The 144,179-nt window shown below is 40.5% G+C and overlaps 8 protein-coding genes, 2 long non-coding RNA genes and 1 other non-coding gene across 23 annotated transcripts; 5 read left to right on the top strand and 6 right to left on the bottom strand.

The window, feature by feature from the left end:
• Positions 1-4,149: 4,149 nt before the first annotated feature.
• On the bottom strand, positions 4,150-9,843 carry LOC144703012 (uncharacterized). Its single transcript, XR_013581465.1, has 3 exons — positions 9,707-9,843; positions 5,429-6,716; positions 4,150-4,591 (listed from the first exon to the last, which is right to left on the bottom strand). It is a non-coding gene; the product is annotated as an uncharacterized LOC144703012 (long non-coding RNA).
• On the bottom strand, positions 9,331-9,461 carry LOC144714139 (small nucleolar RNA snoR80). Its single transcript, XR_013584262.1, has one exon. It is a non-coding gene; the product is annotated as a small nucleolar RNA snoR80 (small nucleolar RNA).
• Positions 9,844-29,340: 19,497 nt separating the features above from the next.
• LOC144703008 (large ribosomal subunit protein eL33w) lies at positions 29,341-30,901 on the bottom strand. Its single transcript, XM_078575074.1, has 5 exons — positions 30,782-30,901; positions 30,632-30,667; positions 30,308-30,536; positions 30,189-30,241; positions 29,341-29,496 (listed from the first exon to the last, which is right to left on the bottom strand). Exons 1-4 carry the CDS (start codon positions 30,811-30,813, stop codon positions 30,200-30,202), a joined length of 339 nt encoding a protein of 112 aa, XP_078431200.1. The 5' UTR covers positions 30,814-30,901; the 3' UTR covers positions 29,341-29,496; positions 30,189-30,199.
• Positions 30,902-38,593: 7,692 nt separating this feature from the next.
• Positions 38,594-42,134, bottom strand: LOC144702995 (putative carboxylesterase Os04g0669500). Of its 2 annotated transcripts, none has more exons than XM_078575061.1 (7): positions 41,932-42,134; positions 41,643-41,808; positions 40,889-40,941; positions 40,501-40,624; positions 39,853-39,974; positions 38,971-39,078; positions 38,594-38,864 (listed from the first exon to the last, which is right to left on the bottom strand). In XM_078575061.1, the coding sequence occupies exons 2-7, from the start codon at positions 41,791-41,793 to the stop codon at positions 38,775-38,777; spliced, it is 648 nt and encodes a 215-aa protein (XP_078431187.1). In that variant the 5' UTR covers positions 41,794-41,808; positions 41,932-42,134; the 3' UTR covers positions 38,594-38,774. The 2 variants fall into 2 exon arrangements, with proteins under 2 accessions (XP_078431187.1, XP_078431181.1); XM_078575055.1 differs by having other exon boundaries at positions 41,920-42,133.
• A 1,259-nt stretch (positions 42,135-43,393) lies between these two features.
• On the top strand, positions 43,394-46,593 carry LOC144702987 (putative carboxylesterase Os04g0669500). 2 transcript variants are annotated; one of them, XM_078575038.1, is made up of 6 exons: positions 43,394-43,538; positions 43,653-43,792; positions 44,482-44,605; positions 45,025-45,146; positions 46,076-46,183; positions 46,285-46,593. In XM_078575038.1, the coding sequence occupies exons 1-6, from the start codon at positions 43,448-43,450 to the stop codon at positions 46,402-46,404; spliced, it is 705 nt and encodes a 234-aa protein (XP_078431164.1). In that variant the 5' UTR covers positions 43,394-43,447; the 3' UTR covers positions 46,405-46,593. The 2 variants fall into 2 exon arrangements, with proteins under 2 accessions (XP_078431164.1, XP_078431171.1); XM_078575045.1 differs by lacking the exon at positions 43,394-43,538 and adding an exon at positions 44,179-44,231 and having other exon boundaries at positions 43,545-43,792.
• A 2,699-nt stretch (positions 46,594-49,292) lies between these two features.
• REV1 (DNA-directed DNA polymerase) lies at positions 49,293-72,189 on the top strand. 6 transcript variants are annotated; one of them, XR_013581439.1, is made up of 26 exons: positions 49,293-49,596; positions 49,675-49,846; positions 49,937-50,052; positions 50,183-50,259; positions 51,623-52,011; positions 52,372-52,512; positions 52,652-52,784; positions 52,868-52,956; positions 53,026-53,076; positions 53,152-53,352; positions 53,810-53,929; positions 54,786-54,878; positions 59,912-59,971; positions 60,073-60,159; positions 60,319-60,402; positions 60,479-60,551; positions 64,880-64,939; positions 65,739-65,831; positions 65,917-66,204; positions 66,305-66,360; positions 68,371-68,457; positions 68,530-69,053; positions 69,385-69,445; positions 71,182-71,311; positions 71,468-71,566; positions 71,944-72,095. XR_013581439.1 is itself a non-coding variant. In XM_078575007.1 (24 exons), exons 1-24 carry the CDS (start codon positions 49,397-49,399, stop codon positions 71,233-71,235), a joined length of 3,309 nt encoding a protein of 1,102 aa, XP_078431133.1. In that variant the 5' UTR covers positions 49,293-49,396; the 3' UTR covers positions 71,236-72,095. The 6 variants fall into 6 exon arrangements, 1 of the variants encoding a protein (XP_078431133.1); XR_013581436.1 differs by lacking the exon at positions 71,468-71,566 and having other exon boundaries at positions 71,944-72,189; XR_013581437.1 differs by having other exon boundaries at positions 71,468-72,095.
• Positions 72,190-73,543: 1,354 nt separating this feature from the next.
• On the top strand, positions 73,544-81,932 carry LOC144702981 (uncharacterized). Its single transcript, XR_013581443.1, has 3 exons — positions 73,544-74,251; positions 81,261-81,412; positions 81,687-81,932. It is a non-coding gene; the product is annotated as an uncharacterized LOC144702981 (long non-coding RNA).
• An 8,982-nt stretch (positions 81,933-90,914) lies between these two features.
• Positions 90,915-93,337, bottom strand: LOC144702953 (chromatin remodeling protein EBS-like). Of its 5 annotated transcripts, none has more exons than XR_013581431.1 (7): positions 93,179-93,337; positions 93,021-93,100; positions 92,602-92,944; positions 92,433-92,501; positions 91,240-91,378; positions 91,116-91,159; positions 90,915-91,026 (listed from the first exon to the last, which is right to left on the bottom strand). XR_013581431.1 is itself a non-coding variant. In XM_078574987.1 (6 exons), exons 2-5 carry the CDS (start codon positions 93,091-93,093, stop codon positions 91,282-91,284), a joined length of 582 nt encoding a protein of 193 aa, XP_078431113.1. In that variant the 5' UTR covers positions 93,094-93,100; positions 93,179-93,337; the 3' UTR covers positions 90,915-91,159; positions 91,240-91,281. The 5 variants fall into 5 exon arrangements, 2 of the variants coding, with proteins under 2 accessions (XP_078431113.1, XP_078431116.1); XR_013581432.1 differs by having other exon boundaries at positions 91,116-91,152; XR_013581435.1 differs by having other exon boundaries at positions 90,915-91,159; positions 91,240-92,308.
• A 23,633-nt stretch (positions 93,338-116,970) lies between these two features.
• Positions 116,971-123,221, bottom strand: LOC144702947 (UNC-50 family protein). Its single transcript, XM_078574978.1, has 10 exons — positions 123,020-123,221; positions 122,409-122,476; positions 119,519-119,544; positions 119,006-119,096; positions 118,793-118,888; positions 118,519-118,587; positions 117,899-117,957; positions 117,542-117,664; positions 117,353-117,424; positions 116,971-117,138 (listed from the first exon to the last, which is right to left on the bottom strand). The coding sequence occupies exons 1-10, from the start codon at positions 123,104-123,106 to the stop codon at positions 117,083-117,085; spliced, it is 747 nt and encodes a 248-aa protein (XP_078431104.1). The 5' UTR covers positions 123,107-123,221; the 3' UTR covers positions 116,971-117,082.
• Positions 123,222-123,667: 446 nt separating this feature from the next.
• PTAC2 (plastid transcriptionally active 2) lies at positions 123,668-127,668 on the top strand. 2 transcript variants are annotated; one of them, XM_078574957.1, is made up of 4 exons: positions 123,668-125,763; positions 125,839-126,153; positions 126,233-126,340; positions 127,040-127,668. In XM_078574957.1, exons 1-4 carry the CDS (start codon positions 123,872-123,874, stop codon positions 127,386-127,388), a joined length of 2,664 nt encoding a protein of 887 aa, XP_078431083.1. In that variant the 5' UTR covers positions 123,668-123,871; the 3' UTR covers positions 127,389-127,668. The 2 variants fall into 2 exon arrangements, with proteins under 2 accessions (XP_078431083.1, XP_078431088.1); XM_078574962.1 differs by having other exon boundaries at positions 123,670-125,763; positions 127,043-127,668.
• Positions 127,669-128,062: 394 nt separating this feature from the next.
• LOC144702941 (F-box protein GID2-like) lies at positions 128,063-128,789 on the top strand. Its single transcript, XM_078574970.1, has one exon. The coding sequence runs from the start codon at positions 128,105-128,107 to the stop codon at positions 128,561-128,563; it is 459 nt and encodes a 152-aa protein (XP_078431096.1). The 5' UTR covers positions 128,063-128,104; the 3' UTR covers positions 128,564-128,789.
• The last annotated feature ends 15,390 nt before the right edge of the window (positions 128,790-144,179 follow it).

The raw sequence follows: 144,179 nt of genomic DNA, 5'->3' as shown, positions 1-144,179 counted from the left end.
GGGACGTCAACAACCATTTGATGGGGGACCATTTGATGGAGTTATGATTACCGTTTTCTAGCATAGATCATGGGAAGAGTCATGCTGAAACACCGCCTTTCCTCCACAATGTCGTCATTCTGTGGAGGCCAACCGTCGTCACTGCCTATTCCCATGTTTGGTCTTCATCGCACCAAGCCCTTTTCTTAATCCAGTTCAAGAATGCCCACGCCTCCTTCGCCGGCCTGCAAGAACCCTCTCTGGAGCAACTCCTGCACGCCCATGTTCCCGTTACCTCTAACAACCCTTGGATCTAATTGCCTATCTTTTCAAGAAACCTATTCTTGAAAGGTCGCCCCAAGGAACCCTTTTCTTGGATCGCTGCCACCTTCGCCGTCGTCGTCGTCATCACCGTCGCCGCCATCGCCAACGCCGTTCCCGCTACCGCCTCTCCGCCACGCCCACCAGCGTGCCCCCGTGCACTCGCACCCATCCGCACACCCACGCGTGTCCCCCTTGCCCCCCAGCGCGCCCACACGCACATCCACGCCACCCGCGCTCCAGAGCGTGCACTCGCCCGTCAGTGCATTCCTGTGTGTGTCTGTTCGCCACCCGACCATGATCACTGTGCGGCCCATCCGTGCACACCCATGCACCACACCCTCACCGCGCGCCCGATGACTCCGTGTGTGCCCGCGCGACCCGCGCGCACCGTGCCTCTGCGCGCGCCCATACCCTGTGAGCGTCCAGACCTCCTTGAGCGCCTCTGCACCCCGCATGCTCATCCGTGCTTCTTCCCCTGTGCACGTTTGCCTTCATGCAACCTCATCTTGCAGGCGCCCAAGGACGACATCGCCACAACTTTGGCCCATCCAGGTGCATCATTTCCCCTTGCTTGCAGTCAAATTATTTCTTTCACTGCTGTTGTCATATATGTTCTGCTGCCTAGGAACAAGTTATTGCAATAGGAATAGCCACTTATCGTCAAGAGATATGATTTCTTGTGATACGGCTAGTCCTAACGATATGGGTGTGAACGTTCTAGGGTACTCGGTACCCCTCACAATCTAGTTGTCTAGTTGATCTAACTGGGATGTTGGGAGTCTGATTTTGACTAGTAAAACTCCGGGACTTTAATAGATATTCAGACTCGTCAGCTCGGTTGAAATATTTCTCATTGATTTTCTCTCACTAGCATAACATCATTTCATATCGTTTATGTCGCTTCGTTTTCCACAGTGTTGTAATACGAGACAATAGATCCCGACGATTATCGTATTACATCACATTCCATGATCCTACCTCATTAAGTTATCACATCTCTTGATGTCCTTTTTTCTCATTATCATATCACCCGCTCTCTCTATCTATCTTTAATTCTTAATAGTATTACCTCATCGCCTCACATTTTCTACATCTCTCTATCCCATATTTTACATACATCTCCGCTCATCTTATTAACCACTAGAAATATCTATATTTGAATTTTTCAAGTTTCCACCCTGTTAGGTACTGTAAAGATTAAAAGGAGAATATTCATTCTCATGGAACCTTACTATCATCAGAAATTGTGTATTTATAAGGTATAATCAACTTTAAACTCCTAGCTTCTCATATGAGTTTGTACTGATGCATTCGAAAATCCTCAAAGAAATCTTCTCTGATATTTCAGTACGTTGGTCCAAAGACTTAATTGCATCCTCTTGCATCAGCCCTCTCTTATATCGAGGGCAGACGATGTCATCTTGACCACTCAATCATCTTCATGAACTTCTTGCTGCAACTAAGCTATAATTCTTTGATATATATATATATAACTTGTAGGTCATAGTCAAAGCACAATAGTACAACCAAAATACATATCTTGTGTATCAGGTTTAAGGATCACTTACACAATCATGACAGAAATCACCTTATTGACAGCTTTTATAACTTTTTTTAGGAATATATTCATATTAGTTCAGTGAGCTCTTTCCCCTAAAGAGAAATTATTTTTTCTAAGTATCTCCATACTAAGAAGTGATATTCAATTTAAATATTTCAATGTGCTTCTCAAGTATATTTTGAATAAGAATATTTAGAATAGATGTTAAAGACTAATGATCTATATATTAGGATCAAATCATAATTCCTTTATAGGATGCCTCCATGGACTTCAGTGTAAGCACCATGCATGCATTATAATGATTGTATTTAATGAATGATATTTGAAAGAGATATGGAATGTGTGATTGGTTCTTTAGCCACATATATTTCCATCAGTTGATGCATACCTTAAAGTTTTCACCATTCCATTGTAGTCTATAAATAGTCTATAAATAGACACATTCATGCACATCCAAGTGATTATATACTCTAACTAATTTTGTCTTCCTCTTCCTCCCCCACCCCACACACTTTCCTAATTATTATTTACTCAATTGTTTTGCTGAAGATGGCGGATGCACCATTTGTTAGGGCAGCCGATAGCCAAGAAATGATGAAAGATCTCCGGGGACTTCTCCATAATCATAGCTGGGAGCTAGTTTATATACCTATGGATCATCATGTTTGGATTTCACTAGGTTAATATATTAAGATAAAATGCTGATTGATTACTGATTGAAATAAGGTAAATTTTGGCTAAAATTGGAGGAGTATATTAAGATAAAGTCCCCTATTATGAAGGTGAATATTATCTGAATAGGATTTATATTATTTCTCATCACGGTTAATCCTTTGTAGAAATTTCATGTGACAAGCACATTTATTCACAATGACATCCACAATAATGTGTATATCTCTGCACTAAAGATACAGAGCCCACTACCGCTTATCTTCTGTTCTACCAAATTCTGTTTATGTTATAGCAGTCTCCATGAGTTTTGTTTTGGTCACCTCAAAATTTTTTTTAAGAAATTCATTGGTTAGTCTCAGTGTAAAGGAGGCCACACTCATGTTATTGTAATTCATTATCAGGAGTGACTTGTTCTCCTCTATATGAATGACATTATCACTAAGTGGAGTTTCTCCCATGTTGCATCTTAGTTGGCCAAATATCTAAAAAAGACTTTGCTATCAAACACCATGGGCGCTCTGTTATTTTAATTGGTATTGAAGTGATGTGTTGTAATAGCAGCAGCTTATATCCATGAGAAATTATTTTTCTTAGTGTTTTGTTGAGCTTTGGAGCCGACACACAGCTGATATCAGTTTTATTCATCAAGCACTTCAATGCAGGATAATTCAGCTGATCTACATTTCTACTAAAGACTCATTGGCAAGCTTGTGACTCACCCAAATACTTCTAATATGGTGGGTTTTCTCAGATAGTTCATGCATTTCCCGTAACTGATAGAGGGAACTTGGGTGTCTATTTTATATCGTAATCAATTTAATTTTCTTTGATTAAATAAGTTTCATAAATGTTTAGACTTAGTCAAGTACTTGGAGACTGAGGTTGTGTCCACATCAACTGGTGCTTATAGATTGATCTAATTTATCCGTTAGAAAGAGGAAGAGAGATATTAAGATGATATTCTGACCAATAACACGTGTATTGTTCTAAAAAAATATGTATTGATACTAATCATAAAAATAATAAGGATATAAGAAAATTTATGATAGGGATAATTGGGTTATATATTTATTTGCTACAGGAGAATGGTTTAATAGGAGACAAATGATAATATTTGGATTAATATCTTTGGGTGTGGAAATATAATGCGTATATATTATTTAATTAATGAAAAATAAGGAGAAGAATAGGGAAATGCGTATATTAATTTAAATAGAGAGAATGAGAGAGGAAGAATAGTGAGATAAAAGAAATTAGAACTGAATGGATAACAAGAAGATATTAATAAACGAATTTGATGGTGGATGAAGCAAAGTTTAGATATTAAAGATGTTTATGATCTACAAAAATAGGGAAAAAAGATACTAAAATTTTAAGAGGACATAAGAAATTAAATAGATCGAGAAATGGATGATAATAGAGAACGATGAGCCGGCTAAGATGTAATTTAAATGTATTATTATAAGGAGGAGGAGGGAAGATCATTAATAATCTATGGTGTAGATCGATTTATATAATTAAGAAGTAATTTATTGCATTTTAGAATATAAAATCAATGATAAAATAAAAGCCTCTTGTCACCTATAAAATGGCCTACTATCACTCAGGCTAGGTTTCCGCAAAGCCCTGTCATTGTATGTATTTCATTGTTTACTTTGTGGCCTGTTGGGCCGCAATCTATCTCTTATCTTCTTCGGCAAAGCCCTGTTGGCCTATTGGGCTACAAGAATTAAACATGTTAATTCCATATGATAAAATCAACTTGAAATAAATAACATCATTCTCTCACATGCTTTCATGAACTCCACATTCTCTTATTACTGGGCCTACTATGGGCCTTGGTTGGTTCGCCTTGGTTTTCTTCGTCAGAGCCACTGCTGGGCCTACTTGTGCTTCTGCCTTTAGCGCTATGCATGCTTGTGCGCCAGCAATTTCTAGCCTCTGGCTGGCTTGCGAGCTGCGTCTTAAGCACCGATGGGATAGCTTGCTTCACAACTGGGTGCTGCTACACATCACCTTCATCGCTTCTTATTTATATTTTTTTTTAATTCATCCCTACAATATTCAAGAATGCACTCAAGAAAATAATCAAGCCCAAAATATATTTCACCTTCTAAAATCAGAATGTTAAAGTATTAAGCTTTTAAATCTTGTAAAATTGATAATAAAAAGAATAAAATTAAATAGTTTAAATGATTCGCTTAATCCAGTTATAGTGCTCCAATGTAATTCATGTCTGTTTTATGCCAAGATTGCCAGAATGATGAAACATTAGCACGCAAAATTACTGTTTAACAAGGGAGCATGTATTAACTTTTGGGATTAAATGCTATGGCAAACATCAGCATTCATTTCAAACATAAATCAGATTTTGAGAAAAAGTTTCCAGCAAAGAGTTTTTTTGTTTATCAGACTGGTTATAAGCCTATCTGCCCAAACCTGTCTAAGAAACTGTCATGTTATTTTATATATAGAAAGTTTTGTGTGATTCTTCATCTTATTTCTACCAGAATAATGCATTGTTTACCTGATGCAGGATGACTAGTGGAGACGGGACGGGATGATGACGGGTGTTGGATATTGGGACGACTAGGGAATGGGTAGGATAAAACCACACCACAAATCACACGATCAATTCCAAAGAATTAAATCCGATGAAATAGTTGTGGTGCAGCCCCTTTCCTCGTCGAGGGCGGGAGTACTGTCTTCAACCACCGCGGTGATGCCAAGCACCAAAATCAATAGATTCGAGCGATTGTCCGCTTGAATATTCAAAAACCTATTCTGCTAGTCATTTGAAAATTCAAAATCCAAAGCAAATTCGACGGTGGTGGATGAACTCTCGAGGAACACTGGACGAAGAATACGGGACACCAAAGAGTGTAGAAATACCTCAGCACTAGTTCAGTGTGTGACTATGATGCGGGGAATTCTCAAGGTGTTGATGAAGAGCACGAAGTTTGGCGGTGATACGAGCGTGGGGTGCGGACGAGCAGTGAGGGTGTGGAAGTGGGCGGAGATCTGTGCGCAGGTGGGCGGCGATCCACGCCGACGGGTTACCAGCGAGGGTGATGCCCTGCGAGGATGGATGCTCTAGTGCATGGCCGACGGTCGGCGGTCGGCGCGCGGGCAGCAGCCTGCGCACAGGCGGGCTGCTGGCATGGGCGGCAGGCAGCCTGCGCGCGGGCGGGCTGCCGGCATGGGCAGCAGGCGGCCTGCGGGCGGCTGGCATGGGGCGGCGGCCTACACGCCGAGAGGCCTGCGCAGCGGCGGCTTGCACGCTGGCGGGCCTGCGCGGGCGGCGGCCTACGCACGGACAGGCGGCTGGCATGGGGCGACGGCTTGCACGCGGGCGGGCCTGCACGGGCGGCTGGTTGTGTGGGCGGTGGCCTGCACGCGTGCGGGCTGCCTGCGTGGGCGGCGGTTTGTGCGCGGGCAGGCGTGCGTGGGCGGTGGCCTGCGTGGCGGCGACGAGCTGCGTCGCGGGCGGCGGCTGGCGTGGGACAGCGGCCTGCCCGCAGGCGGCGGTCGTCGCGCGGGCGGCTGCCGGCATGGGCGGCGATCGACACGCAGTGGGCGGCAGTCGACGCGCGGGCAGCTGCCGGCATGGGTGGCGGTCGACGCGCGGGCGGCTGCCGGCATGGGAGGTGGTTGACGCGCGGGCGACCGGCGGGGGAGATGGCTCGCGCAGGCAGTTGGCGGGGCGGCCTGCTCGGGCGACCGGTGCGGTTGAGTGATCACTAGAGGCAACAAACAAGGGGCTTCTCGGGCGGTGGCAGCAGCGACAACGGCGACAGCGGCGGTCCGAGAGGGGCGAGGGCTAGGGCAAATCTTCCAAGAAGAAAACTTCAATTCTTGAAATAAATTCACCAAATGTATCGTGCAACATTGGCCTACATATAGGCCTTGGAGGAAAGAGAAAATACGAGAAATAAGAAAAAATAAATGTCGTGCTATCGTGTCACGTCAAAGGGTAGTTCTGGATCTGGCATTGATGATGTGTCATGATGCGTGACGTGTTGTGTCTGAGTGGAGAGGCGTTTGATGCCGGTGCGTTGACTTGATCATTATCAGGGCGGTTCTGCAGTTGATGTTGGCGACGAGCCAAGATGCGGGACGTCTCAGATGACAGTGGCGACGCGTCCAAAGATGGTGCGTTGACGTCGTCGCCACCATTACCCTTTATCAAAAATTAACAACCATGTCATTGGACTCAGCAATGTTTACTTGTGGCAACAAATACATCTCATCGGACAAAATATAGTTGCAGCTGATTTGATAAAAAGAACTAAAGGCAGACAAGTATTCTTGAACTTTCCACTTCCCAATTATATCAAGAAGCTCCTGAGCTATTCAGGTTAAAGAGCCTTTCTCTTGTCAATCACTAGTAGGGTTCGCCATTTCTACCAAAATTCGATAAAACCAAATCGAACCAATACCGATGGTTCGGGAATATCAGGTTTACCAAAAGTTCAGTACCAGGTTTGGTTTCACGAGAAAATAGAACCGAGAACCAGACGGAATATTTTAGGGGAAAAAATAATATATATTTTGTTGACACTCAGATTTGAACCCGGGTCTGTCACACGCTCAGACATCTAGTCCCAACTGCGTTATTTAGCTGTAAACTCTACAAATCTAACAAGAATATCATAAATCCATAGAATATTAAACATTTGTAGGCAAATAATACATTTACAAAACATACATAAGTATGAAAATAAGATAGATGCATAAATAACGTATACGAGAAATACAGATAACATACTCGGAAGATGCATAACTACGAAGATAACATAAATATGCAAATAGCATATACAAAAAATACATAAATACACAAATCAGATAAAACATACATAAATTTACAAATAAACAAATAATACAAATAAAAAATACACAAATAACATATGTTTATATGCAAATACATAACTACACTAAAATGTTAACTCCTAGATATGTAGTTGAGCAAATGCCTAAATATTTAGATATATAAATACATTAATCTATGACAATGTGAATATGTAAATCTATGACAATGTAAATACATAAGTGTAAATGTAAATGCATAAAAATGTGCCACAAATAGAGTTTTGCATTTGATTCTATAGAGAATCCATGGCAAAAATAGAATCTTTATGTACTACAGTTGTTTATTTAACTCTTTCAATTAGTATTTTTACCTAAATTTTGACTTTGAAATTAAACTTTAAACATGATATTTTTCAGAGGTATGTCAGGTTTTACCGAACAGAAACCTAACTCTGATCTAACCGCGACTGTACCAAAGTTTAGGTATAGATATAGGTATTGGCCAAAACCCAACACCAAGACTGAGACCATGATTCCCTAATCACTAGGGTGTGTCTTGGATTTGTCCTTTTTGCCTAAATTCTATATAACCAGTTGCAACTATACAAGTTTTCCAAAAATTTGTTACCTGTTTCAGTCGCAAGAGGAAACCAGGCCAACAAAGAAACTGTTGGGACTTTAAGGACGACCAACATGAAAAACATGTCTTTCTTTAAATTACACCACATTGCCATGAATGACATTAATTGTCCAACTTAGACCTATTTAATAGTAAATGTTATTCATAGATGCAAATACAGTAACATAAATATGCAAGTATGGATATCTAGACGACAATATGTAAATACACAATCACAGATATGCAAATATATAAATATGTAGTTGAGCAAATAACTAAAAATGTTATGAAGTTATGTAAATATGCAAAAAAATATATAAATGTAAATGTAAATTTAAATATAAAATGTAAGTAAAAGTATGCAAAATTGATTGTTTTATGCAGTGACTCCACCATAAATGTGGTTTCTATGCCAGCTTAAATTGATGGTCCCACTATTTTAAATTTTTATGGGACCTAAATTTGACTTTTATTTTTAACTTTGAAGTTTACTTTTTCAGACACTTTATACAAACTTATTGGTTTTAACGATAAAAACTGATCTTCTGCCGAACAAATGTACCAAAGTTGAGATATAAACCTGCACTACTAGTGATATCATCAATACATATATCTTGGACATGCAAATAAGCCTATTAACGTAAATGGTTAACCGTACAAATAAGATTATTCTTAAACTATTGAAAGTAGTAAATTCTCAGGCTTGTCACAAAAGGTCTCGATATTTTAAGATCATGTCTCTAGGATTCTCAATCTGCATCATAGACTCAATGACAGTAATCCTGATGACCAATGAGACGTATGAACAGTGGATTAGTTGCCACAGGTTGTTCCCAGGATCAGTTGTTCTTGAACAAACATGTTCATATATCACTCATGGTTAATGTCCAATGATGAACATTTTTCATAAACAGTTGTCGGTTCTGTCAATCTTTCTTTAATTGACCAGCAAATTAAAAATGTAACCGCGAGTATTATCATTCGATCTCGGAACACACTTGTCACCAAATATTGTCTGGCAATCTAATTTTCCTGTTAATCGTAATTTACATATTTCGATTCCTATTGTATACCACTGATTCAGGAAACGACGTTTGGGACAATTCATCTTCCAAATGATCAAACCTTCAACTTACGTAATTCCTTCTAGTGAGGATAAACTGGTGGATTAGTTTGCGTAAAATTGGTGTGCAGAACAGTAGATTTTTGTGCGAAATGAGTAATCAAGTTTTTGGTAAAGGTTGAAAATTATATCCCAGTTTCACATAATTTGCCAATCTCGTCGAACAGGAGAATCATAGATCCGCAATGCAACGCTAATAAGAAACCAAATGCCAAGCCGAAGTGGGAGCGCAGGCAAAGTCAGGTATTTATGAGGTGTTTCCACGGTTCGAAGGCATGGATTGAAAAGCCATGAGCCAGGATAGCCTCACTGCTAGTAAATTTCGCATCCAAGCCATTATACCGAGAGAAACAAAGAAAATCTCCAGAATTGGTAAAGGATGCAATGTCAGAAACTACATAAGATCGCAAAACGTATTCATATACGATGAAGTAAAATCGGGCGAAATAACAACACAGTTGATGATTTGAAGCTCAGACAGCCAAGGGTTTGTCTTCAACCAGATAGAATCAGAAACTCTAGTCCACAAAGGCGTCATCATAGCGGAGCACGCGCGACACACAATGAAGAGAATTCAAAACATAGTACACGTAATTTAAACTTGGAGAAATCATACTACCATGAGAATCTGCCAAGAACACTTCTCACATGGCTTCGCCCACGACCTCTCCGCGAAGAGCGTTTAACGCTTCGCTAGGGTTTTAACCCGCTTTAAATAGACCCAAAAATGTTTCCAGTTGCCTCTCGATAATTAATTTATTAGCAAAATGCCATTACCTTGCCCAACTCGTTGAAATTCTTAAAAAGTATGGGGAGAGTGGTCAAGCTAAATAGATTTTAACTAATATTAATAAATACGTTCCACCAGCGGTTCTAAAGCTTGTTATGTTGATATTTGACATAACTAACCATCAACATAATTTTTTTACTTGAGTTGTTAACAAGAACAGACAGGAACCTGACCTAACTGTTGGTAATGTTTAGATCATATCTAAAAACCCTGACCAGACCAACTCCCACAGCATTATACTGACTGCCCCGACTTCGGGGAGACCGCCAGTACTATTCTTGACGGCCCGAAGAGCGAATATTGAGACTACTACCTCTCCGATGGCTACCTCTTCCATATGAAGAGATTATGCATACCTTGCACTTTGCTGCGAGATTTCCTTATCTCAGAGACGCATGCGGGTGGTCTGAGTGGACATTTCGGTGTCAACAAGACCATCCAATCTTTAGAGTACCAGTTCTACTGGCCGTCGTTGAAGAGAGAGGTCGGGAAGATTGTCTTCCCATGCTTGACCTGCTCTAGGCCCAAGACGATGAAGCAGAATGCGGGACTCTATATGCCCTACCTATATCGACCGGTCCATGGGACGATGTCAACATCAATTTTGTTCTTGGTCTACCTATGACCGCCCCACGGCACGACTCCATCATGGTAGTAGTCGACAGTTTTTTCCAAAATGGCTCATTTTATACCCTGTTCGAAGACGGCGGATGCCTCGTGAGTATTGCACCTATTTTTCAACAAGATCGTCCACTTGCACAGAGTACCAAAGTCGATCGTGTCGGATCGTGACGTATGTTTCACTATTTACTCATGGAAGACCTTATGGGTCTTGTTCGGAACAAAGCTCAAGTTCTCCAGGGCCTATCACCCGCAGATGGATCTACAGATGGAGGTAGTCAACCGTAGTTTAAGAAATTTACTCCGTTCCACCATGGGGGATAACCTCACCACTTGGGACAATGTCATCCCCCCCGCCAAGTTTGCATTTAACTCCTCCGTGAATATTACCACCGGTCGCACCCCATTTGAGATCGTATATGGCCAGGTACCTCGTAGTCCCTTAGACCTCATTTCAGGAGAACCGCATGCTAGAGCTTCTAAGGATGGCATTGCATTCACGCAGCATATTAGGGACATGCAACATGACATTCATAATCGTATCGTCATGCAAAATGAGAAGTACAAGGTCTTCGCTGATGTGGATCGTAGGTCAGTCAGCTACACTGAGGGAGATTTAGTCATGGTCAGCTTAAGGTTCGAGAGAAACTCTCCTAGGGTCGCTATGAAGCTTCATGCTCATAATACCGGGCCTTTCCCGATAGCCCGTGTGGTCAGCGAGAACGCCTATGTTGTGGGTATCCCGCCAGATTGGGGGATATGTCCCACCTTCAACGTTGGCGATCTAGTCTGATGCCATCCTATGCCACCCATTATTAAGCCTCACAACCCCTCAAGCCTTAGTAGTGATGCGAGCAATAGACCACTTCTATCCCCTCCCGTCATGTCCCTAGTGAGGCGTGAGCATGTCGAGTCGGCACTGGAGGGGGTAAGTAACGCTGCAAGGGAGCGGATGGACCGCAAGTTTCTTGTGCATCGGAAGGGCTGAGCGACATCTGACGACACGTGGATTTCAGAGCTAGTTCGCCTTCCACTACGGCAAGAGCTCGTCCAGCCACTCAAAGATATCATTGGTTCTAACTCGTATGAGCCAAGTTCTTCCCACTCCGGGAGGGTGATAGAGGACCATCCAATCAAACACGTCAACACCCATTATCAGCCATGTCGCAGAACCCGAGCCGACGTGAAGAAACCTATTTTTCGCTAGCAGTTTTGAGAAACCGCATTTGCGTCGTTTATTTTTGTGACAGTGTCTTCTTTTGGGTTTTTGGAGGCCCTTCCCATGTACGAACCCCCCTCATTTTGACCGTAGGGAGGCCGCCTCCTACTTGTGTAAGGGCCTCCCCCTTCCCCTGTTGTATTTTTCTTTGGAGTCATGTAGGGTTTTGTTTAGGCCATTAGGGGAGAATCCCTTGTTGGATATCTCCCCTAATAAAGCTCATTAGGGCAAACCCCCCACACACACACTAGTCATGGTCGTTCCGTTTTGTTTGTTTAAAAGGAACAAAAGATTTGCACAAAACAACCGCACAGGGATCTGTTTGTTGTTCTGTTCGGTTTGTGTGTGAAAATTAAAACAGATATTCAAACAATTCGCACAAACCGAACAAAATTTACACAATTTGCACAAATTTGCACAAATCGAACAATTCGCACAAGTAGAACAATTCGCATAAACCGAACAAAGTTTGCACATTGAGACAAAAATTGCACAAAAGTTGCACCAAAGTATATTATGCTAAAAATATTTTGATTTATAATATATTTAAGGGTTATTTATTTTTTGGGACATGAATCCAAAGTCCAAACACATCACTTCTAGTTAGATTTAAAATACTCTTCATGTGCTTGAATTTGTGTTTGTGATTGAATTTATAATTGAATTTGTGATTAACCTAATGAAAAATTATAAATCATATCTCATATATAAGGATGTAGTTTTAGCATAAACTCAAGAAAAGTTACTAAAAAAATTAGACAATTTTACTGAATTCATTTGGTATTAAAAGAAGGGAATTATTGGATTTTATAGATTTTTAAGAATTAATTTCTTAAAAATGACTTAAAATGTAAATTGTGTACTTTGATAATTTTCTAGAATTTAATTAGAGGGTGGAATGATTAGATTTCAATAATAATATTTTTAGGTATTTTTTCTTAATTTTTGCATTTTTTTATCCATAAAACATACGATTTAACCTTTCTAATGATTGGTGGCAATGGTGGCGGCATCACATTGTGTCAGCTGATGTGAGAGTGGCTGGAGATGGACCCCTGGGTTGGCTTTCCCATTCCAGGTTGGTTTAGAAACGGTTAAGACCGGTCCAAATCCAGTTTAGAATACTTAATCCAGATTTGGTTAAGTCTAAAAGGGGGGTGCCCTAGAGACTAGTGGGCATACTGCTGGAACCTCCATAGAATCATGGACAAATAAATGTTGAATTGATGCATTCCATGGAACGAATGATTGTATCCTCTTATCTGGACAATGATTGATGACATTTGGATGTAGTTGTAGACATCGTGTATTAAATAGTGGTATCTTTGCCATCCAAGTTGCCATTGACATTGAAACCTACAAACAGATCAACTGTGTCCACAATTTTTTGTTTCTAAGGTATACGCCCTTGATTCACTTATACAGTATAGATATGCAGCTCTCAAATCTTTATCACGCTTAGATAACTGTTTTGTGGTTGTGGCAGCTCAACATTGAGCCACAGGAGGAACATGTTTTTTGGCGATCTCCGACCCAGTTGGTGTCATGATTCTTGCTTGATATCATCAGACTCTGATTTCTTTGCCCATCTAGAATCTGAACCAGAGAAACAAATAGATGATTGAGACTTGAGAGAGAGCGAAAGAGAGAGAGAGAGAGAGTGAGAAAGAGACAAGGAGAGAGAGAGGGACAGGGAGAGAATGGGAGAAAGAGAGGGACAGAGAGAGCAAGAGAGAAAGGGAGAGAATGGGAGAGAGAGTGAGAGAGAGTGAGGTAGAGAGAGAATAGGAGGGGGGTAGAGAGAATGGGAGGAGGTAGTTTTCCAATGTTATCTAGCTTTCTCAAAAAAATGAGAAAGCTAGATAATATTAAGGAGATGGTAAGTTAAGAAGATGAGTGGGTGAAAATTTGAGAGAGAGAGAGAGAGAAGGAATTCACGGGAGAGAGAGCTATGGGGGAGAAAGAGAGATGCAAAGAGATGGGGAGAAAGTCATGATAGTAAATAAAATTCCAGATAGGAATAAGCGGGAATCAAGAGATGGAGAGAGAAAGTTGAGAGGAAGTATGCTGATAGAAAGACAACTAGGAATAAAAATTTTGATGACAGTTTCATTGTCATCACCCCAGTCACAAACAAGTGACGATGAGGATTTTTTCTTCATCATCGTCATCCTGGCACAAATGAATAACTAGGACAATGATGGCGCATTGTTCTCTCATATTTGTCATTAGCGACAGCAAACATTACGTGTAAAACCTCGTAGTGTCTTTTACGCACAAATGTCACACGCAATGTTAAAATCACCACATTTTACACATAATAAAATGGAAAGACATTTGTGGGCTCTCATTATAATCAGTTTCCTAATCATTGTGAAAATAACAGTAGATGTTTGAAGTGTCAATATTCGTCATTGTGAAAATAAAGTAGATATTTGAAGTGTCATTATTTAGATTTCTTCAAGCAAGCTTTGAAATTACATAATTATACATAACTTTTAATGCTTCTTTTCAGGAAAAGTGATGCTATTGAGTATGAGAAATGATTGTGAATGGGTTATCACTACAAAAGATTAGCATACCAATGGATGGGCCTGGGAGTGGTGTCTCTAAAGCAGGTTGACCCTGTGATTTAACCAGAGTCAGACATCGGGCAAATAAAAACAATGATGCACCAGCCAAATGAAGGTTGTAATTATGATCACCTTTTCATGGTTATCTTGAGGTTGTACCCCCAAAGGTCCAGCCCTTGTCCGGATTTCCTGATTTTGCAAAAACCAACCTAATTTAAAAAAGATTTTTTTCTGAAATACAAAATAAACTTAATTTCTACCACATGAAAATAAATAAATCGATAAAATCTCTCCTGCTCTGCGCCATCCATAATATCAAATCTGCTTTTAAATGGCTTTCTCTACGAGCCAACGGGAGGCAAGGGCTTTGGGATCTGACCTCATGCGAAAGGAGCAGCATGAGTCCAATGCCCCGGCTTGACCGTTTCTGAAGATGAAGGGGCAGGAAAGGTATTCATCTCAAAGTAATCTACATCCAATCATTGTCCTCTATGGTAAGGATAACTCAATTTATGGCCAGCCTGAGGAAGTGGCATTCCCCTTCTTCTTGATCCCTGGATGAGAGTCGGGTGAGATGGATGTAGCCTCCAAGGCTGAAAATAGGCCGGTTCACTACCTCCAGGCCCAATCATGGGCTTTTTATCCATCGGCCCATGGTCAAACGGCATGGTATTGCACTTATGAATATAATGAAATTTTATGACCACAAAATTTCAGACAATTGTCCGTGACAATGGATCAATCCAAGATACTTCAACATACAATTTATGCTACCCTTACCGGATTGCCACATTGTGTGAGATTGGTGCTCTCAACGTGATCGACACCGTGCTACTGAAAAAAGCATTTCTAAAAATGGTAAATAGATACTAGGGTCACGACTTAGTTAAATTCCAAAAAGATAGATCCAGATATGCGAGGAAGTTGAGTGAAAAATCATCCAAGGCAAAGTAATTATAGAGTGCTCTCGACATTGGATGGAGGATTAGTTTTCAACAGGAATTCTAGAGGAGTCTCGCTTCTAGCTGGCGGTCTTCTTCCATCTTAGTCGTTGGTATCATGTGTTGGACAACTAATTTGAGTGATGAAAAAATGAAATAATTTGCCACCACATCATCATGATTTTTGTTCACCAAGGCAAGGAGCAATAATAGAGTTCTTGATTTGTAAATAAACTAAAAGTTCAATACAACAGTCAAGGAACAACAACAAAGTCTAACCGGTGGGTGCATTCACACGAATGTCAAAATGGCTCATCATCTTCATCACCATCTTCGTCCTCTTCTGCTCTAAAATCATCATTATTGTACCATGACTTCAACATCATTAGAACTTCGACGCTCTCTGTTGTGAGCCTCGATCACATGTAGTTGATTACACGGTGACCTTGTGAGAATAGACGCTCACACGCGGCACTCGTCGTTTGAATTTCTAGGAATTCCTTCGCCACCAATGCTAACGCGGGGTAAGAAAACTGACCTGTTATGGGGGTAAAAGTAATCAGACATTCAATAAGGAAAACATGATATTTTGAATATAAAAAATGCAAATTATATGATACCCGTCATCTTCCACCAATGCAAAACCTCCGTAGCGAATGCTGGCAGTTTCGTCGCATATAGATCAAGCTCTTCGATCAAATCAACTCTTTATGGTAGCTCAGACGGATCAAATCACTTGCCGTTGATAAAGCAGATAGTTTGGTGGGCCGACTCCCAATGTTTCTGGATATTGAATGTGACTCCATGATATTGCAGACAGTAGATAGAACCTCATTCTTAGCATGTGGATCAATCAAGCGAAGCTTCATAGATGGGTCAAGTAGAGAGGCGATAGTGAAAGCCTCATTTCGTGTCAGTACTGACACATATTTATCTAGCTTCGCGCGCATAGCGGAACATACATTAGATAAGGCGTTCATTTGCCTAGCGGACATAGCCTGTCCAATTGGAAGCGTGGAAGAGTTCGTTACTCTCCCTCTCATTCGCTCAAGATGCCTCATCAATCCCTTAATAATGACTATACCCTCATTTGACGTCGGTGCCTTGCTCTGAATAGCAACAAACATATCGTGCTGGTGTGGTTTGAGTAAGCCGATAATTTTTTTGACTAGGTCCCATTTTGCGTCAAGTAAAGCACATTTTCAAAGAGCGGATGACATCGTCATGTCAATAACAATTTTCTTCTCAATGCATCCACGTAGCATTTTGAAAGTGGAGCTCCACCTTGTAGGGCAATCTATCGAGATCCTCCTCGTGTTTGCCATATTTAACTGTCTGTAATAGGAAAAGTACTTCGCCTCTTTCCTTGACGAACCTCGTATAGCGATGACCACCTCTCTTAGGCGTCGAACAACATCCCCTGAGGAAATTGCAGGAGGATCCAACCCCTCTGCATCCAACACATTATCAAGGTTTGTGATGTCTACTTCATCAATGAAACTTGACTCGGGCCCATCGTCGATGACATCGAGCGCTTTCAATCCGGCCTGCATAACTAAGTTGATCACATGCGCAATACACAAGACATGTCTCTTCGCAGTAAAACGAGGTTCACTTGTTGTAATTCCCGTTCTAATGTCGCCATCATTGTTGCATTATTCGAAGCATTGTTTGTCATAATTGCGCATACCTTCACGCTCAACTTAAATTCTGCAAGAACCTCCAACACAATCTCGATCAAACACTCTGTAGTGTGCGAGTCCTCCAACTGGCGTATAGCTAGGACACATTCACACATTTTCCATTCTATATCTACCCAATGAACTGCTGAGACCTATAAATGAGATTCAATTCGCAGAAGTTCAACAATCTAGAGTGATGGCCACTCTATCTACACTCTCCCATCAATCAGAAATACCGGTCTTTAACTCAATGTAAATTTTGAAAGCTTTTTTCCTTCATAGCCCTTGTCAATGGAATGGATATCTCCTCCTTTGCGATGTATCGAAGTAGTTGTATGAAGTATTTTTTACATACAATGTTCCACGGTGAGGCTGATTGACATATGAAACGTACAAGCTCTTCTTTTGTCATCTCCGACGTGCGACCAGTCAAGTACAATTTGGCAATACCTTGTCGGTCAAAGATGTTTGCCACCGATGTTTAGTTGGAAGAGCTCCCTTCTTGGCCCTTCAATTTTTTATACTCTTTACAATGCACATTTAGCAAATATTTTCATAGGACCGTACTGCAACTATACCTATTTTTTTCTATTGTCACAGAACGACCCCGAGTATGAGTCGCACATAGATTGCATGTGAAAACCTTTGGCGCCACCTCTGTGAAGTGTATCCATGCAGTGCATTCGTTCTTTCTCTTTCTCTTCTTTTGGATGTGACCAACGCTCCCCTCGGACGATGCAGACCTCTCAGAGGAACCAGAAGCATGCGAGAGAGGTGTTCTAGGCATCCTAAATTACAATTAAAAATGTAAATTTCTCAAATAATTCATCCAATACCAAACTAATGTCCGACAAAGATTGACATGCACTTATAAAGTAGAAATGTTTGAGCTGAGTCCTAAATTGAATATATGAAATATATGACAACTATAATGTTGAAATGTAGATTTGTCCTCATATGGGTAGATAAAGAAACAAAATAAATGTATTATATGACAATTAACTGACAAAAAAAGATTAAACGATCCGTGCCTCATTTTTCACATACCTACGCATCTTATAAAATACCTGCAAGGCAAAGTCAGGAATTGCTCTTATCGTTATGGAGAAGGCAAAGAACATCGCATATAGCTCTATATCGAAAGGCAGCAAAGATTATAGATTCCCATATATGACTTCCTCCTGATCGCTAATTAGACAGAGGGGGAGAGGGAAGTCAACAGCGAGAAAGAGAGATAGATCAATAGAGAGACAAAGAAAGAGGAATCAACAGAAATGTACGATCAAGATAGATCAAAAGGTAGACATAGAAGGAGAAGAGATCAAAAGAGAAAATGAGGGATTGATTAGAAAGAGAGATTTATACAGAAAACTAAGTTCCCTGTTGGGCATCATGTAATCTGAACATAATGAATCAAATATCCAATCATAACAGACATTCTGATGTTCTTCATAAAAAAACTGATTCACATACTCCACCTAAGCCAAATTCTCCTCCATCGCACTTTTGGCTTTTCTATACAAATTTCTATCTATGCATTGATATTTTTAAAAAATTTGCAATGTGACCTTTCTTGTGACAATAATTATAACTATTTTTCTGTTTTTTATCTTGACTTCTTTCTTCCTCCATCATGGCTGTTTCAACTCCGAAGCAAATTCTGACCACAAAAGACTCAAAATTTGGCTGCTCTACTTTCCCACGTTTTAGTTCCTTACCTAAAATGTCCTTGGATAGTAGGGTCATTTATCACGTCATGTATAGTAATTAAATGGGGTAGAAAGGGATTTTTCATCATAAAGAAAAGCCTCATAGAAATGTTTGTACAAAGGGGTCAATTAACAAAATAATGGATGAGCTCAATCCAGCTCAACTATTTTGACATCAACATTCATTATGCAGGTGACAATGTAGGTAAATCTACATGATAGTTTTTTTGCATCAAACAATGTTTTCCAGTAAGGCTTATAGTCCTAGACGGTGACTTAGACAAATACCATAAATCTAGTGAAGCTTTCTTTTTATCCCATTCGACACCCCATTAGATAGACACAACAAAATAACAGAATGCCTCATTTCATGCAATTATTAATTTTCTTCCAATCTTAATGCTTTAGACATATTACCAAATCCCTGAGAGTGCTTATGAAGTCCTTGATGGGTGAAAATAGCTTTTATATTAGTCTATCAAAGGGTAAATTATCTTCTTATCAAAATTAGTTTTCATCATTGGCTAAAATAAGGCCCTCAAAACTAAACTCCAAAAATTTCCATCCTGACTTGGAGTCTAAAACATGAATCCTACAAAGCTCAAGAAACCTCCAAAAGTACAGGGAGAGTAAACCAAACCCAGAAACACATGGATAAAACAATAAGAATAACCTCAGCTGGAACCATGTCGTTAGTAAGCTTATTATTTGATATTGTAGAGTCTCCTAGATATGACCTCTCAGATGTTCTACAGATCCAAAAGGTATTCTAGACCATTATAGAAGCTTATGAATGCTTCTAACTTCTTAGAAGGGTGTATACCTTTTCTAGAGAGGGGACTCTCTAGAAGTTTCCATGGGTGCTACAAATGGAGCTCAAATCACACTTGAGGTGCCCTATCAAGCTCAAGTCAATTGCTTTAGAGAAGTTGAAACCAATTAAAGGCAGCGTAATAAACTGGCAATGAACCTTTTTGAAGACCTCTATGGATCCTTGTGAAGTTATTCACATTGATCTCTCCCTTTTTCTGACCTTGCTCACGAGGAAATGAAATTCCCGCTCAATGCGGCAAGATAAAGTTTGGAAAATCAATATCCCTAATGTAGAGGTCGAGGATCCAAAATTGGGCGTAGTGAACACCGATCCATTGGAGAAAATTGCATTCCTTAGGAGCTCCTTAATGACTAAATACGCTCTCTTGAGGGAGTCTAAACATAAGAAGAAATCTGCAAATGGCTTCAGTAAAATTCTCGTACCAGGATAGAGGTGATGACAAACTTCACATAATCTTTTGTGGCAGATTATCCTTCTCAAAATAAAATTTGGATCAGTAAGATCGATGTTTCCGGGCAATGATCAATGCAACTAAAAATTAACACAGACAGAGAGAGAGAGAGGGAAATCGACGTAGAGAAAGGGAGATAGATCAAAGCAAGCAAAATTAACACGAACTGAAATTAAAATAAAAAAAACTTACCAAAAACATAGCAATTCAAAAAACTTTGCTTCCTATGCTCCTCAGCCGAATTCTGTGTCAGAGCAGCAAGACTGCCGAGTGCCAACGCAAACCGTACAAACTGTAGGTTGAGGCTTCTCAGCCCCAAACTTAGACCGAGATTCCTTTGCTTCTGAAATAGAGTTGACAAACGCTAATGGTAACACTTTGCTCTGAAAAACGTAGCAGTACTATCCGTAAACAAATCAAACAATTACCATAGAAGTAAAGGTCGTGAATACCAGTAGTTTGAGGACATGTACTTTTATCATTTTTAATCCAGAAAACTTCATGGTTTTTATAAAATGATACGATGCATACAGAAAACTATTGAAAAAAAAGAAAAAAAGAAGAGGGATATTGGTTCACAATTCTACTCTCTCGCATGCATTATTTTCCCCCAAGAAACTCTAATTCCCAAATTAAGTAAACAACTTCTCAGCTCCAAACTTAGATCGAGATACAAAGAATGACATATTCTCTACCAATACAACTACTCTGTTCACAAAATGATACAATCTAGTGAACAAAAAATTGACCAATGAGAAACGAACTTGTCGCATTGGTTCACAAATTATACTCTTCGGCATGAACTATTACACTGAATCAAATGCTCTATGCAAGATAGTAACAAATGCAAGAGATTATGACCAATCAAGCAGATTTTGAGAGGTAGTAAAAATGCAGAAAGAGAAAATCTAACGCGGACTGAAATTAACACGAACTGAAATTGAAACAAAAAAAAACTTACCAAAAACGCAGCAATCCGAAAAACTCTGCTTCGTATGCTCCTCAGTCGAATTCAGCGTCAGAGCAACGAGTCTGCAGAGTGCCGACGGAAACCGTACAGACTGTAGGTTAAGACTTGAGAGTGGAGAATAGAGAGTACAGAGACGAAGAGATACAGGATTAGGGTAGTCAACTACAGGCGATCGAGGACGGGCCAAAGAGAGAGTGAGAGACCAAGAGACTGGGAGCTTGACACAGAGAGGGAAGAATCGTTTTTAAAAAAAAAATCACACAACTCACACAAAACAAACCGCTATAGTGCAGGGACGCGGACGAACAAATTTTTCGTCCCCTAGGACGAAATTCGTCCCGTCCCTAAGCGCCGGACGATTTTACGGATGGAAAATCATCCGGCGGTCCTACGAACGGGACGAATTTCGTCCCATGGGACGGAAAATTTGTTCTTCCGAAAGGTGTGGACATGTGACGGACGAATTGGGACGAAAAATGAAAAAGAAATTGTTGAATCCCGTACGAAATTTAAGGCTTAAGATTAGAATTGCATTCAGTTCCATTGTCCAAAATCAAATTAATTTGTGATTTTTAGTAAATTAACATTAATTAGAGATCTGCAGAAATATATGTGCATTGGTTAAATTTTGAATGTTTGTTGTACATACGTTAAAATTAATTGTAGGATTGTAGGTAAATCTAAGAAATTGCACTATTACATATTATTCTCGACCTATTAAAAAATTATGTTAATGGGATCAATTTTTATTACTTTAGTCAAACAGTATAGATAAGCAATACCTATAGCGGCAGTTCCCTAATTTTTTTTAATTATCCTCCTTCAGTTTAAGCCCTCGTGCTGAGTACGTAAATAATTATAAAAATGGCAAACCTTTACTTTCTCCAAAACAGAAAAGTGGTAGACAGTAACTGAAGTGTTCAAAAGCTATTTCTAGTATTTTCAGTACGAAGGAAGTCGATAAATAATACGACGCCGAAGACTGGTAAGCACCGAAGCTGCATTGTAGCCGCGCTGAGGTCGCACCGTACCCACACCATAGTCGCTTCCCCTGACCAAACGGCAAGCCACTTCCTGAAAGTACATGGACTGATAATTGTGAGCTATAAATGAATGTTCAGTGAGAGATGAAGTATATGTCACAATAATTTTGATGCACATTATATCTAAACGGTTTGGAGTTTGTTCATCAGAGTGACACACATTGGTGGGTGCGACGGTGAGCATCGTAGCATTGAAAAGTGTGAAATTCCTGTGGCGATAAATTAATGCTAGAATATCTCTACAAAAATGCATGTGTCATGGAGTCACACCGAAGAATGTCAACTTTGAGCAGTAAGACGAATCAACAAGTCTCAGTAATTTGTCAAGGAAAAATTTAACACCACGTTCCACAGTTGTACACCGCAGGTGTTCAGGAATAAGCAGAACACGCGTAAGTCAAAATTCGCAGAGTAGATCTTAGGAGAATTTAACTCAGTAATTGTTTTTAATCAACATTGAAATTGTAATCGGTACAGAATGAGGGCCCGTTACTCTGTAACATGAAACGTAGAGAGTTAATAAAAGAGAAACATGTTTACGAAAACAAGGAAAGCGATAGAGCATAACCCACCATCGGTCGAGCTGTCATCATCGTCGGAGTCATCATCGGAGTCGTCGGAGTCCCGCTCTTCACGACGGAACCATGCGCGAAGCATCATCAACATTTCAATGCTCTCCGCATCAAGCCGTGATCTTCGGTACGTTGTGATGCCTCAGCCGACTGAAAAAAGTCGCTCGACCGATGCGCTGGTGGGACTGACGGCAAGGAATCGGCGTGCAATTACCGTCAGATTTGGCAAGTACCGCATCCCAACATCCTTCCACCAACCTAGGGGGTTGTCTTCCTCCTCACTGCATGGGATGTTAATATACGTATCCAGCTCTTGCCTCGGCGTTGACCGTGGGCGTTGATGACTACACGTACGCGTATATTGCCGCTTGGATAAATATTGCCTTGGACGCCGACTTTGCGTCAACATCACCCGTTCTGTGTCGCTTTCATCTCCTCTTTTAGTCGTAGAGTCCAATAGACTGCCAAGATAGGAAAGCACACTCCGTCTACTCGAAGGATGAACCACATCTAATTTTGAGAACGGATCTAGTGTTGCCGCTGTTGCGACAATATTATTGGCCCAAAGCACCGTTGCATACTGCATCAATTTTCTATGCATGGCACCACACGCTGACTGTAGTGCATCCCGGCGATCAGCATCCAATGTTGCTCCTGCACTGTCCGTGGCATGGTCAAAATGTGTCGTGAGCTCCGCCACTAATGACGTTACTTCAGTTATTGGCAATTTCTTCGTCGTGCAGACAAAGTCAGTTCCCTGGCATAGTGGCCCAAGGACGCCTAGATATTCATCTATCATCTCCCAGTCTTCCTGACACAATCCGTAGCCTCTGGTGGGCGTTGAAAGGAACCGCATAGCCATGTGGTCCAGGATTTCTTTCTTACCAAAAGCACGCTCTAACATCGTGAAGGTTGAGTTCCAGCGCGTTGTGCAGTCAATCTTTATCTTGTTTAAATCCGGCAAATCAAACATCTTGCACATGTCAACGTATTTTTCCATACGCTGCGTGGATCCTTGAATGGCATTCACAATGGCTCTCACGCGTGAAACGACTTCCCCCAAAGGTGCTACTACTGCTGTAATATCTTCCTCAACATTTGAATCACTCGGGTCTTCCGTGTCCAACGGCGTTACTGGGCAAACATCTCGGACACGTAGTAAATTAGCTGTAGGTGGTTCTAGATTGCGAATGGCTTTGAGGCTGGCCTGGACAACGAGGTTCAGCACATGGGCAAAGCATGGTACATTTCGGTCCATGGTGAATTGGGGGTTCACTGTCTCCAACTGATCCACAATGGAAGCAATCATTGTTCGGTTCTTGGAAGCATTGTCCGTGGTGATTGCACATATCTTTGACTCAATGCCGTAATGATATGCCACTTCCACGACGATCGTCGCTAAGTTCGAGCCGATATGTGATCCCTTGATCTGTCGCAATGCTAGAAGAAGCTCACGTAGCTTCCAGGTGTTGTCGATCCATTGAGCACTGATCCCCAAAAGGGCGATGTTGTTTTGGGATGTCCAAGCATCCACGGTAAGTGATACACTAGAGACATCCGCAAACATCTCCACCAGCTTCCCTTGGACATCGGCGTACATCCTTTGGACCGTCGCCTTGACCGCATCTGGGCTGGGAATGTCGCCCATCACCTGTGTCCCATAGAACCACAACCTTCGGAATGACTTTTTCTTCACAAGGCGCCAAGGAAGGTCGTTGTCGCAGATAAACCTAACGAACTCTTCTTTCGTCTGCTCCATGGTGATGCCGCGTAAGTATAACTTACGTGAGAGTAATTCGTAGTGTAGTATGGTTTTAGTTTGCGTCCACTAATTTCGTCATGAACTCTGCGGTGCACCTTCTCTAGATGTCGCCAAAATACATTTATGCTCTTGTCTTTATTCCTCCTGATGACGATCTTACGGATGGGGTTCTCTACTTAACAAAGTGTGCAGTGATACTCGTCCGGACCAATTTCAAAAAAATAATCTAAAACTTTTGACCGATTCCGTCTGCCGCTACGAGTCGATAGGGTATCATCAACCTCGATTGCGATGCAATCTGTGGACATCGTCAGCATTGCCTTAGCCGTCGATTTTGGGGTAGTAGCAGAAGTCGATTCCATTACTCTACCTAGGCAATTAATAAGACACTATCATTTATAAATAAAGTGTGACTTATAGGAACTAGTAAATTCAGTAAAAAATTGCAATCACAAAATGAGATGGGCAAAAACATAGGAAAATGTCACATAACGAGAGAAGAGAGAACGCTACATAACGAGAGGAGAACGCCACACATAGGAAAAAAGTTTCACTTCAACAACAACTGTGTTCCTCCCCGTTATAGGAGATATCCAAAGAAACAGCAGACTTAAAAGTTTTAAACAACTAAGCTTGGTTTTGAACATGTCATGATTGTTACTCGACTAGCCACCCATTGTCGCCGCTATCCGCCAAGGGGACTTGAGTTGTATGTGCACCGGGGCTGACGTGGTCGTCACGGAAAGGGTGGGCTACTATAAGTTGTACAACGACAACCATCTCCGGCGAAAAGTTATGGGCTTCCCAAAAAGCTGTATCCATCAAACAATTTTTTGGTACCTTTTGGGGGGGATCCGGAACCCCAAAAAGGAAGGGATGCACACGGGATAGAAGGCGGTGTGAACTTTCAATGATAAGGGCGTGCTGCGGGGGCGTGCCATGTGGAAGCAGGACTGTTGGGGACGGAAGGCAAAGTTCAGACGGTAGTGGAACTGAGGAAGTCTTCGGGGTGTCGCTGTCCGAATCCGAGGAAATGTCAATGACATCTTCATTAGGGTGATGATAGGCCAGGCGTTGGAGGAGCAGACGAACACTATGGGGCGGAACGCGACGACTACGATGCATGGTACCCTCGCATGGCTCCACCTGGTGCTGAGTTGTCAATGATGATCGAGGCATCGGTCTAGCCCGCGACTCCCGTGTACCTGGAAAATACTCGTCCCACAAGGAAGGAGCAAGTGTTAGATCATCCGCCGTAAACCATGTGACGAGACTGGATGCCTTCTTCTAACTATTTCGTGAAATGAATCGTTGGACTCAAACTGACCACTTTTGGTGATTCTGATGAGCATGAGAGCCTTCCATTGGATGACTTGTTGGACTAAAACTGACTACTTCTGGTGATTCTGGTGAGCAATAGAGCCTTCCGTTTGCAGGAAGTGTTCGGCGACTAAGAACTTCCAGGGGGCTTCATACAGACGAAGCGGAGGCCAGAATGGGTCAAACTAGAGAGAAGAGTGGGAGATGTAGAAATAGGTGAGAGAAGCTACAATGATGAAGAAAGGGATGGGTGCAATGGAGGAGGGGACACAAGAAAGACTGTGAAGACAGAGAAAACCATCACAAATAGTACAGAGCATTCATTTCAAGATTTTATCGGGATCAAAAAAAAATCTCCATATGATATACCAGACTTGGGAATAACTGAGAGTAGGGTAATTTCGTCTGGCACGGATTAAATACTCCTCTACCCCTGCGTTCGATCTATGCATAAGACATATCTCCTAAGGATACCAATATTGCAAAGGGAATTTTAAGCAGCATACGTAGATCTTATCCAGAGGAAGAGTAAGGACAAGAAGATCTCTAGACTGGGTTGTAAAAATAAGATTTAGGATATTTAAATGAAGTTTGGAATCCTCTCAAGGGAATCTGTTCTGCTGGGATCAGATTTGGACAGGAGGAAAAAAGAGTGGTCATGGACAAGATAGCACACAGTTATATCCGCAGCGAAGATAGTGGGACGGAGCTGATGACCGTAGAAGAGAAGCTGCTTTTTTATCAACTAAGTAACGATGCTTATTATAACCGATCTCATAGTTGGACGTTACAGATTCTATAAATTGGTGTCTACAGAAACGTCAAGCATAAACAACGGTTAAAATTCGTAATGACGCATGCGTATGACTCCTTAACGGAGCATATATGAAGGGAAATAAAACTCGAATTCCATGGGCGCAAAATAGAAATAGGGGTCTACAAAATAGAAAGTGAGTGCGTTACCCAACCGTTCTTAGCTCCCCGGACCAAATTTTTCTTGCCACCACAGGAGAAAATTGGATTTCCCAACAGTGAGCACGGCTCCTAAAAAACCAAGGTATTACACAACAGAAAAGCGTTACGTATAGGAGATGATCACGAGTTCACAACATAAATGCGCTTAACGGCGCAAAGAACTGACATCGATCAACCTATGAAAAATGGGATGCAACACAATGACATTAAACCAAAATCATTGACGGAGAAAGAGATGAGAACATACCTTGACGTCAAACAAGCGGCGGAAGAGCGCCCTGCGCCTGCTGGGAGACTTCACATTTCCGAATGCGACAGCAGGTAATCATTCCCCAGTCCAGCCTCCCGAGTGCTTCCTCTTTTGTTCAGAGTTACCCACTACCAGCAGATGCCCTAGATCTGCCGTGCACGGGAGAGTGGAGACTAGAGAGTAGAGACTGTAGAGGGAAGCCGGGAGAGTGGAGAGTGGAGAGTGGAGAGTGGAGAGTGGAGAGTGGAGAGTGGAGAGGGGAGAGGGAAGCCGCGAGAGTGGAGAGTGAAGAGGGGAGAGGGAAGCCGGTAGAGTGGAGAGTGGAGAGTGGAGAGGGAAGGCGGGAGAGTGGCGATTTAGGACTCCAAGCGCGGGATGGAAATATTTTTTCATCCAGGACGAAGGACGGGACGATTTTTCGCCAGGACGGGACAAAAAACCGTCCCGGCATTTCTAGACGGGAGGGTTTTACTGCCGCGGGACAAAAAATCATCCCGTCCTTCGTCCTAACACTATCATAGGACGTCAGACAGGACAAAATTCGTCCCGAACCGCCCTTGTCCCGTCCCGTCCTCGTCCCGGAACTATACAAACCGCACAGGGGTCTGTGAGAAGTTCTGTGCGAATTGAATTTTGTTCTTTTCGGATAACCAAACAGAACTCACAATTCGCACAGATTCACATAGAGCGAACCGTGAGACCATGTCTACCACACACTATATAAGGGCAAAGATTTCGTTATTTGTTATTGAGGAAAAAAAAGAAAAGAGAATGTCATGTTTTTCCCTTAGGGTTTCCGCCGTGTTCCTCCCTCTTGGGATGTTTTGCCAGGAGGAGTTGCTCGGAGGTGGACAATCTTTCCAGTCGCCTCCATCCTGCGGTTATCGGGAATCGCTACTGGACCCGACCCTGCACTCTCGTTAGAGATTCCTGAGCACACGGTCCTCCAAGGCCCATGTGATCATCTCGCGCCCATGATCCTCCTCCCGATTGTCACCCATGTGATCATGGACTCTGCCACCCCACTCCGGTACTCCTGCGACGGTGCGTCCCTCCCTCGCCGCATCTGATCAGGCAAAACCGAACTGTGCGGCCCTTGCCCACCCCTTACTTTAGTATCATTACCTTCGTCAATACTGGTTGCCGACTGCCCCTCTACCTCGAGAGATTTTATAAATAATATAGGACTACCATAGTATTGAGTTAGGAATTTCTTACTTTGTGTTGGACCCGCTCTCTGATGTCACGGACGGTGATCGTCTCCCACTCCGTTGACCCTGGATTCAGATGTAGTCCATGCTCTGACCACCCTCATGGCGTTGTCTGAGTTACGCCTCGAATCAACTGCTTTCTGACGCACTTCTCGTTGATTTTCAAATGTATGCATCATTTGATATCGTTTGCATCTCGCCCCCTGGTCCATCCCCAGCGGTGTGACACGAGCCGTTTGATCGCGGCCGTCGTGGTACATCAAGGACTGTCAAACCCTAATCATAATTACTGAGATTAGCAACTAGAAGTATTAGGTTTTCCATCTACAATGATACTAAGGTATGTCCTACTATCCTCGTCAGCTGACATATATAATTATTTGGTTCAACTAATTAATGTTTTTAGATTATTATAATAATTCTAAAATTGCTTTATAATTATGAGGATCAACTAATTAATAGACTAAAATTGCTTTATCAATGATAGCAGAACACACAAATAGGGGTTTCCAGATTGACCATATCACATGTGGAAGACTTCAAAACATTGGATAACTGCTCCATCCTTTGGTGATGTAATACTTATTTTACCCATCCAAGTATCAGCCCAAACTTTTGGTGTGTTTTCACGCTGAGAATTCTCGGCAGATGAAGAGATGTGAAATGGACTTATTACTTAAATGGAAAAATTATCCTACAATACATCTATCTTAGTTTCTCAAGGCAGAGCCGGCGACTTTTGGAGCAGATATAGCACATAGAATTATTAATTCAATCCCGCTTTAGAACCAATAGTTCATTATTTAATAGATGTTTCTGTTCTAATACTTTAACCGAGAGTTTCCAGAATTCATTTATCGCTACCCTATCTAACATTAGACTTTTGGATCAAACGACGAAGATATTGTTAAGGAACGTTTCCCAGCTGGAACATTCATTCACTTAGAGGAAGATTACTTTTAATTCTTTAGCTGTAAAGATATGGCCATGGACAAAAAATTGGGTGAGCGTGTCGGGGTTATGATTTCATTTTCTGACATTTGATGAAATTTTCAATGTAATTAGATTTTTTCATCAGAAAAGTCATCGCCTAAGAAATCCATCTAGGTTAATTGCTACAGTTTTTCAACATTATGACCACGTGTAGAGTATGAAAAGTAGCCCTTCCTGCAATGAGAACCGAGCCTATGCTTCATATACTAAATTAATATAAGAATTAATTCTAGGGTTTTCATTAGAATGACCTATTCTGAATTATTTATTAACAGTAGCCCCACCCACTTTGCGAACAGTGTCTAGAATTCATATTTCAAGATTCAGCGCAGAATCTTCAGAAAAATAAGCAAAGATCGAATATAGCAGGTGACATGTTTCTTAAGTTGTCTGAGCTAAAATGAGAAAACAAAAAAAACAGTAGAATAAAGACTTGGATCTTCACTTCAGCATTCCTCATGATCAAAACCTCAGTGCCACCAAATTTAGTCTCTGCACCAAAATAACAGAGCGAAATCATCAGAATAGGTCAAGAACAAAGCCAACTAAATTTAAAAAGTCATCAGCATCGCTTAAAAAACCCAACAAATCCGAGGGGTAATAATTTAGCTGACGAATAATGTTAAATGGTAAAAATCCAATGCTTTACATGCATAATCATGTTCCTGCCGAGTGAACCATTGATGAATCAAATGAGTGCAGATCTAAACTATTAGTGGCCTTCATTACGTCTAGATGATTGTTTATTTGCAACACAGATACTCGATAGAGGAAGAAAGTTTTAAAAAATATCCATAACTGACAGAAAGTCAGGGGTCTACTCAAATAACTTTCTATTTTAATGCACACTTCATGATTGCAAACATCAACCATTTAAGGGTTAGATCACGCAGTATTGATCCTAAGTAAAAAATCTAACATACCAAGATTGATAGAACAACAAAATTACATTCTACTTTGAGTTTGATTTCGCGTGCATCCAGGCAACTAAAGGATCTTCACTCAACAGGTTGAAGGCGAAAATGTTTACAGAAACTGCACTGAAAATATTTACATACTAAGATATAGTAAACAGTAGTCGATTACGAGCAATAATTGCACAGAAACATTCATCGTGGGCAATATCTTCAACAAACAGTAATTATAAATAAAGTTAAGAGTAAATCCTGACTGAAATGACCTACCGAGGAATTCCTTAAATATTGCTTGGGTACATGAAGACACGGACTTTAGCTCCCTGCGATAGACGACAGAGATCAGATTATGATAACATTCAAAATAAAGGTCTAATATGTGTTATTACCATGGCTCTCGGAGGAAGGTTCGACTTGAATTTGGCGCGGACAACTCCACTATTACCGTGGGGACGCGACACCTTGCCCCAGATGCACCGATAGTGGGATCCGTTCTTCTTGACCTTGGCCTTGTAAATGTACGCCAAGCGCTTGCCAGCATACCACGCGACCTCCTCCTTGGTGTTCACGCCCTCAATCTGGACCAGAGACGTGTTCTCATACTGGTTGGACTTCGACCTGTTCTCCATAAACTTACCAGAATCAGATTCAAAATCATCGACATTAAACGGAATCAACGATTCAACAAAAAGATTGAGGCTCCGAGTCATTACCTCTTGAATCCGAGGACTGTGCCACGGACGTAGAGCCTGCAGACGATCAAAAGACGAATCAAAAGGGAAACGATTAGAAAACGAAAGATCGGAGACAAGTCTACGGTGAAGATGAACGAGGATTCGGATCAAACTGCTTGAGAAACTTGCCTGACGCGCTCGCCTTGCCGTCCCTTAACCATTGTACCGGATGAACACCCTCCTACCTGAGAACGACGGCGCTGGAGCAACGAAGAACTACAAAAACCCTAACGCGACGAAAATAAATAGGTGGTCGTCTTAGAAAATTTCACGCAATTTTGCACATTAACCCCTAAAGAATATCGGAACTATCTATAGATCCTGAAACTTCTCTCCGGTATAGGGCAGGGACGCGGACGGGACGGTTTTTCGTCCCGTCGACGACGTTGGACGAAAAAACCGTCCTGTCTGTGTCCCTACCCTGACTCCGGACGTCAGACAGGACGATCTTCATCTCGTCCCTGCCATCGTCCACTTCCCGGACGATCCGGAACTATACTAGTGCAGGGATGCGGACGGGACAGTTTTTTCATCTCAGGTCGAAAAAATTGTCCCGTCCGCAAGGTTGGACGAAAAATCAGGACAGAAATTCATCACGAGACCTCCGCGATGGGATGGAATTCGTCCTGGACGATCCGGAACTATACTCTCCGGTTGTTGGGTGTTTTTTGCCAGCAGAATTTAGCCCCAATTAATATAACGATTAATCATAAAATCCCCACTGGACAGCAAATTTAAGTCTTAAAAAAAATGATAGGATATACAATTCAGAAGGGCATGGGTATTTTTAAATCTTCTCAACCATAGAAATCTGTAAGAAGTGCTTTAACTCGTTAGGGTAATTCAAGTTCTCCAGCATAAAACTTGAATGTCAGGGTTACAATACCTGCTGACTTCCTACGTAAATTGTTCTACATGATGCCCTTGAATTGCACGCTATTTTCTTGAATAAGATTGACATGAGGCCCTTGGACTGCTTTGTGAGTCCCACAAAAATATGTTAATTTTAATGTGGGTAGTATTTCTCTATTCTATACAATCTCTTTGATCTTGAGGGGCTCAATTTTACGTTTTCCTTTTATAAAATCTTTGTGATGTGTATGTCGCACTCTGCGAGAAAGAAGTCATTACAAAGTGAAGAAAAATGTCAGTGATGGGATATTTGCCCAAAAGAAGCTGAACCTCAGACTACGTTGAAGAGCAAGGCTTAGTATATTTTAGTAAAATACATGAGTATGTGTTTTGATGAATTTTCAAAATGGACTACAAAAAATGAACCTTCAGTCAATTGGTTTATGCTAGTTTATGTTTAGTGATCTCCAAATTTATGAATATGACAACAACCCAATTTGTATGTTTCAAATCATGCAACTCGCACATACATTAGATGACTTACTTCATGTACGTAAAGACATGTAAGTTTTGGCATATGGTCAATGAGACAAATCAGCAATTTAGACCTCAATATTTTTAAGCTATTTTGATAACAAAGTCCTATGTCATTGTTGAAATATTTATGCTGATCGGACATAATTTTGCCAATCAAATGTTGTCATCAACATGGACTTAATTACCTTCTTAGATATTTATACCCAAATTAATGAATTAAAATATTTGAATTTAAATATAGACAAATATAGAAAAATATACACAAATATTTTTAATACTTAAAAGAATATGATTTCAAGCATCTAAAATATTTTTAAGGATTTTTTGTGCAAAATTTTTTGCAAGAATGCAATTATTGGCTAGAAATGTTTATTGCAGGTAAACTTCCAAGAAGGTTATGAGGAGAACTAGACTGTGCCCTACAATTGCACACCATCAACAACCATGGGCTGAAGAACATCATTTGGAGACATCATTTGCTAATCATTTTTTATTGAAAATACCATTTTATGAAACATGCGGATGAATCCATGGGTCTTTAAAGTGTACCATTCTATTCATGACTGAACAAATTACAAAGAGGATAATATGATGACAAAAGATTCACATCATCATTGACCTTGGTCTAAAGATCATCATTTGGAGATTTCTGGTAATCTTCTTTGTAGTTTTATTGAAAATATATTTTTTTTCTAACATTCATAAAATATGTGTCATTATGTTATTTGTGATATATTGATATTTTAGAACATGCTTGAAGACCGTAAATTTATTAGTATTTTATGTGTTAATATTCAGTCCATCCTCTGAAATGAGCCACTTCTCTCATTGGTATTCTTTCTCCAAAGGTGTGACTTCACCACAAAACCAAGCACCATAGCATAGTAATGTTCCATATAGACCAATCCAAATTTAAAAAAATACTATGGGTCTTAAACTCAATGATAACAAAACTCTAACAAAATACGAGTCTTAAAGCACGTTCAAAAAATGAAACATATCATAAAATGTACTTTGTCAACTCAATATTAATGAAAATTTCCCTCTACTTCTCAATAAAATTTTGGTATGATTCATTACCTAAATCTTAACTGAGCTTGAGCTTGACATTTACTCTGAATCTCATATTCTACCTATTCAGTCCATATCAATTTCTGAGGTGTTTCACCTCATCGTTTGGATAGTTGACCTCTGCTTTTGATCAGTCGTATATTGAGTTATGTCACAAAAACCTGCCACTCACACTAACTAAACTTGCACAAATGACGAGGTTCAAGTTTCTATAATCTACCATTATTGTCTCTACAATCTACCATTATTGTTGAAGAATCCCTGACATGGGTGGTAATGTGTTATAGATAACATCTTAAGTTTATCTCACAGTTTTCCATCTCCAAATAACTGTGTCATCTGTATGATTATGATCGTCCGAATGAAATAATTAACCTATGGCATCCTAATTATAAAGATATCCCCAAAGTTTTTAAGAAATCTGACTTTCAAATAAATATCAAAGTCTGACAATACCTCTTTTAGGAAAAAATATGTACAATGCTTCACCAAGAATCACAACGTCAAATCCACAAACATATTTTATATTCAAACCTAAAAATCCAAGTATCAAAATATTATTATATTACATTTAAAAACTCCGTTTATAATATAGTCCTCAAAATTCAATGTTCATTTATTCAAAGTGCATCACTTACTACTTATTGTCTTATTCAATTTTACTACATTTATAATATAATATGGGTCAAATAATGCAAAATTATCAGGAAACACAGCTGTCAAAGTACAATAATTGGGATTTCTAACTCACATCATAATATGCTGAATAAAAAAATCTAAACTTGATACGAAATATATGTAGGAAGATTATTATTGCAAACTATTTCATTAATCTTACCTGCACGTTACAATTGAAGAAGGGCTGCAGCATGAAATGGCTACCAACCGACAAACATCCTGATTACTATTTTTTGAAAACTTAAAAAATAGAATATGTTGTCTCAAATAATATATACTTTAAAAATAGTAAAAATAAAAATGAAAAATTCCATGTTTCAAATGTGTGTTTTTATACACATAATTAATGCAATAAATAATTTAAAGGCACATGTAATAGCTGATTGAAAGATAAATGTATTGCTCTACATGGCGGTGCATGAAAAGTACAGTCAAATTTGAAGTAATACAATACTAAAATATAAAATGTGGCACAGTAATTTATTGATGTCAGTATATGTTCAATTTGGAGTGCAAGTGGATAGATTCCTTTGATGCATGAAGATCAAAAGTATAAAATATATTGATTATTAAGGCACGTTCTGGACTCAAATAGTATCCACATGCAAAGGCTTTAATACGCCCAACGGCCTATATGTTATGGGCCTTTATCATTTAGGCATACTGACTTAAGTGTAACAAAGCCAAGCCATATACCCCCAAACACGACACTAAGGGTTGTGTTAAACACAATGTTTAGATTACACAATACATATAAAACGTATTACTTTTTTATCAATAATGGACCCCCTTTTGATTATTTCTTTATGAATTAACGAGAAATAATTTAATTTTCCCATCAATCTCTTATAATTTTTTTACTCACCAATTATACCTTGTTGTACCCTGAAATAGAGTGTGCATTAAATGCCTGCCTGCACAGATTCATGAAAATGTGACGTGTTTATATTTTTTCTAATGAATAAGGATATGTAGTGTTCAGACATGCATCATACACTATATAAATTCCTAAGTGGTTTTACATGGTCTTCAAATAATATCATATTGTATTTCAATCCTCATAACACATTAATTTTATTCAAATTTTATCTAGTTCTAATTAACATATGCACACACTATTTCAGTAAATGTTTATTAATAAAATGTTTTTCACATTAGATTTACGTAACTTAAATTCACGGCTTAAGTGAATTTATTGGTTCTATAACATGTGTTCTGCCTTAATGCTTTCCTCGTACAATAAAAACCTGTCATTGTGTATTTTTCAGGTATTAGTCTTATTTAGAACCCCTTCGTTCTTTCTCGTGAGTTTTTTATCATTGTATTAATGAGTTTCAACTTTTTGTTTCTACTAAAATTCAAAACTACTCATCGAGGGAACCATTTCACGTTTTTAAAAGATTCCATATCATTCATAGATTGTAGTGTAATAATAAATACTTCGTCCATTCTTTCTTTTAGGCATGACACCTTTTTAATTGCTTTTAATTTCTTACTGTATTTTTATTGGAATTACGTCTAACTTACCTCACATACATGGTCAGACTTGTTGAATTATGATGAGATTGTAACACAAAGATCGCTAGTCTTTAAGCATGTATACTAAATATTCTTATCCAAACAATACTCAAAAAGGAAATCAAAGCATCTCGATACAATAATACTATCTACCCTCACTTATATAATGCGTATGGCCGGTCAAATTGTTGGGTTCGGTGCCTTGGTTCGTCCATGGAAAACATGTTTATATGGATGCAGAAGCGTGTAGATCGATTCATAGTCGATCTTTAAAACAAAACATTGAAAGTACCTTTTGGGGAACTCGTTCCACCCATTGATTTTGTCGCTCTGAGATCGTTCTGAAGTCGTTCACGCGTCCGGCCTCTAGAAGTATCCACATGATCACCCAGGGCTTGAAAATCCTGAAAATCTCCTCACCATGAAGGCTCTCTTCCTTCGACGAGTGGAGAAGAGAGTGGAGAAAGGGAGGGGCTCTCAAATCAGGCTTGCATGGGTGCTTAAAAGTGAGACCCCTTTTCCTCTTTATATTTCACTTAAGGTTTTTTTCAAAAACCCTACAAAGTAAAATATATCCACCAAGCTACACCTCTTATACCCAATCGATAGGTTAAGTTTCCAGCTTGTGGGGTGCCAAGCTACACCTCGTGCTCTAAAAGATACCGAGTAGTGTTGAACTCTCTCATGAAACCTTTAGCGTAATCAGTTACCGTATATGTATAATCCATCATCCGCGTGAGACTCTCGAACGACTTAGGGTACGATTTATCGTCAAACCCTGATCCGTTATTTGATTAGTACTGATGCGTAACGAGGATCATTAGAGAACGCCTTCTCTAATAATATCCTCACTACCCTGGCCAGGGATTTTTTCTGCATCGTCTCCCTCGAGTCGATCTCCTCTTATACCGAGGGCAGATGATCCCATCTTGACCACTCAACCATCTCCGTAAGCTTCTTACTACATCCAATCTATAACTTATTTGAATCCTTTGATTAGAGGCTCGTAAGTCATAGCCAAAACGTAGTCGTCCACTCACGAAATGTCTTTGGTGTCTCAGATCAGTGGATCACTTATATAACCGTGACTTAAATCAACTTGATTCACGTTTAGGTATGATACCATTCAGGGATTCAAACAGATCAATTCAGTGAACTCTTTCTCCAAGGAGCACCCACTATCTGTCTATAGTGTCACCACACTAATAGCCACAAGATCAGCTTTACTTATCGAATGAGTAGGATCAGCTAGTGCTATTCTATCCAGATAATTTGATGTTCAACTCGACTATCCTCGAATAAGAATATTTAGAATACATGTTTAAAGACCACTGATCACTGTACTATGACACAAAATAATAATGAACATAAATATTTTATTCAATGAAATTAAATAAACATGGTAGTGTGATTAGCTTGACGGCCACATAATATCCATCACTAATAACCATTAGTATAGGGACACTAATGATAGATAGTGGGTGCTCTTCAGTGGAAAGAGTTTGTTAAGTTGATTCGTACGATCACTGAATGATATTATAAAAAACTGTTAATCAAGTATATTCCAGTCACGGTTGTGTAAGTGGTCATTTTACATGAGACACTAAAGATTTCTCGCGGACAAACAATTGTAATTTGATTATTACCTACGAGTCTCTAATCACGTGATTCTAAACAGTCTTTGTTTGGGTGCATCAAGAAGTTCACAAAGATGATTAAGTGGTCAAGACGGAATTCTCTAACCTTAGTATAAAAGGAGACAGCTCAAGGAAGATGATGCCATGAAATTCTTGGCCAAGGTAGTGAAACATCAAAGAAGAGTTCTTCGATGATTTCTGAACGCATCAATACTAACTCGGATGACCAATTAGGGGTTCCATTTACGATATCCTAAGTCGTCCTAGGAACGTGAAGTGGACGAGGGACTATAAACACACAATAATCGATGAAGAGAAAGTTCCATGAGTGAGTCGATACACACACCTTTATATTTTCTTGAGTACGAAGTGTAACTTGGCACCCCACAGGTTGGAGTCTCAATCTATTGATTGGGTTAAATCAAACCAGCATTAATTAATCGATATGATAATATAGTTAATTAATTTGGAACACCAATAAAGGTTATTGGGACGCTAGAGTCGTTAACCAGATTGATACATGGGCATAGAGGGTCACACGCAAATGGTATTTTGGACGTTGAAAGATATACTTCAATTTTGGAAGTTTTTATGAGAAATATCCACTTAATATAAATTGGGGAAGGCCATGAAGAAAATTCACCTAGGCCAAAATTGTCCAAGGGCCTTCCCTTCTTCTCCTTCTCCCCCACCAAAATTGAGGTTGAATAATTTTATTATTTATAACATAAATCTAAAAGCCTCAATTTTATTGCTTCAAATAATTAGTCCACGACTGTTTTCACGCAGGTCGACGTCCATTCTATGTACTTTAACAGGGCACCCTATGTTATTACAAATAAGATAGAGATGCAATCTCAAGATCCTCCACAGTTTCTATGTTATTTGGCAGAAAACTAGATCCTCTCATAGAATACAAAAGGACATATAACATAGGATTTAGAATAACTGATATTAAAAAATGAGTTGCAGTTATTATACTCGTAAGAGTAAGAGATTTCATTCATGTTTAAACAACCATCTTTCATCCATTTGTATTGATGATAATTAGTATCCCGCGTGGGATGACTAAGGATTTACAATATCAACTACTCTTATCAGTATCAATTTCTCATCGTCAATTTATTTGTTAATCTAGAACCTGGTTTATTTTGTTTGGATGCTAAAAATGTTCACAACATGGATTTTTTTTGAAGATTCACATATAATCATTTAAAATTCAGTTTAATCAGATATTCATTAAATAATGCCAATCACAATGTACCAAAAATTATGCTCTATTTCAGAGCTCAAGTAAATTCACAGCGCACTGACAATCTATACTTTACTCTAGTGCTATATTAGAAACGATTTATATGGTTATGATCTGGAAATAAGATGTTATTATGTTGCCAAACATGATGGGACATTGGGTAATATGGTAAAATATTGGTTGCATAATGTTTAGGGAAAGATGCATGCAACATCAGGTATTATGTAATGGAACAATAGACTAGGTGGGATAACCCATAACATTCTAGTTTAATCAAGTCTTCTAAATTTGCATTAACTTCATTGCAGTTATGTCTATCAAGTCAACAAGTATGGATCTAGCGATCGTGAATTAAAATACTAATACCACGCAAGGTAAATATAGGAATGTAAAAAATTGCACGTCTAAGTCCACATTTTTGAATTAAAATAAATAAATGTTATGCGTTAGTATTGATTGATCATCTAGAAAATTCTACAGTTGATTAAAGAATCCCACAACTGCGAACTCTGACGGCCCATTGTCTTCCATTTTAATAGAACTAGATAGAACAGATGCTCTCTGCCCTGAGAAGGATTTAAGAGGAGCTTCCGATCTTACTTTTGATCCATGACTCCAGAGAGAATAATTCCTCCCCACTGATGCTATGACCAAGATTTGGGTAGGCCTGAAACATCCATGTTTGAGAAAATATCAATAAAACAGTTAATCATCATTTCTTGGTTGATTTTTTTTTGAAAGAATTCTGGGTTGATTTTCTAAGTTGAGCATACTTTAAATTCGCACTTCATCCCGGCCTGTTCAAGAAAAGGGGGACCAACTTGTCCAGCTGAAAACAGGACTGTCCTGTCATCTATTCCATGGAGCCATAAAAGAGGAGTCTGCAACATTTGAGACACAAGGAATGAATAAGTGCTTCGGAGCAAATGGCAGCAACCGCAACAAAAATAATGCATTAGCGACAAATGATCATTGACAATGATTTTTTTGTGAAGAAAATAATTGAATATGATGGAGAGACATTTTCATCGTTCTAATGCAAAGAATCGATTCATCTTCCTCATTGCTCCGAATTTTTTTTGTGGAATAAACAAATAAACAAATCTTTAAGCTACGGAGTTCCTTTCGGATAGACCAAAACTAACATTCAATTAGTATCGTGTTAAAAAAAGAATAAGAAATTTTTTTAGTGAAGGACTAACAATGGTGGTTTGGCAGGGTAGGACTCGGCATGCCTGAACGATGTTGGCATGTGACATTGACCACAACATTGGTGAATTGTTGATAATTAATCTATGATGCTGTCAACATTAACATAACCATCCAGGGGTGTCCATCATTGGCCACCGAGCATTGAGGTCAACATCATCGTCAATGTAATAGATGCCTACCTCTCTCTATTTGGGTTATCCCATGATGTTGAAGTGACATTGATGATGTTGTCAATCATCCAGATGAACCATTTGGGACATCCGATCAATGTCAGGATCTTCATCATCGTCATCACCAATCACCCTCAAAACCGTCCATGAGTGCAGATGACAAAGACAGTGACATACATTGGCAGGGCCACAACCTTAGTTCCAACGCAGAGCCGACAATAAAAGGAGATAATAAAGCGTTTTGGATGGTAAGAAACAGACGAAAGGCATCACCTTTCTTGCTTCGGATGATATGTTGCCAATAATTGATGAACTGAATGGCACCCACCCGCTGAAGACAGCGCCCCCTCCCAGGGTTCTTGGGTAAAGTAGCACACTCGCAAGTGCCAATGCCCCTGTAAGAAAGAGATCAGAGCTCAGGAAACAATGACATGTTTTCCACTTTCTTTTACTTTTGAAAGAAAAAAGGGAAGATCCTTCGGAATCGGTGATCAACCCATATGTTTTGCAATATTTCTGTGCAACAAATCACCCTTCATGTCTTTTCCCTGGTATATTGTGGTTATTAATTTAGAAGGAACACAACCCAATTAGTAAGGCTGAAAAAAGATTGATACCAAAGCAAGAGATGAGCTACACTAAAGAAAATTTCCGAAACCATTTTTTATGCAAAAGTGGAGCAAATCTTTCAATCGGGATGGTAGCCAGAGCCAAACAATTTATTGTACCAACTACTTGCATCAATATTCTAAAAAGCTTTCACACCTCAGCCATGTGCTTTAAAAAATGCGCATTCTCATTGTTTCAAGTACTCAAAGAGATAAGACGAGAATTTCATCAGGCATGGGTTTTAAAACCGATCTGAAAACTCAGAAAATTGAGCTTAATCAAATATATTTCTGAAAATGGCGTGAAAATCACCTCCTTGACTGAAACCGCAAATAAATATATTTTCAGGTTCTGTGCCAGCAGTTATTTCCCGATCAATCATTGCGTGAACAGTTCTGACAGCTTTCACAACTCCAGCCTCATCATTTGGGGATTCCTACAACCGTAAAATAAACCGGACCTTGATCCTTTTCATCATCATCGTAGACAGATTTCTGATGCCAGCGGCCACTCAAAAGAACATTAATGAATTGAAATTATAAGGATGAGATAACAAATCACAATCAGCCTGAATCAGATTAATTTTAAATAGAGATGTGAACTAAGATAAAGATCGTGCCACTCATGTTTACAGAGCTGTAAAAAATCATAAAGTTATCGCATTGAAGGAAAAGAGAGATACTTAATGCAAACTGCTTACCGGACCAATCGGGATCTCGTGAATGTCGAACCACGAGGGCATGACACTGCCATCTAAAATTAACCCAAAATTCGTAATTATACGTGAATTAATGATATCAAAAGAAATTTGTGCACAAAAAATAGATGAACAAGAAACGGGACAGAAGCACCCAGAGAATATCACCAGACATTCAAAATTAGAATGGCATTAACTCGCAGATCATCATTCGCTCTGATGGCTCTGGGCAGAAACTGATATATCCAGCGAAGTTAGAAGAATAGATTATAAAGAGACATTTATCACATTGGCCAGATGGACTTCACTACCAATATCATGTTAGCGTGGACTAAAATCTTTATAGCCTCGTCACCTAAGACAGAAAGGTCAAATCTTCTAATTTAGGAGACTTCTACTCCTCGCTATCACCAGATCAAATATCCCTATTCAGCCCTCGATAGCATTGACCAACAGATCCAATGTGGACGCCCATTATCAAGATTGATAGGATGCACAGAAACCAAGTAGAGCTCAATAAAATGAATCCATAAATCAAGGAGATCACTATAAGATGAACCCAGAAACCAAGTACATCTATATAAAACGAATCCAGAAACAAATTAGATCTCTACAAAATGAATCCAGAAACCAAGGATATCTCTATAAAATAAATCCAGAAACCAAGTAGATCTTTATTAAATGAATCCAGAAACCAAGAAAATCTCTAAAAAAATAATAATCAAAGCGAAAAACCCCAGGAAGGCATTGCACTCACAGTTGCAGCTAACAGGCATGTTAGGAGCAGAGGGAAAAGCCCATCTAGTGTTCTTGAACTCGGGGGAGGAGAAATACGTCTTAATCGGCTCATTTGCCGGGCCGGAGTCGCCCAAACCGTGCAGCCAGAGCACAAATCTCCTGGTTGTCATCTCCAATTCCTCCCCCTTCAATAGACAATTGAAAAAAAAAGCGTTAAACTCACTATTGAAACAAGATTTCTACGGAATATACTCGCAAACAAGACAAAAAAGATTTCTACAAACATGAACTTATACCGGCAAGCGAACCTGAGAAGATGGGTGTTTGAGGATGGAGAAGAATATGCAAATGGAGACAACAGAAGCGAGAGTCGCAATTGTAAATGTGACCAGCCCGCGAGCTTATTGACGGGAAGGAGATCACTGTTGACTGCTCACGGCGCTGGAGATCTAACATTCGTTTGATTCTCCGCACAATCTAACCATTGATTCGTCCAAGACGATTCTGTGGCCAAATGGGATTTAAGCGGGACCCATAGCAAAACTTTCTAAATTGGTTGATGATGAGTTCACTCCAAAAATATGCGTCTTTGTTTCTGTTATAGTTTAAGAGTTAGCCGATATAGTTCCGGATCGTCCCGGACGGGACGAATTCAGGGCAGTGATGAAGGACTGGAAGAATTTTCGTCCGACGGTAAGAAAACCGTCCCGTCCAGTCCTCCCAGGACGAAAAAACCCATTTTATATTTTTAATATATTAATATAGATTTTTCTAATTTTTATGGAATTACGGAGGAGAGAGAATGCAAAAGGGCCACATGTACAATTATTTCTGAGCGGCGTTGGTTTGCACGCGCACAAAAAACAGGGACCTTGATGCAAATTGTCATTACAATGCCACGTGGCTACATCTCAACCGTCAGATGTAAATCCGGCGGTTCTCCGTCGGGATTCGTCCGTCCAAAGTCCGAGACCTCCATCTCTTTCTTTGTGGATAAGTATTGAGGTGAATAGAGAAGGAAGAAACATTCAATAGAAGAGGAAGGGGTTGTAATCGCTTCTTTCTTCAAATAACTCCTCTTCGTCAAATGGGTGTGCGTCATTTTTATGACTGTGTTGAGCTTAATAGAGACCTCTCCGGTAAGGTGGATTTAATCATTTTTATGATTAAAAATAAAAAATAAAAAATAAATAGGTATTTAAAACTTTACTTCTGATTCCGATTTAATCTGACCCTTGGACCTAAACCTGTCTGATCACCAGTTTTCTCTCAAATGGAGGACTTACGGTCTCAGTTCAATCTGATCTGACAAGTTCTAGGTCATAAATTTTCAACCATAGTAAGGAGAACCTAATAAAGGTTGTAAAATTGGTAATTTAGGACAAAAGCTATAAAATAGTAAATATATAAGGGCTGTGGGTAGAATATATGGAATGACACAATATTTTATATATGTTTGAGTTATTCCATACGTAGAGTACTTTATCTCCTTGGAACCTCCCTTACAGTACCATATTGATCACTTACAGCATGAACGGATTAAGACTAATCTGGAGGCTCTAGTAAGCAAAAACAGGTGCTAATGCCCCTGACAAATCATCATGTCCATTCGATTAACATTAGATGGCTTGATGCTGGTGAAAAGCCGCAGAACATCTCAAGTTTTTGATAAGTTTTGAGCAAATGAAGTTTGGGTTTGAAAAACAAGTGGTTTATGCTGAATTAATTAACTGGCTTTGCCAATTATTCTGATAATTTTGAATTATTCCCCCATCACCTTTGCAAATCAGCGTCATTAAATTCGCCTGGAATTTAATTAGTCGAATGATTGGGAGAGTTAATCTGCCGAAGATGAACCAGAAACTTCTTGGAGAAATTCAACAGTTGAAATTTCAAGCGACGGTCAAAGGGAACGGTGGAATTTCTTCCCACCGACTTAGCAATTTCAACCTCAATTGCCATTGATTCCTCTTCTTTGATTCTTACTCACAATCTTCTGAATATTTTCTTTGGGGAGAATGGCTAGCAGGAGTTTTGTGCTATGGCTGCACGGTTTGGGGAGCTCGGGCCTTGAAAATGAGCCGATCAAGACCCATTTTGATTCCCCCGAGCTCAAGAACAGCAGATGGTCTTTCCCATCGGCTCCCAATGCGCCAGTTAGCTGTAATAGTGAGTGCACTCTCCTCCCGAGTTTTTTACGTTGAATTCGGCGGTGTTTTCTTCGTTGGCGCTTGCGAATCGGTCTTCCATTTACCGGATATCTTCTTCGTCTCTATCTACTGGCAGTGCATCGCAAGAACGATCATCTGAATTGTAAGAATTTCATCGCAAGAACGATCGTTCTATTTTCTGTTGGTTGCTAATCCCATCAGCTCAGTGCCGCGGCGACTGCTCAGAAAAGCAATTAAACTAAGATCATTGAATGCATCAATTATTAAATTACATGATTTTAAGTTTCTGGTCCCTGCTCGTGTTCGTCCGTTTCAGATCTTCATGACTATTACTTTTCATTATTCTTTCTTGCACCTCACGATGAAAATTTCGTTTTCTCGTAGATGGCATGATCATGCCCTCGTGGTTCGACATTCAAAAGTTTCCCATTCGTGCTGTAAGTGGTCTACTGGAGACTTAATGATTTTTCATCGTTCACTTACCACGAAGAACGTAATACTTTTGAGCCAATCTAATGCAGAATGAGTCACTTTGAAGTTAAATTATCGGATAATCTCCCATCGATCTCAGAATAATCAACTTTTATTTATCTTGTTTGCTGAGTTTCGTTTGAAAAGTTATAGTTTTTCTGCAATCTGGCGATGATGGAGGCAATGATAAAGACATGGTTCGTTGTGAGCTTGCAGGAATATGTTAGTGACGAGGCTGGAGTTATGACAGCAGTCGAAACTGTTCACGCAATCATCGATGGGGAAATATCTGCTGGAACTGATCCTAAAAATATATTTGTTTGCGGTATCAGCCAAGGAGGTGACAATTTTCATGCTCAACATTCCATGAACTGGTTTTTTCTCAGCTTGGGACCAAACACTGTCTTAGACCGTCTGGAATTATTGTCTTATTTCTATGCCCATGGAAAGTAATCCAAAATGAAGGTGGTTAATATAATCGGAAAATACAATTTATGATGGCAAATTTCCTGAAAATTGTTGGCTACCTTAGAAAGATTTACATCATGTTTTAGTTTTCAAATTTCACTTCATTGAGTTCATCTTTCTTCGTTTTGGAGTAAATGGGCAGTGATTGATCTACCCATGTAATCCATCTAGCGTACTTGATTCATAGATCAACCTTTTAAATACAAGATGAAAGACCGTGTATTACTCTGTATTTCTACCCTGAAATAAAGGGAAAAGAGTATTTTGAATATCTGTGTATTTCCTTGACAGGGGCGTTGGCATTGGCAAGTGTGCTTCTTTTTCCCAGAACGCTGGGCGGTGGTGCAGTACTTAGTGGGTGGGTGCCATTCAGTTCATCAGTAATAGGGAGAGTAACATCTGATGCAAAGAAGGTGCAACCATTTGATTTTTTTCTAATTAAATTATCCACCGTATCCTCTTAAATTCTCCATTCAGATTAGACTAAATAATCTCACAATGCTCTCTTTTATTCTCCATTCATTGAAAGAAGGAAGAAGGTTCAGGACTTCATTCCTGGTATTCTCCCTTGTAATTCATTCCTTTTTAAGGTTCAGGACTTCGTCCCTTGTAATTGGTAGCAAAACAGAACCGTCATTCATTATCAAGCATCAGTATCATGAATTTGAAGGAGTTTAATTTTATTAATGTTCCTTGAAATGCAATATTCCATTGATCTGGTAGTCGCTTTGGTTATAAACGTGTATTTTCATTTATATAGCTGCAAATCATCGCAACAAATATACAATGAACATACCGGAAAGAAGAATGATCTGGACAAAACCAAACCGAAACTCGCCTAGATTTTTTGTAATTTATCTATCTTCTTAAGGCATCTCTCAATATTGTCTCCTGAACATTACTCGATACAGGTTTCTTTCACTTATTTATCGAACACAAATTTACAAATCTTTCCAAGGATCGTCCAATTTGTCAGAATGCGATTAATCCAAAATCTACTGATCACGGCAATAGTAACTGATTTGAAGGCTTCGATATCGAGTCTTGATCGATATCAATGGTATTGGGTCCTCATATTAAGATGAAATCCCAACCCAAAAGTTACATGCATTGGTATCAAGGTGTGATACCCAATTACGATATTACGTGGTTAAATAACTGAGAATTATTTAGCATGAAAGAAATAAGGAGCAAGTGCAGGCATCTATTCCAAAGCTAGTGTCCATAATTGTCACTTTACAATGATGTAACATGTCTCATCATTATTTTCAATGATCATTTTCTCTGTAAAAGTGTCACAAGCCCTAAAAGTATTTCATTTGTTGCGTCTAAAATTTTTCAGACTCCAATTTTGTGGTTACATGGAATGGCCGACGAGTTAGTGTTATTTTCAGCTGGGCAAGCGGGTTCCGTTTTTCTCAAACAGGCTGGGATGAAGTGTGAATTTAAGGTATATTCAACTTTAGCTGTCGTTATAACCTCCATGAGAAATCATCCAGAGTATGATGCAATAGTCTTTTAATGCATTCTATTCAACAATGTATGTTTCAGGGCTTCGCGAATCTTGGGCATATCATCAATGATGAGGAAATTTTCACCCTGGAATCGTGGATCAAGTGTAGGATTAGAAGCTCCTCTTCGATTTGGAGTTTTTTAACTTGCTTCAGGTAGATGGGAGAAGCAGGATAAAAAGATGGCATTTGGCGTGAGGTTGTTGGAAGAATCATAATATATCCGATATAGAAAAATGATTGTAGAATAAAATAGGCTGCTTGAGTTCAAAATCAAAATTTTCTGTGTAGAAATTTGACTGACTTATATTTGCCATTTTGAGGCTAGGACATTTTTCTAGCAGTTAAATATTCATGCTTGTATAATTAACCTCTGAGGGATTGCAGTGTCTATCACTTTGTAGTTTTTTATTTCCTTGAGAAATCGTAGTTTTACATGTTGGTAATGATGGAGTTGTACCTTGCACACGTTTCAATCACAGATTCCACGTTACCTCAATATGTAACAAATAATATGTTATCACGAAATCGTTGTGGGCCAATCACTTGTCTTTAAACATGTACTTTAAATATTCCTTATAATGTGATACTAGATGGGGACACCAAATTATGTAAATGATGAGTACGGTATGATGAGTAAATGATGAATAGCACTATATGCTCGTGCTTGTATGATGAGTACGGTTGATCCAACCACCAATAGAGTGCAGACACTAAAGGATAGATTGGCAGCAGTCTTGAGAGAAATAGATCATTAGACTGATCAATATGGATTCCTGGATGATATCATACCTCTTTGGGGATCCATGTCATAATTGTGTAACTTGTACTTGGATATGAGACGCTAATTCTAAGTGGTGGAAGGTCGGGTGTGTTTTCATTGTCATGTACGAGGCCCTAGTTATGGGATTCAAACATGTTTTGCTCGGACCCATCATGTCTAAGAAGGTAATTGAGCTGTATTGGATCACCTTCCCTTGACGTAGTAGTAAACCAACCTGCGGAAAATGGTGCTATGAAGTCATTGGCCAACTTATCAATGATATCAAAGGTGTTCCATTATTTGATATCAGTGTCAACTATGATGATCAGTAAAGGTTTGATAATTGACTTTACCACTAGTCATCTAGGAGCATGACACAGGGAGGGATTATTCATATATGCTAAATGATGAAAAAAGGTTCCACGGAAGGGTTGGCGAACCCCTTTATACCTTTTGCAGCAGACGGTGTGGCCTGGCACCTCACTTGCTTGCCACTCATCTATCAACTAACTTAAATTGATCCAATATTAGCTAATACGTACGAATCATTTACTAGATTGGTATAAAGGGCAACAGGGTCGCATGCACAACATAAATGTACCAACATAACTATCTATTTATATTAAGTCTACAATATATATTGTTTATAATAGACTAGACTATGGGAAACATGTTTTTAAGTTTAAACGTACAAAATTAATACGATAATTGAATAAAAATACCCAAACATACTAATCACTCTCCCCGTTCCCCCTCCCGTGCCCCCCTCTCTCTCTCCCCGAACCCCTGTCTCCTGTGCCCTACCCCCTCTCTCTCTCCTCTGCCCCCCTTCTCTCTCTCTCTCTCTCTCTCTCTCTCTCTCTCTCTCGCTCCCCACCCCCTATCCCATGCTCCCCTCCCTCTTGCTCCCTCTCTCACTTCTCTCTCTCTATCTCTCTGATCGATCATACATTTTTATTGGCCTTTTTAATAAGCACAGCATTCGTGAATGGTTCGCGAACGAACCCGAATGAAACGAACACAAACATGAACAATAAATTTTCCCTGTTTGTTTGTCGACGAACAGCGTAGGCTCCACACGAACTGGGAATTTCCCATCCCTAAGAGAAAGCGATTGCCGTTGTCCCTCTCGCTTTCTGATATTATAAAAAAACTACCATTATTACTATTAGTGTTCGCCCAACCGATATCTGTCCGTCATCCGGTATCGGACAACTGATATCCGATATCCGAGAAAAAATGGGACTGTGCCGGACTTCGGATATCGGTCTATATCCGTCTATAAAGGGTTAGACGGATATTGGTATCGGATACCGAAGGTGGATGGACGTGGCGGATACCAGATGCCGGATATCGGTTTTCGATATCCGGATGTCGGAGACGGATACCGGATGCTGGATATCGGTTTTCGATATCCAGATATTGAAAACCGATATCTGGACATCAGTACAGATATCGAGAAGCTATCTATCTCACTCATTTATAATAAATGGAATATATTTTTATGAAGTTATCGGTGTTGGATATCGAAAACCGATATCCACACCCGATATTCGATATCGTCATCCTTCCCCCCGAGACAGAGACGGATCTCGACATCAAGACGGATATCGGTATCGGATATCGGCACTGTAGCAACAGATATCCGATACCGATATCCGATATCTGGATATCGGAATGAGCAGATACCGAAAAATTGCTTTTCCGGTATCCGATACAGCATCCGTCCAGATACCGTCATCCGGTACCGGTATCGGGACGGGCGAACACTAATTACTATTATAAAAATAATAATTTATATTGCAAACAACATTACCTAGGGAATGCCACTTGTTAGCGAACGGTTCATCTGTTCGCAAAACCGTTCATGAACATGTTCGTGTCCGATTTTGACCGCTCATGTTCGTGTTCGTTTGCATGTTCACCAACGAACAAAATATTTTTTCTCATCCATAGATTTATTCACACGATAGAATAATTGAAACCAGACAAAATATGGGACTTAAGATCCTGCGCATATTAAACTTCCAAATTGAATTATAAATGTTCGGGAACTGATGACGGTTCAATAAGATGGAACGGACGGCGGACGGCACGAATAAACGCAAGCATTCGTTCTGTTTACCGTTCCGAGGTTCAGACTGATATCAGATGACGCCAAGATTTCTACGCCACGTAAGGCCAGTGTGCGTACGACACGTGGCAATTTCAAACACGACACCATTCCCGCCACCTATATATAAGTGGTCAGCGGGATTCTGACAATCTTCTTCTCCAAGAAAACCGACCTTCGATTGTGGGAAAAAGGCGGTGGGGAATTTCGATCTGGCTGCGAGATTTCTTGAAGAAATTCCGATTGTTCTAAGCTTGATCTCGCCGTGGCGTGATCATGAGCTTCGAATCCCCTCGCGAGTCGTCTGGTTCTTCGAGGAAGCGAGGGCGGCGTCCCTCTGCCGGTCCATCGAGCGGCAGGGGGGCGAATTCTAGGGCAGAATCTTCAAGAGCTACCGGGAACCTCTTTGGCGTCAGTGGACGGAGTTCCTCCTCTTTATCCGCAACACGACGGGCCCCCTTTGCTGACTTTTCCAGGTAATTCGTTTCTCGATCTCTCTCTGCTGTAATTGCTCTTTTTGTGCGGTATTTGGACTGATTTTATGGCCGTGGTAGCTATATGGAGACGAAGAATCAGAAGCTGCGGGGCCAGTTCGATGCGGACGCTTCTGCTTCATCTTATGTGAGCGGGGACGGAGATAGTTGTCAATCTGGTAGCGGTGGAGACAGAGGGATCTTTTGCGGGGTTTCTATATTTGTGGACGGCTATACCGTTCCTTCTCATCAGGTTTGCCCTTTATGGTAGACATATTTGGATTCCTGGGGTGCTTGATTTTGTAGAACGTTGGACTTAAACTTTGGTGTGATTTATTGCTAGGAGCTGAGAATGTGTATGCTTAAACACGGCGGTCGGTTTGAAAATTACTTCTCGAGGCAGACAGTTACGCACATTGTGTGCAGCCAACTTGCTCATTCTAAGATGAAGAATCTTAGGTCGACCTCCAAGCCACCAAATTTAAAACCTGATTTAATTGCGGAGTTTCTACTGGAGACTTTCATCGTATACTTTTTAATTTTTGCCGGTACTTTTTTTAATTTTTTTTGTCTCGTTTATTTTTGATAGGTCATTCAGCAGAGGTCTTCCCGTTGTAAAACCTGCATGGATCATGGACTCCGTGGCTGCAAACAGGCTCTTAAATTGTAACTTCCTAGGCGATTATTTAACCGTGCATGTTTTCCTTTAATTTTTCTGTCCCAATATTTTTATTTTACACCTTTGGATCATTTTTAATCGCCATGGAAATCTAGATTGCTCGGTTGTTTCCTATATTTTTTCTCCTCACGCATCTCAGACTTTAGGCCAACTCTTTTTTCTTTTTCATTGCTATCTGTAAATTTTTATTTATCGGTATTAGCTTTTTTCACCCTTTTAGACTAAAATACTGTGCTGGTATTTAGGAGATGGCAACTACAAACCCGTTCAGTGTCGACCAGTTAGCTTCCTGAAGATTTACGAAGGATTTTCTTGACTGTTTTGTTTTTTTTCTGAAAAGTGCATTCATCCGACGACGCCCGCGCATTCCCTGCCCGCGCCTCGCAGCGCGCGGCGAGCGGCGGCCTCGCGCCGGGGGTCGTACCACCTTATCGAGTGGTAGTTGATACGGAAAGCCCTATCTGACACGTCACCTAGTAATTTTAGGCTTCTCGATCTTAACAAGGTAATGGAAGAGGGAGAAAGAGAGGGAGCAGAAAGAGAGAGAAGGACAAGTTATGAACTACAATATTCATTTAATGGCGTCCCGAGCCAAGCGGTTCACGACCAGTACAATCCGGAAAGAACTAGAATCTGCATCTTACTCAACTTACATGCATATATGTATCACATTTGTGTAGTTTTTTGTTTAGAAGCCGAAATATTATGAATGTTATAAGAATTGGATTTGTGGCTGTGAGTTTTGTACTATGCATTATCGTGAATCAGCAGAAAAAGTGTTTATCATTCTACTATGTCCATTAGAAAATTGACTAGAAGCAGTGTGGGATCAGGTCACAGTATATTTTACTCACCAGGTCTGACACAAACTACTTAAGCATACTCGTGGTGAGCAGACATTCATAAAGAAGAAGAATGAATAAATTCAACCTGATATGGAATTGTGTTTAGTCTTTTTGAGTTTTCCGCGCAGGTATGATAAAGTGTGTCCTAAAACCAGTCTAATGCTATTTCCTTCTTCGTCATGTCCTCTGTTCTGTCTCAACACAAAGCTCTTCTAAAACTCTACTTATTTGGGACAATAATTTACATAAAATTTTGCCATTTTTTCAAATTTCAATTCATGCATTTGTTCCCCCGTCAATCTAGAAAACAAAGTTTGATTTACAAATGCTCAGCAGGTAAACATTGGCCATTCTTGTTTGCTCCGCTTCTTTTGATTTCAATAAGAATTAGACGATCCAAATTTTTTTAGAAGGCAGTCACTGAAAGTCGTTCGTAAAATATCATAACAGATAAGTTTTTATGTGTATGTTTTCATCTGCAAGGTTCTGATTCTGCCGCTCCCAGGTGCGCCCTACTTGCTGGATCAATTCACGCATGCAACTCAAAAGCAGCAGAAATTGTCTGCATTCTTCACCCCAAAAATTAGTGCACAGTCTGGAGTTAATCCATTCTTTGAACAAATCGCGGAGCAAATCACATCAATAGAATCGATCGGATGTGACAGTGACCAAACTCTGCGCTTGAGAAAATGTGATACCACAGGTCGTGAGGACAGCGATGGTCTTGATGGTCAAAACCTTGGGGACAGGAGTGAAGCAGAAGACCATTCTATAGGGATGAAAGATGAGAGCAGTATTATTCAAGCGCGTCAAGAGTTTCTTCCAAAATCATCGTCTTCTCGTGAACAACATTCAACCCTGGGGGATCCAAATTTTGTTGAAAACTATTTCAAGGTGACTAAGAAGAAGTAATATCTTGTTTTGAAAGGACTTTGGCTTCAGTTGTCATTTTCAACTGCCGAGATAACATCAACCTTCTTTTTGACATTGTATAACGTTGTCATATGTTATTTCTCATAAAGCATAAGTAGATATATTAAACTTAATCTACTTCAAATTTTTTCCCAAGGAAGATAATTATGATGCTCGTTTTACTTGTTTAATGCTTTGAAAACTATAAATAAGAAAAAATCTAGTTCAGTTCACCTATTTCTTAGGCGTGTCATATCCTGCTATTTTTTTTGAATTAATCATATACTGCTATTATCGTCTTTACTCACTTTCAATATTTGAGGGTTGCATATTCTTTAATAGAATTCAAGGCTGCATTTTATTGGAACCTGGAGGAATCGCTACCAGAGAATTTTTGTAAAGAACACCTCTGGTGCGAGCGAGAGAAAGTATGTTGTTAACGAGTCTGCCTCTTCGAAGCCAATCATCATTCATGTTGATATGGTAAGGATTTCTTACGACTTCTGAAGTGGTCATATTTACAGTTCTATTATTGTCATTAGGCCTTTGCATGTCATTTACGAACTTCTCCCAACCTTATACAGTTATGACTATTCAGAGTTAAAACACTATCCTTTTTCAGGACTCTTTCTTCGTTTCAGTAGTCATTAGAAGATTTCCAGAATTAGTCGACAAACCTGTAGCAATCAGCCATTCAGATAATTCCAAGGGCACGGCAGAAATATCCTCAGCTAACTATCCTGCTAGGCAATATGGTTGGTCCAAATCCTACGATGGCTTGTTGACAGTAAGTATTTTTTCAGATTGGCCCTTACTAAATAAATATTTTTTTTGGCAGGAATAAAAGCGGGAATGTTTGTCAGGGAAGCAAAAACTCTATGTCCTCAGCTTGCTATTTTTCCTTATGACTTTAATGCTTATGAAGAGGTACGCTAGATAATTTGACTTTTGTAGGAAGGGTCTTTAATCTTAACAACCTATCATTGGATGTTCCAGGTTGCCGATCAGTTCTATACCATATTGCACGAGTACTGTCCGAAAATACAGGTTTTTTATTAAACTCATTTATCCAATTTCTCATCTCTTTTTCTTCCTGGCACTAATGTTTCTTGATGCTTGTAGGCTGTCAGCTGTGATGAAGCTTTCTTGGATGCAACAGGAGTCACGGATGATCCCGAGGGATTAGCTTCTGTCATCAGAAAGCAAATCATAGACACCACAGGATGTACTGCAAGTGCAGGAATTTCTGTAAACATGCTGATGGCGCGCCTGGCTACTCGAGTCGCAAAACCAAATGGGCAATTTTATATCCCGTCTGAGAAGGTAATATTCTGAATATGATCTGTCCTGGATAGTTTAGGTCCCCAGCTCTTTGACAAATCGTTATTGCAGAGAATCAGATGTTATAGTGAGGAACTTCATTGATGTTGTATCAGAAGGGGGAAAAAACTCTGTTCAAAGCCTCTTATCGATTTCTGCTAGATAGTTATTTTATTCATTTGTTATCTTTGGTCTCATTTTTTTTCCCTTTGTGTGTGTCAAATGTTGCAAAACTTAAAAAAGTTCAGCGATGAAAATCAATGAGAATTTTTTTTTAACTTTTTTTTGAAAACCACGACACGGAGCCCTACGTTTGATCTTTGTCCTCTTATGGATTCTTGTATTCTTCTCTCATTGTTTATTGAAGATTCAACCTCAGACTATGATGTCTCCTTATTCTGAACTCTCAAGGTCCCGGTTGATCTGAGCTCATTCAGATGGGTTTTTTTGCTCTCTTCAGGTTGAGGATTATATGAAAGAACTTCCAGTTGACGCTCTTCCCGGCATTGGTTATACTTTGAACGAGAAGTTGGAAAGCCATAATATCCAAACATGTTCTCAGCTACGTCAGATACCAAAGGTTACTGTTCGAGATTTCGTTGCATTTTTTTCTTAGTGCTCTTTCTGAGTTGCACTTTTTTATTGTTTTGACCGTACATTTCTTGATTGATGTATCGGTTACTTTCAAAAGGGTTGGATTTATTTTCTGTAGTTAACTGATATGGTTTTTATTCTGTTTTGAAACACCTTAATCATCTGTGAATTTTGGAATATCTTGGGGAATCAGAAAGCGAACAGGGTAGATACATGCGATTGCACTGGCTTTAATCATATTCTGTATTATATCTGCAACATGCCATATGTATTTAATGGTCTTCAGACCAAAAAGTCCAATATAAAGATACTGTATTTATATTTAAAAGAGATTTATTTGTTGTATTGGGACCATCAGCATTATCTCTAACCATTTTATGTTAGTGCCACTTTTGACTAAGATTGACTCATCTGGATTTGTAGCATTAGGGATTGGATTTGTTTTGCTTGACCATGTGGTAAAGACATTTTTAACACACGTTCTAATTTTGATGCATTTTGGTTTTGATTGACCCTCATTTGATGGTTTTATGATCATGGTACAATGGACTGACAGCCATCTTTGGTACATTGCGGGGAAAAAAACTAATGAGAAGGCTACTTGGTTCATCCAGTTTAGTTTCTTCCACCAGTTCTGCGAAATAAAATGGCTTATCTGTCATTTTAACGACTATAAACTTGCATCGATTCTTTCTTTGAGAAATTATACCTTCGTTAATTAGATGTGGTTGGATTAATTTATTATACAATTATTGTGCGCTAGGATCTTGGTCTAAAGCTGCAATTTTATGGTTTTCCTTACTCCCTGATTAATGTTAAAGACGTTCTGGTCCTTTCTTCAGGAAGTACTTCAGAAAGAATTGGGGAAAAAGATCGGTGAGATGCTGTGGAATTATTGTAGAGGAATCGATCACCGAATGGTTCGCGAAGTTCAGGTTTGATATAATGTCCTCTTCCCTGTCTTATGCTAGAGTATCTCTCAATGTTGATCAATACTTTTATTGCCCCAAGTTCCCCTTGAACTCACTCATTGACAAACTCACTAGTGTCTGATGCAATTGGGTACGGACCGATGTGGTTCGTATCTCAAAATTAGAATACGAGGAGATCAGTGGGATGGATGCTGCCAAGGGAAGATTTTGTCAGGGTGGGCGTTGCTGGAGAGAGCTCAAGCTATGGTAGAGTGGATAAATCCATTAGTTTTGACTGGTTGGACATTGTCAAGGAAGCGAAACTAGTAAAATAATCCTTTTCTGTCCCCCAACAAGCAGGGCTACATCCTATAAGGGAAATATGGTAAATGGATCAAGATGCCTTTACTGGGCTGAATGATGATGAAGAGAAAAAAATGCTAGCATCTTTATTGATCTCAAATCATATGGTGAATGGTGTAAATTTTTGCATCTGTTCGGCATTCTAACTTTGAGTCTTGAGCCATTTTTGACTGTTCACCTGGTACTTTTCATTGTACCAATAATGGTATATCATTGGCAGTGCCTGATACACTTGCATCTTATTGGCCGATTCTGCCACCCTATGTTGCAAGGCCAATGCTCCAAGGATGAGAGAGAGGCACCAGAATGGTCGAATTATCATTGAGTTGATTCAAAGTTCCCTAACTTATATGGACTTGCTGGAGTTTCTTGGGGGGGGGAGTGGCTTTATTAGAAGACAAGGTGAAGGAAAGATGGGAGTCTAGGGATGTGGTCACATAGGAGGATAGGAAGATGGAGATGGATCGGAGACATCGTTTATTGGGGCAGATTGGGCTGAGAGAGAGCGATGCAAATACGAGATTCTTTCATATAATGGCGATCGACAGGAGGTAGTCAAACCAGATATTGAGGCTGAAGGTTGGAAGTCTGGAGTTTGTTGGCACACATGCTATTGGTTCAGCTTCAACGGATCGTTTTAGGACTTTTTATGAACAAGGGGAACGTAGCTAATGGAAGTCATGTTGTAAGGGGGCAACCAGGGTGACACAGGAGCAACAAGTGGAGCTGGTGAGGGCGTTATAAATGTTTCAAAAAAAATAGAGGAGGTATGGATGGCCACCAAGGGTTCAAATGGAGAAGGGGATCGGGGTTTTATAACCAGACTACTTTCCAGTCTCTTTCCATAGTGAATTTTTGGTAATTAGTCGAATCAGAGGTGATGGCCATGTTGGAATTCAGGAGAGGCAATCATGGTATGGAGAGTCTCAATGGATCACACTTATTCCTTGTGCCAACGCGCCAGGGGGAAGTTAGAATTGGATATTTTTGGCCCGTCTCGTTGTCCAACTTGATATACCTCATCATTGAAAAAAAATTAGTGAGTCAGGTTATGAGTGGTGATTGGAGATTTAGTCAAACATTTTCAGTAAGCCTTCATTCTGGGTAGACAATTGGTGGATGTTACTGCCATGGCAAGGGAGATAGTTTTGTTTTTTTAACAAACATGGCAGAGGAGATAGTAAACACATGGTAGTATGTTTCAATACAAAAAGAAGTAAACATATGGTAGAGGAAGGCAACTAATGGATTGATTTGGAAGGTAGATACTATAAAAGTGTACGGCTTCCATGTGGTCCTCCAGAAGGAAGAGAGGGTTTCCAGCTGAATGGGCGGCCTGGGTCAGGAAATGTACTATCTCACACTCGTTTTCAGTCCTGGTAAATGGGCGTTCGGAGGGTGGATGGATTCATCCGCAAAGAGGGGTCATGCATGGAAGTCCCTTGGCACTGTTAATCTTCGTCCTAGCAGTGTACACCCTTGCCATATGTATGACTAAGGTTTGCTCACACGGCCTACTGAGGGGTTTCCAGATGGTGAGCTTCCCAAAGGGTCTACTGCTGCAATATGCGAACAAAGACACTTTTTCTGGAGGGATCTGTGGAGGAAGCTAAGAATCTCTCCACGCTGTTGGATCTTTTTGTGGGTTTCTCATGTCTCCAAATTAACGGCGCCAAATCAGCCTTCGTAGGGTTTGGGCTATCATAGAATCTGAATTTTGAGGGGGCTTTGTCACACCGAAGGGTGGAGGATTTTTTGTGCATGCAAAACTCTCTAATCCATACTAGACCTCACACGGTGGGGGGCAGGATGACTTTGAGTGGTAGGGTGCCTCTTTTTCTGTCCAGGCAGGATGGTCAGACTCAGGTCTCCAAATGATCGTAGAATCTGAATTTTGAGGAGGCTTTGTCAGACCAGAGGGTATGCAAAACTCTCTAACCCATATTAAACCACACAGAGTGTGGGCCAGGATGACTTTGTGTGGGTGAGTGCCTCTTTTCTGTCCCGGCATGATGGTCTGACTGAGGAAGACATGGCAACCATTCATGCACGCATGGTCATATGGAAGTAGAAGATTCCCTTAAAGGTGTGAGTTTTTGGTTGGCTGATACTCTGGCTAAGACTGGTTTGGAGAATCTTCTGGTAGAAGCTATTCTTGCGAACTCCGACCAAGTGTTTTCTGAATGCAGATGGTGACGAAGATTGTTTTCATCTATCCTTTAAGTGCATGTTCGCTGGGGCAATTTTGGCTAGCCAACAATCTCCAGGGGTGGATATTACTTTAGAAAGGCCTTTTGAATCTCTCAGGGTGGAACATTCAGGAGAGAGTCCGGGGGGGGGGGAAAGATATTTGTGGTGCTATGGGCTATATGGCTGCATCGTAATGTGATTGTTTTCAAGGGGAGGACAGCTTCGATGGACATCATCATTCACGAAATGAAGGGTCTTGTTGCATCCTGGTTTAGAAAGACATGCGGGGAGTACGAGTTCAGTCATCCTTGTAACACATGTTTTTATCTATATAATATTTTATTGATCTCTAATTCCGGGTTATCTTCTGATACGCTCCAAGGTATCAATGGAATAGTTTTAACTGAAATTCAAGAATATGGTAGAATTGCACAATGCAGGTCCCAGTCTGAACAAGAACGAACACGGTGAGAAGAATGGAGTATAAGAGATCTGGATGGCCCCTCCTTCAGGTGAAGCTCCTTCCCCAATCTTGACTAGCTCGTCGATGTCAGCAAGCTCCAGATCTGGACGACCCCTTCTTCTTCAGGCGAAACTCCTTCCTGGATCCTTGTGGATCCTCTGCGTCAGCAAGCTCCTCCAGATCAGCAGGCTGGCTCCTGCTACTCTGGCCTTCTGACGGTGTAACCATCGCCCTCTGATTTCAAGAAATGAAAAGGACTACTATCTGATCTCTTCTTCCTCTTATTTATAGGGTCGTGTCTCTTAACCTTCCTTTAAAAAAAATTCCCCAACTTACATGGCTTAAATATTTATCCTAAATAAAGACCTATAAAAGGAGCCATTTTCTGATCCTTCATAAGATGGAATCACTTAGGATATTAATTCTATAAATAGAGAAAGCAAGGATAGAGTAATATAATATAAATAAAAGATATGTATAAATTAAAGGTGGGCATGTTTCTTGAAAGTTATGTTTAAATGTTGAATTTATTTGGATATTTTTTCTACCAAATGAATATTGTCATGTTTATAATTCTTTACCTTGATGGGAAATCTCGGGAATGGTGTTTACCTTTTGAACTATATTTTTGAAGAAAAACAGGGGACAGTACAAATTGGGGACCCTCCCAGTGTGATAAATAAATATGATTGTTAAGTACACATAATGCCTGAGGGCCACCCACACCCTGGCTGTAGCCCTTTAAACTGTGCAGAAGCGAGACTCAGCACTGCTTGTACCACAGTGTTTGGCAATACCTCCTATCCATTGAAGATGACTTCGTTCCTATGCAGCCACGCTGCCCAGTGCACCGATACCCCCCGTTTTTTGAAGATGACCTCATTCCTATGCAGCATATTGCCCAGAGTACTGATACCTCCTGGCCGTTTAAGATGAACTCTTTCCTATGCTACCATATTCCCCAGAGCCCTGAAACCTCCTGTCCATTGAAGATGACCTTGTTCCCATATTGCCGGAGCACCAATACCTCCCATCCGTCGAAGATGACCTTGTTCCTATGCTGCCTTATTGCCCAGAGCATTGCAAAGGTCGACCACGCCCCTCTCGTCCTCTGAGAGTGCCGCCCTGTGTAGAGTCCCAGAAGGCCCCCTTTGAGGAGACCTCCACTTCTGTGGTTGACTGGTGGGTCCACAATGCTTAGGCAAACAAGCATTCGAAGAGGAAATGGGTGCAGTCTTCTTCGCTTTTTGTACACATAACACATTCTGCCGAAGGGTCTGGGTTTGGAGCTACCTCTTCCTGATGACCTTCGTTACCTTTTGTAGTCATAACTTTTTGAGGCCTACAATCTGACTATCCCAAAATAATGCAAGTCTACTCTTTCCATCTTACCTCAAGGAGATCCTTTCCCAAAATAATGCAAGTCCTTTAAAAAAATTACGTCAAGGAGGGGATTGGTGAAAAAACACCATTGGCAAGACATCTGTTAAAGGGATTGCAAGCGAAAAATCAGTGAAAAAACGTTATTTTTTTGTTATTTTGATGGCATATGAAGCACATATAGGGACCTGGGATAAAGACTGTAGTGTCAATATTAACGTGGATACTAATTATAGGAGATGATGGTGGAGGTCGAATTCTTTGAGGAGAAGGCACTTTCCAGTTTTAGGAGATGGCCATTTTATCTCTTTGAATGAGCTAAGCATAACTTGAGAAATTAGAATTTTCTGCTCTTGTCAATCCCACATGATGACTATTTGCTTGGTAGATGATGATTATTCAGTTTTGAGGAATTAAAAAATATATACTCCCTATGCTTGAACTATTAATGGTATTTAGGTACTTATTTGTTTAATGAATGTCTTTACTGACCTGAGACACCGTCGGAGAAAGATTGGGAACATTTGGTTGGAAGTGACCTGTTATATCTGATGCTATAATGCAACGCGACATTTATAAAATTGAAATAAATATCTCCCTTGGCAGTAAGGTGGACTGGGTAAGTTAGATTCTGCTGGATGTTTATTTTCTCTCTCAACAGGAAATGAAATCTGTTGGTGCAGAAGTGAACTGGGGTATCAGGTTCAGAGATTTGAATGATGTGAGTACCTCGCCTTGGTTTCCTTATTTCTCTTTGATTTGACCAGGTTCAGATGTTTTTTGTAATTTTCATGTAATAGCCTAGTAACTTTCCTTTTTCAGTGTCACTACTTTCTTAAAAGTCTTTGCAAGGAAGTCTCCTTGAGGCTAAAGGGGGCTGGTGTGAGAGGGCGAAGTGTAACAATTAAGGTAGGAATTATTAATTTTTCAAAAAAAGTCGTTCTGTTGCAGCACATGAGATTTAAGTGCTTGGATAATCCTTAAAGTGTTGGCATTTTTTTGTGGGTATGAAGATTTCTTTCCTCTGACAGACCGAATGCACACTCCTGGCTATTTGGGGACTTTCAGGTTAGAAAACGAAAAAAAGGAGCTGCTGAGCCGACAAAATATTTGGGATGCGGCGAGTGTGAAAGTATGAGTAAATCAGTGAAGGTGATAAAATCAACTTTTATCCTTTCGTAGTTTTATTGTACTGTGCATTTTTCCATACCTGATTCCTCTCTCTTAGATTCCTAGTGCCATCGATGATGAAGAAACGCTCACAAAGATTGGCAAAGAGCTCTTTGCTTCCTGTCATGTGGGTGAGTGGGTTTAATACAATTTTGGTCATTTTATAAATTGGACTGTCTATTTTCAAGAATGTCTATTAAGTGTTTAATAAATGTGAACCTGCTGTCTTAGTTGAAGCAAATACAGCTGCTAAAAACAAAAATATTGGAATCCAAGATGTTTATCAGTTGTGAGTAGCCCCCAATAGTAATTGTGTTATTTTAGGTTGTAACTAAGGTTCGCAGGATCCCGGCTTTTAGGATGATTAATTAGAAATAGTTCCTTTGGGGGGTTACATTGGAATGTTTATTTGAATTCATTTGCTCACCTTTTTTTTTTTTTTGAAAAAAGAGGAAAGATCACCTGAGAGTGGTAATCAACTCGTAATAAATGATAGATAAATTAACATGTGGTACATGACCTTAATGTCCTTCTCTCCATTCAACCCTCCCTCTGGAACCAATATGTAAGGAGGCTATCCACATCATGTAGGACACTGTCTGTTGAGGCAGCCCTTCCCTGAACACCACCTTGTTGTGATGCAGCCATATCACCCATAACACTGAGAACGTCATCTCTGACATTGAGACATTAATATCTTTTTGGGGGTTAGGGGGGTAAAGTGAAGGCCTTAGTGGCCACATCTGTATATGGTGTGTACATGACATCGTATTTTTAATGGTAACAGGTGGGCCACCGGTTCCGGGTGGTCTGCCCTACTTTCTTCAAAAAAAAAAACACCCAGAACACTGTGAAGGCCCTTCCCCAATCCCTACGTCCACTGCACACGCCTCGGATTGAACCCCGGCATGCCTCATTGGAAATCATGTCTACCCCCATGAGCTTCTGCTGCCTCCTTATTGCATGTGCAAATCGACACTCAAAGAAAAGATAAGGGCAATCTCCGTCTCCCACTGTGCGCATGGGACATTCTGACTGTGTATCTGGGAACATGCTCTTCTGGAAGGTTCTGGTCATAATAAGTTTCCTTATCAGTAACCATGCGAATATCCTTATTTTTAGCTGAAGCTTTTGCTTCCAAAGCAGGTAAGGATGATAGGATCATCCTTTGTAGGGCCCACTCAAATTTTCTTGTATGCCTCCTGAACAGAAAGGCTGTGCTACTGACTATCTCTTACCCCATTCAAAGGTCGTAAGTGTAATAAAGCCTGCTGCGTGCTCAACAGTTCTTCTACCCTCTGGTCCGAAGGGGCACCCACCAAAGTTGTGTTCCATGCTTCGTCCTGGCAGTCTCTAACCGATGGTTGTGGATTCCTTGCCAGCTGGTTGAAGCGTGGAAACTTCTATTGTAGCATGCGACAGGCCGCCCAATCATGTGTCCAAAATTGGAATAGGGATCCCTCTCGTAGTCTGGCATCAAAAAACCTCTGGACTAAGCGAAAGAAGTGCTTCAAAATGTAGATGCCCCTCCAATTGGGGTTGTGTGATGGTCCCAGTTCATCTCTGTGCCATAACTGTCTCGCATTTCCTTCATGACCAGGACTTCATCTGATCCCATAATTTTGCAGGCCCATTTTTTCAGTAGCGCCTTGTTCATGTCTTGCAAGTGTAGCACACCCAGACCCCCTCGCTCCACTGGTTGGAAAACCACCTATAGATCCTTTGCCGTTCCCCGCCTCATGTCCTTGCCATAAATGTTGGCCTCAGGACGCCCTCCGATTCCGTGCTGCAGCTTTAATATTGACAAGTGAAATGTCGGAATGGCCGAGAGCACTGATTGCAGCAGTACTAACCTTACTCTCTTGACATCCTTCCAATCTCTTGCAGCAGTACACCCGGTTCTGCCATCCTTCCAATCTCCTCTTCATCGCTTCTTCCAATCTGGGCTCAAAAGCCTTTCCCTTGACGGCGATAAACCCAGGTATCACATACGTAGCATCCCAATGGGCGTCCCTAGAGCTCAGGCACACTATGCCTCTTCATCCTGTGATAGTCCAAAGCCAACAGAGGAGGATTTCGCTCTGTTGATTTGACCCTGAGGAATCAGCAAACAGGTTTAGCAAAACTACAAAGTTTTTACCTTCTTCCACTGAGCTCTCCATGAAGAAAGCGTTGTCATCGGCATACTGCAGAAGCAGAATGGCTGTTAGGAAGCTCGCTCTCTGAAATCAGCTAAGCAAGCCCTGGGTACAACCACCAATGCATCTACCATTAGGACGAAAGTAGCGGTGCCAAAGGGCATCCCTGCCGGACCCCCCGCTGTGGGTGGATCCAACCACCCGTCGGTCTTTCATTTACCAGTACTGAGAATGAATGGGATGTAATGCATCTTCAGACCCATTGCACCCACTCGGTTGGAAATCCTCTCGTCCTCATAGAGGCCCACAGAAATTCCCAATCAATACAGTCATAGGCTTTAGCAAAATCAACTTTCCACATGAAGGTATTTTCAAAAATAAAAAATTTCCACATGAAGGCTTTAGTTCCATTTCACCGCCAAGCTGCTAGGATTTCACCTGCCATCACATTCATGTGCTCACTTGTTGTCATGATCATTCTTCAAGAGTGGGATTGTTGTAAGAATTTCCACCAAATGACTAGATAACTCCACCAGGAAAATCTATCGGAAGCATGTGTATGAAAAAAATCAACTTCAGTTATAGAAGAAAATTCTAGACACCTTTCCTTTGATGAATTCTGTTGGAACCCTCGTACCCAAACTTCAGAACGAATTCAACTTAATTCTCAACACAAAACAGAGGTCCGGTGCAGAAGGAGAAATAGCAGAGAAATAGAGAGGAGTGAGCGTGATGCAGGCTGATGCACGCAGCTCCCTCGGTTCGTCAGGAGACTCGGCTGCACGATGGGAAGTTCGCTGGAGAAGACCAAGGGGAGGAGGAGGTTAGGGCAAGGAAAGAGTGAGAGAGAAGGATCGAGAGCTTACAAGTTGTGCTGATGGTCTTCAGCTCCTCAGGCCCCCTTCTTATGGCTCGCGGTACTCCCGCGAGTCATAACGCCTGATGGACGGGGGGCAGGGGGCAGTTTCGTCTTCCGTCAATGATAGACCCTGAGCGGGGCCTTAATAAATTCTCAGGTACACCTCATTATGGCCCTATTAGGTCCATTTCAGGTCCTATTTTGTGCCACTCCCTACCCCAAATTCATATGCTAGGAAGGATAAAGGCGTCCATACTTTTATCTTTGTGAAACGTTGGTGCAGGGTCCTGTTAGAAATCAATATCATAGCTTTCTAAATGGTTTGGACAATGTTTTTGAACTTTTGAGACAAAGCTACAGTGTTTATGTATTTTTATTCGTTGAGATATCATTCTCGAAGGTTCTACTCATCCTCACCAAATGTTTATTGGTCTTAAAACATTTAAATGCCCTGAACATTTTAATCATTTTAATGCCCCCAACCTCTTCAGTGGTATTTCCATCACTTCAGTCCTCTAGGGAGCATATTAGTCTTTTCCCTTTATTTTTGTTTAACTTTGAATAGGGAAGGCCTCTCTTTAGGAGGGAAAGCAAATAGTAGAAATGAAGTGAATTCTCTCCTCTACTTGTGTCTCAGTCCCTTTGGGTACCCTGCAATTCCCCTGCCCCTGTGATTGTGCCTACTCTCTGGTCTATCCCCCCTTATATAGATATGATGCACTTGAGGTCAAATCAGAGATGCTCTCTGCTCTCCCAACACGCAACAGAGTCATGTCTGTATTGATATAGCTACTTGATACGATCCAGTAAGCCCACTAGGGGCATTTTTGTCTTTAGACATTCCCTTTACGTTCCCTTTAAGTATGTAGCCCTCCTTGTGGGAAGGAGGACCTGAATCATTAAGTTGCTTCCCTCAAGTACTCTCTCCTCTCCTTCGGCGACGTCCACTCCGTCGAGCTCTCCTGCGACCCCCGCTCCGTCGGAACTGCCCTGCTGTAGTCCATCCCGGCACGCCGACGTCCGCCCCGACACCTTCCCTCTCCCTCCACCGTCTTCTCCCTCGTACGAACCGGCGGGTTCTTATCACTACTCTTCCCTCAAGATTCTAGAATTTTTGGTAGCCCTTCCCCATTGGCAACTTCTATGCCGTGACATGTGACTCTTCATTACCTGGATATGTGAACTAAAACTACCTAGATGGTCATTTGGTATCTATTTGAAATTCGAATTCTTTGCTAAGCTCACTTTAAGAATGCATTGGAACTTTTTAAAATAATCTCTGTTTCCCAGGGAATGGTTTTCAAGTTACCATACAAATCAGCTCAATTTTTTTATAAAGTTGATACCAATTTACGCATATTATCTCGATGATACATAATTGGCCTTTAATCAATTAAATATTTGTTGTCATTGATTTTTTACTTTTTAGTATTGTGTAATCTTGAACGCACTTACTTTCCAGAGCCAGAAGATGTTCGTGGAATTGGGTTGCAGTTATCAAAGCTCGAGTCTGCTGATATAAGTATAATTCACTGCAAATCTCACTTCTCTATTTCAGAATTGCTGATTTCTATGAAACCTTCAACTTTTAGGCATCTTATTTTTCAGTCTTTGATGATAGTAACTGTCAGGAGAAGAGATATAACTTAGAAGAATAAATTTGAAGCAGTAAATGCCAATGAATAAAGAGGGCGGTCTATTCTTGCTCCTCCCTTTTGAGATATCTTTCTGATTTGCCAAAAGAATCATATATGATCGCTTGTATTTCTCAGTTGTTTCTTTGACTCATACAAATAGTTGAATATCCCATTCTTCGGCTTGCGGGGAGAGTTGGAGATTGGGGTCTCTGTGTAATTTGTCTTATGGTTTCCTACTCCTATATAAGGATGGGAAACCTACTACATATGGATGGGAAACCCACTTTCGACTCTATCCTCTCACTCCTTTCCATCTTGCTTCCACTTCCTCTACACCCTTGTGAATCTCTACAATAATAGCCACAATGGTTGAGCGTGTATTTCTCAGTTGTTTCTTTGACTCATACAAATAGTTGAATATCCCATTCTTCGGCTTGCGGGGAGAGTTGGAGATTGGGGTCTCTGTGTAATTTGTCTTATGGTTTCCTACTCCTATATAAGGATGGGAAACCTACTACATATGGATGGGAAACCCACTTTCGACTCTATCCTCTCACTCCTTTCCATCTTGCTTCCACTTCCTCTACACCCTTGTGAATCTCTACAATAATAGCCGCAATGGTAGTTTTCTGCATATCCATTGCATTTCATAAATTTTCGTAATAATTTTCTTGGTTGATGAAGGGCATGGAAACAACGTGCTCAAATCATGGATTGCATCGGGCTTGGCAAGAAATTCAGAGTACCTTATGAAGGACGGATTAGTTAGTAACCCTGGTAAGACTCGTGCCATTGAAATTTACTTATCATATTTCCATTATGGATTTTTTTCAATTCTATTGTCAATTCAATGCTATTTCAGTTCTACACACTGGGTCAGAGTGCAGCCCCGGAAACACTGGTCATGCATGCAGTCTTTTCAGAAGTGCTCCTTCATCTGCTAATCAAGTCCAGATGACATCATCAGAGACCCAGTTTTCATCACTGCCACCAGTTAACGAACTAGATATAGATGTTGTAAAAGGTCTGCCTCCTGAAATTATTGCAGAGATGAATGAGATCTATCAAGGGAAGTTGTCTGTTTTTATTTCAAAACATGATGACAAACTCTGTCAAGGAAAAGATGGTTTCTTGGCCATGCTTAATTTGGGTGAGAAAATGACACAACAGCCATGTATTAACTACTCGTAAAATTTTATCCATTTTATGAAATAAAATTATTTTTATTGAATATATTCATTCATTTGCAGTGGACAAGGGTAAGCAGGCTATGCATTCTGATACCACTTCCTATGAGACTTCCTCTGTAAGTATGGGTAGTCTTTTGCCGTTTTAATCCGCTTAGAAAATTTCCCTGAATTGGGCTCATGTAATCAAGAAATTTGTGGCTCATTTTTGCAATCTTTTTTACTCTTAGATATTTTTAGAAATATTTATTTTTTAAATGATATTCTCTTGACTAAGTACTGCTTTTCCGGTGGTCAAACATTAACTAGATTTCTGCCACCATCGTTTTCACATGATTTATTATTCATGAAACCTAATTGTTGATATGGTGATTATGATGTTCTTTAGTATCTCAACTGGGGTATCAAAGATAGAATTCGTTGAAACTAATATTGAATTTTTATGGACACTCTCATGGGTGCAAAATTCAGAGAGTTCTACCACCTTGTCGACAAAGTAGCAAAGTTTTACATACCTGTTCTTTAGCATTAAAATAAACTATTATATTCTGTTAATGACCGTGTAAAAAAAGTGTCATGAAGGACATGGGTAAGAGGTGACAGCAATTACCTACTCTGGCAACTATTAGAAGAGCACAGAATATAGTGGTTACCTTATGACTACAGGGGCATGGCTCATTGGTGGCGAAGAGATGAGGGTTTGGTGACATATCAGAGGTGGAAATGGAGTCAAGCCATGGGCGAGAAGATAGAAACGAATTTTCTGAAATTCTAGGGCAAACTGGAAACTACAATATGATGAGCCATGATGCTGGTTCACCCTGGGAAGATGCAGCCACTTGTAAAATGATATGATAGCTTTGGTTCTGATTAGGGCAGCCAAAGAGCTGTTAGAACCCTAGCATTCTATCTAAGAATCTTTTCCAAATATTGACGAAGCTTAGATGACATTGAGATGGGGATGAGGGTATTGACCAGAAAGGGGTTGGGATTGATGACAGAACTGGCTGAAGATCTGGTGAGATGATTGCCACGAGGTAGGTGATCTTTGGTGTTCAAGAGAAGACTGAGGAGGTACCGGGGTAAATTCATTGTGGGGGGAGAGGGGAAGCATTTGGTGATGCTGTAGGGAAGGGCATCTGCAGGAGGCTGTTGGATGGATAATGCCAATCTAAGGGGAGGTGAGGGATATACCCAAGACCATTCCATTTGATACTTCTTGTATGCCTTCCTCCACCGCTGGCTACAAATATCTAGGAAGAAACACCCTACAACCTTAATGGCGAAAATGCACCTAGAGTGAGAAATTACAAAGTAATCCTACATATGATGGGGATCATATCAGAGCCTTACAGTACGTCTCCCTTAGATGTCCCATGAGTCTGCAATGTGTGCGAAAAAGATCACTCATTGGACCCATTGTTAAGGAGCTTGAAGCATTAGAACCAAATAGTACAGATTTAGTCCCCCCTATGGACTTAAATGAGGATTTGACCTCATATTTTAGTAGAAACTCGTGGGTTGAGGATGGGAAGGGAGGGAGAAGACACCGGAATGATCATCGGCGGAGGGAGGTGATGCTGAGATGGACTTCGACAAGAGGAAGGGCCTGACAGAATGGACGTCGCTCAGGGAAGTAACACCAGCAGGATGGGATCACATGGAGGAGACAAAGAGGGACCAACTTGATTGAACCTCCTTGTCTGGCCTATTTAAAGGGAAATACAAACAATGAGAAAAATGATTAAAATAACCCTATTGGGATGAAGTGACGAAAATGATTCTTCTTGATTTAGCCTCACTTACGAGCAACTTGATTGAACCCTGTTTCATGCTGTCTACTTAGATTTTGTAACAAATAGAAATTTCAGTTTAGAAACCTGGATCACGAACAGGTCATGTAATGAAGTGTTTCAACAATACATGGTTAATTAGTTGCAAAAATCTTCGTTTGACAAAAGATAGTTATTATGCAATGAGGGATTCCTATGTCTTAATCTATGTAACTATTATGCTGATGGGAAATGTAATAGCATGGGGCAAAATTCTATACACACTTCAGGCAGTTAATGCACTAAACTTTGGTTTCTGCCCGAATTTATTTTCTATCTATTTCCTTGATTTGGCAGCATATCTATGACAAAGAGGACTCATCAAGTCATGCTAATGTGGAAGCAAATGTTCAGTTTCAGCATTCCAGTCCGGGTAATAGTATGGTATGTATCTATCATTGACTATCGACTGTCTTCACTGTCAAAGTTCTGATGGCTTCTCATTCTGTTTGGCAGACTAGAAATGTGATAGATTCTTCAGTTCCTAAGGCTACTTCGTCATTGGATATTGATAGAAGTGATCTGATGCCTTCATCTTTGAGCCAAGTGGATGCATTTATGCTGCATCAATTACCCGAAGAAGTAAAAATTTATTTGCAAGAAGCCATACCTGCGCACAGAAATATGGAGGCCTCTATTGATCCTTCGTGCAGTTCTATCAACGAGTCTTTCACCACCATTGAAGATTTGAAACTTCATCTTTGGATTGGGAAACCTCCCAAATGGATTAGAATATTCAGTAACAGCAGGTCCCTAATTCTGAGATCCATCTCAGGGACACACGCTTGTAATGGGGCTGATGGTCTTCTATCTTCAACACTCCACTCCCTTTCTCTCTCTATTCCTTCTCTGTCTTCTGGAGAAGAAGAATGCGATGAAGAAATTTTATTGATAGGTTCCGAATTTCTGCGGCAGTATATAGAGCTGAAAGTAGACACTGACATAGAAGAGTTATACATTTGTTTTTGTGTCCTGAAAAGGTAATCTCCTTTAGAATTTTCTGATGTTGTTATATTTTTGACATTGCTCTCTTCACTTGGTATTTGTGAGAATTTTGATGTTCGAGGATTCTTTAGTGGAAATGAGTGTTCTTCTTTTCTTTGAATCATGAATAAAATGCTATTTGTGAGGTATTCTGGCTTTGTATCCCTATATAGTTACGCTAGTCCTGTCGTTTTACTCTTTAATGTCATGAATTATTCAACCACTGGACTCAAGAACTCGCAGTTTTATTTTGAAGTTCACACATCTCTTATTTTGTTGCATATTGTTGAGAAACAGTTTGCTTCCTTCATTTGCGTCTTTTTTCAGGTTGAAGGAGTTCTCAGTTTTCTTTTCTCGCTTATACGACAATGTTCTTCCCTCGCTACAGGTGCTGAGACATCTCTTTTGTTTTCTTGCTAAATATAATTTTTTGCATCCGACAGAATCTCTTGGACTTGAACGAAAGCATGATAGATTAGATAAGTGAATCCCTATGTTAGTTGTTGAATCCATGCTCTCTGTGGATTGGTTGAATCATCAATGTTGTTGGACATCAAATTAATGGCATTTACAATTATAAAAAAAACCAATATTTTTGAAGAACACAACATCTGCAGAAGATTACTTGCACTACGGTAAGGTGTTTACATCTTAATATTCGTGAATCTGAGAAACCAGCATTCTTAACATTCAGGCATCAAAAAGTTATGAAGAGATTGAATGGATTTTCCCATGACTGGAAACTTATGAGGCTACTTCATCATCTGATCACATGATGACATTGAAGATGACATAGGGGATCCGGAAAGACTGCATGCAATTCATCAGTGACATCAGTTCCTCCAAGCCAACCGCTCACATCAAAGACTTAGGTTGTGGATTGACATATGTTTTGGTGATTATCTATCTTCCTAATTTATCTAGTGTAATACATGACCAGATATCTTCCATCTAATCCATGCGGTAGTCTGACTTATACATCAATCAAAGGTGCACAGTTAAAAGGGTACATTAGGAAGAGTTTCATCCGGGCCAAGGGGGCATGGAAATTGGGAAGTACGCCAATATTGATTATATTGAATTTAATCCAGGCCAAATGAAAGATTAAATGTAGATAGGTTAGTCTTTGGGGAGGCTAGTTCAAACCCTGGAAGAGGGAATCAAAATTTAGAGCGATGGTCAAATAAGTGCCTACTTTTGGAAAAAAACATTTCTGGATGACTTGATAAGTCAGTGAAAGCGTCTACTGAAATCCTGTTGCGACTATTTTGCTATTAATTTTCCCAATGACCCGCTCAAGGAGATTGTGCTGAAATGCCTTGTCATTTATCGGGCTTTTTGCAAAATGGAATTGTAAATCTCCTGAATAGGTTCCCAAACTTTATGGAAGGCACAGTCATATCTACTATATTTCTTCTGGTATGATGAGATTCACTCATACATCATTAGGTATCGATTTTCTGTGATTAGATTTGTCTCTCCTTTGAAAAATACGATAGTCATATTTAATCACCAGATCTTGATTTTATCGTAACATTCATAATTTTGGAAGTCAGGCAACACATGAGTTATGTTCATGTGTGAATTTGGCTCCTTAATTCTTAGGTTTGAATCAAAGATGATGAAATATTGATGTGAGCTGCATTTGTGGGAAGGAGTGATGAAAACGTCACTGGTATCGGTCAACTGTAATTGAACAGAGGGAAGAACTAGATGTAGGTGAGAAGAGCGGCCATAGGCGGTTGATGAGATTGATGTGAGATTGATAACAATGGGATAATGGATATAGCTCCGTTTCCTCCTTCTGGTTGCAGAAGATTAGCACGCTCCAGCCTCAGCTTCCGCTGCCAATTTGGGATACTGACTGCTTCATTCTCTCCTTCCAGTCTGGTCTTTATTCATAGTCAAGTCACATGTGTGACTTGACTTAATGAGGTCTCTTGGAGGTGCATCAGTGGTATGTTCTTGAGAAGAACATATCAGGTTACGCGAGTGATACCTGAAGTATCAGCTTACAGTGTGATCTGGATCATCACAGCAATTTTATGTAAAGCCCATCCTTGTCGGATAAGTTCTGAATATTGTTTTTTCTGTACAATTGCCTTATGAATGCCAAAATTTCAGGATGCTGTTTGCAAAAACTATGGGGGGTTGTTGCAGCTTTCCTTTGCCGAGTAAGATAGGAACATGCACATCAAAGCAAAACTCTGCTACCAGCTCTCGGCTCAAGTTCAACAGAATGTGAGAATGGAAGGTTTGTGCTTTCACAGCTTTTTATGAGTGATCATAACATCTTTCTGCTGATCTTTTTGGTGCCACTTAATGTGGAGAGAGTAGCCATCGAGAGTAGGGAGAAACGCTTGATGGAGCAGTTGCCTAGTCTTAGAATTATCACTAATCTTTCTTTCAGAAAAAAATTATCATTAATCTCAAGGGAGAAAGGTGCAAAGGAAAGAATACTTTTTTGATGCTTATGTAATCTCCAACGATTCAAGTTGTTGCCAATCAGGTCATTATCTGGACGTATTCTTTATCAATTATGGAAGTAAAACCATAATTCTGATTTTAATTATGGCTGCCTTTGCATTTTCAACGCCCTTTTTATTGTTAGACTACAATAGTTTCAGTTGCACAAAGAAAAATTGAATTGGAAGTCTGGTGCTAATTATTGGGTGATTTCAAATAAACATTCATACGATGTTTCTTGTTTTCTTGTCAGAATCTGACTTCTATTTCCAACTTCTTGGTGATAACCTCATATTTGTTTGGTTATGGGAGAGTTGTAGACTGGTTTTTTCCAATATGATACACGTCTGACTGGAAGACTTGGGTCAAGAGAATGGTAAACAATTGAGGATAGACTGAACAATCATATTTTTATGACAGATGATTGAACTTATAGAGCTCTTCAGATGTTGGCTCTGCCCTTGTGGATGATCTCAAAACGTGGCATAGAAGTCTCAGATGCTGAAGCCGCATGAGCCAGAAAGTGTAACATTATTATGCAGAAAATATGAGATAATGCTACTATTTGTCAATCAATGGCTTGAAACTACGGGTGACCTGAAATGTTAGTTTATCTTCCTGTATATTTCATGGTCATTTTTACTTCAAAAAAAAATATTTTATGCGCATTCGTTGGAAACCTGCCACTTAACTAAATTTTTAACTCTCTTCTTCAAGTTTAGAATTCTCAAAGGAGGAACACTGATGCCGGACGTCGTCTCAACGGCGTCCGACCGTCACCGAGGGTAGGGACTCGGTGTCGTATCACTAACTAATCGGTTCACGTCCGCGACGTCAACCGATGGATATGCGGAGAACAGGAATGTATGTGTGACGATAACGAGGATGATGGTCCTACTATGGTACGTGCAATGCGCCGACAAGCTATGAGAGCCAACCCGGAGCGGGGACGGGGTCGCCAAGCTGGGTCGAACCAGCCCTCCAAGTCGTCCGAGGTGGGTCGAGGGCGCGCACGCCGTCGAATGGGATAACTCCCACTGGAATGCTCACACGCGTCGGGGCGTCCCGACTCGTACCGGACAGGTAAGACGCTCGTCTTTGTTTCGTCGTTCTCTCAATCTGTCTCACTCACCTATCTAACCCGAGCGCGGTGGAGGCAATACGAAAGAGTACTGTAAGAAATAAGGACCGAAGAAGCGAGGGTAGCAGTACCCACGCCGGGCGACGGTTGACTCGAGTAGGAGCTTCCACGAGAGGAGCCACTGGTGAGGGAGTATGCCAATCACGAGCACGTGACAAGGGGAGGCGACCGGGCGCAGCAGCAGCAGTGCAGCAGCAAGAGCGGGGGCGGCGCGCGCGGCGCAGCTCGGCGGTGACGATCGATGCGGACTCACGGTGCAAGCTCACGGCGGACCCGCAGTTGTGCTTGGCGGCGCGCCGGTCGAGCAGGTCCCACTCACGAGCGGCTCGCCGCGGCAGCGCGCCAGCACCCACGGCGCCCGCGCGACAGCAGGAACGGCGGCAGCACACGCGGCGCGGCTCGGCGGCGGCGGTCGGGCAGGCACACGGCGGCGGCACGACCAGGTCGCGCAGCTGGTGGCCCTGCTGGTCGCGCAGGCGAGTCGCGCGGTCGGCAGCGCGGCTGAGGCGGCGCGGCTGATCGGCAGCGGCGCGGGCGCGACTGGCGGCTGCGCGGCGCGGCGGCCGCGCGGCGCGCAGGGCGGGCGGCGCAGCGGCGTTCAGCGCGCGGCGCCGAAGGCGGCTGCGCTGGCGCGGCGACGGCGTGGCTCGAGCAGCGGGGCGGCGCAACGCCGGCCCTGGCGGCGCGGGCGCAGGAGGCGGCCGCGCGGACTCGACAGTAGGGCGGTCGGCGGCGCGGCCGAGCGAGCCGCGCAGGCTCAGAGGCGCGCGCGCTCGGTAGCGCGCCGACGCTGTGGACGGCCGCGCGAGCTCGGCGGCGGCGGCCGGGCAGAGGAGCGGCGCCGCGGTAGCCTTATCGGCGCGGTCGCGGGAGGCGGTCACGCGGACTCGGCGGCGACGTGACTCGAGCGAGGGGGGGGTGCAGCGGTGGTCTCCTTCCCTTCCCCTTCTCTTCTCCTTCTCTTCTTCCTTTCTTCTTCTTCTTTCTTCTCTTCTTCTTCTTTCTTCTCTTCTTCTCCACGACCTGACCCTTCTTTCTCAAAGTGCAATTCTTCAAAATTAGGTCAAAGGTGAGGGAAGCGCCCACCTCTTCCCCTTATATATGGGTGAAGATGGGCCCTTCCTTAAGTCCAAAAACACAAAAGAAAAGGAAGGAAAATAAGCAAGAAAAATAGGAAACGGGCTTGTCAGGCCCAACATAAAAAAGGGGGGGGGAGAAGGGTTCCTCATATGGGCCCTTCCCCCGCTACACGACAATACGAATAAAGGGAAAAAACCATAAGATAAAGTAACTAACTGTAACGGTGTGCTCCGGTGGTCGGCGTCCGCGTCATGCCGAGTAACGGAATGCGGGATCCCGTGTTGCTGCGGCGGCTTGTCGTGGTGGCTGGACTCGTCTCGGTGGCGAGCTGGGTAGTGCCGGCTCCTCGGGTGCTGAGTCGGGGACGTCCTGCTGCTCCTCTGCTGCTGGCTCGATGACGACCGGTGGTGACGCGCCATCAAACACCGAATGCTTCTTTTATGTTGTGGAGGGTGATCAAAATCATGTGTAATTTATTAAGTCAGCCGACTCCTTCCATGATCTTCTGTAAGTCTCTCGATCTGTCTTATTTTCCACAGTCTGAGATTTCCCTAGCTTGGTACACTGCTATAATTTGATTCCCCGTCTCTCTCTCTCTATGTGTGTGTGTGTGTGTGCATATATCTGTCTGTCTTTTCATATTTTTCTTGACGTTCTTTCTCATTCTTGTCATATTCCTTATTTTCAGCAGACTGTTTGCCATGAGACTGTGTATTACTGTTAACCCTAGGAGGGGGAAGTGGATCAAGAGAGATGGAGTGAGAAGGAAAATAGAATAATGTACCAAAGATGTTACAAGAAGAGGGTATATATATATACCCTAAGTGAGAGAAGAGAGATAAAGGGCTAATGGGCTTATAGAACAGGGCCCATTAGCCCGATATAGGAATATATCACTAACACCCCCCCGCAAGCGAAGTATGGATGTCTTCCATACCGAGCTTGGACACCGCACGTTGGAGAAGTGGACGAGAAAGTCCCTTGGTGAGGACGTCCGCCGCCTGATCAGCGGATGCAACAAAGTCAAGATCAAAAATCCCTTCGTCAACACGCTCCTTAAAGAAGTAGCGATCACGCTCCATGTGCTTTATCCGTCCCTGCTGGCCCGGATTTAAGGCCAGTGCAATCGCTGACTTGTTGTCACAGTAAAAATGGATGGGACGGGAATACTCCACCCGAAGATCGTGAAGGATCCCGTAAATCCACTGACCTTCGGATGCCCCATCGGCGAGCGCGCGGAACTCAGCTTCCGCGCTTGAGCGGGATACCTTGTCTTGCTTGCTGCTCTTCCAGCTGACTAGGCTGCCAAAGATGAACGTGCAGTACCCGGTGGTGGATCGGCAATCCACAATCGAGCCGGCGAAATCTGCATCAGTGTACACTTTCACTTTTCTGTCCGAACTCCGAGGAAGAGCAGTCCTTCCCGGGCAACCTTTAGGTATGCAAGTACCCGTGGGCGGCCTGGCGATGAACCTCTCGGCGAGTGCATAAACTGACTAAGTAAGTTGACTGCAAAGCTGAGGTCGGGCCAAGTGTGTGTCAAATAGAGCAATTTCCACCAGCTGCTGATATTGATAAGGATTCACCAGTGGAGAGTCCTCCTTTGCCCAATTTGACGTTGGGATCAATGGGAGTGCTCACCGGAGCACACTCAGTCATACCAGTCAGGTGAGCAGGTCAACGGCATACTTCTGCTGCTGCGAGACGAAGATTCCCGGGGGAATAAGCCACCTCAAGGCCAAGGAAATATCTGAGGAGGCCGAGAGTCTTAATCTCAAACTCCTTGGCCAGGCAGCACTGAGACGGACAGCTTCGCAGCATCGAACCCGTGAGCAAAATATCATCGACGTACACTGCCAGGATAGATACACCGGTCGGCTGATGACGGAAGAACAATGAGGCATCACCGTTGCTCTGAGTATACCCTTCGGCTTTCAGAACGGAGGAGAAACGGCCGAACCACATCCGAGGTGACTGCTTCAGTCCATAGAGGACTTCCGCAATCGACAGACGGTGCCGGGAGGACCAAGGGTGTACCCCTCGGGCTGCTTCATATACACCTCCTCCTTCAGATCGCCATGTAGGAAGGCGTTCTTCACATCAAACTGCCGAATCCCCCAATGGAAGTGAGCTGCCAATGCCAAGAGAAGACGAACCGTTTCCATCTTCGCCACCGGGGAAAAGGTCTCGAAATAATCCACTCCATATGATAGGGTGAACCCCCGAGCGACGAGGCGAGACTTGTACCGCTCCAGGTGCCATCCGCATGATGTTTCTTGGTGTGGATCCACTTGCAATCCACCACCCTCTTGCCAGGAGGAAGGGGGACCACATCCCACGTGGTTCTTGAGCAAAGATTGCATCTCCTCGTCCATTGCCGCTTTCCAATGAGGAGAAGCGATAGCATCGGCTACACGGCGAGGAATGGGATCCGACTCGATGCGAGTGAGAAACAGCCGGTAGGGAGTACTCAGCCGGTCGAATGAGAGAAAATGAGATAGAGGATAGCGGGGTGTGCGAGTGCACTGACGAACCCCCTTCCGAAGGGCGATAGGCCAACCCAGCTGTTCCTCATCATCGATAGAGGGCTGAGCGGAATCGTCCGACGGAGGATGAGCGGAAGTAGAGGTGGGGAGACAAAGGTGCGGGAAGGGAAGTGGAGTCACCCGCACAAGGGAGGATAGGATCATCCTCGGATGGGAAGAAAGAAGCCAACTCACCGGGAGGAGAGGAAGAGGACTCACCAAGAGGGGAGATCCTGTGAGGACGGAGCTGGAGAATCCTGGCCAGTGAGAATGCCCGGGGAGGAGGCGGCAGGGTGCCGAAGCGAAGGAGGAGTGGACAGCACGTCCAAGGACCCCTCAGTGTCACCGACGGAGAAGAAAGGACATCAACGGGAAAAGGATCATGGAGAGACGAGGGTGGCGTTGAGCAGTGGGCTCCACACTGAACAGGCCCCAAGTGGGGAGCAAGGAGCCTCATCCAACGGGAGGCGGGATGAGGAAGAGTAGTCCCGAAATAGGGTTCATGCTCGGCAAAGGTGACATTTGCCGAGATGAAGAAACGCCTTGTGGGCGGATGGTAGCACCTGTATCCTTCTGGAGGGATGCGTAGCCGACGAAGATGCACCTCAGAGCACGAGCATCGAACTTCGTCCGTGATGGAGAGGTATCGTGGACGTAGGCGGTGCAGCCGAAGACCCGAGGAAGGAGACCCGTCCGCAGAGAAATATCCGAAAAAGTCGCATTCATCCGGTCCAGGGGGCAGGAGAACTCCAATGTAGGGGAAGGAAGACGATTGATGAGGTGGGTACTCGTCAAAATCGCCTCACCCCAATACTGCCAAGGCACCTGGTAGTTCACCAACAGCGTCCGGGCGGTGGAAGTGACATACCCAATGCGGCGTTCTGCCATACCGTTCTGCTCCGGCGTAGCTACACATGAAGTTTCGTGGAGGATTCCACGATCCGCAAAAAATGAGGCAAGTGCGGTATTGACGAAGTCGCGGGCATTGTCCGACCGGAACCGCTGGATACCACGACCAAACTGAGTCTGGACCATGGCGCAGAAATGTCGGACGGTGGATGTGACCTCTGACTTCGTGGTCAGCAAATAGACCCACGTATACCGGGTGGCCTCATCCACAAAAATCACGAAGTAGCGGTGCCCCCTCAGACTAGGCTGCGGGGCCGGTCCCCAAACATCACTGTGAACCCGATACAGCGGACTCTTCGTATGCATTTCAGAGGGAGTAAAGGAAGATCGACGATGCTTGGCCAACTGACAGGCTTCGCAAACAACACTCGATAAGTCGAGTCCAGTACATAAAGAAGGGAAAACTCGCTGCATAGTAGAAAAAGGAGGGTGGCCAAGCCGCTGGTGAGCCAACTGGAGACGTCCTCTACACTGCTCGTCGGCTGGTCGAAGTGCCCGGTGCACCAAGAAAGTAGAAGAGCGCCCCCCGTCGTCCAACAGTAGCAGTCCATGTTCCCGCCTAATCGGTGTAGTCCTTCCCACCTTGTCAGACAGAAACATGCCGTCAGGTTGGAGGTGAAAGGAGCACATAAGGGCATCAACAAGACGTTGCGGAGACATGAGAATGGCCCGCAAATCAGGCACATGGAGGACGTTGTTGACCACACCGAGGCCATCCACAAAAACTGCCCCGATTCCGGCCACCCGGAGACGTCCACCGCCCGCCGTAAGAACGGTACGGCTCTCACGATGCCTCTCGTACGATACAAACCGGTCATTGAAGGGGGTCATATGCTCGGTGGCCCCCGAATCAAGAACCCACGTAGTATCAGAGACGAGAGGTGAGTGAAGAGCCGTATGACCACAGTACCACTCAGAGGAAGGAGAGGGCTGAAACGCACCAAAACCGCCGAAGTAGGACGTGGACTGGGTCTGGGTCTGAGTCTGAAGGGCAGCCATCTGGGACTCCATTTGGTCACGGAGACGAGTGAAGTCAGACGGCCAGAACAGGGCCTGGAGGACGTAATGGGGCCGTCCAGGGGGCGGATGACGGAATGGATGACGAAAACAGTCTCGGGATGACGCACAGATGAAGAGGATGACGGAAAAATCGTCCGGATGACGGTTCGGACGGGTCGGTTGACGGTTCGGACGGTGATCGATCGGATCGGATCGAATGACGGGTCGGACGGGATCGGATGACGGTTCAGACGGGATCGGTTGACGTATCGACTCGGGATGACGCGCCGGGATGACGGTTCGGCGCTTGCTGCGGCTGCCGCTGTGGGCTCGAACGGCCGCCAGACGCCGGAAATCGAAGGAGGAAGACGGTATGGAAGATTTTGAGGATGAAAATCGGAAGAGGAACGATTTTAAACCAAAAATGACTGGAATGAAGAAGAAATTGCGGAAGCGGAAGGAAGTTCCGAAGAGAATGGAGACGGTTCCGCGACGGCGAAGATAGTCTGCGCGGGGAATGTTCGTCCGGTAGAGGGATCTCACTCCTTAGAGAGCCATTGGCTCTGATACCATGTTAACCCTAGGAGGGGGAAGTGGATCAAGAGAGATGGAGTGAGAAGGAAAATAGAATAATGTACCAAAGATGTTAGAAGAAGAGGGTATATATATATACCCTAAGTGAGAGAAGAGAGATAAAGGGCTAATGGGCTTATAGAACAGGGCCCATTAGCCCGATATAGGAATATATCACTAACAATTACAATGTTAATAATACCTAGAACTGACTTTCTGAGATACCTGAGACTAGCTTCTCAGATACTTCCTGCAATATATGTTTTCTGCTGTAAATAATAAATACTATTACCTTGAACTGGCTTCATGAAATACCTGTGACTAGCTTCTCAGGTACTTCCCATGATATAGGTTTTCTGATATAAATCCAATTAATTTGTTGGTGATCATTATCAGCATACATAAGTTGAGGGACAGATGCTAAGTTTAGAAAAAAATCTGTGTGGAGAGGACTATGAACCTCTCGTTGTACATTATTCATGTGTTGCTCATATACCTCATCAAATTAAATATCTATGTCAGTATTTTTTTGTTGTGTTTATTAAATTCATTAACTGATTGAGCGTGGAAACATTTTGTGATAGAATTTTGAATCAGTTGTCATATTCATGAGCTTATTTGGGCTTAAACATTTTATGATAAATCTTTTGAATCAGTTAACCAATTCATATATAGATTTTTGAAAAATGAGAGGAAGATCAACCAAAATCAGTGATCCTCCAATATGATCACTCAATGAGTACATATGAGACCTATAGGGTGCCCACGTCCTCTGTTCGCGGTACAACACCATCCGATGATGCCTCCCTTCTCTTAAATATTTCGGTGTTCTGATCCAGCCATATTGCCCAGAGCACTGCTTTGGGTCTGCCATGCTCCTCTCGCCTCCTGGGTGCACCGCCTTGCGTAGAATTTTAGAAGGCCTCCTCTAAGGAGACACCACCCTGTATTTGGCTGGTGGGTCCAAACTGCTCAGGCAAATGCACATTCAAAGAAAAGGTGGGTGTAGTCTTCAACACCTCCTGTGCACATAATAAATTCTGCCAAGGATTCCCGGATCTACCTCTTGACGACCTGTGTCATTGTCAGCAGACGTCCACCTTTCTCTTTTCTTTATGTCCTTAAAGCCATGTATTTCTGTTATTTGATATGCACCCTTATAATTCGGATCTCTCATATCGGGTCCACGAGACCCAATAAGTGTAAAACCCAGTATAAGTACTGGGTTATGATGTAAAACCTAATGACTTATCATGGTTGGTTGAATCTCCTTTTTCCTCTGGCGGCTAGGGTTTGGACAAGGGGAGAAGAAGCTTCTCCATTGCTTCTCTCCAACATCAGATGAATGCTGACAATCATCTTTAGCAAAACCAACCAAAAAACCATACCTTCAGGGGCCTCTTTTGTTTACATACGACATGACAAGCGGGGATGGTTACCAGTTCCTCCTCTTAATTTCTCTGGCTGGGCCTCACATAAGCATCCCAGATAGAGGAGGATGTGCCTGATATGATCCTCTACCCCCAAAGGGTATCTTAGGGATTTTAGCCTGCTAGGGGCATTTTAGTCATTTCATGTTTAGAGTAGATTGTTTCCTTTTCTTATAAGTATGTGTAGCCTTCCCTTGAGGAGGGAAGTCAAGACTGAAGGTAAGATTGGCCTCTTGGCTCACTATCTCAATTCTCTTCGTCTCGGTCCCGACCCCTTGACCATCCAACGATACCCTATCCTTGTGATCGTCTCACCGGATCTTCAGCCGGCTCGTCCCTGGTCAACCCCTCTACCCCCTCTGATTGACCCCGCTTATCATTCCCGTTTCACCTCTCTATCCCGGGAACTTCTGCCTCGCCTCGTCCTCCAACCACCTTCCGATGCAAACCTAGATCATGGTTCGTATCAGTGCCTATCCACCCTCAACCTTCCTGTGTCTCATGCAATGGACATAGATGCAATAAGACTCCAGCGTCTTCATATAATCCTCCTCTCTCTTGTCTGACAAGGTGTTGTCCAAACCTGGATTCCACGTGCCATCCTAGGATTATCAAACCATGGCCTGAAGATTCGGCGAGAAGGCAAACATGTGTGTGAACTCTTCTCTTGGTGTGCCCTGAGCCTTCCAATTGTCCAGCCATTAGTGGAAGGTAGATCTGTCCGCCAGCTTGGTGCTGAAAAATTCTCGATTCATGAGCTGATTGAGCTTTAAAACTTATTGTGATCTATCTTTTAAACGAGTGATTTTCCAATTTTTGTGGTGATTTGTTACCGGTGTCACTGTCAGGAAAATAAGCAGCACCTCCACAACGGTTTACTGTCATGATCACCACATTTTATTTCATGAGCTGCACATGTGGTTGTAAGGATGTGTTTATTGAAATCAGGCTCACCACAAGGACAATTAAAAATTGTAGAGTTTGAATTCCAGAAGATGAAAGTCTTATGGTTGTGTAATGAAGTGGTGAATCTTTTGTAGACGACGAATAATTATCCCATTGGATTCTAAAATTCTGCAGATTATTAAGGATCAATATTTTTGAAGATGATAACAACAACCATGATTCCAACGAGCAAAAGCAAAACTATGGGAGCTGTTGATGGAAAATTTCCACTATATATGAATATTAATCAGATGAACGATAATGAAGGCAAAAAGGAAATACCAGAGGTCAGGGTTCTATGTCTCATGTTATATTCATCATCGTCCTCATTATTCATACCCTGCTACAATGATGATTGATACTTTTTCTCTAAATTCTCTTATATTTCTCGACTCTCTCTACTGCTGTGGTCAGTGCCTTCACTGTCACCGTAGAGACCATCACTTTTACTATCCTCTCTTGCATTCAACTCTGATTTTATTTTTCCATTTCGGACAAATATCCATTTTTTCCATATCTGGTGAAATAAACTGTATGTTGCTTTATTCTTTGGGAAGTCAGGGCATGGCTTGAGGAGCAGTCAGAAGAAGAGGAAATGAAACAGTTGTAGGTGGATAACCAGGCTGCCATGGAAGCAGCGGAGGAGCTTCAGAGGAAGAAGATGACCAAATAATGTGAAGTTGAGGAAAGAGAAAAAAAAGGTTTGAGCTGTATATATTAAATGTGCCCCTCATTAAAATTAAAAGCTCCCATCGAACCTCTTCTGCACGTTGACTTAACGGCTGCTTGATAATGATTAAAATAAATTTTTATACAACCCTTCTAAGTTGCATATCGTAATCCGATATCCAACACCGATATCCGATATCGTCATCCTCCCCCCTGAGACGGAGGCGGATGACGACATCGAGACGGATATCGATATCGGATATCGGCGCTGTAGCAACCGATATCCGATATCATTATCCGATATCAGGATATCGGATAAAACGGATACCGAAAATTTGATTTTCAGTATCCGGTACAGCATCCGTCCCAATACCATAATCCGATACTGGTATCGGGACGGGCGAACACTGATGGAAAGTTCCAAAATAAAAATTTTAATTTATTTTCTGCGCAAAATTTTCTATTCACTACAAAGTAGAAAGCAATGTGTAGGCATGTATTATGTATATATATATATATATATATATGTTTCATATAAATGGTATCATGCAGTATTTCAATCACTTATGCGAATAAAAAGGTGAATGGCGTTAAAAAAAGGTGATATAAATTTGTCCAAGAATGGATAACTATGAAAGAAATACAGGATAATCATGTCCAACTGAAGAGTAGTATGTTTTTATTTCAATTTATAGTTAGTGAAAAATATTTAAAGTGATTTTTTCCCTTAATAAGCTCTAAATTATAGAGGAAAATTAAGGCTTTGATCCATAAGGAGGCAGAAATTCAATTTAAGAAATTTCTAACCTTGAAACAGAAGAGATAAGTTACAAGACAAAATTATGATTATAACTTTTTTAGAATTTTATTGAATTCATATTTGACAAAAAGGTAAGCACCTGATTAATTTAACCAACATATATTTAACATTAGTCTTGCGCAAAATTTGGCTGTCTGAATAACAGAATGGGGGAGGAATGCCACCAAAATACATTAATTCAATGAAGAAATTTTTACACGGGAACTAGAGATTAATATTTAAATTATAGAGAGAAAAGCTTGGATCCTAGAGGGAGGAACTGATAGAAAATGGGAAAATATGGAGATGAAGCTTTATATCTAGGTTCCTAAATTATTGATTCTCGTGTCTTGAGCACTCAATGCCTCTTCCAAAACTTGGATAATTATAATATGCCAAGATTCGGCATTTTTTCTCTGCAAGAAAACAATGAGCAAATGATAAAAACTTCGAAAGACTTAAATCAAGTTGAAACCCGGATCATGGAGAGCCTTGTCATGTTGGCAAACCACTGCCAGAGCACAAAAAAATGTGTGTAGAGAGGGAGAGAGAGAGGGAGAGAGAGGAGAGAGAGAGAGAGGAGAGAGAGAGAGAGAGAGAGAGAGAGAGAGAGAGAGAGAGAGAGAGAGAGAGAGAGAGAGAGAGAGAGAGAGAGAGAGAGAGAGAGAGAGAGAGAGAGAGAGAGAGAGAGAGAGAGAGAGAGAGAGAGAGAGAGAGAGAGAGAGAGAGAGAGAGAGAGAGAGAGAGAGAGAGAGAGAGAGAGAGAGAGAGAGAGAGAGAGAGAGAGAGAGAGAGAGAGAGAGAGAGAGAGAGAGAGAGAGAGAGAGAGAGAGAGAGAGAGAGAGAGAGAGAGAGAGAGAGAGAGAGAGAGAGAGAGAGAGAGAGAGAGAGAGAGAGAGAGAGAGAGAGAGAGAGAGAGAGAGAGAGAGAGAGAGAGAGAGAGAGAGAGAGAGAGAGAGAGAGAGAGAGAGAGAGAGAGAGAGAGAGAGAGAGAGAGAGAGAGAGAGAGAGAGAGAGAGAGAGAGAGAGAGAGAGAGAGAGAGAGAGAGAGAGAGAGAGAGAGAGAGAGAGAGAGAGAGAGAGAGAGAGAGAGAGAGAGAGAGAGAGAGAGAGAGAGAGAGAGAGAGAGAGAGAGAGAGAGAGAGAGAGAGAGAGAGAGAGAGAGAGAGAGAGAGAGAGAGACAGAGAGAGAGAGAGAGAGAGAGAGAGAGAGAGAGAGAGAGAGAGAGAGAGAGAGCGAGAGAGAGAAAAATAGAGATAGACCGAGAAAGATAGAGAGAGAGAGGGAGTGGGAGAGAGAGAGAGAGAGAGAGAGAGAGAGAGAGAGAGAGAGAGAGAGAGAGAGAGAGAGAGAGAGGGAGAGGGAGAGAGAGGGGAGAGAGAGAGAGGGAGAGGGAGAGAGAGATTGGGAGAGGGGGAGAGGGAGAGAGATAGAGAGATAGGGAGAGGGAGAGAGAGGGAGAGAGAGAGAGGGGGAGAGGGAGGGGGAGAGGGAGGGGGAAAGGGGGGGAGAGGGAGAGAGAGAGATAGGGAGAGGGAGAGAAAGGGAGAGGGAGAGAAAGGGAGAGGGAGAGAGAGGGAGGGAGAGACAGAGATAGATATGAAGTTAATATTATACACCAGGAATGATCTGAAAGACCCTTAACAAGCTCCATTAAAAAATGAAGTTAGAAATAATTGAGGAAGGATTCAAGACGTGGTCCATGTCACTCTAGTTTCTCCTTTAAAACCTGTAACCAAAATTTCTCGAGTTTGGCCCAATAGCCTAAATAGTTGCTCTAAAAATCATGTGATGTTCTAGCCCATTAATCAACATCCTATTTAATTCCTGGCATACGAGTCAAGTAGTGTTCATCAGTAATAAAACTTCTTGGCATACAAGTCAAGCAGTGTTTGTTAAAAATGTAAAAAATATGGATAAAAAGTTTTTATTTGAAATTAATAAATATGTTTATGCTTAAATTCATATAAAATTCATGGGATGATATATATAATTATTGTGAGATCAGATTACATGCATCATTTATGTTTATCTCAAACATAAAATTATCTTTGAATGTATTGTGAATGTTAAATAATTTTAATGTCTCTCAAAGAGATAGATCAAAGAGAAATATTTATATGAATGGATACATAAATCAAATAGGATTTTTAATTTTTCCTTATTTTTCATGTTTCCATCATCCTAATTAGGCATTATATCATCCTCCACATCCTTTTTAAAAGGTACGCCATTATCTTCCACCCTTTGATTAATCATCATCATTGCCACCTAGTCTAGCCTAAGATTCGATGATCATGATGATGGAATGTGCAGATGAAAAGGAGGATGATCTCATTAATCTGTCACAGTCCTCCAACTGTACCAAAACTCCTGGAACTTGACCATCAAATGAAAGAAGGAAATGTTACTCTCATGGTCATGAGTAAATGTGTACATTTTCAGATATTATCGACTCAATTGTACCATTTATTTAAATTAAGGGTACTCAAGTAGGTAAGATGGTGAAAAACTTCAAATATTTCACATATATTTCTATGAATTATTTCAAATATTTTTAAAATAGCATTTCTTATATTCATCAAGTATAATACATGATAAAAATTACTATGTTTTAAAAAAAATATAAATCATGAAAAAATTTAAAATAACTTTATTTATGATCAGTAACCAGTGATTTGGAGAAACATAAAAATATATAATTTGGGGTTACTAAATATTATTCTGATAACTGATATGATAATAATGACCCTTTTATTATTAGAAATTAAGGAATAATGTTTTTCAGTTTAGCAATAATGTTTGAGGTGGTAGTTTTTCTTATCAGAGAGATTTTTCTTGCTTCAGAAATATTAGTTTAAGAGGCTAAGATATCACATAAAAGGGGGGGAATATAATTAGGACCTTTAAAATTTTTATTAATTCTAAATGTGTAACTAAGAGAGCTATGATCTTTCTATCTAGAGAATGAGGAGGAAAATATGGGAGATACAACTAATAGTTTTTTCAGCTTTGGCTAGTATTGAATTATGTTTTGGGGATATCCAGGTTGTTGGCGTAATGGGGACTAAATCTAGTTTGTATAAGGATCCCAAATGACAAAAACTTAGAAGCAGGGCAGTTTCTCAAGGATATCAAGAAAGTGAAAAACTTGATGTAGCTCTAATGTCATTGACCCCTGAGGTCTTCAAAAGATGATCAGAATGCGACCTCTTCCAAGTTAACCCCCAAAGCCTTATAGAAATACGAAAGAATGTGTTTTTGGATCAAAATTTATCATCCATCACTGCTATGAAATTTTAATCAGAGTAATATTTCTCAAATCATACAACTATTAATCCTTAGTATCGATCAGTATTTCTCAACAATTCATTTTAATCTGAGGTATAGATGATATTCAAGAGCTGCTTCACCACTAATGATTTAATTTAGTTATGCTACTTATTAGATGTTTCATATAACCTTGAAATTTTAAACCTAGAAACCAGATTTCAACATAAATAGATTGACTTTCCTTAAGCTACCTTCCCTTTATCTTGAGGTTCTTTCCTCTAGCCCTCTTCTTCTCCACTTAGATTCATTGATACCTTTAACCTTCTGGAATTTCAATTGTGATATAATTTCAATGAATGGAAAAGAATAATAATTAAAAAAACATATGGAATTGTATGTAAGTTATAAATCATATTTTTACTCAAAAGTATCTCGAAGCTGATTTGAAAAATATCTAGAAGGCAATCATATTAGAAGTATAATTCACAGTGTGATTTCTAAATGGTCATATTTCTATGCATGTAACTTATATGGTCCTAGTTTTAAAAGATGTTTGCCAATGACTCCAGCAAACCTTCTTGGAACAAAGGTCAGTATTTTAATCCACGGGATTTTCTCAATGTTGTATCAAAAGAAAAAAAAAATCAAAATTATATTCATTAGTTTAAGTTATAGTAACTTTTATGTTCACTAGAACCTCAAAAATATTAGTGAATATCTCCACAATAAAATCATGTCACAAACGGTCGCATAATTCACCCATCTGAAAAATGCTATTTGTCTCCCTCTTATCTTCTCAAACCCTGCATGAAATAACAAGATTCTGGATCATTTGCAGTTGGTTTGATTTAATAAAATATCATAGATTTGAGAAGAATCTAAAAAATCAGAATACAGTTTTCTTCAAGGAGAGAGGAATGTGTCTTTCACAACGAGAGAAGAAAAGAAGAACCTCAAAAAAGGAGAACCTCAAAATTGGGGCCTAAGTACGTCATACATGACCTTCATACACAGTGGTGCCCGTTCATAATTTTTACATGTAGAAAATTGACACATGCATTCAATATGAGACAGAAAATAAAATGGTTTAATTCTTCAAAATTTTAAACTGGCACAATTAAAAGTTTTGATTAATTTGAGCAGTCATAAGTGTAAATAAAGTCATTGAAGTTTGTGCATGACTTCAACATTAAAATTTTCTGAAAAATTATATTAGATATCTGAAATCATCTTTTTCAAAATATTACAGATTTAAATAAATTAAATACATATTTTATGTTAGATAGGCTCTAATAATTAAATGTAATTAATAGAAAATTTTGGGTAATTTTAGGGCAATAAATAAGATTCAACGTTAATGAGAACCTTTGGCCGCACCTTGCGGGCAACTGCTCCTTCAGGCATGAGAATTGGGCACCAGCGGGTAGTAGACTGAAAATACTGTAAGTTTTTCTACAAGAAAAATGTCTCAGTACCGTATGCATCAGAAAAATCTACAAGACAAATGTCTCAAGACAAATGCATCGTAAGGCTTGAAGCCTAGGCTATCTACTGGAATGTTTACCTAGAGAAAAAGGTGAGAAAATTCAACTCAAACATTCAGGAGATCACACGAACCTTGTTGTCACTTCTCCCAAGGGCCAAGTGATCATCTTTCTCCAAAAATATTGATCATGGTAAACTCTGTCTCCCACACTATTGTAGAACAATAATGTATCAAAGAAATCTGATGTCCTTGGCCTCCAACGACAAGTCGGGATCATAAATCGAAGATGAGATACAAAGTGAGAGAAGAAGAGATTAAATGGAAGTGCTCTAACTCTCCCATCCATTGGAATTAATTCCAAGGGTTTGGAGGACTAGAATTAATTAATTTCCATCTTGGATACACGTTCCCTCCAATTTGAAACTAGACATTTCAAATTCAAATTGTGAATTAGTTCCATAATTATTGCCTTTAGTTGACCTGGTCCTTAAAGAGGTTTGAATGAGCTTCTAGAGTGGGCTTCTTGTGTATTGGGCCTCTTCTTAGTATCTACTAGATGTCTTAGGTTTCTACTTTCCTTCCATTTGTATCCTAAATTTTCAACATTGTATTTACCTTAGTCCTGTATTCCAAATAAAACTCCAATAAGATGTGAGAAATCCACTTGAGTCTAAGGAGTCAAGTGGGGTTAGTCTAAAAAATCAATAAAGTACATTAAAATAGAGATTCGGAAAATAAATCATAAACATCTCATTTATCCTTAAATGGTGAATAATGCTAGTGCAAATCTAAAAATATATGGTACAAAAAGAAGTATAAAAGCATAATCTTATTGATCTAATTTGAAGTTATCACTATCAATTGAATCTGAATGACTATTCACTACTTATTTGGTTACCATATTAAGCTGAGTTGGGCTTTATACAATTGAGGAAAAGTTTGATTGTAAATCTTTTAGATTTTTGTCAATGTCATTTATAATATGTCATTATATTTTATGGTACTGTAATAATAAACTAATGACAATAGAATATTGGGAAGTCCACATGGTCATCAGGATTTTTTTTAATTCCCATCCCTTATTTTAAAGCAATCCATCATGCAAGTTAATCAAGTTAATGTATTATTGAACTCTGAGGTTCTGATATTTACTTGTGGGACAGATTTGCAATATTTCACACATGAGAAACACTCCTTTATCACAACATTTATTTATCAGTTCAAAATTGGATTCTGCCTTCAGCTCTAACATGTGAGGAATTCGAATCAACCACATTCTAAGTTTTAATTGTCATTAATGTGAATCTATCTTCACTAGAACTTCTAGATCATACTACAGGTGGCATTTCTACTGTGGCCCATCTTTCAGGCCGTCCATTACCTCTGATATTAACGTTCATCCATGTTGGTTTTGACTTATGTATCACATTACATCATACCTTTATGGTCCAGTCATTATTCTAGAATTAGAGTGCTGTTGTGGACACAAGGCATCAAGTTTATTCAATATCTATAAAAATTTTAATGACACATTTCTTGAACAAAGTTTATGGTTTTTGGATTTAGTGATCATTGATCTTGGTGTGAGAGGATGTTCTTTTTTCAATATCTTATTATAAATTTTAATTTATTTCCATCCTTTGCTAAATGGGTTGGTGTGTTGTTCAACCTTTGCGCTTTTTAATCGCAATTTGGCGACAATTGGTTATCAATCACCGAGGGAATGATGATACCCCAATGTCGTAGCCTAGATGTTATCTAGAACTTAATAGTCATATTAGCGTACAAGTCTGTGTCTCCCATATATCATTTTAAATTAGGTTTAATAAGATAAATGACTAATAAAGTCTATTTCAGCCCCATCTTAGGCATATTAGATTACCATTTAAAATTAAAATAACTCTTTTAAAAAGTTGAAAAATGTGAAATCTAGTACATCTTAGGCATATTACATAAGGATATATTATGACTAAACTTTAAGAAAAAACTTATTGAATACAAAAATTAAGTTCAATTTGGCTTAAGGAATATTTTCAAAAATATGATTTAAAATGTACATCCACAAAAAAGGGAAAAAGAGAACAAAAGGGGAGGATGTGTCCAAGATATAGAGTGAAGACATATAAAGTAAAAAAATTATAAAAACTATACCTCTGCTTCATATAAAACCTTTGAGGTACTGTCAATTTTGAACTATGTGATTTAAATTTTTTATGAAACATTGAAATAAAATAGCTTTAATAAAACCTTTGAGGTACTGTCAATTTTTATTCTAAAAATATTGAACAAATGAAGAGGACAATTTACTTCTAGTTTAGAAAATTTAATGAATGAATTATCCTCAAAAGGTGATTACTAAATTCCAGTATACATTTATTACACAGATAATTTATATCATATCCTATATAGTATTACTTTATTCCAAAAAATAAATTATCCTCAAAGGATGATACTTTTGGAATGAAATAATTTTATACATGATAGACTATTAAAAAAAAATTAATAATATGTTTTTTCTGATTCATAAAAATAATTAAATTAATTCAAAATCGTTATCCATATACTATGAATCTTTTGTGATTTCAAAAGTACTAACTTTATACTAGTAAATGAGAGAGGTGAATTATGATTTCATCTTAGATTATATAAATCAGAATAGGATAGATACTTAGTATACATGAAAAGGGAGAAGAATATATTAAAATAGTAGATAATTTGAGAGAATAAACATTATTTTGAAAAAATAATAATCAGTGAAAAGTTATCCAGTATGATTGAAAGTTCTCAATGATAATATTTGAGTAAGGACCTAGATACAATTTTTAAAGGTAAATAAACAAAGTAAAGATAAGAAGAAAGTGAAATTGAAGATAATAGAAATTGACTTAAAAAACCTCAGTAAAATGCCTACACATAAGGACATCTATATCAACATAACAACAAAAATATCCCATATCTGAGCCTTATGACTATTTGGGATATAAAATTCATCATCTTGAATCTAAACCTTTTTTACTCTGACATCTATATCAACATGGGGTGATTATGGATATGACCGTTAAAAAGTACATTATGGGTGTAACTATTCTCTGCATGATCAATACGTATGGTGTGCACCAGACTCATATTCAGATTTGCACGGGTTCCTAAAATAAATCCTTACTTTATTATTCAGGAGAACACAGAGAATCATCTAGACATTATTATAATTAGGGGAAACATTTGTAAACATTTTTGGGGGAAATATTATTAAGGGGAAATATTTTTCATGCTTTTAGAAAAATGCCCACAATTTATATTTGAAACTTTTTTTGATATAAAAATTGATTTTGAGCCGTGCACATCCTACTCACTATATCAAACTCTCTAGTGAATCTAATATGTAGGCTTATATAGTCTATGTTTGAAGTTTTGGTGACATCAAAATAGTTAATTGCATTTGTATCTTTTAATTTTAGACAAATTTAAAGATACAATTCGAATAATATTGGCCATTACTATTCATTGATGAAAAGGGCAAATGCGACATTTGCAGTATCTGTACCTGACTTTGTCAGTGTCTGTACGAAGTCTTGGGCTACTATCAACATTAAGAGAAAACCCATCCATGGTGGCCTCAGTCTTCTGTACATAGAGAGAGGAGCATCCGTGGCATAGGCAATAAAGATAACATCTACGTTTACAGTAGGGAAGAAGGTCACAAAACGGAGCTTTCTTAAACCCAAATTTGTACATCAAGAAAGCGCCTTCAGTCTCCCTTACCAGTCCCTCCTTATCTCCTTCTACGCTTTGCTTCCACCTGCAAACTAACTCCCAAAGATTTATCTCTTCTGGGGTCATACAATTTTTTATCATTTTTTTTATCTCATTCTATCTAAGAGCTCACCTTGGGCTCAGACAGCGGAGATACTGGAAATGTATCCATGTTTCATTGCGCGTCTTCGTCCTCAGCGCAGTCGGAGCAGAGGAAGTGGTCCAGCTTTTTCGCCTGCTCTATGGACATGCTCAGGCACCTGGGATGAAACCTATTCCAACACTCCCATGAATTCAAAGTTAATGATATTGATGATGGTCATGATGATGATGACTAGTTTTTGCTGTCATCACATTCGTCATTCGTCCATGCCAAGATGCTGCTGATGATGACACTGACAATTTAGTCTCATCATCGTCCGCATCATTAATAACAATGATTTATTTTGAAAAATGTCATTAAGAACAATGATTGGGGCGTCATTATCGTACAATTGATGATGTCTCTATAACGATTCTTTTGCATTCTCAACTTAAATAAGAAAAGTGAAAGGTTAAACAACCGTGAAAACTTTAACAATAAACAGATTTATTCCTTCAAAAATGAAACAACCATGAAAAATGATAACTAGCATAATGTTTTAAAAAAACGAGAACTAGCAAAACTTCCTTTGTTACAAGGAGATAACAGTGGGATGCGTGTCCTAACAAAAATACCTCTACAAATGTAGTTGAGACATACTTATAACAAAAATTTGACGATGAACTAAATATCCCATTTCAAAAGATGAATTAATTCCGTTATAAAATAATTCACTTAAATAATTCACATAATAATAATTAAGTCAAGCCAACGGTCAACCCGGCGGGACTGTGTAATTTAATAGGTCTAGAATGCTGGATGCAAAATACAGTGACAAATTTCAATATTCACGCAAAAAAAAAAATCTACAACAAAAACACAATATTTGGATGCAAGACGGCCGTATGACTAAATATGATGACAGACGATACGCTTGGTTCATAGAGAGAATTTAAGTTCAGGTAAGACAATACACACCTCCGCGTTGTCAAAATCAACGAGTTAATCAAAACTTAGGAAGACACTTGTTCGAAAAAGAGCCAAGCAAGAACTATACAATAAGAGCTTAAAGCTGAGCAAGAAACCCCCACCAGAGACTTAGAAGCACATTTAGTTCACACTGTTTCATAAAAGAACAATCAATTCATACTGGCACCAGGATCACGCAACATTTCTCGAAACATAGTAAACATATGAACTAAATTTCCATTTTAAACTTCATTTTTTTGGAAAAAAAAACTCACCAATCCCTACATTCTTCGCACTGCACCATGAGATCGTCTGGGTTGTAGGGCATTTCGCATTTACAGTATCTTCAGGTTCAACCCAAGCAACTGATTACGAACAACGCACGCTTGCAGAAACAAAGACATAACCAGAAGAAATAACACAAATTCTAAAATTTGGACTTACACGACTACACGATCAGGAACGAAGTTACCAGTAGAAGCCTTGTACTCGAACCGACAGAAGAAGTCCTCAGCGCCGACATTCTCCAGCTTGGTGTAGTTCTTGAAAGAGTGAACCGTGCACTTGCCTTCAATCGTAGAAGCGCTCTGGGTATCGTAATGGTCAGAAAGAAAGAGCTCTTTCGCCCCATGAAACTGGCGGCGACCGCCACTCGATTCCTCGGGACGATAGTACCATCGAACCCTAACTCTCAAATTGTTGCGATGATCGATCTCTATCTTCTCCACCCTCGCCACATACGGCGGCTTGTCTGAGTCTGAGGCGCGCATGAGCACGCTGTCCCCCACTGCAATGGTCCAATCCCCCACGATTGAGACTAAGAACCAAGCTAAAAACGTAGAAATCGGAATGAAAGAACGTACCTTTGACGATTTTATCAGTACCCGTTATCGTGAAATAGTCGAGTTCCTTCTTCCCCAGCTTCGTCTTCGCCATTGGAGCTCTACTCAAGTTATTCGAAGAAAGATAGCATCAGTGAAATGATTGGAAGATTGGAAGAACTACGAGCTTTAGGGAAAACCTTAGAAACCCAGAATTGATTGAGGAAGACGATGGATGAACTCTCGTTTGCAGAGTGGAAGTGGAGGGATTTTAAAGGAGCAAGAACGTTCTTGTGTTCTTCCGTCGATTGCTTGTGCTTGTAACGAGTTAGAGTGTGCTTGCAGTCCAGATTTTTATGGTGGGTCACCCTCTTAAAAGTTTATTTTTAAGTTATCACCTGAAATATTTGGAAATTGTTTTAGAAACTAGCCCCATCGTTGCCTCCCATGGATAGGAAATTAGGAATCAGGAAGTCTAATTTAAAATAGGACCCTCTTGAAATATGTTTTTATTGTTTTTAAAGCCACTGGGATCATAGCTTGATGACCAGTCGATAAATATTCCAAGTATTTCTTGTTTTATAACATTTTTTGCTCAGATGACCCCCCAACTCATGCTGATCATCTTAATTGGCGTATGTCCGAGTTATTGATTTGAATTCAATGCATCTTGAGGCAAACTTTGTAGATTGGTTAACTGAATTTACCACAATACACATATTGACCAATTTTATAGTTATTCTAGCAAATATCAAGATAAAGCTAACTTGAAACCCTAGATAACGGAGATGAAACAAGGGAACAATTTACATATTTGTATAGTGGAAGCTCTCCCACGCAAAAAATGTTGATCGAGAATAACTATAATTGTGATGTTTTAAATGAAAGCTATCTACAGGGGCTAGTTTGCAATATTCAGATATTCAAAACCAAGAGAAGAGGTATTTTATTCTATTTTGGCTGGGTCTGAAAGGAGAAAGCTGGAATGTCACTAGAGGTCTCCCTTTCTCTAATTCACCTAACCTAGTTGTATGAAGGTTTTAAGCTTTGTACTTCCTATTAAATCATAAACTCAGGGGGATAGTTCAGGGTATACAATGTCCAAACAGACTCCTTTTATAAAATGTGATAATGTATAGACACCCCATCTAATAGTTTATACTTTAGTTTTTTAGTCAGCATTCGTTGAACATGACTGGTTAAAAATCATCTGAGGAACCCAAGAAATAATGACCAATTGAATAAAGTTTAAGAATGGGACACCATACCATTAGGTCATTCATACTCTAAAAAAAATCTACAAAGTTTACCTTGTTGAGCATTTGTTCCAATAAACTTATAAGTAAATGAGTATCATTTAAATGCTCTTGCACAAAAAATTACAATTTTATGGGAGATGTTAAAACAAAACAAATAATTTAAATCGATAATTCTCTAATGACATTTCATATTCTGTATTATGGACGTTAATATTGGACTGGCACTGAGGTAAGTAGGGGGTAATGAGCCTTGAGCTAAGTAGGGAATACTTTTGAGGAAATGCCTGATAACACAATGACCAAAATGCACCTTAATGGTCTTAGAGAGCTGATGATACCTTTGAGGGTATACAATTATATGAAATCCATTCCATCATTGCACCTATAGTATGCTTAACACCATTTCTCACATGAATACAATGAGTTTATTGCAGAATATCATATTATTCTTACATGGTCATGCGTTAACCTATGCTTGGTGCACACTTCATTGAGTGAGCAACATTGTGCAGTGCCCCCGCCCAAACTACTCAAAGTTTCGCATCACAGGGGCCTCACACCACATGTCATAAAAAGGGTTGTGCAGTGGCACACATTAGCAATCTGAAAAGGGATTGACTTTTTGTGCTCTTGTGGAGCTGACACTATGTTTATATTACCCTACATCACATTTTGTCTGCTTCCCTGTGAGTTATATTTCATGCACATTTATTTCTTAGGTGTTGCATATTAGAGAGTGAGTGATGGAGGTGGTTAAGGGGGAGGGAGAATTGTGATGAGTCAGGGGACTTAGGGTGACAACAGGAAAAACTGGAGAAGAATTGAGTTAGATATGGACGGAGGGGTTAAGGTAAAGGGAGAGGTAGAGAAAGGAAAATATATGACAATTGTGAGATGGAGCAGTAGAGATTGAAGGGAGGGGGAGCACGGGGGAGGAATGGAGTTAGAGATGGGGTGTTAGTGATGAATGAAAGGTTGAGAGGGGAAAACAATGTAACTGAATTATTTTATGTTATAAAACAAAAGGGAAGACCATGAGAGACATGAAGAATTCCTTGAGAAGAAATATCAATAAAAAGAGAAAAGATAAAAAGAATAAAAGGGGGCAGGTCAGTGGCCTCTTAATTAGAAATTCAAAGTCAGGCATATGGAGCAAGACCCACATTGAGGAGTAAGGCCTTAAGTCTCCCTGGCTGAGGGTCTGGCCCTTGGTGCAGGCAGAGCTAATGGGTGAAGCCAAAGGAGGCCTGCTAAGCAGCTCACACGAGGAGTATTAGAAATCAATTATGAATGATTGGCTGGATTTTCAAGCGACCATGTTTTTTATTTCTTTGATATGGGATTAACAAAAATGTTTCTTTTTTCACTGAATGGTTTAGGCAGAGGAAGATAAGAAGGCAGTAATTGCGGCCTCTTGGGGCATGACATTGAAGAAACAAGACAAAGACCAAGGACAGGGTTTGAGCTGACCTGGCCCAAAGCCCGGATCATAACCACATCTTCCTCTCTATTTCCGTTAGTTTATATCTTATTAAAAATTAAAAAATATTCCATGATCGATTGAAAATCTTACACATCTCATGGTGCTATAACTGGTCCCTCTCTCCACACTTATCCATTACTTCACTCTTAAAAAAAATGTTATAAAAATATTTCCTCTCTTAAAAATACTGTCTCTTCCCTATTAATCCAACTGATCATCTTTCATCTCTTGGTCGAGTGATGGGGATGGGTGCATATAGAGCTCAGTTATCCCATCCCACTATATGCATTTCGTCATCCAGGTGGACAAGTAACTCAAATGTTTTTGAGATCTTGATAGCCTTCCCCATAACTAATGTATCGGGATACATAAGATGTGCACATTCATTCATCCTATGGTGGGCGGAGATGGATAATCGTGGAGAGACATGCATTCTCAATTGATGTGAGATTAACAATATGGTGTCATCTGTAGAGCTCTTTGGGTGGGGTTTACTGGTGTCTTGAATGTCAATGTTTGTGTGAACTTAGTATCTTGATGACCCCAAGCAGCATGTCTAACTTTAACAATGTAAGGATGGAAGTATAATGTGCTTAGTTTCTTGCAGTGACTAAGTCCCTTTTTGGCAAAAAATGTGGATAATATGATTAAGTAATGTCTAGTGTGTATAGACCTATGGTAAATCCTCATAAAAAAAGGGTAATAAATTTTCTTTAATCCATTGTGCATGAGGATCGTGGATGTAGTATAGGTGCCAATAGGTTAACCTCTATACATACTCTAGCATATCAGGATGGTTGAACATATTTAAAGCTATCTTGATATATATAAACGTACCAAATATGCTGTATGAGAGATATAATGATAACTTGGCCTTTTGAAGTTCCTTTGGGCTAAATGCATCCTCAAGATATTGTTGATGAGTGTGTGTTTGGAGGTTTATTTTGTATGTATGTTTCTAGGTTTATTTTGTGTTCACCATGTGTCACAATCTATTTCATTCTGACGATTGGTCTTCCCAATCATTGCAAAAATATCATTATGGCATCATAATTAGTAAATAATTTAATACTAATTTTTTTTATAATGTTTGGAGACACGTGATGTCGTAATAAAATGAGTCAATTTTATTAATAATAAAATGCGATGGAAGGCATGAACACATATCCACAACGTAAAATTTGAGAATTTAAATCCTAATAATGGCAAGGAGAAAGGTTAGAAACTTAGGAGGGAAAAATCCAATAAACAAAGTTCACATAAAGGTGAATAAAAGAATACGAAATGTGCGTACACGTGGCATTTGATTAATTGTTTAAAAGGAAATTCAAGTGGATTACACTTCAAGAGTTTAAGAGGTTCAAGTGCATTGTCATTGTTGTGACATACTAGTTATTGAAAATATTTTACAAGTCTAAGGATTCCACCAACATTTTGACAATATAACAGAATTACCAATGATGCGAGAGGAAAAACTGATGACTCACAATGATCCAACTTCAAAACTAGATATCGAGGAGTTTCAAATTAAAATTTGCTATGCGTCTTTGCATCCATTTAATATATCTATCCATTCTTTTGATCAATAAATTGACATTTCTATCCATGTTTAATCATATTAGAGCTGGTCCTACCTAAGTATTGATGAGTTCCTTGCACTTTGAATTTTATTGGTGAAAGAAATATTGGTGCTTTGTAAGTGGTATTTGTAATCAAAATTAGGAATGTTAAATATAAGTGGAAGGATCTCCCTCTGCTGTTTAATATCCTTCCTCCTGATCTAAGATAAGGATATTGATGAGTTCCTTACACTTACATTATTGTCTTCTTTTGTTTCCAATCCATCCATCCATTCACGTCCATTAGTCCACATCCATCAATCTAAATCTACCAATTCATAACTGTCCGTTTTATCTAATTCATATTACCCATCATCATCTTCATCCACTATGGAACTTATCACATTTTTCTGAACATTTATATACATCAATTATGAAATATACCTAGTATTAATCCCCTCTCATCATGCCATATTTCTCATCTTATAAATATTTCTTTTGATCCCCAAATAAATAGTTATAAATACATTAATTACATGATAATTATTCCTTGTGGAAACAAACTTTTCTCATCACTAGCTAATCATATTCGTTTTGAGTCCAAGTCTTCTAAATTTTATCAATTTACTCAATTATCAAAGATAAATTGACAACCTAAATTTGAGTTCATCACTGGGTTAAGAATCCCCCCAGTCAATAGGAGACCTGATGATCAGGAATATCGTGTTAATTTTCATAGTATTTAATGTATTTATACTTTTATTTTCGTCAAATATTTAACCAGCTCATGACAGTTTCCCAATCGTGTGGTATTTTAACATAATTTTATGACTTAATTCATAGAAAAATATTTATATAATTTTAAAAATATATACTTAGATTTATCAAAATATTTATTGGTATTTGTTAGATTTTTTGAATGAAATTCTGATTTCATTCAAAGATATATTTCTAGGGCTTTTCCATTTTGTACTATTTTTATGAAATTTCCTAATATTAAATACATAAAATATTTGTAGTTTTGTAAGTCTTATACTAAAATATTTGTAGGAGTTATTATATTTTAAAATAATTTAATGATTTTCCTGAGTTTTTGGAATTTCAATGGAATTTGGAATGTCAAATGATTAAAGAAAATACTTTTATAAGTTAAAAAGATAATTTTGAATTTATTTAAATATTTTCAACATGTTTCTTGACATTTTCAGGTCTTCCTAAAGTTTTGTGTATGGTTGGAAATCCATGTAATATTGATTGGAAGAGAGAGAAATTTTGATGGCTTAGATGGATCCATGATGGAGCAAGCAGCCCTATTCCATCAGAGATGTTGTCGGAGCCATCACCCTCATCATCAACAGGCCTGCCAGTTCGTGTCCAGCCTGACCGACACGCCAAGGCGAAGGTGAAGACACTCCGGTAAAGTCAACCAGTATGCATGCTCGGGTATTTGGGTGTTTTGATTTTACCTCGGCACGTGGTTATGTTTGTGAGTTTGTCTGGATGTCTGCCGTTTCGGCCTAACCGTATGTTCATCGTGTTTTGGCCATACCCTACTCGGGCACATCCATTTCATATTTTCATGTTTTTTTTGGTCTTTACAGGGGGCCCCCATGTTCAAAGGGCCCCCCATATTGGACCCATCGTAAGGGGCCCACCATGACCCCTATATAATGGAGGATGGGCACCCAACTCAGGGCAGACTAGGTTTTCATTTTGGAAATTTTAACTGCTGCTGGTCTTTTGAGAGAGGAGAAGAAGAAGAGAGAAGGGGAGGGAGGAGAAGGGAGAAGAGGAAGCGCCACCCGCCGCAAACCGCCCCGTTGCCCGCGCTGTGCGGCTAGCGCCGCCGCAAGCTGCCCGCATTGCAAGCCACTTGTGTTGCCCGTGCCGTGCAGCCAGTGCCGCTGCAAGCCGCCGCCGCGCCGATTGCCCTTTGCACCGCTTGCGCTGCCACGCAGCCAGCGCCATTAGTGCCGCCCACACGCCTGTGCTGCCCAACTGTCGTGCATTTGTGCCCCGCCTGACGCGCTGCCAGCATGCCCTTGCAACCTTCAATTCCTTAGCATCATGCATCTTGACGCTGCGCCTCTGCCACCAGTCGAGCTACGCAGTGCCTGTCTCTGGCACACCTCAGCCAAACCTGCCCGCTCTAGATATTGCACCGACGAGTACGCCAACATGGACAACACAACCAACAAGGAACCCCACTTCCCTTGCTCGTTAGTTAATTTTATCGCCTATAGTATCTCTCGGCTGTACTCCACAGCGCTCGGGTTAGAATAGGAGAGAGGAAAATACACTAAGCGGAATACTTCTTGAGTGATTTCTTAGGTAGGGACCTAGCCTGTCCATTACGTGTGAGTGTTGACGGATTTAATCCGCTTCGCGCCATAGTCACCATCATCGCTCAGACGAGGATCAGGAGGTCATCATCACTGTCACTGACCACCCAACCCCGAGCTTGGAGCTTGGTGAAACCTCACGAATTGGGACCTGCACATACTTTCACCAAGGATCACTACATCACGTAGATTCATCCACTAGGGAATTACCCGTAGGACGACGTCACCGATGACATTTGACATCAATCCGTCTTTGAATGATATTATCTAATAATCTATAGTGAGTTTAGGGGTGAACTGTTGTGGGTAATTTTTTCTTTACCTCCTCCATCCATTTTCTATCTTGGATCAAGAGACCCCCCTATCCTTGTAAAAAGTCACACATAGATTTATTTCTAATTACAATTAGTGGAGTGATTTGCTGATTCTTGGGTTCATTCTTACATTCCTAACAGAAGAATTGAAGGAGTTACATCCAAATCAAGACTCATGAAGAGAAAGTACCACTCGGCCTGTTGGGCACATGACAAGGTTTGTGTGATCTTAGTCTGTTTTTGACTCGAGTCTTCATCCTTATTCCAAGCTCATACTAGTCGATAGCTTAGGTTTCACTATCCCCCATGCCACCATCGACTCTATTGCTCATGGGTATGTATCCACTTCCTTCTCGGTCACCATTGGTAAAATCTGCAACACCTGCACACCCCCCCCACTCGTTTGCTTAACTAAGGGACGTGAGAAATCCTTATCAATTCTAATTAACTAACATACCTGACGCTTCCCCAGCACAGTGATGGTGGTGGACGTGAGCGTAGTGGAGCGGATGAAGGAAATAGCTCCACTAACTCTGACGGAGATGATGCAAATACATGCCAACTAATATCCCAATATATTTGTATAGTTTTGTATTATAAGGTTCATTAAGATAAATATTTTCCCTACTTCCTAGAACTATTTCGAATTGATTTTCACTAATTTATTTTCTTAAATTATATTTGATTCCTAAAATAAATATCAAAATAAAAATATAAAAAACCAAATTTAAAATTGACTTTTTCAATATTTGCTTTTTGTGGATTTGATTATCACTCTATGCTCGTAAGGAAACTATAAATAATTATTACATAAATTAGGGGTCCTAAACGACATAATTAAAGTTAACATGGTTCATTAATATCACATGAGGGTTGATCTCTGTCAACAAGTTGACTTTGGTCAGGGTTGATTGTGTCAAGATGTTGATCAGGTCCAAGTTGACATGACCAATAAGGTAATTGGGTCAGCAATGACCGGATCACAATTGACTAAGTAAATGTTTCCAAGGCCAGCATTGATCCCTTCATCATGAACCTCGTCAATCTAAAATAAGCCACTAGAGTCAATTGGATTCAAAACAATTGGGTATGGAGTTAACCAAACTTTAACGAATCTCTTTGGAGCTGATTGAACAAGATTTGAGTGATAAAGACCAGACTGGGATGGGATGCTTGGTTGAAACGATTCGGACACCCAATCGACATTGGTTGGGTGAGAAAGATCAACCTTGTTGACATTACTTAATTCATCAATCGTCTAAAGTCAAGCGATCAACTGAGTACGAGGGTTGAGGCTGATGTATCTCACATGCTGCCTTAGTGTTGTTATGCTTAACATCGATATCGTCCAACCAATCATGAAATTAGTCCTGATTGTGTATCGACATACATTGCATAGAAACCATCAGATCCCTTGATTGTGGAATCATCAAGTCTAGTAGTGAGGAAGTAAGAGAAAAAGTAAAAAAAATGGGCTATAAGGTAATTGATATATTTGAGTGCCCAACTGTCACATTATATTTTTCTGGATGCATCTTGGCCACCAATAAATGACTATTTTCATTTGTTTAAATTTGGAATTTAATGTGCATGTTCAAGGGTCTGACAGTTCACTTAATGCACTGTTGGATGCCACATTAATTTTGAAACATACACTAATGAAGTGACATTGTGGATAACTAAGATGGAATCAATGACTACGTTGAATTCAATGTCAACCATCATTTTTGCCTCATTAAATGCAGTTGTTTCTTATAAAAAAGGTGCACTTAAGGCAGCTTGTTCCTCTACATCTTACTGCTCATCACCATTGACGTGGAACTAGGAATGGTCCAGACTGGTATCACATGTTTCTTTGATTGACATCAGTAAATGCTATTGGGTATGCATTTTTTAAGGGAGGCTTAGATGTCTGCCTAGAAAGATCCTAGATGTTCTTGTGGTTTCATGTGGGACCAAGAGCAACCTGGATGCCATGTCTTGCGGCCCTAAAAACATTAAGTGCTATCAGGAACACACTTCCTATGTGCATCATAGTGCCCTTTTTGGAGATATCCTGGCCGCTAATCTGGTACACTGTGGAACCATAGACACCAAGGCTATCAAGAATGCTTTTTGCCACCAGATTATGTTAAGTGTTATCATGATGTCCTGATACTTGTGTGATGCTACTAGGAAAATTTTTTGAGGGTTTTTTACCTTAGGATTCATCCAAGTTGTCAGATCCAATAGCCTGGATGCCTTTGGTAGCTGATGCATACTCCAGGCCTCCAGCTGAAGCATACTCACTTTATGCTTGTCTTTGTTTTGGTGGAGATAATTCCTTGGCATGATAAAATCTTGACCATTGACACTCAAAAAGGTTGAATTCAAGTCTCACTGTCCAGGATATATGTCATGTATTTTATAGATATCTTAAAGCCACTCCTAGATCCATCATGTTTTTTCGCAGCTCCACACTACTATTAACACAACTATAGTGTTCTAGTCAAGGTACTGATGACCCCCGTTGATATCATTTTCCAGTAATTTCCTTAGTGCAACTTTCCTTACCAATGAGAAAATGCGCTTCTTGGAGCTCTGATTGTGACATAATGAAGTTGAAGCACCCAAAATTTGTACTGACACTTCTTCAAAACTAGGTTACTGTTATCACTTTTGAAGAACCAACCACTACACGGAGGATGCTAGATTACAGTGAACAGAACATAGTGTAACTTGATTTACCTTTTAAAAGTTGGATGTATTCCCACTGTTGATGTTATGGCATCCCCCACCCAATTTATCAGTTGGACTAGAGGGGATTTCAGCTCTATAACAATAAATATGCAAACATAACATAGAATGGACACCCATGTCTTTGCCCAAGGATGAACTTGATGCGTATCTGAAAACCCTCTAAATTGAGGATAACATGTTTTTAAGGAGAAATCAAGAAAAAACATTGCATAGAAATACTGGAAAAAAGAAAGATTCTTTACTTTTTAACCTAAAAAAGATTGGTTTCGAATTCATATTGGCCTGTGCAACCCATCATTTATCTTGGGCTTGGGGACATGACAATAAGTCATTTTATGTCCCATTGAGCTGTCATATACCATCCCATTTTGTCTCTCTATTTGTCTTGCATCTTGTGATGTGAAACAAAATTTCCTGTCACGAAATCCTAGAGGCACCATGAGAGAGGCTTCAAGAGGATGGAGGTAAAAGGGAAGTCTAATTATAAGGAGAAAGACTTTCCCCTGTTTAAATGGCTTTGCATGACATTTCCTACTTCAAACAAAGTATAATTTATTTATAATGCATAATGAAAAATGGGGCACATAAAAGAAATCAAATATTAATTGATAAAACGAAAGAAGAAAAAGGAAAAAAAATATGAATAAGAAATCAACTCATGTTGATACTTGTTTGCATCAATTTAGGGGGAAAAGAAAATCCAGGTTTATGTGGACGTGGCAAGGCTTGCTAATGTGGTGGAGAAAAGCCAAGATGGCATCCATCAATTGATGAGGTGGTGATGTCCTCCGAATGGACCATACAAAGATAGATTATGGGTATACAGATATTTAAAACTCAAAAATGATATGCCTTTGACTAGTTTTCAGGTGTGAACATGGGCCTTGCTATAAAGTTCCAGAGCTGAAAGAGGCATATGGTGAAGTGTAATGATGTCTGTCAAACTGCACCGCGATAGAAAGTCGGTGAATTGCATGTAGTGACCTTTGGTACAACAAAATAATAGGTATCCAGTAAAAATCCTGACAAACCCCAACTTCATGATTCACATAATCTTTCCTCTCGCACTGTCTCTATATTCCTTTTTCTATGCCACTTTTTTGCAGCCCTGTGACTTTTGCCATACCCCATGCTATGTTCTCTCTCCCACACACTCTCTTTATCCCATTTATGATGAGAAAAATAATAGTAATTAAAATTCAAAATTAACTGACGTTTATGAAATTTGTAATACCCTAAAGTCTGGATAACTATTTAAGAATTCATGATAATCAAAATTAAAATATAATTAAAGGAATCTTTTTAAAAACGCTCGTAGGAAGTAATAGGTATGACTACAAACACATTAATTCAAAAATAATTTGAAAGAAATTTCTAATATATACTAGCCTGGCCGTAATTGGCATCATGGGTCCACACTTCTGGACTATATATTCTATCCAGCCACACCACAACCGACACATAGCTTCTATGTTATGGAATGTAGGCATACAACATGCAGGTAAGCTGCACCATACAAATTTTCAATCCCTAGTATAAGAGTCCAAAGAGACTTAACAAGCAGAGACAGAGTAAAGGGGTTATCATTTATATCCATACTCCCTATGTCTTCCACTTTGAGTTTCCTCATTGCAGGGCTGCTATGTCGTTATGGCCAGACAGAGAAATGCCATGAATCAAAACCTTCATTTTTTGAGCTGAATCAGTCTCTCCTTCATTTTTTGAGATGGAAGTCACTAACACCATCCCTTTAAAGGTCTGTCAAGTGAACATCACTTGGTAAGTAATCTTTTGAATACCTCCCAAACAGAGAATATTAGGATTCTGATTTTTCGGTTGTAAGAATTGAGATTGTGACAGAATTCCCAAATATCAAACCTGCGGAAGATGTCTAGGAAGAGGGAAAATGAAGTTTGTAAGCCACACGATGTGGCCCCCTGTTATCAGAAAAAACTACTATGAGATTCAAAAAAATTCTGAAGCAATTATATGGCCTTTAGTTCAAAAAATTTCAGAAAAAAAATCACTTCATCCTTTGAATCTATATGGATTCAATAACTCATGTTTGATTTATTCTCATTATTCTTTTAAATTGTTGTACTAAAGCAAGTGGGAGTTGTTACTCTACTCGAACCCACTTTAATCACCAATGAGTGTGTCAGTAATACCTAATGATATGATACATACGGGATTCTAACGGAATTGCGCTCTGACCTATTTAAAATACTTGACCAAAACAGTTTACCATTTTTCTGCTTTTTCACTTTAAATGCCACTTGAGATTTGATGATTCATGAGCACCCTCGTTCCAGAATCTCAAAAGTGGAAACAACACTCTTGTTCAATTGCACTGTTGTCTTCAACAAAGCCTCATACTTTGACGTTATTGAATGTACTTGACCAAATTCCATATAATGACTACTTTTGCAATTTAAAATCCACATAATGACTGCTGTCACCTTCAATTTCACACAAAGAATCCCAAAAGACCAATAATACTTTGATGTTGTCCATGTTAGTATCTCGTACTGTGCCCATGAATCTGCATATAGAGGCCAGTTCCACGCTCCCCCAAAGAAGAAAACTAGAATACATCTTTTATTCTTGAGTAACTTCTTCTCTTTGTATTCTTCTTCCCAGTGAGGTGTTTCTCATGTGAATTCAACCTCACTCCTTGTAGATTAAGGAAAAAATCATTTAGTTCTGTGGACACAAGATAGCTCCTTGAATCAATTAAATATTTTTAGATACAGTTCAAGTTTTGCAACATTTATTGAGCTGAGGATGCATTATTAAGCATCAGAAAGTACCAAGGGAATAAAAATACTATTTCTCATAGAAAAATGTAGTCCTAGATAAACTTTTGGGACCTAGAATATCCCAAGGAAAAAACAAGGGGATGATAGTCCTTATTGGCCTTTTGGGACCTAGAATATCCCACGGCCCACATACCATTGTCATATAGAGGATCATAGGGCATGAATCCTAATACCATAGGTTCAAAGTTAGTTTTTAAATGGAATGTCAGACAATTCTTCGTCCTTGTCACATCTCAAATTTTAAGTCACAATAGTTGGTAGGGCAAAAAAGTCAATAATTGTGTTGTGTTGTGATATGATCCTGTCAAGATCTATCTAGATGAAGCTAGAAATATTATTTCAACCACATTTTCTCAATATGTAGTACCTTGGGGAAAAACAGTGTTAATATGGATCAGAATGAGAAGGGAAGACTCAAGAAAACTAATCAAATCCAGCCTACAACTCAAAAACTTGTCAAATCATTTTCAGATTGTTTGACTGGAATCACCTCCTTTGTGAAAGGTAATATTCCCATCTGTTATTGTCTTTTTACTCAGTACATGTCCCTCTGATTCATATGTGTTGTCTGGAGTTTTCTTGGTTTGCTTGTCCTGATAGGTCCAAGGAAAGTTCCTATTCATAACAGCCCCTTTTTCCCCTCCAATACCAACTAATTTCCAATTGAGAATGTTGTACATTGCTTTTAGAATACATCAGTACTTTGAACATGGCGTTGGAGTTTGGGAAATTTTTTTCAATTCCTAAGATATTAGATTTTCTCACAAAGATCTTGATAAAACCTACCATTAATGTTACACTGGACATTGTATGCTAGTACACCATTTTTTTTAATTTGGTCCTTCACCTTTGACTGATAGTCATTGATTTTGTGTCAGAATCTGATCTTCTTTTCTGAGAGAGCATTACAGACTCAATGTTTGTGTTTTTTGAACTATATCTTAGAAAGGGTGGTGGGTCTCGTCCATTGAATAGTTTTAATGGTGGTATTTTGACTGAAGAATATTATGAGGTATTTTTTTGAAGAAAGAATAGAATGAGATATTGTAGCTTAAGTTTGTTCATGATAGCATTTTCACCAATTGCTTTTGTTTATTGATGTAAAATGCCTGAGGTAACTTTCTAAGATGTCGTTGGTTACTTCTGATTGACCATCGCTATTTGGATGGTAAGGTGAAGAGAACTTTATGGATGCGCCTTGAGCTTTGTGTAATTCTTTCCAAAAGGTGCTAGTGAACATACATTCTCTATCTGATACTATGAATTTGGGTACTTCATGCAAGCACATTGTCTCTGGGATGAATATACCAGAAATATATCTGGCATTATTTGGAACTTTTACAGGAAAAAAGTGTGTATTTGCTTAGTGTATTGACAATTATACATATTGAGTGGTATCCTTCCATCCAAGGAAAGAAATTCTGGTGGGGGATATGGAGCCAGTTGTGGAGGCAGGCACAATCAATGTGGCGGGGCAGAGATGGAGAGAATAGGTGCCGGTGGCAACACGGGTGGTGGCGCTGGAGCGAGCTAGCTCCTACATTGATAGGAACCTTGATTTAAGTTCATATCAGGAGGGAAATAGAGGATATGCAAGGAAGATGTTCCTTGGGGGTGGAGAGTAGAACAAAAATGCCCAGATTGGTCGAACAGAGGAGGCAAAGGTCAACTAGGGATGAGACGCCTAAAGATGTAGGGAGGGGTTGATGATTGGGGGGATGGGGAATGTCGAAGACAAGAAAAAAATAATTGGCAGGGTAGGGATTGGATTGGATTGGAGGGGAAGTGGTGAAAGATCCAGTGAGATGATCAAGACGATAGGAGATTTCTGGAAAGGCAAGGGACAGGGACCGAGACAAGGAGGATAGAGATAGCAAGCTAAGGGAGGATGATCTTAGCCTAATTCTTGACTGTCCTCCTCAAGGGAGGGCTACATTTTTTTATAAAGGAAGGAACCAACTTATCCTTAACATCAAATGACTGAAGTGCCCCTAATAAGCTAAAACGCCAAAGATACCCTTGGGGGTATATGATTGCACTACAAGCATAGACATACGACTTTATATATTTTTTCATCGAGGGTCAATAATGCTACCATGCAATTTGGAAGTAAATTTTTAGATTAGAAATCATCCATGTCCCCTGGACCCTTGCATTTCACAGCTATCTCAAAATTAGGGGAATTAATGAGGATGTACTAGGTGATACCAAATAGTTCTTGAAGAGTAAAAGATTGAGATGGATGGTGTAATGAATATTCTGGAATTTATTGTTGGTTTGGGATCCTTGTCGAGAGATAATCTTTAGTCAGTCTCAAACTCCTTTTCCAAGTTTACCTTGTTTAACCAATGAATAACTGATATGCTGTTGAATGGTATAAAGACAGAAGGAATTCTGGATAAGAAATCTACCATCACATTATTCCTGCCAACCTTACGCCAGACCTCATAACCATATCCTAATGATTCCGAAACCCAATAATGTTATTGAATTGGGTATTGTTTTTTGGTTCATAGGAAATTTCAGAGAACGCCTGTTTTTTTTTGAAAACATATGAGGCGATCACACGAACAAATCGGTAACCACCTGACAAGTACATGGTTTGAGCCCTAGGACTCTATTACATGTATACATTTTCCTCTTCCCTCTTCATCCCCCCATGAGGAAAACCATGATACAAAGAGATCTTCTACTTCATGGGCGAGCCCGTTTGTAGAGGCCTTCCCCCTCCGGAAGATCACCTCATTTCTGTGTAGATAGATTCCCTAGAGCACTGTCAGTGCTCGGCCCCCTTCTTCTCTATGTCTGCAGACCGATCCTCTGCATAGACTCCCAAAAGGCCTCCTCTGATGACGTGTTCACCGCCAACTGTGCTTGGGTGGCCCAAACTGTGTGTGCGAAAGGGCATCCAAAAAATAAATGATTACAATCTTTGTCATCTCTCCTGCACAACACGCAAACTGTCGGGGCATTTGGATATGTCCTCTTGAGAAAGACTTGGGTCATTAGTTTCTTTTAGAGCAAGAGCCACCCAACAATCTTGGCCTTAAGCAGAACCTTAAGATGCCAGATGGCTCGACACACCTGGATCATATTTTTGTCTTCCTTGTTGCCCTATCGGATCCGTGCATAGGCTTCCCCCACTGAGAAAGGAGCTCTTGTCCAATCCCAACCATCTGATCCCCCGGGTTAGGGCAGATCTGATTTAGAGCTTGTTGAAAGCCCAAGAAATCAGTTATTCGTTGGTCTGACAAGACACCTTCAACCCTCGGATTCCAGGTACTGTCCCAGCATTCACCTACTGTAGCGTCAGGGCATTGTGCGAGTGAAAATAACCAAGGGAATGCTCCTTGCAAGGGACTGCGCGACGACCAGGGTTCTATCCAAGATTTAAAGAGAGAGCCATCGCCTATTCGGACCGAGTAGAACTCCCGGACCTTGGGGAAGATTTGTTTGAGGCCTTTCAAGAATGCTGACGACCCCTTTACTGGGGCTATTTTCTTATCCTAGTTTAATCCCCGACCGTACTTGTCTCTCAAGATCCGCATGGTGAGGTCATCGCTTGGTGAGAAAACCTATTCATGTGAATGAAGAATTTTCTGAACAAAAAGAAATCTTTTATTTATTGGATTAACCATACTACTACCATTTATTCACTCTCGTATGCAGACTTTGTCTGTGCCAATAATGAAAGAGCCTTAGTAAGATATGAATATGCATCTTGAATGTGGACTGCTCCCACACAATGCAATGAAGTAGCTGTTGCTACTCTAAAATGGCTTTGAGAAATAAGGCAGGCTCAATATTGGTGTTGATGATAACACTTATTCAAGATAATCAAAGGCCTTTTCAGTAGTTTCATCCCATTTGAAAGATTCCTTCTTGAGTAGGTTCAGGGGAGTGTGGGTCTTAGCAGCAAGCTCTACCATTTATTCTAATAGTAATTGGTCAGGCCTTAGAATCATTGCAAGTGCTTGTATTTGGCCAATTTTGTGTACTCTGGATTTTGTAAGCATAAATGGAAACTCCTTCCTTTGTTATGTAGTGTCCAAGATAGATGATTTTGTCTACATGAATTTTCATTTGTTGGAGTTGATCCATAGATTGTTGTACTACACAAATTTCAAATACTAGTCATAAATGATTTCCATGCTCTTCATGATCCTTTCTATACATCAAAATGTTGTCAAAGAAAACAAGTACACCACAGCGCAAAGGTTGAATATTGAATTCATTAATGATTTAAACATCGCTGGCATGTTAGTTAACCCAAATAATATTACGCTCACACTCGAAACGCCCTCAATAAGTCATGGATGCGAGGAGAGCAGGACTGATGGAAAGCAGGATGATGTGAAATTTTATAATTTTTTCTATCAGTTCTCAAGGTCACTTTTTGGTAGGTGGGAATATCCGAATGAATGGATAATAATAGGATTGGCATTGGGTATGAAGTGAATTCTATGATCTGGGATTTGCTTGGGAGTTAACATGAGAAGAGATTCAAAAACAAAGGATACATGCTACATAATTTATCAATATAATGAGAAATTTGAACTGATAATACCATGACAACAAGGAATTAAATGTAGAATGCAATTATTGATATTTTTTTGAAAGAAAAGAGGGAAGATCACCTGAGATAGGTGATCAACCCATAAGCAATGCTCGGTATTAAATCTTGCACTACACAATTTCTTGGGTAGTGTGATGGGATGTATCTCTCTAGGGAAAAAATCCTCTAATATTTTGAACTAGGGCCAATTGTTTCTTCCATAATATATGGGGACTAAGGAGGTCATTTTTAGACATAAATAATCATGAGGCTGCAACCACTGAGGCCAGAACCAAATCTAGTTTCCCCCAAAGCCAGTGGCAAAAAATTCCGGGGAACTTCAAGTCCTTGGATACAAAGAGAAATGTCCAGACAAAATTAATTTAGAAGTCTTGATGAAGCTATCTCCAAACATAACAGTAAAATATTGATCATTTACTACAAAAATTGGTAAGCCAGCAATGATTCAGGGATTAATAAAGTTATGCATGGCCGCCTGTCTATAATCACTATACCTTGCATTCACAACATGTTACTGATAAGTTTTATTCAAGGAAATACATAAGAAAGAATAAGAGGGCGGTCAACAGCCACTGTTGACCAAAAATATCAACCAAGACAAGAGTGGGGGTGTGTCCCTATTAATAAAGGTTGAGCAGACCAGGTAGAGACATTCTTGTTTTCTTGACATTCAGGTTCGACGGTTATACTGCCAAACAAGGCCAGAGGAGCAGGGAAAGGAGTTGGAGTCAGGTCTTGATCCAAGCCAGAGCTTCATCGAAGCAAGAGGTTGTCCCGATCTTGATCGAGGAAGGAGCTTCACCAAGGAGCGGAAGCCGTCCAGATCTGATCGAGGAAGGAGCCTAGCTGGTGAAGCAGAGGACGTCCAGATCTTGTTATCTGCCTTCCCTTATCGAACAATATCATCGTGGAACATTGTGGCATTCGGTCAATTCTATCAACTATTTTCATTGATACAATATTACCATAACAGTTACCCTGTATCTTGAGGGACTCTGGTGATGCTCTTTTCCAGCCAGAATAGAGATATATGCAGAATAGAGATAGCCAACTAGATATTTGGGTAAGTGGTCCTTGAACTGACATTATTAATTTCTTTCCCTAACGGCAATTTATGGTCATTTTCAAACTTTTCTTATGTTGATGGCTCGGAGCAAAGCGATTGTTACAAAAATAGCATCATTCTGTATCTTTTTCTTGTTGATGATATGAATCTGCCAACCTCATATAACAATGCCTGTTGACACTGCCATTGCTAGTTTGAGCAGGGGTCAATGATGATACATGTACTGCTGCTGGTTCCATTGTCATTTTCCCTTTTCTTTGAATGATTAGTCCCATGGGAATATAAATAATTAGTCACAAATGTTTGATAATTTATCTGTTCACAAGAGAATTGGGTTGCACAGGGGTATGCTGCCAAGCTCTACATAATGCTTGCAAGTTCATTTCAGCCCTTACAAATAAACCCATAATTTTCTCAAGGCCACAAGGCCTATAGAAAAATACCCCAATTTAGTTTTCTGGTATTAATCCTTTGAGGAATGCACTTTCCTAACTTCTAGAGCTAGGTGAGGCAAGTTAGCTGCAATACATTCGAACTCAGCTTGGTACTCGATCGCCAGACTTGTTTGTGGTAGTTCAAATAAATCCGGCTGCATAGAATGGTCAGATAAGCCATATTAGCTGGAAAATTGTTCCTTAAAGTCCAGGAAACTGGTAGTGCCAAAATCTTCCTCAACATAAGGAAATCAATCCAATGCTGTATCATCCAAATGCAAATCAACAAGATGCAGTTTATCCTTAAGCATTGGTGTGTAATTAAAAAAACCTTGAGTTTGGTTGAAAAATCCAAAAATGGGTAAATCTCCTCGTTTAAATTTGAAGTCGTTATTCACTAAATGCTTTTGTGATTTCATGTAATGTTGTAGGCGATTTCCATCAACTTCTGAGTTGTTTAGAGCATGCAACCCTGCATTACAAGAGGTTTCTCCAACTTTGGCATTAAGTGCAGCTAACTAATCCATAATGTATTCCACGAAGTTTGTCATCCTAATTTGGCCCTTTACCAAGTTTCAACCGTAGCTTTCAGGACAGCCATAATTTGTGTAGGGATTTCTCACTCTGATACCAGTTTGGTAACATTCTATCAAGATCTATCAATGTAATTGTAGCAATACAATTTTAAGTACACTTTTCTCAATATGCCCTTAGTAGGAAGAAAGTAGTGTAGATCTTAATCAGAGTGAGATGTGAAGTCGCAAGAATAATAGGTAGGGTAGCAATGCAAAGAAGATGACAGAGCTAGGCCCATTGCACCACCAATGCCTCAGAAAACAGCCCTAGAACCTTCCAAAACACAGATGGTTATTAACACCAACATTGTGCCTCCCATGGGCAGAGTAATTGATAGCACCATAAGGAGGATGGTCTTCAAGCAGAAAATGGCACATCTCTAGTCTTTGTGCAAGTGAATATGGCTGATTAGAATCCATGCTTGCAAAGATGTTGGGTAACACATTGCTTCCGCAGATTGTTCCTTCATTGACAACCACAGAAGCACCTCTGGCCAACCCCCTCTCCACCTATGGCGTGAGCTCTTGTTTCACTCACTTGCAAAGCCCCTCCCCCTAATGAGTTTAGCCAACATTAGCCTAGAGGACAAACTCGCTAGGGCCACTACTCCCTGGTGGATCCTCACCCATCAAGCCTATTGAGAACGCACAGGATGGGTCTCATGGCACCAGCCCTGCCTGAGTTTTGGGCCTTCAATCTTGGGCTTCTTGGGGGCCAACCACAATGACCTTGTTTGGTGACTTATAATCGCCCCCCTTGCCTAAACCAGCCTGGGATGCAACTCCAACTTGCGACCCTCAGCCAACAACATCAAGGCCTATTGAGGATTGATTATGGTATGACACAATCAACTAGGAAAAGACCCCTCAGGTCCAACATCCCCAAAACCATGCCCCACCACTTTTATAGACCATATTGAGGATCCCTTTACCTCTTGTTATTCGGACAGCCGCTGCAGCCTAGTGAAGACAGAAGGGGTTGCCCAGCATCTACTCTCCGAGACACTACAATATATATAACACTGCCTGACCCCCCCACCCTTCTCTACGGGACCAAACCAGCCCTTTTTGATGGCTCCAAAAAGTGGAGGAGAACTTTTGTTGGTACCCTGCTGATGACAGTGCTTGACAGAAGTTGCTCAAGGGGTGTTTCATGGCCGATGAGAAGGATTGGTTCTCCTATTGCAATGCCACGAACAGGCTTCTCAATCGATAGGATTTCAAGGAGCAATTCATTAAAAAAATTCTATGGATCTATGTAAAGCAATTCACTATACACATAAACTTCAAAATCTGGCACAGTTGACCAGTTCATCGCCCAGCTCAAACACTTGCAGGCTCTGTTAAAGGGGCCAACTCAAAAGTAAATTTTTCTTTGAACTATAACAAGGGATGAACACCCAACAAATCGGTGAGCCTCCCATCAAGACCTTACAAGCCCTTTACTCACTTTTCAGTCATCTTCAGAACCTCCCTTCATCTTCCGTCGCTCGCGAGGACCATGCTGCCTTAAGTCCTGCTTCATATATAGCTACATCAGTAGAAGCCCTTCTTCCTCTGAACAACACCTTGTTTCTATGCAACCAGATGGCCCACAACACCGTGAGTGCTCGGCCCCCTTCCTTGTTTCCTCTTCCTTCGTAATTCTGTGCCAAATCCCAAAAAGCCTCTTCAGTTGTCACTTTCATCCTTGAGAGTATCTGGCTGGCCCAAACCGTGCGAGCAAAGGAGCACTCAAAGAAAAGATTCTTGCAATCTTCTTCCCCATTCAAACACAGCACGCATTGTGACAAAGTATCTGGGTATAACTTTTTGTGAAAGACTCTTGTCATTAATCTTATCCTTGCTAGCAGCCACCCAAAAAACCTCACCTTCAATGGGACTTTGTGGCCCATACGAACCTGCATGCACTGACTAATGCCATGTCTTCCTCTTGCCCGTCTTGGATCATCGTATAAGCCTTCTCGACCGAGAAGGGGCCATTTTTCCATGCCCAACTGTCTTCTGGTCCGTCTTCTGGTCGTAACTGAAGTAGGGATTGCTGCATATCTATGAACTGGTCGTAACTCAAAAGTACAAGTAGAAGTCTAACACTCCCACTCTCCCACCACACCAGCTTCCCAACATGATGCCGCCTTGCAGAGATCCTCTCTTCAACACTCAAGCAAAATATACGACACCCAATGATTATGTCACGCCTTTGCTTCATTGATCAAGGATGGGCCTCACCCATGAGTAAAAAGTGCACAAAGCCTAGTGTCTCTATCTCCAGTGCAACGACAAATTCACTCTCGAGCATCTCTACAAAAAGAAACTCCTATTCAATTATGTTGACAAGGACACAGATGCGGATGATCTCACTAGTGTAGCTTGAAGACAAACTTATGATAGGAAAGGGGAGGATTGATATAATCCTCACCCAACTTCAGGGGCATTTGGGTATTTTTTTGGGAATCTTTTATATTTTTGGCCTTCCCTTTTAATATAATAAGCACTCCCTCAGGAGGACAGAACTGAATTGACATTGAACTAGCTTGAATTCCCCGGGCCTCTCGTGTCCATCTCTTCTTCATCTCTATCTCTCGCAATACCCCGCCCCCAAGGTTGCCTTCCCTTCTGCATTTCTTCAGTCGACTTCATTCTCCACTCAGTTTCCCTTTCCTAATTAGATTGAGAACATCAGCTCCACCTATTTTGCATCTATGAGTAAGTACATCATGACACGCCCATTGGAGTATATCAAAGGTCAACCCCATTGTTTTTGGAGCAGATTTGAAATGACAGAGATGAATTATTACAGTTATCAGAGAAGGTGAAGCTAAATCTGTATCAAAATGATCTTTGGAATTATTTGACCAATGTTCAATCGTCAATTCACCATTTTGACAACTTTTGTAACCACACCAACTAATATTGACCACAAGCAACTCAAAATATGAACATAAAGAAAGCCGTAGGCAATACTACCCGCTAAAGAAAACAAGAATTGAAAAAATATATTACAGCCTAGAACTCACCAAGCTCCGTTTTCAAGCAGAATCAAAATCAACCCTCCAAGCATATATAAAAAACTCCTACCCAATTAAATTATAAATTACACACCTTGGCTACAGCCTAAATTGGAACGTGTTTCTTATCGTGAATGCAGTTCCAACCTGAGAACTTATCGCCATGTCAGCTCTTTAGCGGGCCCATCCCCCAGCTCTTTTTTTTCTGACATGAGCGTCAACTGTTCAGGGTGGAATTCTTTGTCTGCACGTTTTGTCTTGTACGTTAGCGAAACGAGAAGAGAGGGAGAATCACGAAAGGAATTTCCAATTCTGAAGAACAGTCCCATGCAATCCTAAAAAAACGATAAAAGTTAAGGAGCGATCTCTTGGCAGGCAGATCCAAATCCAAAGCCATATATTCAAAATTATCGCAAAAAATACACTTTTGTGATGATTAATACTTATATCCAATTGTGGGGGGCGCCAGACTGAGAATTGCGGACGTTCTGATGGAGCTCAAGCAGATTTATCAACAGCTCCGAGGAAATCAACGGCTGCACAAGCAGTCCGCAGGGGGGAGAGATGAACCTTGCGTTCAAAAGGCCCAAATCAATCAGGAAAAAGGGAAAACTCCTCCACAATCGGATCCGTTGACCATCAAAAGCAGGCCTCGCAGATCGATCCTCGATAGATATATTTCGAGGAATCGATTGGGCGTCGAGGAGGGGGGCCTTTCCCGGTCATAGTATGAGGGTGAGGGCGCTGGGAGAGACTCGGCGGCGGCCATCCGAGCCACGGGCCGGCATAGCGGAGGAGGTCTCGCTGCGCTGGAGCTCTCCTTCTGCAGCTTCTGCCGCCATGATCACGAATTCCATGGCGAATTGCAGAAGCCGAACGCACAGCTCCAATCTCCGCAGCAGCATCTTCCTCTTCCTCTTCTTCTCTCTTCTTCTCTCTTCTTCTTCGTCTTCTTCGTTCTTCGTCTTCGGGGTCGTTTTATAATCCCGTTTTCAGCTTCGTTGATGAAAAAAATATAAACTATACGCACCGCTCCGTGCGTGTCGCTGAGTACAGGAGGACGGAGATGGCGCCCTTATAGGCACGCGAGGGGGCAGATTTTCGTTGAGCGCCAGGGTGCCGGTCCGTAGCGGGGTGCACGTTGGGAGGCGCTTTTAATCGGGTCGGAAATGTGTCCAGATTCATCGGGGAAGTATTCTACGGCCCCCAGTCGCCCGAGCGGGTCGTCGTTGTGGGGCCCACGCCAATAATATCAAACTTCGTTCACCCTCAAATGGGCTAAAGTGGGCCTTCTATTGGGCCCACCCTAATAATTCCCAGCCGTCTTAATGGGCCTTAGTGGGCCTATGAACCGACTCAGTATCTCTCTCGGAGCACAATGCACGATCCTCTGGACGATGACGTCGGACGGTTTTCGTCCCGTCCCACATCCCATTTCTTCTGGGTGGTCCAGTTACAGCATTAGCACAATATACTGCTTAAATATCAGCTATAGCCTTTAGCACAGTTGGTCATAGAGGTTTTAAAATTTGAAATAAAATTATAAAATGAAAATTTAGTACATTTGTCCCACGTCCCATCCCACGCCTCGCCCTGGACGCTTTTCTTGTCCCAAAATGAAAAAATCATCCCCTCCTTCCGGCGGACAACTTTGTGTTGTCTCGTCCCGCATCCGAGGCCTTGGATGGGATGGTTTTTCGTCCCTGGGACAAAAAAGGCATCCCGTCCTCGTCCCCACACTCTTTCTCCGTCGGATTAAGTGGATAATAACTTAATATTTTTATTAATTTATTGCTACACTGTCCGAAACGCCTGAGATCAACCAATCATCCACCCAATAAGGGGAAAAAAGAGGAGAATTAGCTAGGTTTAATGATCATAGTGTTGTGTGATTGACATGACATAATGGTATGGGCAAGTGAAGGTTTCTCTAGCCGAAGTACAGGTTCATGAGATACTTGGTCGGGTTGAAGTGGGCCAGGATCACTGCAAGTTAGAACAACACAAAGTTAGAGAGAGAGAGACAACAAGAAAAAGTTGGAGAGGAAGAACATCACAAAGTTAGAGAGGGAGAAAGCATGAGAAAGTTATGGAGATATACAGAGAGATAAAGATAGAGTTATCTAGATAGATCGATAGGTAGAGAGGTATAGATAGATAAATGGATATACATAGATAGATTAAAGAGAGATGTACTCACAGAGAGGGCAGAGAATCAAGACCAGGCCAACAGGATACAAGAAGAAGGTGGTTTTCTCCAGAAAAGGCAAAACTGCAAAGCAAAAAAAAGAAAATAAAAACACAGGGGGCAGATCACAAACAACGGAGATACTTCAATCTGCGGATAAAAAATACTGAAAAAATGGAAAAGTGGGTCCAGTCCACTTGCCATCGTAGCCAAGAAAGTTGAGATAACTGTAGTAAGAAAAGGCCACCATGTAGAGCAGATTAGATAGAAGAAGAGGGAAGAAGCCGTGGGCAACCAGGATCGGTGACAGAAAGTACTGGACCACTGCAGACAACATGAAACTAATCAGCGAGAATATTTAGCCACGGTGGCGTTCGACTGCCAATGTTTTGGATTGACACCAACAAAAGCGAGTTGTGCTATAGATATGTCGCAACACGCAACTTTAGAAGTGTAAGCAAAGAAAAAAATATATTTAACAACTAAATGGATTTGCAACGGAAATTCCATTGTATCCATCATTGTCTCGAAGATTTATTTATTTTGCTCAAGTTTTACCGTAAAGAAGGATAAAGGCTGGGAAATAAGAGTTGCAGTGGACGTCAAATGCATAGAGCCTGCGAGAAAGAAGATGAAGTGTCAAAGAGATGCGCCCATCATGATCAATATTTAAAATCAGTAAAAGTTTGTCATTAATGAAATATATGGGTTTTTAACATAAAATGGAAAAGGATGGGGATTAAAAGGAGGTAAGGTAGATCAAGATGAATTTATCAAGTAACAGGTAGGCGAAAAAATAGGGGAAATAAACACCAGAGATTTTGTGACGTTCGTTTTATTCTACATTAGAAAAATAAAGCCATCCAATTATCTACTTTGGAATGTCCGGTGCGCAAGCATCGGAATCTTTTCCAACATGGGCATGCTAATGATTTTACCAGTGACAGGGCTATAAAAAGGATTCATGAAAGGCTAGCGATTTCGCAAAAAAAATTCTTCTTTACTTGAATGATGAAAAGTTGCAACCCGGAGCTCGGCAAAATCCTCATCCCCTAATATTTTGACGTTAGGAATAAATTATCACCAGTCGATAAATAATTAAAAGATAGATGGAGGTAAAAAACAGAACCAAATCTGCCTTACATATTCTAGAAGAATTGCAGAAATAGGGAGCGTACCATTCAACACGCTGTTCTACGACATGGCTACTTGGGGACTCCTCACGAAGATAGGCATTTGTCAAGAACCTGGGAAGATCATCAAATCAGAAAAATATCATTTTATTTTCAAAAAAAGTATTTGGTAGCGCTCTCCACATCAATGCTTGATGAAAGCTATTGCGTACACATTTCAAGAAAATGAGCCACATCAAATTTTGTGCATTCTAACCCCAGAAATAAGACGGAAAACTATAAATAGGTTCAGGCAAAGATTATGAGATAATACTCTTACCAAAAGCATGTGGCCAATAGCCCTCCAATCACAAATAAATGTACAAAAACCACAGATATCATTGTCAGGGTAGCATGGGCTGCACTTTCTGAGTACCTGTGATTCATGCAAGATCAGAAAACAACACATTATTGGTTTACTGCTTCCAGTGAGAACAGATGATTCGGTGTATTCTAAAGAAACATAACATGATAGGAGATCCCAGAAGCTTACGCTGCACTGTACGCTGCAGTGGCAACAACCAGAAACAGGCCGAAGATAACAACAAATGCAGGATCATCTCGAGCCCATTGGTTCTTCGTTTCTGGAAACATTAAAAAAAATCTCGATTCAACAGCAACATTTCTACAGCTATCAGGAAAGCTAAAAAAGGCTGGTATAATTGGCACAATTTAGAAAGAGAAAGAATAGAATCGGACTTCTGCAGGCTGTTGATGTGAGAATTCTGCAGAATGGCCGGACGGTGAATTAACTCATTATTTTTATATTTACAATCATCTCTAAATTAATATAAGAAGTATATCATGACGTGTTCTAAATTAAATCTAGACTAATGTAGTTTCCTTTTGCCCCGGCATCAATTACACCTTTAATAGAGAATAAAAATTACAAATGCTTAGGCCTCCATTTACAGATTTATCAAAATTTTTAAAAAAAGTTGTGTTGGACCCTAAAATTATTTGACTCTCTCAAATTCAACATGACTTTGCTTAAGCGGAAACTTACGCTTGTGGTACTTTGTATGCTGATAGCTGATTCCAGGGTCCAGAGGCACATGCCATCATTAAGAGAAATTTGAATAAGATACGGGATGCATTCAGCAGGACATAAATAAATAAACTGAACTTCACATCACATCTAACGACAAAATAATAAAAAGGGAAAATTAGGCTCCGGTACTGAAAAAAGAAGAATCAATGCGATCAATAATCACCACAAGTGAATCAAGTAAACTTTGAAAAGAATGCTCTGTCTAAGTTGACGAAGATAACACGAGAGCTTATAGCTGACTAGTTCGATGACGCACAGAGAGAATAAGCCCAATGTTCCAAATATCTCCGGCATAAAGAGAGAAAAACGTGATGCACTGACAGGTAGTTATTTTTTTCTTCTTCAGTTTTTACAGTTTTTAATAACTCTATCAGGAAAGAAAAAGCGGGAAAAGTATAGATCGGAGAGAAGAAAAGTGTCCTTCACAAAAACATATATCTCATAAATGTTTCATTACAACGATCTTTGGTCAAGATTAACGCCAAAAATGTACACATCTGCTTGCTTCTAGTCAGAGTTAAAAAACAAGAACGTGTGAAGATGAAATTTTAAGGACTGATATCGAACAAGAAGAAGAGCATCTTTGCTAAATTACATTAAGGGAAGTAACCACAAACTTCCAAGCACTATAAATTGAGAGTCCTAAACGAGCCGAACCCCAGCCGCTAATCTATCAAGTACTTCAATAATCAGCCGCTGATCTGTCAGACAATTTTTTGGGACTATTATTCGTTAACACTTAAAAACAATACTGAAATACAGCACCGAGTGTTTGGCATAAACCACGCTTCAAAATCGATCAGTTCTGAGGAATTAAGATAGATGCCTATGGTTAATCTTCCAGAATTAAGAGAATTCCAAGGAGATAAATGGAGAATGGAAGTACAGTGCAGTAGTCTTGCCACCAGAACACACAGATACAGCTCCAAGTCGGATAAGAAATCCTCAATAATGAATTCATCCATGATTCTCTATTACACTCAGGGAATATGCACCTTTATTGATCCAGCAAAAGGTTAGGACCATCTCCTGTCCTTAATAGGACTCTACCAAACTATTGCGATGGACAAAAAATAGACAGTTGAATTTGGGACTTTCTGGGCGACCATGTACCTGTGTTGCACACTGGCAGTTTCTGGATATAAAGGCAAAATACAAACCACCTGGAAGTAAGATATGAATTCTTATTGTAGAAAGAGAATGGGATGAATGGTATGGAGCCCCCAAATGTAATTGAGTTTTACTCTATTAACTTCTCCCTCCTTGAATCCTAGGGAATCAGGATCGCCTAATCTCCCTGCTCCTTTTCCTCCATTCCATCTCTATCGCTTCCACACTCCCTCTTCCACTCTCTCTTTGTCTTATCTCTCAAATTGGATTTCTATCCCCACTGAATGGATTTCTATGATTCTGAAACCAGACACTCTGAATCCTGGAAAATAAACAGAAGAGAAGGATCTGAAATTTCATGAGTGAAAAAGGATATCGCATTTTCGATCACTAAAATTGGCTAACTTAGAGAAGGACTTGGTTTCCGCAGCGACATAATCTTCCCTAAATGATTCTGAGGAGAAAGTTTTCATCAAAACGTCAATTCATGAAAATTATGAACTAAAACCAAAGTTCACAGACACATGGCCCCGAATAGGTGTCAGCAGGCGCTGTCTCTTTTTATATTCTTTCCAAGTCTGTAACTCATCCTATTTCATAACTACCCTTATCAGATCCGTTTACTTCGGATCCCCCATATCCGGTACTCGGAGAACAAAATCAATGTAACCCAGTATAAGTAATAGCTAACCAGTGTTTATCATCAATAAAATATATTTCTTCAAAAAGAAATAATCAATGAAGTATTTCTCTTCTTGTCAAGTCCTTTCCTCAATTGCTAGGGTCACAACAGGCAGAGAAGGAAGACAGTGAGATGGAAAGTCTCAGCTGCCAACGGCTGGTAATAAATAACACTACTCTAGAGGTTTCAATGAGAAATGCGGAAATCACCGAAACAAATGAGCATCATAAACATCATAACATCATAAATATGCAGTATCTGTTTTCGTATTCGTTTCCTTGCACCTCTCCATCTTAAGTAATATTTAAAATAGTAATATTTTTACCTATGACAACTGGATCTGGATATAAGTGGAGCCACTGGCCGGAATTCCAAAGTTATTGTAACTACATCTTGCTGGAACAAATGGGGAGGTTTGTGTCTACCCATTTATTCCAAGTGAGTTTGCGCTTTTCTCTTTTACTGTCTAACTTCACGCGACAGGCTCCTCCCACCACGCTGTTTCTCTTTCTCCTGATCTTCTCTCTGTCTCACTTGTCAGTATAGAATTTCTACACGTCCCATAGGGCTCAAGACCCTACAATCAAATAATTATCTATTGATGTATCCAGTCACGATGTGCCTCCTTTGCCTTGAAGAATGAGTTCCTAAGCGGCCCGAAGCCAACAATGCATGCTAATACATCAAATAAAGGCAAACCTGGGTATACACTTAAAAAAATAAATTACAACAAAAATAAAGATGAAACAAAAATAAACATGAAAAAGTGTTTCAAGTTTTAAGAAAATGCTGATTAGAGAAGTCGATACGACACAACTTTAAAAAATAGTCAACATCACAAACATATTGACACTATAATTCGAGTGAAGAATGTACTTGCATTGGTGGACAGTTCAACTAAAATGAACCATGAAATTCACTTCACCAGCCTAGAAAGGATTATCTGGTTGTCGAACACTAGGAAAATATATCTAAGATAAATTCTTAACAAAAGTTAAAGTTAAAGTTAAAAGTAGAGAGTAAACACATCTGAGAACGTTTAAGAATACGTACACAACTTTTGGCGACGTGCAAAGATGTAGCATTTGCCAGAATGTGTACTCGAAATCCATTTGTTGCCACTATAATCAAACATGAAAAAAGTATGAGGACATTGAGAAGAGGAAACCGACACTTCCCCTTCAGAACCACGATTTGAACCCTTGTACAAATCATTTTGGCGGAATGCATGCTAAGAGTTTAATTTTTTACTGGCTTTACAATATGATCTAAAAAGAGAGAATGTAAAAAAGGATCTATACATAATTGATGAGCGGAAACATAAAAGGGATCTATATCCCAATAGAGAATGTAAAAAGTTTTGTCATTGTTTTCCAACAGATTGATCATTAACTACAGATATATAATTCGAGGTGATTTCTCTCTATTTTGAGGTAGTCATTCTAAAAAGCCTCTGGTCGGTCGAAAAAAAAGCGATCTCGAGAAGTAAACATACGGCAGAATAACCAAAACATACACCAATGAACGATGGACGATAATTTCTATACAGAACATACACACAAATATCTACAAATTGTCTTGATCAGAGAAAAAAAACTAGAACAAAGCGTTAATCAAGACAGAGATTCAACGAATCAACAATGAAAAGCGGACAGACAGACAACCTTCACAATTCGCCGAAGATAATGGGAGAACGTCGCGACAGGCCGTTGACCGGAGGGCGGTCGCCCTCTCGACGACGTCGGAAGCATCACCAAATCGATCAATCACCACAAAATTTGACACAAATCCAAGGAAAAAAATTCCCCTTCCCTTCTTCTCTCACATTCCTCCCCACACTCTTCCCTCTGTCTCTCTCTCTCTTGTTCGTTCTTACTTCTCCCCCGGGATCCAGCCCCGGCCGGTCCGGTTTAGCACGCCTCCGGTCCGTCAGAACTGAACCGGATCGTCATCCGTCCTAATCGTCCTCCGTCCCGAACATTTTCTTAAAAACTCTAAAAACAGATTTTAAAAATAACAATAATCATTAATAATAATAGTCTGGCCCAATTCTCTACAAAACTTAGAAAAACCTATACTGACATATTAAAAATATAAAACAGGTTTTTTCAACCGGGACGAGGGACGGGACGAAAAATTCGTCTCGAGAGGACTGGACGGGACGGTTTTGATATCGTGGAACGAAAAAAGCGTCCTGTTCTTCTTCCCGTCCACCGTCCCCGTCCACGTCCGGAACTATCTGAATCATTATTTTATAAAGGGTGAATCGATTTGCCGAAATCGATTTGGGGGAATCGATTCGAGAGAAACTCTCTATATCCTCTTGCGGGGAGAGGGGGAGGGGGTTTTAGCACAGTCGCCGTGGCTCGATATCCGTCCTCTTCCCCTCCGCGAGAAATCGGCCATCGCCGCCGCTCCGCCGCCGATCCGCCGCCGTCTCCGCCGCCGAGCACGCCGGAAGCTCAAGCGGCGGCCCGTAGAGCCGCCCTCTCGAAGCTCTTCAAGCGGCGAAATCCATGGCTCTCCATCTCTTCTCCATCCCTCCCCCCGTCCAATCCTCGGCCGCAGGTAACCCCATAACCTCGCAATCTTCCCCTTCCTCGGCCAAATCCCCCCGCCATGGCCCCCTCCGCTGCAGCTGCAGCGGCGCCGCCAGCCTGACGGCGACGAAGGCGGCGGCGGGCAGCGGAGGAAGCCGGGGCCTCTCCGCGGCCAGATCCAAGCCCAGGGAGATGATCCTCGGAAACCCTAGCGTGCGCGTGGAGAAGGGAAAGTACAGCTACGAAGTGGAGACGGTCATCGACAAGCTGAGCAGCCTCCCGCCCCGCGGCAGCATCGCCCGGTGCCTGGAATCCTTCAAGAACCGGCTCTCCCTCAACGATTTCGCCCTCATCTTCAAGGAATTCGCCCGGCGGGGGGACTGGCAGCGATCCCTCCGCCTCTTCAAGTACATGCAAAGGCAGTCTTGGTGCCGCCCCAACGAGCACATCCACGCCATCGTCATCGGCGTGCTCGGCTGCGAGGCCCTCCTCGACAAGTGCCTTGACATCTTCGACCACGACATGCCCGCCAACGCCGTCCCCCGCTCCGCCCTCTCCTACACCGCGCTAATCAACGCCTTCGGCCGCAACGGCGACCACGCGGCCGCCCTCGCCCTCCTCCAACGGATGAAGCGGCCGCCCGACTCCGTCGCGCCGACGGTCCTCACCTACAACACCGTCATCAACGCCTGCGCCAGGGCCACGGAGGTGCCCTGGGACACTCTAATTGGGCTCTTTGGGCAGATGCGGCATGAGGGAATTCACCCTGATCTCGTCACCTACAACACTCTGCTGGCGGCCTGCGGCAGCCGGGGCCTCGGCGACGAGGCCGAGATGGTCTTCCGCGCCATGAACGCCGCCGGGGTCCTCCCCGACGTCGTCACCCACGCCTACCTCGTCGAGACCTTCGGCAAGCTCCGCCGCCTCTCCAGAGTGAGTGACCTGCTCAGAGAGATGGAGGAGGAAGGCAATGCCCCCGAGCCCGCCTGCTACAACGTTCTCATGGAAGCCTACGCCCGCGCCGGCGACGCCAAAGCCGCCGTCGGCGTGCTCCGGCAGATGCAGTCGGCTGGCTGCACCCCAAATGCTTCCACCTACAGCGTTCTGCTCAATCTCTATGGGAGGAGTGGCCAGTATGATGACGTCAGGGAGCTGTTCTTGGAGATGAAAGTTGGGACTACTGAGCCTGATGCTTCTACTTATAATATCTTAATTCAAGTGTTTGGAGAAGGTGGGTACTTCAAGGAGGTGGTGACTCTGTTCTATGACATGGTTGAGGAGAAGGTTGAGCCCAACATGGAGACATTTGAGAGCCTGCTGTTTGCTTGTGGGAAAGGGGGTCTTCATGAAAGTGCAAGGAAGATACTGTCATACGTGAATAGTAGGGAAATTGTGCCCAGCTCTAAGGCCTTTAGTGGAGTTGTGGAAGCTTATGGGCAGGCCGCGTTGTACGAAGAAGCCATTGTTGCCTTCAATACTATGCATGAAGTTGGCAGCTTGCCGAGTTTAGAGACTTATAATTCGATGACCCACACGTTTGCACGTGGTGGGCTTTTCACTGAGGCTCGTGCGATTGTTTCGAGGATGGATGATGCGGGAATTCAGAGAGATGGGAGTACTTTCAATGGCTTGATCGAGGCGTTTTGCCAAGGAGGGCAGTTTGAGGAAGCTTTGAAAGCGTATGTGGAGATGCAGGACGCCAGATTCAAACCAGATGAGCAGACGCTTGAGAGGGTTATGAATGTTTACTGCAGCGCTGGACTGATTGAAGAAAGCCGAGAGCTATTTTCGGAGATTCAATCGCTTGGCAGCGTGCCCAGTGTGATAGCATATTGCTTGCTGTTGTCAGTTTATGCTAAAAATGATAGGTAAGTTTCTGATTATTTTTTTAAAAACTGTTTAAACTGTCTCACGTTGATCTGATGATGTCTTTGCCATGATAGGTGGGATAGTGTAAACCAGTTGCTGGAAGAAATGAAAACGAACAAGTTCTCCAATGCACACCAAGTGATTGGGTCCATGATAAAGGGTGACTATGATGACGAATCAAACTGGCAGATGGTGGAATATGTTTTCGACAGATTAAATTCGCAAGGTTGTGGTGTCGCTGTACGATTGTATAATGCAGTCTTAGAGGCACTCTGGTGGTTGGGTCAAAGGGCACGAGCTGCTAGAGTGCTCCAAGAGGCCATTCGACGTGGCCTTTTCCCTGAACTGTTTCGTACAAATAAACTTGTGTGGGCTGTCGACGTTCATAGGTATTGCTGCAGTTCTACTAAAAATTGGAATTATTTATATTCTCTTAGTCAGCATAACTGAGTTGCTATTGTTTACTAGGTTGTCAGTTGGTGGCGCTTTGACTGCTATTTCAATGTGGGTAAATGAGATTCATGACAAACTTGGTGTGGGAGATGACCTTCCTCAGCTGGCTGCGGTTGTAGTAGCGTGAGTGTTATTTTCGTTTACCCATTAATTCGTCAAAATTGACAGTCTTTTACTTGTGGATGTTTATCACACTCTCTCATATTTTCGGTATTTACTTGTATAGATCCTCTTCTGTAGAAAAAATATTTATCTTATTTTATCACTTGGCTGTTAGGTCGGTCTTCCTTAACTATTGTTGTTGGTTTAATCACACGCTGGTCGAGTGGCTTAAACGACACGTACCAAACGGGGAGAACATATACATGTCTGAACCTAGTAAACGACTGTAGACTGGGAAAAAAAACTTGTGATTCACAATAGATTTTTCATTCATTATTTTACTGTTGGATGTGCTCTCGATTTTATGAGATGGCCTGAGTTTTTTTCTCTCCAAGCGCAAATATGTTTATATTCACGATTTCTCCAAATCCCTGTGTCTCAGGTCCACCTCTTTTCTTGATTAAAGCTCCCTGTTTTATTTTTTACATACGTTTTTAAATTGGATTTTCTAGTCTACCCGCACTCGTGTAGAAATTTATTTTTCTGATATACTTAAAGTGGAATGACCATCATTCTTATCTTGAATGACATAAATAATGAGAAGCCAAATCTAATAAAAACCATCATTCATTTTCTCGTCGTTCATCCTGCATATCGTGACCCAAAGTTTAATTTCTCCATGGGAACCATCACCATGTTCTTATCCTGTTCTGTTTAAAGCAGACGCGGCGAGATGGAGAAGAGCTCGGCGACAAGAGGGTTACCGGTTGCAAAGGCAGCCTATGAGTTCCTCAGGGGCAATGTGCCATCTGCAGCGTTTTCCTTCTCTGGCTGGAACAAGGGCAGGATCATTTGCCAGCGTTCCCACATCAAACGGCTCTCGCCCTCGTCTTCCGATTCATCTCGCAGTGGATCGGCGAGTAATCAGCTCATTTCGATCACTGATTTGGTGCTTCCAAAGGCCGGAACAAGATTATACTCGACCGATTCTGAGAATATTTCTGTCGTCGCCGTCGCAGACCAGGCTGCTTCATCAAGGGGAGAACTTATGGCTGCTGCGCCTTCATGAACTTGGCCAGTTTAGTTTTTTGATTCCCTCAGAATCTCGCGCGGCTGGAGCTCACTGTTTGGAATATTTAGCAGATGTTGCAACGGCGATGGAATAAAAATTTCAAGGTATGGCTGAAAGCTTTTTAGAAATGGGATCATCCGATTCTGCATTTTTCTGAATTGTGATCCAGTGGGCATGTCTCTGATTTTATCCTCTTCTTAAAAAAGGTAATGTATTTTAGTGATCTGTTAGATATCTGTCAACTGCAGTCCTGACTATAGTTTCCTTTTTCAGTCCTAATTTCATATGTTCAGTTTTATTATTTATCAGCTTTTATTTCTCTGAATAAGAAACTATGAAAACACGGCAAGGAAAACCTTAGAGCCGTGTCTTATATCTTTTTCTCTCAAGAAAAAAGAATAGTTTAGAGAGACAAACGACAGCGGACAGAAGCAGACAGACAAACGACAGCGGCAGGATGTTGCGGAAATCAACGGCCAGGATCGGACCGACGAATCGGACGGCGGGGATCGCGACCCAGTAAAACGACAAAAGCAAGAGCGTTTCTCCTCTCATAGAACAGTCCAAGCCCGCGTAACGACAAGGCGTTGTCGTTTCCGAGGGCTCCGTCCGTAAATAACCCCAAATCCAGGGGCGATTTCCATACCCCGGCTTCCTCAAGAACAAGCGTAGGAGGAAGACCTCGTCTTTCTGCGCAAGAAAGATCGAGAGAGATGAAGAGGAGAAGAGAGGAGGAAGAAGAAGATGAAGAAGAAGGGAAGATGGGGATTGGAGAGGATTTGCTGTTCGAGGTGTTGAAGCATGTCGATCCGGGAACGCTGGCGAGGGCAGCTTGCGTTAGCCGGCAATGGCGGCGAACGGCGGAGGACGAGCGGCTGTGGGAAGCCGTCTGCGTGCGCCACTCGGCCAATCTCGGCTGCGGAGCGCACCAGCTGCGCTCCGTCGTCCTCGCCCTCGGCGGCTTCCGCCGCCTCCACGCTCTCTACCTCCGCCCCCTCCTCCTCCGCCCTTCTTCCTCGTCGTCTCTCCGCTCTCTGCCCTTGGACGCCGTCTCGGGGAGATCTCCGCCCCCCTTTGGGAAGGCTCGCTGGGGCAAGGACGAGGTTCATCTTTCGCTTTGTCTCTACTCTATTCGGTACTTCAACGACGAGATCAGCCGCGCTCGAGGTTGATCTTGCCGGCCGCAGGGTGGGGTTTTTAGGTTTGATTCCTTGCCGGCGCCATTGCATTTCTCTCTGAGTTCTTGGGTTTCGGTCCGGCCTTGCCTTTTGCTTTCTCAGAGATGATCCAATGGCGTCTGTGCCTCCTTGTTCTGCTCCTACTTTGTTCGATCGGTTCTTGTTGCCGCGGATTAGCCCTAATTTATCATGCAATCTCGCTGCGTTGATTTCTCTTGTATTCGATTTCCCTTGGGGAGATGAAAAGCCCGGCATTCCCGAGATCTCTGATGAACTAGGATGAAGAAATTATTAGCCGGTTGTTGATCTATGCATATTAGTCCAGGTATCAATATCGATATTTTTTCTAAAACAAAACCGGAGAATTCTACAATCAAAATATTTTCTATATAGACTAGATTCTTCTCATAGATAATCACTAATATCTATGCCTACTAGTGCATAAAATGATTCGGGTTTCTGTGTTTATCCAGCCGGTTGTTGATCTTTTCCATTTTGTGGAGCCGTTTCGTCGAAATGGGCAAAATACGAGATCTATTTATTTTTTTCAATTTTGAAGACATGAACTCTTCAGAATAAAAGATTTGCTTCTCGGGTCAATGTTCAGTGTAATTCAGAAAGGAGATAGGGAACTAGTACATTCAGTTATACTTGGTTGGGAATTGCGGAAACATATTTTCAATGTTTAACATAAATAGTCCGCTGTATACATGTATTATGTCTACCGTAAAAATGTGAATTTTTTGAGGAAACTCTAAAAAATTTAACTTATACTTAATCTCAACAATGTTGAAGAAACAATGCGAATCAACTTTCCATCATGTAATTTTAGCTCTCAGATCATTGGGATCGATTAGCTTCCTTGTGACGTTTATGTTTTCGTGATCATATTTAAGGACATATTTCATTAAATTTAACATTAGGAACAGAAAAAAATTTATCTAAAGATAATTAAAAACTCCACAGCTACTGCGAATCGAGATATAAGACAATGAGAAATACATTTTCATCTCATTTCCCGAGTAATTGTGATTGAATTAATTATTAAACGGAAGAGTTGAAACAAAAAAAACTGGTGTGTCAATTTCATATTGGATGATTGGTTCCGCATCAATTGGCTGGTCAAAGGACAATTTCACGCCCACTTAACTCTTTTCTATTAGTGTTATTTTGCAGAAAAAAATGATCTATTTAAAACCCGGTAATAAATTAAAATTTCAGACATGATTCCCTTTTGTTCAATGGGCTCGTAAAGTAATTTGATTTTATGGCCATGTATTCAATGAGCATTGCACTCCATGCAATAAAAATATATATTTAAAGAAAAAAAATTACTTCATGATCCTTATAAGTATAAGGAAATATCATTTAAAAAGTTATTGGGGTTTATGAAGTACCATTAGGAGATCTCCACTGTAATGTTTATGTTTAGTTACTTCATAATGAGTTGATCAGCAGTCTTCTGAAAAAATCTGCCATCGTATAACTAGGCGTGCTGATATTTTGGTGGCCAAACACCCCCTCCCCACCATCTGAAGAGACATCACCACCTCTAAAGAGATGGCATGTGGCATGACATTCCATCATCGACAACCCTCAATTCAGGATCTAAACTTTATTTATTATTAGGATTTTATTTAAACTGTTAAATTTATAGTCATTTGTCTCTTTAATAAGGCTCTATAAATAAGCCAATGCTACAATAGATCATTTTGTTATTCTTCCAAAAAGTTTCCTTGAGTCTTTTCCGATTAATAACTATAAAGCTTTTAATCAGAAACTTTTCTTAATGCACAAGATTTGTATAGTGCTCTTCTTTTTCTTTCTTATCAATAAGGGATTAACCAACCATGCTTTCACTCGCAGGTTGAACTGTGCAGAGCTGGAGAACCGTTGGGTTCTTTTGGATTAATTGATTGTCAAACAATGATTCACATATTGAAAATCACATAAATCAAGCTGGGTTAAAAAACTAGAGGTGATCATATCGCCTTTGTATGGAACTGGTTCCACTCTCACTCTACTCCCTAGAGTATCTTCAACTGTTCACTTGTTTGGCCTCAAGAAATATCCACGCAATCCATGAAACTATGAATTTGTTTTTGAAGTTCTTCAGTTCTCCTTCAAGATCTGGTTTATCATCTCACCATCTAGTCACACTTGTGTCAGAGAGTATATGAGAAGGGGGGATCCCAAATCTGGTATTTTGGATATTTACATAAAATGTCGTATGATTTATGTGTATCCATCAACGTTCATAGATATTATGGGTGTGACCCTCAAGGCCCATGTATCAGATTAGTTAACACCTTTAATGCCCTTATAGTGTTTATTTACTATACCAACATACATATTAATTAATTAAGGATTGATTTAACCCACTCGATAGGCTCAGTTTCTTGTCCATGGAGGGGCCATGCTACCACTAGTGTTTGCCCGTCCCAATACCGGTACCAGATGACGGTATGGGGACAGATGCTGTATCGGATACTGGAAAGGCAATTTTCCGGTATCCGCTCATTCCGATATCCAGATATCGGATATCGGTATCGGATATCGGTATCGGATATCGGTTGCTACAGTGCCGATATCCGATACCGATATCCATATCGATGTCGAGATCCGTCTCCGTCTCATGGGGAAGGATGACGATATCGGATATCGGGTGTGGATATCGGTTTTTGATATCCAACACCGATATTTTTATAAAAATATCTTTCATTTATTATAAATGAGTGAGATAGATCGCTTATCGATATCGGTACCGATATCCGGCATCAGGTATCCGTCTCCGACTTCTGGATATCGAAAACCAATATCAGGCATCCAGTATCCGCCTCGTCCCTCCACCTTCGGTATCCGATACCGATATCCGTCTAACCCCTTATAGACGAATATCGACCGATATCCGATATCCGATATCCGGCACCGTCCCATTTTTTCCCGGATATCGGATATCGGTTGGGCGAACACTAGCTACCACTTGTACTCTGGACAATATACGCTAAAGTATTAACTCTCGTGTCGAACCTTTATCATTATCGACACCCATATATGTATAATCTAGCATCTGTGAGACTACTGAATGACTTACTATATGTTTCACCATAAAACCCTGGTCTGTCATTCTAGTTAGTTCTGGTTTGTAATGAACATTAGTGGAGAAACTCTTCTCCAAAATATCCCCTACTCTAGCCAGAACATTTGATGCATCTTCTTCCTTAAAATAGTGTCCTCTAATAATGAGGGCAAACAATCACATAGTTGTAGTTTTATTTATACCCCAACTGAAACTTATTCAAATATCTTGATTGGGCACTCATACGTTGTAGTCACACCATAGAGGCCCATGCATAAGACATCTTTGGTGTTGAATGTCTAAGGACCTCTTAATTAACTGTAACATTAGTCAACCTTATTGATGTTTAGGTATAACGTCATTTAGGGATTACCCATGGTCTTCCCTTAGTTCAAGTCTCATAGTAAGTCCCAATTAAGTGGTTTTATGTTCCATTTTAATTTAGACATAAATAAAAATGATTTTAAATTAATTTTTCACTTAATACTATATAAATTCTACAGTACGAATTCAATCCACAATGAGGAAGCAATTTGATTTTGTAATATTTCTAACGTTGGTAATAAAAAAAATAAGTTTGAGAGTTAAAAAATTAGGATATTTGTATTGGGATGTATACAATTATATTTCAGCATGAAGGTAAAAAAATGATTAAATCTGTCCAGTATAATTCATCCTAAATTTATATAATATTATAAAAGATAAATGTATACATTAGATTTTTATAATTTTTTTAAAATTAAATTCAAAGAAAAGATGACTAGAAGTGATAAATAGTATTTTGCAGATTTTTATATCTTTTTAAGGTGTAGAATGAAAAATACTAAACATGATTTAATAATATTTATTTTTATTCAATTTTAAATGCTAAAAAAATCATGATCACCTTTTCGGTGGTCATTTCTGGCACTTGGCAGAGGGTATGAACAGGGTTTGAACCCAGGTAAAGGGATCCTAGATCAAGCTAGAGTTAGCCAAAATTGTGTTGTGTAGAAAACATAACGGGATGGGGTTCCACCTAGATGGATTTAAATTTCTAACAGTATTTGAATGAGATTAGAATGAAGAAGACTTGGGATAAACTGTTTAATGAATGTTTAGATTATAGAAAATAAAGGTAGTATGGAAGGTTTAGAGAGAGAAAATTTTATTATAGAGAGAAAGGTAGGCAATGGAAAATCAGAGGAATTGGATGGGGATGATGGTGAAACTTCAGATCTAGGTTTCCTGATTATTGATTCTTGTCTCTTGAGACCCCAATTTCTCTTCCTAAACTTGGATCCCTATAGTTTTCTAGGAAGCATTTTTCTTAAGAAGCAACATATGAGCAAAGGATGAACATTTCAAAACACTTACTTAAACCAAGTTTAACACCCATGATCCTTGAGAGCATTGTCCTATTAATTAGCGAATACTAGATTACATCCAGAATGAGGTAAATAAATAGAGAAGAGAGAATACTTATAAATAGGGAATGATCTAAAATGTCATTCTATTTTTTCCTATTTGGCTCCTTGATATTCCTTTCTCTTTTCCTATTGGTAGAGTTTGAGTTTCTCAAGCTCCTTCATTTGAATTTTGTGGTCCTTGATGAACTAAAAATTAGGGTTAATTACATGGTTTAAGGTTTCTTATGAGCACAAAGGGAGTAGACGTAGAATTCATATAGAGTAAATATTGAAATATTGAATTTTCAATTAGTTATATTTTTTAAGGATATATATAGGAATAAAATTTAATAAAAGCAAAGTAGTGAAAATTAATTCAATATAATTCTAGGAAGGTTAGAAAATATCTTTCCTGATCTATTATAATTTAATAGAATAATTTTAGGAATTTTTATGAGAAATAATAATTAAACATAAATAAATTTCCTGACCAACAGTAACACTGCCAAGTGATGGGAAGTTGGGCCAAAAGGTTGGACAGAACACAGTTTACTACTGCAGATTGTGGCTGAAATGGCTGCAGAAACCTAGTGTTGAGCAACAATGAATGGGTGAGGTATGGAGGCAGAGATGGTGGTAGCATGAGGGATGGTTAAAACCTATATTATTATGGACAATGATAACTTAGGAAAAGGATGAAGATTCTGAAAAAGACGAATATTACAGTAACCTCATTGTCATGTGTTCAACAAGATGATTGGTACTTTATCTTCAGGGGTCTTGATCTGAACATCGCTCCAATCTTTTTTAGCCAAAACTCAAGAAAGGATCAAAAAGTGATTTGAATGAGCAAATCATTAATCATAATTATACTCAAAATTCAAGGGTGCCTTGTTTTAAAAGATGGTGGTTCTATTTTTAAATGAGAGGGTATGAACGGATAGAGGGGGTTCAAAGTTTAATCATTCTCTACCATGTCATGGTATCACTCCTTGATCCATATGGCCGATACCCAGAAAGGTACAAAATTTTGGAAAAAAAACAAAAACTAACTCCATAAAATTATTTAAATAAATTCAAATATGTGTTCTAACTTAAAAATATTGAAATGTATAATTTTATAAATACCATAAAATTATAAAATCAGATTACCATTCTCAATAATAATAAATACCAAAAAATTAAATAAATACATATATATTCTGGTAGATAAAATTATTTTCTTCATGAACATAATTATCAAAATACTAACAATAAAAAAATTAAGACAAGTCAGAAATTTATTCTAAAGTGTTTTAAATTATTTTAAGCCTAAATAAACTGCATTTACACTTATTTCAAGGAAATGAAACTATATATACATGAAATCACTATTAAAATACCATGTCATTAGTAATTATCACTCATTAAAACTTGAGGGATCCTGGTTATGTCCCATATAGCTCCAACTGGTTTTTTGAAGCCCAAAAAGGAAATTTCTCCAATCTGGTCCAATAAGCCAAAAAATCTCTACAAATCACATAGAAAGCGCCAGTGATAATCATCCAATTTAACTCGTGGAATTTTTTTACGCTGATGGGACTTGAAAATATTAAGCACTAATAAAGCTTCTTGACATTGAAGTAAAACAAGGTTATTTAAAATTTTTAAAATGTGTATAAAATGAATTTTTATGAAGATCAGAAGTAATAGAATTATCTACTAAATAAGAGGATACATTCAATATATTAATGTTTACTTTCTTATAACTTATAGATAATTATATGTAAATTTATGATGTTATCACCTCAACCTTAAAATATGAAACTGAGGCAAACAAGGTTTTGAGCCAACCCAGCTCAAATCCAATTCATAACGGCCAATATTTAAATGCAATGATATGATTTTGACTGTCCAGTATTCTTAAAGTATATTCGATGAAAAAATTATAACGCCCTCATACTTTTTTTCGTTTTGAAAAACCGTTATTGGACAGCAGTGGTTGACGACGAGGGTGGGGTCCATAATTTGGAAGTGGTGGTGGCATGTCATTGGCGGAGTAGGACAATGGAATATTACTTAACAAGAGGTTACACAACTATAATTAATCTTAGAAAATTTTTCTTTCATTTAAAAAAATCAGACAGCCAAGGATAAAGATGTCAATCTCCAACCATGGCCATTGCCTTCCTCGACTAGACGATGGCCCCTAGTTACAAGGAGGGTGAGATTCAATCCTATGCTACTCCAAATAGCTTATGAAGTTGCTCATGCAATCAATGCACACGTAGGCTCTTCCTCTGCCCTTCAAATACTGTTTTTTGATTTTCCCCATCTTTTGTTTTGGAACTCTGAAAGAGACTAAAGACCCTTTTGCATCTTTGTGAGCTAGATGAGAGTGATGAAAAATCACTGAATGTTTGATGAAGTCAGGGAGGTTGTTGAGAAGCTCCAAAAGGCTCAGATCTGCACCATCACAAAAGACATGAGATAGGGGAGATCCAACGATAGGAGCTAGTGAATGGTGACCCGTTTTGCTAGTATCATAAAATCAGGGCAATCTGTCTATTTATGAACACTTATTGGCGAAATGTATTATTTTTCTTAGGTTAAGTTGGATCAAGATAGAAAGTACTGGTTCTTTAATGAATTCCCTGAGATAGGTTGGTTACTCATTTTTTCAATTACCTGGTGGCATTCTACCTCTCCAAAATGTCTTCATTATTTCTGTTGTATTTTAGTTAAACACTATGTAAATGTATAACTATATTCACATTCACACTCTCTTAAGATGATCATGTTGGGTTTTGTGCCTTGGTTCATCCATGGAAAACATGATACCATAGATGCGGAAGGATGTTAATCGATTCGTAATCGATCCTTATAACATACATCACATGTACCATACAGGGAAATTGTTCCACCCTTGACTTTGCTGCTGTAAGATTGTTCTGAAGCCATTAACATGTCTGGTCTCTAGAAGTATCCATGTGATCACTTGGCGCTTGGATCTCCACCTCATCTTCTTCAACTCTTTTTGAAAATCTTGAAGATATTCTCACCATGAAGACACTCTCCTTGGTTGAGTGGAGAAGCGAGTGGAGAAAGGGGGGGGGCTCTCAAATATGGCTTGCATGGGTGCTTGAAATGAGAGCCATTTCCCTCTTTATATTTCACTTACAGTTTTTTTTAAAACCCTAAAAGTAAAATATATCCACCAATGCCCTTATGGCCTTATGCATTTGACCCTCTTGGTCCATGTATCATTCTCGCTAATAACTTTATTAGCCCAATAACAATTATTGACAAACCTTATTAATTTACTATATCAACATATAGATTAATTAAATAATGATCGATTTAACCCAATCGTATGTTAAGTTTCCAGCCTGTGGGGTGCCTCATGCTCTAGAAGATACTGAGTAGTGTTGAACTCTCTCATGAAACCTTTACTGTCATCGGTTACTGTATATCTATAATCCATCATCCGCGTGAGACTCTCGAAAGACTTAGGGTATGGTTTATCGTCAAATCCTAATCCGTTATTTGATTAGTACTGATGCGTAATGAGGATCATTGGAGAATGCCTTCTCCAATATCCTCACTACCCTGGCCATGGATTGTTCTGCATCGTCTTCCTTGAGTCAATCTCCTCTTATACCGAGGACAGATGATCCTGTCTTGACCACTCAATCATCTCCGTAAGCTTTTTACTACATCCGAGTTATGACTTGTTTGAATCCCATGATTAGAGGCTCGTAAGTCGTAGTCAAAATGTAGGCATCCATTCACGAGATATCCTTGGTGTCCTAGGTCAATGGATCACTTATACAACCATGATATGAATCAGCCTGATTGGCATTTAGGTATAATACCATTCAAGGATTCATACGAATCAATTTAGTGAACTCTTTCTCCAAAGAGCACCCACTATCTGTCCTTAGTGTCGCCACACTAATAGCAACAAGATCAGGGATACTTGTAAAAGTAGGATCAGTTAGTGTTATTCTATCCATATAATTTGATACCGATCTTGACTATCCATCAATTAGGAATATTTAGAATATATGTTTGAAGACTAGTGATTACTATATTATGATCTCATCATAATTGACAATGTCATTTCACATATTCATAGAGTTCATTATAAAACATCAAACTAGAATAATAATGAATGTCATATTTTATTCAATGAACTTAAATAAATATGGTGGTGTGATTGGCTTGACGACCACATAATATCTGTCAGATCCACCCTCTTATGAAATCACATAATTAATCTGTTAATACCTTCTTTTTACTCCACTTGCCACTGTTTCGTTTTCTATCTATTTCTCTGCTCTTATATCTTAATATAAATTAAAATTTCATTTCGCACTACCTATCTAAACATCTATACTTTGTATAATAATAATTATTATATAAATAGATATTTTATTCACAGGTATCCCCTACCTATCACTTACAAATAATATAAATATATTTCCTCTATATACATATATTGTCTCAATTGTTCTCTTTTACCTCTTTTAGCGACATACTATTTTGTATCATTAAATCATCTTCACTCATCACATAAAGACATTACCTAATTACTCTTAGTATTCTCTTTCTTATTTCCTTGTCACCTTACTGAGCTTATTTTTTTATAGCAATATATGTAGTATATGTCATATTGTGATTATTATCTCATCTTCTTGTTTTATAATTATAAGTTGGATTTATCTCTATGCCCCAGTTCATGAGGAGATGACCTCACCACAACTATACATCTCAATTGAGTTTAAGAAAAAATATTTTATTTTATTTTCGTAGTGGAAGAACAAAATACAATAATAGTGCCTAATTTGCTTCATCAAATAGGCATTGTTTCTGGGGATCATTGCTATTTGGGTGCATCCAAAAATTGAGTTATATTTATATTTATTTCATGAGCTAACTGGAACAGAGAAGGTTGACCTTGACAGAATCAATAGAACTTCAAAATAAGTAATGTAGTATAGATAAAATTCATACATTTCTTGAGTTGTTAAATCCTATATTTGTGTGATTGATATAATTATATTTTCTTTCTCACGTAGAGAAAAATTATATATCAAGTGAAATTTTATCTTAGATTGCTTTGTTTTTATTGACACCTATGTTTTATAATCATTTACTATACTTGCAGGTATGACTGCTTGATATTAGGTAAATTCATACTTACCACATAATGGAAATGTTATTATATGACCTTTATTTTGATTTTTTGGTTGACTAGGAGTTACGAGTGAAAACCAGGAGAATTGGGGGCACCTTGGATGAAAGGATATATTTACAAGCTTTAACATTGTTCTATCCAGAACAATGATGTTGGTACGAAGTTTCCACAATATCTTAGATGTCTCACGTAAGAATTGAGAAGATATCTGTCCACTTAAATACTTTTCAATTGATTGAGAAGTTTGTGGAGAACCACTAATTAATCTTGGTTTACCATATATAAACAGGAATATATCACAAAAAATCTGCTCGCTGACATTTTTCATCTCACAATACATATTCACCTGAATCAGATAAATTTATTGTGTCTTCAGGATATTAGGGAAATATGATAATGAGGTTGAGAGATCATTCTACCCCTCTTAAGTGCAAGCCCATTACCATAGTGAATGCACACATTCATTGGTGAGGAATAAACTTTGGAATTGACTCACATACCGTATGTCTACCTGTCTCATATTCTTAGGTAACGCTAAATAAGATCCCTTATATTTTATTGAGGATATCTCTAGAGTGATTGAGATGAAGAACTGTCAGTCTTCTGTTTGATATATTAAATATGAGTTTATTCCCACTCACTTTGAGATACAAGAAAAACTAACTATTTTCAAATTTAGAATTGGATATGAACTACTAGGATAAAATAGAGAAAACTTTTCTAAAATATTTATAGCCTATTCCTAATATGAGGATTATCATAAATCCTATTAGAGAATTTCATCATGAAATAGGTGAGCCATTGAATGATGCATTGGAATGAAGGAGGGAGCACTCTAGATCTTTCCCTCATCACAATGAACCTGCACATGACATTGTGCAGATATTCTATGATGACATAAATCATGATGGGATGATGTTGGATGCTTCAAGTGAAGAAGCTTTTATGAGAAAGTAGAAAGATGAATCATAAGAACTGATCATGCTTGTAACTGAGAACAGTGAGCATCATAGATGCAAAGCTGTTACACCTAGGTGGGGAGACATCATAGATACAAAACTATTATACATAGGATGGGAGGCGTCATAGATGCAAACCTATTACACCTAGTAGGAAGGCATCATAAATGCAAAACAAGTTCAAAATAAAATAATGATGAAAAATTAGAAAAATACTAGAAACTCAATTGGTTAACATGCTAGCATTATTTACTTCTCCAACGGACTAACCGTCAAAGGAATCATGATACATCTTATTGGATTCTCAGTTCTAGCTCAGAACATGAGGAATATGATTGCCTTCCTACCAAGATGTGATGGTGATTCAAGATAAAAACTTATGTACACAGTATAATAAAAGAGGCCAACAAAGGAGACATATACAGAATAATTTTTTTAATAATATGTATAGTAACAACCACAATACTAGTGTACATTGGCCACAATACTAGTGATAAGCTCCGGTTGTATGCCCATTTGAGAATTTCATTTGAAGTACAAGAATTTCATTTGAAGAAGATAGAGATAGAGATAGAGACTCGTATTCAAAAACTAAATCTCCTCTACAAATGGCGATTCGTCCGTAACCCTTGTGTCTGACCTCGGATCAAGCTGAAACAAGTTCCATTGGATTCCAAAGGCTGAAATCTATTGGAAATGACCCAAAATTGCTTTAAACAGAGTTGTATAACTCCGAATAGGGGGAATCGAAGATTTGACGTAAGTTTTTTGTTTCAAATTTTAGTTGTCAAAATTATCGTGGCTCGGAAGGTCGATACAATGTAAATTTGTGCTTAACATGTCCGTCTCGGCAAGGCGCATCGATAGGTACCATTTTCCTCTTGTTTTCTTCATTTTAGCTGAAGTTTGATGATACAATTTTGAGTTTTTGTATTTCCTTTGTTTTATTTTTTAGCGGCCCACAATCCAATGCAGGCTGCAGAGTTGGATGTTCCCAACAGCCATCCGCCTAACGTGTCAGATACGTCGGCCAGACCGGCACTGGGGACCACGAGCTTCCAGCGGATCTATAATGGCTCGTTTGACGCATTTGACGCGTCAAACGAGATCGTTGGGATCACGTCAGCCCTAACGAGCATCCACGTTGGCTCTGACAGTGTGGATGCATCGGGTGGTGCAGATAAATTGGAAAAGGACAAAAAAACCCACAAAAGGATAAAAAATAAAAAATGGCCCGTTACTCGCCGACAACATTAAATGCTGTTGGGGCCCTCAACGCCGTGGCGTCTATCATCACTGTCAATCCGGAAGAGCGTTCTGAAATGAACGGTTTGGATATTCCGACTAGGAGAGAGAAAAAGATATTAAATTGGACGGCTGAGATTTCACACGAACCCGAGATGGATCTGATCCCACCCGTTGGAAGTGCCACGTCACAGCCCACGATAAAGCTTCCCGAAAATGCATTAAATGCACCATCAGAAATCTCGCTCCCTGTGCCAGCCGTATTTTTTGACCTTTCCGAGGTATCTGCACCTTTAGATATCGAGGGGATCCACCGATCTAACGATCGAGAAAATGCCATGTCATCAGCCATTTTTTACTCGATTGTCTTGCCGAGTTTATTGGGCCGAGATAGGCCAAGTCAACTCGGCTCAAGACTTTTCCACATCATCTTCGCTATTGGCTCAACCAACAAAGCACCGATCAGATGGCTCCGATGAGATGGACTCCCTGATAGATTAGTAGGGTCCACGTGCTGATGCAACGTCGTTGGGGCGAGATGGCCTGGATGACTCAACAGAATCAGGCCAGGTCAGCTCGACACTAATCGATCGGGTTGACCCGACCAGCCTGGGGAGATCTACCCGATTGATCCGATACCGACCGACCTAGTCGACATGACTGGTACCAACCTTTTTGAACCGATTGACCCGGATGGGTACAAACCGGTCGACCTGGCCGATTCCGATCGGGTTGACCCGATCAATCTGACCAGGTCTGACCTAGCCGACCGGGTCATGTCTGAGCGGGTCAACCCGATCGATCCCGACCGGGTCGACCCTATTGGTCCGGCCAGGTTTGACCCAGCTGACCCGACCAAGTCTAACTGGTTCGCTCTGGTCAACGAGACCAAGTCCGACCGTGTCGCTCTTGTCAATCCGACCGAGTCCGACCTGGTTGAATTGACTGATCCAAGTCGGGTGAACCAAGTGGAACTAGCCGAGTTTGGCCGGTTGGACACAATTGACCAGGCAAAATTTGACCAGCCCACCCTGTTTGAATCTATAGAGTCAACCCAAGAGGAACAGGTCAAAGCATCTAGCATTAACCATGTCAAACTTGCTGAGTCAACTAGATCGGACATGATAGATCCATCTGACTCTAATAGGGTTGACTCGATCAAAATGATAGGGTCAGATCCAACCGATTCGGTCAATCTAGACCGAACTAGCCTAGTTGACCCACCTGACACCGATTGTGTCGCACAACTCACTCCAGTTGGTTTTGACCTGAACGAGCTGATCCAACCCGACCAGGTAGACCCAGTCGACCGGGCCAGCCCTGCTTTTGCCGACTCCACCCGACACGGGTCGGCACGGGTTGACATGAGGGATCCTATTGGAACAGAAGCACAAAAGACACAAGACAAGTCACGAGGAGTTTCGCCTAATGGGAACCTCTTCGGTGGACCACATCTGATGACCTGGGCGGCTAGAGTGGCGGGAACCTAATAGGCGGCTACCATCTCACCACTCCCCAAGAATACACTTCCCCCTATTTATGATGTTATGACCCCAAAGAGGAGTGCCAATAGTTGCATTCTCTAAAGAGGGGTTTCTGAATGGCGGCACCATTTGCTTACACCTTGATAGGGAGATTTTGTACGAAGTGTCCTCTTATTGATAACATCACGAGGGTATACTTAGCGCCAGGACACTTTCTTTGTCCGGTAGTTATTGGCGCACGCAATCACCAGAGTGTTTTCATCCGCTTCCAACTGGAAGCTGACTTTAGAAAGGCTTGGAGCCTCACCACCTGGATGGTTAGTGGCTCTATTATGCACACCTATCGATGGACGGCCAAGCAAACGAGCTGCTCACGAGATCACTGCCCCCACTCTATCCCGGTATGGATAGGTTTCCCTAGACTACAGCCACATCTCTTCACGCCACTGCTTTGGAATCCTTTGCTAGTGTTGTTGGCACATTTATACGTCTTGACAAAGATGTACATTTGTTCAATTGCCCAGGATATGCAGGGTATGTGTAGAGATAGATCTACTCAAACCCATCCATCGTATGATACTCATTCGTAATGGCGATGAGTTAATTCGCCAACCCATCGTATACGAGAACCTCCCACAGTTCTACACACATTGTACCTCTTGGGTCACACTCTCCACACGTGTCGCTAGAAGGCGTCACAAGCCACCTCGCCCTCGGAGGAATACCTTCCCCCTTTGCCCTATGATGAATACATATTAGAGGCAAAGTCCAACCCCCAAGGGTGTCGCCTTAACCAAAAACCGCCTCCCCCTTCACGGCCCATCCCCACGCCACAGGGTGTGACTAGTGTACGTCAAGATCCTATGTCAGCTAAACCTGTCCCAGCCAAGCCTACACACACAACTTCACAGTGGGTGAAGAAGGGCGCTGATAAGCGCACCCATGTCCTACCCCAGGCTAAGGATGTTCCTTCCATTAGCTTCCGGCCGAGAAAGGGAAAAGAGGTTAGGGCACCCACCCTCACCTCAAATACACTTGCCCTTTTGGACGTACTAGACGGATTTGATATGCGGGATTGCACAGAGGTCGGCGCTCCTCTGGAACCACCCCCATCCACCCCCCTACATCCCCTCGGCATACATCCCCCGCCCCTCATCTTCCTCTCGGCCTACACCCTCTTACCCCTCATCATTCCCTCGGTCGGCATCCCCACCCCCCTCCCATCATCTTCTCATGTTCTCCCATCACCCCAATCCCCTCCACCGCCACCTCGTTCCCCCTCATCTTCTCATGTTCTCCCATCACCCCGCTCCCCTAGCAACTCCATCTACATACCCCCCACCTCCTCCACCCTCCCACATCCCTAGCCCGCCATCCCATCCTAGCCATATACAATCCCCACCCAATATACTCACCTCACTGCCCGACCGCCATATACAGAGGGATCGGCAACCCTCTAACCCAGTCACATCCCATTTCTCTAATAAAAAAGCACAACCTAGGGATAGTTGGACTTATTGAGCTAATTATTACATTGGATCACTCCCATTCCTTTGCGAGGAAACTTGGAATGGATCATGTTTATTGCCATTCCTTGAATAAGCTTTGGCTTTTTTGGAAGAAAGACGTCAAAAGTAATGTACTGCGTCCCTTCGGCAAGTAATTCCAACGAATAGGCCCTCTAGGAGGAACTCACTCTACATATCCAGGCCCACCCCCGACTTATTGACCTCCCTTGGTTTATAGCTGGGGATTTCAACTACATATGGGCAGCTAGAGAACGCCAGGGAGGACGACCGCCTAGTTACGATTTATGCAAATATTTAATGACTTTATTCATCAGGCATCCCTCGTGGAGCCCCCCACCATAGGTGAGAAGTGGACATGGTGCAATGAGTGCCACGAAGATGCACGTATGTATGAGCGGCTCGACCATTGTTTTATTAATGGCAGTGCACTGATGCACTGCACTATCACGATTGAGATCCTACCGAGAAACTACTCAGACCACTCACCGATATTCATTCTTCCATACTCGAGTACTCGAGTCCGCCGCCCCCCATTCTGATTCCAAGCTATGTGGTTAGAGCATGACGACTTTCATCATTTTGTACACAACCATTGGCATGGAACAATCTCTACATCGTCTCTAGAGAACTTCAGTTATAGACTGAGGAAACTTAAGTTCCACCTGAAATGGTGGAATCTACATGTATTTGGAGACGTACACGCACTAGTCAAAACACTCAAGATGGAGCTAGCAGCTATCAAGCGAC

This window comes from Wolffia australiana, chromosome 1, assembly GCF_029677425.1.
Source record: "Wolffia australiana isolate 7733 chromosome 1, ASM2967742v1".
In the NCBI taxonomy this organism is placed as follows: Eukaryota; Viridiplantae; Streptophyta; class Magnoliopsida; order Alismatales; family Araceae; genus Wolffia; species Wolffia australiana.
The sequence above is the reverse complement of the archived record's forward strand: the minus strand, read 5'-3'. Positions and strand labels throughout refer to the sequence as shown.

Coding starts and splice junctions, on each gene's coding strand:
- REV1 (XM_078575007.1), top strand. CDS start 49,397: ATGAGCTTCGAATCCCCTCGCGAGTCGTCTGGTTCTTCGAGGAAGCGA. Junction 49,847..49,936: donor ATACCGTTCCTTCTCATCAG/GTTTGCCCTTTA, acceptor ATTTATTGCTAG/GAGCTGAGAATGTGTATGCT. Junction 52,785..52,867: donor CTATCCTGCTAGGCAATATG/GTTGGTCCAAAT, acceptor TTTTTTTGGCAG/GAATAAAAGCGGGAATGTTT.
- LOC144702953 (XM_078574987.1), bottom strand. CDS start 93,093: ATGGCGAAGACGAAGCTGGGGAAGAAGGAACTCGACTATTTCACGATA. Junction 92,945..93,020: donor TACTGATAAAATCGTCAAAG/GTACGTTCTTTC, acceptor GGACCATTGCAG/TGGGGGACAGCGTGCTCATG. Junction 91,379..92,432: donor TGCGAAGAATGTAGGGATTG/GTGAGTTTTTTT, acceptor GTGTTGGAATAG/GTTTCATCCCAGGTGCCTGA.
- PTAC2 (XM_078574957.1), top strand. CDS start 123,872: ATGGCTCTCCATCTCTTCTCCATCCCTCCCCCCGTCCAATCCTCGGCC. Junction 125,764..125,838: donor GTTTATGCTAAAAATGATAG/GTAAGTTTCTGA, acceptor TTGCCATGATAG/GTGGGATAGTGTAAACCAGT. Junction 126,154..126,232: donor TGGGCTGTCGACGTTCATAG/GTATTGCTGCAG, acceptor ATTGTTTACTAG/GTTGTCAGTTGGTGGCGCTT.
- LOC144702995 (XM_078575061.1), bottom strand. CDS start 41,793: ATGACAACCAGGAGATTTGTGCTCTGGCTGCACGGTTTGGGCGACTCC. Junction 39,079..39,852: donor TATCATCCGAAGCAAGAAAG/GTGATGCCTTTC, acceptor CAAATGTTGCAG/ACTCCTCTTTTATGGCTCCA. Junction 38,865..38,970: donor GGATGAAGTGCGAATTTAAA/GTATGCTCAACT, acceptor TGGATGTTTCAG/GCCTACCCAAATCTTGGTCA.
- LOC144703008 (XM_078575074.1), bottom strand. CDS start 30,813: ATGGTTAAGGGACGGCAAGGCGAGCGCGTCAG. Junction 30,537..30,631: donor ACAGTCCTCGGATTCAAGAG/GTAATGACTCGG, acceptor TATGGAGAACAG/GTCGAAGTCCAACCAGTATG. Junction 30,242..30,307: donor ACCTTCCTCCGAGAGCCATG/GTAATAACACAT, acceptor CGTCTATCGCAG/GGAGCTAAAGTCCGTGTCTT.
- LOC144702947 (XM_078574978.1), bottom strand. CDS start 123,106: ATGCTTCCGACGTCGTCGAGAGGGCGACCGCCCTCCGGTCAACGGCCT. Junction 119,097..119,518: donor GCATACAAAGTACCACAAGC/GTAAGTTTCCGC, acceptor TAATGTTTCCAG/AAACGAAGAACCAATGGGCT. Junction 117,665..117,898: donor AGCCTTTATCCTTCTTTACG/GTAAAACTTGAG, acceptor TGTTGTCTGCAG/TGGTCCAGTACTTTCTGTCA.
- LOC144702987 (XM_078575038.1), top strand. CDS start 43,448: ATGATTGGGAGAGTTAATCTGCCGAAGATGAACCAGAAACTTCTTGGA. Junction 43,539..43,652: donor AGCGACGGTCAAAGGGAACG/GTGGAATTTCTT, acceptor AATGGCTAGCAG/GAGTTTTGTGCTATGGCTGC. Junction 44,606..45,024: donor TTGCGGTATCAGCCAAGGAG/GTGACAATTTTC, acceptor TTTCCTTGACAG/GGGCGTTGGCATTGGCAAGT.
- LOC144702941 (XM_078574970.1), top strand. CDS start 128,105: ATGAAGAGGAGAAGAGAGGAGGAAGAAGAAGATGAAGAAGAAGGGAAG.